The 130,981-nt window shown below is 40.6% G+C and overlaps 7 protein-coding genes across 23 annotated transcripts in view; 4 read left to right on the top strand and 3 right to left on the bottom strand.

The window, feature by feature from the left end:
* The window catches only part of abcb6b (ATP binding cassette subfamily B member 6 (LAN blood group) b), a 33,669-nt gene extending 25,565 nt beyond the window's left edge, over nucleotides 1-8,104 (top strand). For both annotated transcript variants that reach the window (XM_071482397.1, XM_071482403.1), the window contains exons 18-19: nucleotides 4,550-4,618; nucleotides 7,861-8,104. In XM_071482397.1, the coding sequence (XP_071338498.1) occupies nucleotides 4,550-4,618; nucleotides 7,861-7,975 (184 nt within the window). In that variant the 3' untranslated portion in view covers nucleotides 7,976-8,104. The remainder of the gene's footprint in view (nucleotides 1-4,549; nucleotides 4,619-7,860) is intronic.
* A 2,927-nt stretch (nucleotides 8,105-11,031) lies between these two features.
* Nucleotides 11,032-25,031, bottom strand: LOC139623852 (uncharacterized). Its single transcript, XM_071482454.1, has 8 exons — nucleotides 22,539-25,031; nucleotides 21,231-21,503; nucleotides 19,411-19,665; nucleotides 18,143-18,313; nucleotides 16,485-16,616; nucleotides 15,714-15,880; nucleotides 14,405-14,677; nucleotides 11,032-14,320 (listed from the first exon to the last, which is right to left on the bottom strand). The coding sequence occupies exons 1-8, from the start codon at nucleotides 22,789-22,791 to the stop codon at nucleotides 14,144-14,146; spliced, it is 1,701 nt and encodes a 566-aa protein (XP_071338555.1). The 5' UTR covers nucleotides 22,792-25,031; the 3' UTR covers nucleotides 11,032-14,143.
* A 729-nt stretch (nucleotides 25,032-25,760) lies between these two features.
* ttll4 (tubulin tyrosine ligase-like family, member 4) lies at nucleotides 25,761-42,910 on the top strand. Of its 4 annotated transcripts, none has more exons than XM_071482417.1 (21): nucleotides 25,761-26,066; nucleotides 26,843-28,130; nucleotides 28,676-29,162; nucleotides 29,995-30,169; nucleotides 30,272-30,348; nucleotides 30,490-30,553; nucleotides 32,897-33,015; nucleotides 33,627-33,737; nucleotides 34,212-34,288; nucleotides 34,424-34,618; nucleotides 34,970-35,052; nucleotides 35,176-35,304; nucleotides 35,396-35,518; nucleotides 35,773-35,871; nucleotides 36,140-36,274; nucleotides 36,349-36,486; nucleotides 36,662-36,758; nucleotides 36,982-37,192; nucleotides 37,395-37,462; nucleotides 37,588-37,658; nucleotides 37,809-42,910. In XM_071482417.1, the coding sequence occupies exons 2-21, from the start codon at nucleotides 27,495-27,497 to the stop codon at nucleotides 37,996-37,998; spliced, it is 3,285 nt and encodes a 1,094-aa protein (XP_071338518.1). In that variant the 5' UTR covers nucleotides 25,761-26,066; nucleotides 26,843-27,494; the 3' UTR covers nucleotides 37,999-42,910. The 4 variants fall into 4 exon arrangements, with proteins under 4 accessions (XP_071338518.1, XP_071338527.1, XP_071338535.1 ...); XM_071482426.1 differs by having other exon boundaries at nucleotides 25,761-25,992; XM_071482434.1 differs by lacking the exon at nucleotides 25,761-26,066 and adding an exon at nucleotides 26,086-26,245.
* A 2,516-nt stretch (nucleotides 42,911-45,426) lies between these two features.
* On the top strand, nucleotides 45,427-59,964 carry prkag3b (protein kinase, AMP-activated, gamma 3b non-catalytic subunit). Of its 3 annotated transcripts, XR_011691604.1 has the most exons (14): nucleotides 45,458-45,772; nucleotides 48,718-48,784; nucleotides 49,133-49,275; nucleotides 49,419-49,500; nucleotides 53,488-53,546; nucleotides 53,834-53,879; nucleotides 53,993-54,047; nucleotides 54,363-54,489; nucleotides 54,632-54,797; nucleotides 55,129-55,166; nucleotides 56,304-56,450; nucleotides 56,798-56,891; nucleotides 57,175-57,833; nucleotides 59,388-59,964. XR_011691604.1 is itself a non-coding variant. In XM_071482513.1 (13 exons), exons 1-13 carry the CDS (start codon nucleotides 45,689-45,691, stop codon nucleotides 59,411-59,413), a joined length of 1,134 nt encoding a protein of 377 aa, XP_071338614.1. In that variant the 5' UTR covers nucleotides 45,427-45,688; the 3' UTR covers nucleotides 59,414-59,964. The 3 variants fall into 3 exon arrangements, 1 of the variants encoding a protein (XP_071338614.1); XM_071482513.1 differs by lacking the exon at nucleotides 57,175-57,833 and having other exon boundaries at nucleotides 45,427-45,772; XR_011691605.1 differs by having other exon boundaries at nucleotides 56,798-57,833.
* A 2,970-nt stretch (nucleotides 59,965-62,934) lies between these two features.
* On the top strand, nucleotides 62,935-88,776 carry fer1l6 (fer-1 like family member 6). The gene is made up of 46 exons (XM_071482467.1): nucleotides 62,935-64,263; nucleotides 66,240-66,331; nucleotides 67,127-67,238; nucleotides 68,098-68,152; nucleotides 68,548-68,679; nucleotides 68,779-68,841; nucleotides 69,001-69,079; nucleotides 69,167-69,323; nucleotides 70,467-70,653; nucleotides 71,156-71,257; nucleotides 71,399-71,489; nucleotides 71,680-71,797; nucleotides 71,902-72,136; nucleotides 72,266-72,374; nucleotides 72,539-72,779; nucleotides 73,100-73,220; nucleotides 73,445-73,545; nucleotides 73,934-74,036; nucleotides 74,226-74,345; nucleotides 74,450-74,602; nucleotides 74,717-74,888; nucleotides 75,827-75,951; nucleotides 76,722-76,856; nucleotides 76,976-77,125; nucleotides 77,234-77,341; nucleotides 77,438-77,500; nucleotides 78,140-78,238; nucleotides 78,678-78,903; nucleotides 79,224-79,354; nucleotides 79,472-79,591; nucleotides 79,685-79,730; nucleotides 80,822-80,866; nucleotides 81,479-81,576; nucleotides 81,835-81,963; nucleotides 82,053-82,193; nucleotides 82,791-82,918; nucleotides 83,007-83,177; nucleotides 83,302-83,456; nucleotides 83,989-84,131; nucleotides 84,820-84,908; nucleotides 84,986-85,084; nucleotides 86,284-86,404; nucleotides 86,542-86,662; nucleotides 86,745-86,902; nucleotides 87,034-87,134; nucleotides 88,352-88,776. Exons 1-46 carry the CDS (start codon nucleotides 64,229-64,231, stop codon nucleotides 88,530-88,532), a joined length of 5,661 nt encoding a protein of 1,886 aa, XP_071338568.1. The 5' UTR covers nucleotides 62,935-64,228; the 3' UTR covers nucleotides 88,533-88,776.
* A 476-nt stretch (nucleotides 88,777-89,252) lies between these two features.
* Nucleotides 89,253-97,835, bottom strand: LOC139623870 (uncharacterized). Of its 3 annotated transcripts, none has more exons than XM_071482485.1 (10): nucleotides 97,536-97,835; nucleotides 95,540-96,027; nucleotides 95,314-95,460; nucleotides 94,592-94,764; nucleotides 93,411-93,548; nucleotides 93,026-93,113; nucleotides 92,604-92,809; nucleotides 92,428-92,514; nucleotides 91,904-91,985; nucleotides 89,253-90,896 (listed from the first exon to the last, which is right to left on the bottom strand). In XM_071482485.1, the coding sequence occupies exons 2-10, from the start codon at nucleotides 95,976-95,978 to the stop codon at nucleotides 90,613-90,615; spliced, it is 1,644 nt and encodes a 547-aa protein (XP_071338586.1). In that variant the 5' UTR covers nucleotides 95,979-96,027; nucleotides 97,536-97,835; the 3' UTR covers nucleotides 89,253-90,612. The 3 variants fall into 3 exon arrangements, with proteins under 3 accessions (XP_071338586.1, XP_071338577.1, XP_071338593.1); XM_071482476.1 differs by having other exon boundaries at nucleotides 95,540-96,102; XM_071482492.1 differs by having other exon boundaries at nucleotides 94,592-94,746; nucleotides 95,540-97,835.
* Nucleotides 97,836-104,295: 6,460 nt separating this feature from the next.
* On the bottom strand, nucleotides 104,296-124,348 carry LOC139623897 (uncharacterized protein KIAA2012 homolog). 9 transcript variants are annotated; one of them, XM_071482563.1, is made up of 26 exons: nucleotides 124,246-124,348; nucleotides 121,968-122,103; nucleotides 121,567-121,698; nucleotides 121,254-121,400; nucleotides 120,013-120,202; nucleotides 119,397-119,536; nucleotides 119,050-119,269; nucleotides 118,891-118,965; nucleotides 118,718-118,788; nucleotides 117,295-117,511; nucleotides 116,324-116,473; nucleotides 115,767-115,937; nucleotides 113,748-113,870; nucleotides 113,558-113,632; nucleotides 112,075-112,139; nucleotides 111,823-111,888; nucleotides 111,149-111,212; nucleotides 110,855-111,077; nucleotides 109,747-109,851; nucleotides 109,468-109,657; nucleotides 108,948-109,101; nucleotides 108,258-108,643; nucleotides 107,735-107,961; nucleotides 106,293-106,465; nucleotides 105,344-105,563; nucleotides 104,297-105,158 (listed from the first exon to the last, which is right to left on the bottom strand). In XM_071482563.1, exons 2-26 carry the CDS (start codon nucleotides 122,076-122,078, stop codon nucleotides 104,999-105,001), a joined length of 3,855 nt encoding a protein of 1,284 aa, XP_071338664.1. In that variant the 5' UTR covers nucleotides 122,079-122,103; nucleotides 124,246-124,348; the 3' UTR covers nucleotides 104,297-104,998. The 9 variants fall into 9 exon arrangements, with proteins under 9 accessions (XP_071338672.1, XP_071338664.1, XP_071338645.1 ...); XM_071482544.1 differs by having other exon boundaries at nucleotides 118,891-119,263; XM_071482579.1 differs by lacking the exon at nucleotides 118,891-118,965.
* Between the last annotated feature and the right edge of the window lie 6,633 nt (nucleotides 124,349-130,981).

Raw genomic sequence — 130,981 nt, forward strand, 5'->3', positions numbered from 1 at the left:
ACGTCAAACCTTGAATAAGATGGGCTACAGCAGCAGAAGACCAAACCACTCCTGCCACTCCTGTCAGCTAAGAACAGGAATCTGAGGCTACAATTCACACAGGCTCACCGAAATTAGACAATGCAAGATTTGAAAAATGTTGCCTGGTCTGATGAGTCTCGATTTCTGCTGCAACATTCAGATGTAGGGTCAGAATTTGGCATCAACAACAAGAAAGCAAGGATCCATCCTGCCTTGTATCAATGGTTCAGGCTGGTGGTGGTGGAGTAATGGTGTGGGGGATATTTCCTTGGCCAACTATGGGCCCCTTAGTACCAACTGAGCATCGTTTAAATGCCACAGCCTACCTGAATATTGTTGCTGACCGTGTCCATCCCTTTATGACCACAGTGTACCATCTACTGATGCTGCTTCCAGCAGGATAACATGTCACAGAGCTCCAATCATCTCAAACTGGTTTCTTGAACATAACAATGAGTTCACTGTACTCAGATGGCCTCCACAGTCACCTGATCTCAATCAATAGAGCACCTTCATTCCCATCATCAGAGATTCACATCATGGATGTGCAGCCAACAAATCTGCAGCAGCTGTGTGATGCTATCATGTCAATATGTCAATATTAGTTTCAACTAAGCCTCAACCACAAAACTGGCAGAGTTTTTGCATCTGTATTGGAACAGATTTAATGTGTCTACCACCTGTGTTATTGAAGTTATTGTCCATACTAGGGATTCATTCATTCATTCATTTAGAGACTATATTTGAATATGTTAGCAACATTCACTCTCTGGTTTCTGAGACATTATTCTCAGGTGTCGCACTCTGGCCACATCTGTTTGACAAGCATCATCTTATCTTGTACACGGAGTGAGGATTTTTCTATCTCACTGAATGCAACTAATGAAATTAGAGAACATTAACTAACATTAACATTAACTAAATGGTGACGTCAACAGGTCAGTTTCAGTTTTCAATGTATTCTTTGTCCATTTGTCCTAAATACTAATGATCCAACCAGGTAGGATACGTCTGATAAGTCATATAGTGATTAATTGCATGGTGCTCATTCTGTAATGTGACTCACTCTCCTAGGTCTTGATTATATATTGATCAGTTGTCTTTGAATAAGTTGATCCAGCAGCTTCTTAATCTTTCAATAGCAGCAGCAGATGTAGTCTGGCTGTAGGATCAGGACTGTTTATTAACTGAATCAGTCTGGCTTTAAGTGAAATTAAAACACACACAATCACAGCAGACAGATCACGATTTAGACTTTGAAGGATGAGCTGAAATCTCTCTGTTATTAGACAGAGAAAAGTATTCCCCTCCCCTGAGCATGGCAGCAATCTGCTGATAAAATCGAGCTCATTTACAGAATACTGAAATATGGATGGTAATGATGTGCAATGACTGGGATGTGTAGACCCATGTCTGTCTGCTGTGTGCTCAATGCTTTAAAAGCCTCTTTATCTCATATTCTACTCCTCCTTTAACTTGGACCGGTTCCTACCTGCTCCCCTCAAATACCATTGTCTTAAAAATACAAATTACAAGTCTTGAAAACAAAAACTGAGGGAAGCATGTTTCCTTCAAAAAGTAGTAGGGGGGACCTGACTAGAAACAGGAGGAGGAGTACTGCTTGTAGTTGGGAGTAAATAAATGGGTGGAGCTCAACAGATTTATACTTGTACTGCATCTTCCACATCATTGACCACAGGTTAAATTTTGAAAAACAAATATATGATAGCTAGGAGACATCAACAATTAATCTGTTCAATTCAAGTGTGACAGTGAACAGCATAGACAGCTCCCTGAAACTGAAGCAGAATGCCATTCAGCCATCAGTCATTTCATTTTTAACACCTGTACCAGTAGGAAATAGCTGTGAAAGGGCCTAATAAAGCAAATGTGTAGTTTTACTTTGTAGGTATTTTAAGAACTTTTCAACCTTATTTTGCTTTAAGGCTTCGTGTACTTCATTTACAGTTGTTATGTTACTTGTTTAAATTAAAGTATGCAGTTCAAGCAAACGTTTGGGCAATGTAAGTGGTTAACTCTATGGACCGAAGGTTACATGAAAGCTGAATCTAAATTGTACAGTCACTGAGTATAATACAAGTAACTATGGAACTATATGTAAATCAGCCATTGTTCATGTTATTAGTAAAACGTGCTTTTCCTGCTATGACACGTCAAAACTGTCTGTAGTGAGGAGGGAAGGAAGAACTGTGGGTGTGTCTTCACTCATTTAACCAGGACTAAAACCATAAAGATTGCACCTGTGTTAATGAATATAAAACTCAAACTTAACCCTAAAAACAGGACATGAACTGTTTATCCAAAATATGAAACCTACATGTAAACACACTGGTTTTCTTCCTGCTGGTAGGCCTGAATGAGTGGAGAAAAAAACCTGCTGAAGTCTGCAGTCTCTAGAGAGAGATATTTCTACCTGTGACCGAGGTTTTCTATTAAATATTGAAGGGGGACGTCCAAAGATGGTCTTGGTGACATTAAAGCAGAGTGGTGGCTCTGCTGAAGCTTTAAAGTGACGTTCAGCAGTTTGGAGAGGTTTTTTTTTTTTTTATTTATTTTTTTGTTCGTCATACTTTCCACTGGGGATAACAGCGACATATCCCCCTCACACAAAATCCTATCTTCAGATTCATACATTCACCTTAAAGAAAAAACACTGCAAATTAGGCACCTGTGGAAAACCTTCATCTGTGCATCTTGCAACACCTCGGGAATCATTTTCTGATTCCACACTGGGTCACATCACAAAGTGGAGTCCGTAGCTGAGAGCCATTTAGATTGCTGAGTGTGGCTTTAATCAGACTCGCATCATAAATATCAACTTTAATAATTTACAGACAAGTTCATTCAGAGTTCTCCAACCCAGAGTGACATATTCAGCTGTGTGTGTGTGTGTGTGTGTGAGAGAGAGTGTGTGTGTGTGACAGATCTAAAGTGTGCTTGAATGTTTCTGTTAGTAATTACTGAGGAATGACTGTGTATTTTTTACTTTTATAGGACAGCTGAATATATTCAACATCAAAACACACATTTAAATTTTTTTTTATAGATATGTCTCCATCTTTTCCCATTTCCTTGTCTTATCCTCCTCTGCCCATCCTCTGACACCTCTGGGATTACTATCTCTCTCTTCTTGTCCCTGTCATTCCAAAGTTTGATGCACACTTTCTGACACTTCACACACGTGTTTAATGAATATTTCCTGTTTGTTACAACTTGGATCCTGTGTATGTAGTTCTAGTGACCATTTCTGTTGTCAATAATAACATTATTATGTTTTAGGCTGCTCTCTCAGAACACAGGAAGAATTCTGAGAAGGAGTCTCACGTTCATGCAGATTTCAAACAAACCTCTAGGGCCTCATTTCCCAAAACCATCTTAAGGCTAAGACGATCGTAAAAACCATCTTTCAGACCTCCTTAAGCTGAGCAGGTGTTTCCCAAACGCATCGTAACTGCAGACATTTTTATTGTGGATTAACGAGAGCCTCCTACCCGCTCGCAGGAGGTCACGGGAGGCTTCTTAAGAAGTTGCAAAATAGTTTTTGTTCATTTTTAAGTCTATGGTTTTTCATCATGGACACCAGTGTTCTATGTGAAGTGATGTTTGATGGAAAATTAGTGATAGTGTTTGTGATGTATCTATTTTTTATATATAGTATAACTTACAGACAGTTAAACTTCTAAGTCTATTCAGCATCATCCTCATCACCATGGACAACCAATGTTAAAAGCTCTTCATGGCGTGCTGGTGCACTCACTCGAGCTTTCCTTTTGGAAACAATTAAAAACTGAGCAAGAAATCCTAGAAACACTTAACTTCCACGCTGGTTAGTTAAACTTATTTGGAAGAGGAAATGGAGGTGAGCAGGAAAACATTATTATCATAGTTTTACAGACCAACTCTAATGTCCTAAACTTCACATAGGTGTGTCCTCACAGTTCGTGTGAACTGAGGGATTATTGTCGACGTTACGTGTCTGCTCACTTTTGATGTAATCTGTGAATGTAAATAGAAACACAGGCCAGAGGTGTTATGTCTACATCTGGGCTGATTCTGGCTGTTATCTGCCAGTATGGGCCGACTATGTTCGCCAAAATTGGCCCAAATGTGGAAGCAGTAGCTGACATGATAGAGTATATGGTGTTTAGTGGGCCAGAAGAAACACAAATATGTTGCCCCAAGTTTTCGTAGGAATAATTTCAAACAGTCCCGTCTGTGATTATAACCAAGTGAACTCTGGTGTGATAGTCGTGTCCTTTGTACGCCACCCACCACCCCAAACACCTCCCGGCAACTCCACAGTTGTTATAAATTAAAAAAAAGAAAAAAAAGTTGTTGGCTCTGAACATAATCCAGTCATGGCTATGTGATCCAGTGATCACACAGCCATGACAATGTAATTGGGAAAACAGTTAAGTAGTAAATGGATGTAATTTGTAGGAGACAGCTGAAACAAGAAGCAGTAACATGAGAGAACTGAAGAATAATGGTTATGTGATTGTTGCAGGTTATCCACCATCGTCGGAGCAGACCAGATCCTGGTGGTTCACAATGGACAGATCGCAGAGAGAGGAAGGTGAGGTTGTTTCCTCCTCCATCTCATCCTACAACCACAGCTACTGACAAGTGTGTGTGTGTGTGTGTTTGCGTGTGTGTGTGTGTGTGTGTGTGTGTGGATGTCTTTGTGTGTCCTAAGTGCTTGCAAATTTGCTATCTGTAGATCAAAACCTCAGAGTGTGTTTTTGTGTGTGACCCTTAAACCTGTTATCTTTCTCAGCCCCAGAGGCTGATGGGCCACAGCACACACACACACACACACACACACACACACACACACACACACACACACACACACACGTGCAGTGAAGCTGTCACTTAACTGCTGATGCATACCATCTTTTGATATAGGAGCTGGCTATGAAGACTTCCTGTCTCACACACTGAGGATTCACACTCACACACACACACACACACACACACAAACAGGATAACACCAAGGTATCAATAAGAACACACCTGATCACCTGATGACCTGGTCACATCCAGGGCTGTACGTGTTTACCCATCAGTCACTGCAGAGCTTGGTTTGCCCCTGCAGGCGTGTGTAAGGAACACCGTCCAAGAACCATTCATCTTTTGATTGACACTGTGATGTAAACACAAGAGAGGCCCATTTAACCTCTGGTGTCAGAATACACACAATCCCTGGCACACAGTGCTGGGGTGTATCATTAAACAAAGACAGGAAGAAGCCTCATCCTGTCCTGAGGGTGAATCTCTGCGTCCATGCAAATCCAGCTAATTCTGAAAACGCTGTTTACGTGTAAAAACAATGTGCATCCAAACTAGCTTCTTACAAAGATCTCCATCCACACTTCAACAGCTGAACAATAGACTACATTTCTTTTTCATAGTAAATGATCATGGTAAATCATCATAGTAAATGTTCAATATCTGGTACAGAACAGGACAGATGACATCCTGGTTACACCATTATGTTTTCATTTTCAAGCAGTGTTTGAAAATGAAAACAATCTTCATCCATACCAAGTGGCAACCCTCTGTGACATCACCTTTCACTTTGTGAATTGCCATTTTGAAGTCTTGGCTGTCACCATCTTGGTTTTTTGAAACCAGAAGAAACCATATTTGGAGGAGAAGGTGGAGCTGAGGAGGAGTGAGGGGTGGATCTCATCTGCTCTGTTCTCTATCCTGATTGTCAGGCAGGTCACCGTTTGTAGTCCAGTCTGTCAATCACATGGTAGCCCCTCCCTAATGCATACCCTGCTTTATGGTCTGCTTTCCTCTAAATGGATCATAATTTAAAAAATGTTAACATCATGTTGTATTAAAGAAGACTTGAAACTAGAGACTGAGACCATGAACTCATTAGGAAAACATTTACTGAGGTAATAAATCAAGTGAGAAGTGGAGACATTTTCCCATAGACTGCAGTACAATCAATGGTCCAGACGACCGATTTAGCTCTGTATCAGAAACCATCACCGTCCATAACTTACCTAAAAACTCATATCACATGACCATTCACGTACACTGGGCCTGCACTTGCCAGTGTAAACAGGAAGCAGATTGTCTACTCTGCAGTTGATTAGTTGCACATAATAGAACAAATGAGTTAAAGCAAAGACAGTTCTAGCGTTTAAATACAGAATTTAACTGCACAACAGCTGCAAGCAAAGACAACAAAGTCAGAAACACTTGTAATTCATTATCCATGTTTCATTCACCACTGGTAGTTGAACCGGATAAGATCAAATCAGGGTGGGTGTCTACACCATCGTTTCCAAAGGTCTCTGTTTTTGCCCGTCCAGACTCCAACACAACCCCAGAGTTTTCAAGCTAAAACTAAGCTCCAGAGTAGTGTGGACACGTTTAGAGACGTTTAGAGACACGTTTAAAACTAAAATGTATAATGTGGACGTAACCTATTTTTATCATTACACAACTGAACACAGGCAGCATTTGCTAAGACTGATACAATAAATAAAACAGAGAGAAAATATGTGTTTTCAGATGTCTAGCTGCCTTAGTGAGGAAGTGTTTATAGGCACTTGTGTGATCGCACATAATTTAGAAAAGCCTCAGCATCACTTTTCTCTCCTTTTTCCTCCTCCATGTGCCTGGTCAGATTGACCACTTGACCTCTCTCTCTCTCTCTCTCTCTCTCCACCCAAGTTTCTCTTCATGTTCCCTCCGTTTCTTTCTCCATCATCCCCTCTCCGCCTTTCTGTTAGCTTCCATCTGTTCATGGACCTGCTGTCTTTCTCTCTATCTGTATCCTCTATTTCTGACCCCCCCCCCCCCCCCCCCCCCCCCCCCCTCTCTCTCTCTTTCCGTCTGGCAGTGCAGACAGTAACAGACTTGTGGTTTTATTAATTCATAGTAAAGTTGGTTCAAGTCGGCAGGAGGATTTTAGACAGCTCAACTTTGCACTTCTTGAAGCAGCTCTGGTGTCACAAGACATTATGAGTGACCCACCTCCTCCTCTGTCTGCTCATCTTTTCCTGTAAATGTTTTTATGCTTTTTCTCTCTCAGTCACTTTCAAAATCATAACCGTCCTTTTGTCCACCTGTCACACACAATACTAGGGGATGCTCATTTTGAATTTCTTTTTCCTGACTAATAGGAAACACTTGTTCTGTGACAATTAACTGTTAACCAGCAGAATTTAAATGTGCGCGTGTATACACAACACAAATATTTAATCCTCCAGTGCCGAGTGTGCTGCGTATAACTGGCATGATAGCCTCTCCTGTCTAGGACAATATTAAATAACGTATTCAAATGAATAGCCAGACTTTCTAATGTATTCAATGTACATTAACATAAACACAAATTGAAACCTCCAGCACTGACAGCACTGTAACAAACTCTACCTTGAAATAAAATAAAGAGCGGAGAGCTGTTCTACTGGTTTTTATTAAGAAATAGCAACATGTGGACAGGCTGTGGGGTTAGTCTGGTCTGTTAACTGTGAGACGGAGGAGAAGACCTGCTCAGATGGTGCTGATGTCCCAGGATATTTTAACTACACAACAGTATAGGTGCTGCTCGTGGTCAAATGGTGAAGCCAAGATGTTCTGTAAAAGGTATTTCTGGAACATGACTGATGTAAACAACATTTCTTCAGGTGTGTTCAATTAAAGGGAAATATTTTTAAAAAGTTAAATAAAAGATGAATGAATCATTTAGGGAAATGATGTTTACTAAATGCCTCACACACTGATCCTTTTTTAAAGCTGCAGATTCTCATCTCATTCTCTCCTCTTTGTCTCTTATTGTCCTGCTCTGTTCAGACACGAGGAGCTGCTGGTCCAGGGAGGTCTGTATGCAGCCATGTGGATGAAACAACAGAAAACTCTTGACACACCAACAGAAACACAGACCAACAATCAGACTCAGGAAGCTTGACATACAACTGAGTATAAACATTTTCTGACTCAGCACTCACCACATACTTTTTTTTGTCATATCTGTTGTATTCTCATGTATCTGCGCCCCTGGTGAAAGTAAAGTCTGGAGCAACTGAAACCACACTGACATTGTTCACTGTCATCTTTCATACACTGAGACTGACCAACAGTAGGAACAATTGGCAATAATTACATCACCTTCTGAAGCTGTCACTATCCCACCGGTCCCTCCCAAAGCTGGGTTTACATTAGAATTAATGATGCATCACTGCTCTGCCAACTGCCTAAGAATTACAATGTATTTACCACTCAGCAGTTTCAAATTTTAGTTGCTTAGCCTTAATCTTAGCTAACAAACACACAGTGGAGTAACACTGGAATTTAGCAGAAATGTTCAGCTGTCGGTCAAGAAGAACAAATACTTCCAGTCTTGATGTGAAACACTTCAAACCATCAAGTCTCATGTCAGTCACGCCTATCCCTAAGTGAGTTTTTCCAATAAAAGTAAAAACTGCTGTTGTAACACTCATGGCCTGTAGGTGGTGCAACTATTAAAATGCAGCAGCTGTTACTTTCACTGACTCTAGATGGGAGCATGAATATGGCTTCATCTGCAGGTTTAAACTGCTGCTGCACAACCATGTGGCAACCTCCGGGGCTAAAAAATGAAGCCACCACAGAAGTGACAAAAACTGCAGTTCATCCAATGGCCACTTGAGGCTGGCTCCAAATTACAGTCAATCTCCATAGACTCTCATGTTAAAATGCCCAACTTTACAGCAGAAATAAACATGTTTACAGGCTGGTACAAAAAACAGTTTTGGTCCTTTTGGCGTGGGACTGAATTTTTATCTAACTCACATTTAAATTTTATTAAGGCTTAAAGTTATGAATGATTAAGGCGAGTGAGTGTATACTCACCAAAGTCTTGGCTCCACACATGCCCCACCTCTTTGCCCATTTGTGGATTAGCCGGGAATCGGGCAGAGTCAGGCACTGCCAAGATGGCAACTGTGGAGCAGCTCACCCTGAGCTTTGAAACAGCTCTTCAGAAACATATTGGTGACATCACATCTCCCATCTTTATGTACAGTCTATGGTTCTGACGTGGTGAACTGGTGTGACAATGAGTGAGTTACAATCCAGTATCAAGCTGCTCTACTAATGTGCACTACACAGCTAATGCCAAACTTGTGCATATGAATGTGGTGGTACGTGCTGTAATGAACATTGGGAATGATTTACTAAACGTCAAGGTGACAGTTCCTCTACAGCAGAAGCTGCAGTGATCAGTCTGTGAAGATGCCTCCAGAGCCATTAAAAACAGGGGAGATTGTGTTACTGTGACTGTTTTGGTGAAAACATCCTGGATGGGCTGAAAGTGCTGGTGTCAGAGGTTACTGTTTTGGGTAAAACTACATCAGCAGCCTGAGGGCCAGAAAGAGAAATGGAGATGGAGACAGATGGAGAGAATGTTTCAGTGAGAAATTTGTACAACAGCTCTGTCATGGCGGCACGGTGATGCACATCAGAATCCATCTGTAGCATAAGCCTCTTTCAGCCATGCATTAATTACATACACGTGTTGACAATTTTATGTTGGTTTTATGTTTTGATGACTTTTCTGTAAAAGTCAAGGCACCAATCTGACTAGTAACATTTCCAGAAGACTTCCCAACCACAGCAACACAAGTTAAAGGATGACTCTTCTACGATATAACAATATTTTTTATTGCAATGTATCAAATGACAATGTGTAGACAATCTGATGATGGTTACAGTGAGGTTCAGATCATTGTTTAGTAGTTTAGTTAATTTCCCTCAGGAGTCGGCAGAGACCAAAAACCGAGCTAAAGGAGAGGAGAAATTGGTGAAGACGACACAGCTCCAGCTGAATGTTAATGTTGCTCTATAATTCCTGGTTGTGTAAATAAGCAGCTGTTTACTAACTAAATATTAAGGCCAAAAAATCAGTTCTCACGGGTTTAAATTTGGATATCGACAGAGAAAAAACATTTAGAGGACATTTTAAAATTGAAATTGTCAATTGGCTTAGATGCAGTCATGTGATTATCCAATTAGCCAATCCTGTGGCAGCAGTGCAATGCATAAAATAATGTAGATACAGGTCAGGATCTTAAGTTAATGCTCACATCAACCTCATCATGAAAGAGTTCAGTGAACGTCAGTGACCTCCACAGTCACCGGATCTGAATCCAGTAGAACCTCTGGGATGTGGTTGAACAGGAGGTTGGCAGCATGAACGTGCAGCTGACAGATCTACAGAAACGATGTGATGCAATCATGTCAACATGGAGCAGAGTCTGAAAGGAAAGTTTACAACATGTTGCGGAATCTATGACTGGCTGTTTTCAAAGGGAAGAACTAGTTGTGTGGTGTTCCTAATAAAGTGCTCAGTGAGTGTAGATGATCCTTTCAGTTGCTCAGAGAGGATTCATGTAGAGACTGTGCCACTGAGCTTCCACCTTTCTGTGTTTACTCTTTTGTTGGACAGATTTTGCTGTGAAGAAAATGCAAACAGAAACCTGCTGTAGTTGCATTTCAACATTTCCCTTTAATGGTGATCTGTGCTGATGTACCTCAACTCAGACAAAAAAAAACATGATTTCAGTTAGAAGGCTGATTTTTTTCATTTAATTTAAACTAGAAAAAATATTGGATTTGGATATTGCACTTATATTGTGATTTCATAATGTTTTGATTAATTGTTCAGCCCTAGTTAAGATTGAATATAAATATATCATCTTTGTGTAAGAGAAATCATGTTTTTTTCTTGTCTTGATAAATCAAACAGCTCAAAATACCTTTACTGACTGGATGTTGTGAGCAGCCTATTCTGAATAGATGTTTTTTTATGTCTGGTAGTATGGAGCCAGTCCAGCTTTGCTGCTGCATCACCTTTTAGAGTAGTGTTTACTTCAAAGAGCTTCCTCAAGAATTCCGGTGCTAACTTGGCCTGCGTTGATTATATCTTCACAGTAACTCATCACCATCACTGCAGTGCTCAAGAACTGGAAACCAGACAATTAAATATCTTAACTGCTTTCTAAAAGTATTTTATTGACTAGATTTTGTGATGCTGCATGCAACTAAAAACATTTCAGCTAAATTACATCTCATTTTCTGTACAGATCATTACACAAACTGTGAATATGCACATGTCAACCTGTTGGACGCAGTTCTGGTCCAAAATGTCCCATGCGTTTGGAAAGTAGTTCCTCTGATCAATCTCCATCTCTTGAATAAACAAATCTCTACTGTAAAATCAGTACAACAGCAAACATCAGTACAAAACACAGCTGGGGATGGAGGGAGATGCACACCGGGCTGTGGTGTATATACTGTACTGTTACTGGGATGGAGACAGACAGGAGGTAATGTACAAACAAGAATCACAAAGTACCAGCAAGAGACAGCATGTACGCTGTTAGTGTAGGGATGGGTTAATATTAGAACGTGTGCATGTTTCATGTGATGGAGCGCACACGCACGCACGCATGCACACACACACACACACACACACCCACTTGCAAGTTGTGCCTTTATTAAAATGCCATAGACAGTCTGTGTAGCAGTGAGGGCAGTCTCAGCGCTTCATATCTTAATCATGATCGCTGCCAACCAATCTCTGTCAGTCGTTTCCCGGCTGTGTCGGCGTGTGTGTCTCTCCGTCTTTCCCTCTTCCTCAGCATAAAACGTCCTCCATCTCTAAATGTTAAAAATAAACTTCCTGACTTCAGACACAAGTGTTTTCATGTAAAATCCAGATTTTTAACACCTGGATGTGATTTCTGTCGCGTTGGTCATCATTCCGTTATGATGACATTTAAGCTAAGATTCATCTCATGTAATCACGTGTTCGCCACCAAATAAGCTCTTGATAGGGTAACTGAAATAAACACCATGAGTTAAACTGGGAGCACACAGCACTCTGTTGATTGCCACATTGCAAAGTGAAGTTGCATTCGACTGTGCTGTCTAGTTTTTTCAAACCACTAACAATAACCTACAGTATGTTGACTCTGTTTGGGTGTCAAGGGGCTTTCAGACAGAACATGACAAAGGCACCACTGCACTCAGAAACCCATTATTTCCAATGACTTGTGCTGTGCCAAGATGGTTTGTTGCTGTGCCAAGCAAAACCACGCACAGCGCCCTGCACTGCTCGGCGAGCTTGCCTGAGCTATGACGGCCAATGAAAATGAGGCATCCAGCCAGGCACAAAAAGTAAACCTGAAACCGGTCGCTGTGCAAACGGAGCTCCTTCACAAGCCTAAATTCCCCAAGCTGCTCTCTGTACCTGAGGGCACCCACAGCCTCGAACTTGCTGCTCCCGTTCTTCTTCTTATTAGCAGGGCTAGTGCTCACGCTTGTTTCTAAGCACGGGAAAGATACATCTTTCTTGCTGGCAACTGTAGACTCTAAACACACAGCTTCGTAGTTATAGTCCTGCTAGAAGGTTTGGAAAACTCAGCCTATGCTTGCTCTGTCCTCTGCGACTCCTCCGAACAGTGCACTGATTGGAGCGGCAAGCGCAGCACCAATTGCGTTCTGTCTGAAAGCCCCATACAACTTATTTGATTTGACACTGGAGACCTCTGTCCATCTCTCCATAAGGCTTGCAATATCCTACACTTTTCTTTTTTATAACGGCAAATCCCATGAGAAGTCCAAGATCAACAATGACTTTATTCTACTAGCACGTATTACCTGTGCAGCCAGATGTTCTTTATGATATCTTGATTAGGATGAACATGGGCACTGTAGTTTATCTTGAGTCAGCCCTGTTTCCACAAATACTTAGAAGAGTTCGAAATGTCTATTCATCTGTGGCAGAAAATAGTTCCCACAGTTGCATCGTTTAGTCTTGTTGTGAGTAATGTTTTCTGAAAACTACAGTGCCCAGCTGTTAAAGGAAATCACTGAGCTTTAAACTTTATATTTGTAGACCACTTTTAAAGATTCTCGGCCTCAGTAGGAAAATATGCAGAGGTTTAAAATGCATTGATGGACAGACTAATGCACTGTTGGCTTTGATCTTTTCAATAAGAAAAATATAGAATATTTTAGAAATAATTCTGCTGAGAATAATGTATTGAATAAACCTCTGGCAAAGTGATTTGAAAAGAGCAAACATTAGTCTGTGTGTCACCATACTCTCCAAAAATACCATGAATATTGAGCTTAAAGGCTCACTCTTAAAATTGGAAGTAATAGTCTGACAAAAAAAAAAAAAAAAGTTAAACATTTTAAATTTTGTAATGTCTTCATTCATGTTTTCTTATGAGCAATTCAAAATCCACATACCACATGGATGGAAACTCACTTAATGTTTCAGTGTTTTCAACTGTTTAAATGTGGTCAGAACAGGGGGAAAGAGAGAGTGACAGCCAAGAGAAGAAAAGGAAAGATAATAAACAAAGTAAAATTAATGACGGATGAAGCAGTTGAGAAAAAAGTCTAAGCCAAGCAGAAAAAAAAAAAAAAAAAAAAGTAAGCGAGTGGAAAAGGAAGGGCAAATAAGGAATATGGAAAAGGATGGAAAGTTGAGGGAAATAAGAAATGCAAGTAAGGAAAAGAAGGAAAGGAGGCAAGAAAGAAACATGAAAGAGGTTAGAGGAGGAGATGAAGAGAGGAATGCAGGAGAGGGATGGAAGACATAAAAAAGGAAGAAGAAATAACTGTCGTAAAGATTAAAATAGAGGCGGATGATTGGCTCTGAAATGTTAACGTGCCCAGGAGATGTGGTGCGCACACACACTCACACACACACACTGACCCGAGTGTAAGCTAGCAATTGTCTCCAAGAGTGGTTGTCCTCTTGCTGAACTCACAAACACACACACACGCACACACACACACACTGTTCACATAGTGTTCAGGACACTCCCTTTGGGATGAGCTGTCATCGCCATGGTTACAGTCTTGAGTTCAGAATCAGGACACACAGCACCAAGCACACTGAAGCTAAAGTCCTAAGTTAACACACACCGGCAAATATGCATGTGTGTAATGCAAACACTTGTATAAGTGTGTGTGTGTGTGTGTGTGTGTGTGTGTGTGTGTCCGTGATTAATTTCCTCCCACTCAGTCACTCTCTTGCTCTCGCTCTCTCTCTCTCCTGGTCAGTGTCAGTGTCTCTCTCTCAGTTGCTCCTCCTGTGTTTCTGGTGCCAGAGCGCAGTCGGCAGGTTCTGGCAGCCCTGGTACTCTCGCCGCATCTCTCCATCGGTCAGAGGTGGCGTGGCGTTGCAGGGAGCGCCCGCTAACGTCACGTTTAAAAGGCCAGCCCACGGCTCCAGGAGACGAGAGATCCCTGCACCCTGATGACATCATTGGTGGAGGAGGAAATTAGAGGATTATTTCGAAAATTAAAGGGGGAAGGTGGGTTAAATGTGATAAATTACCTTCCCCAGGTGGTCCAGCAGGCAGACTGCAGGGCTGATGAGGGACCAGCTGCTGTCCTCAGAGCCTGGGTTCAGCCTCTGGTTCTGGTTGTTATGGGTCTGCCGCGGTTGGCTTTGGATCAGGACCACGTTGAGGTGTTTCTGGGACCCTCGCAGCCTCTTGGACAGAACACCACTGTAGCTCTGATCCACAAAGAGCAGAACACGAGTCGCCCTGCAGCCTGCCAGGTCGGCCAGCAACTCGTTGACTGAGTACCGCTCCTTCAGATCAGCCTGGGAAGAGAAAGGGAGGAGGTGACATTTTCTAAAGACTTGGAAGGAGGCAAACTTTGGCGATATTTTTTTTTCCACCTTAATAAACTAGATGAGTTTCAGAATGATGGCGAGAGTACACAGAGGTGACAAGTACAGGTGAACACTCGCATGAAATCTTTCAAGTTGGAATAAGAGGAGTTTTTTTCTGGTCTTCCTGTTTTACCAGCATTGCATGAATGCAGCCCTAGGACAATAGGTAACATGTTAGCAGTAGTCTACACATTCAATATGCACTCTCAAAACCAATTGCTGTAGATTAGTTTAACATCAGTATTTGAGATAAGCCTCCACCAAAAGAGGAGAAATGCGACTCCAGGGAAGTTGGTAGGTACACGTACATTCAGGAGTCACCTCGTTTTTAGAGTTGGAGGATGTGCAACTGCACATCTGGAGAACTGTGTACAGTTACCAAGGCCAAGCTAGCTGCTGGATGGTTAGCACATTGTGCGGCTGCCTGTTTGTTAAACTGCAATGTCTCCTTTTCTGGTCCTACGTGTTAAATACAAAAGATGTGACATGGAGGTGTGGAGGGTGTGGAGTTGTTTAAAGGCACCTTCGATGGAGCTGAGTAACGAAAGGTAATGGAGCTCTGATATAACATATTAATAGAATTAAAAAAAGAAATCTGAAACCTGTTTACCAGAACCTGATTACAGCCACAACCACAGCCTGCTGGACACAGTCTGACTGGTTGATTGGCTTAATAACTGCCTTCAAAGATGAGCTCATGTCCTCATTTTCAGAAACCTAAATGACAGAAATACTGTTGGGTGGTTTCTCTCTCTCTCTTTCTGTGTGTGTGTGTTTTCAGTGGAATCATCTTATCAGAAAGATAATGGCTCCCACGTGTGTCAAATCATTTCCCACTGCTTCAAAGACACCAGTGTGTATGTGTCTGTATTTGAGGAACTTTACACACATTCCCTCCATCAAAATAAACCCATTCGTACTCAGTGCCTAATCCTACGTATGTATGTATGTATGTCTCTCTTACGATGCCGTTGAGGTTGGCGTCCCACAGCAGCATGGTGCCGTCGTTGCGCGTCGGCGAGTTCAGGTAGAGAACCAGTGTGTCGGCGCAGTGCTGCTTCCTGCAGACGTACGACACGTGGTTTCGGATCACCGCTTTCTCCGTTGCTGAATACACACCCTCTATGTCGTCTGGTGGGCGGGTGGAGATGGGGGAGAAGAGTCAGTTAATTTCACTCTCAACTCTCAGCTAGCTTTTCTTTATCTGCTGCAAAATAAATTTGCAGCTTTAATGCAGTGGTCAGTCTGTGGATTTTTTGCTCTTAAGTGCCTCACTTCAGTACAGTTTGGAGGTACCTGAACTTACTACTTGAATATTTCTGTTTTATGTTACTGTACATTTTTGCTCCACTACGTTTCAGAAGGAAATACTCGAGTTTCTACTCCACTGCCTTTACTTGACTGCTAGTTCCTACTTGCTCTTCCGACAAAGACTTTTTTTAACCAAACGTGACATATGTACAATATAATGCATTAGTGTAGATGACATGACCCAAAAGCTTATGAGGCAATGGATCCCTAAACAACTATAACATCAAAGTACTGTTTACTTTGACGTTAGAGCAACATGCATCAGATTTTAGAGGAAAATATTTTGAAAAGATTTTGAGTACTTGAGTAAATGATCTGAATACTTCTTCCATCACTGGTGTTTTGCCAACTGCGAGAGGAATGAGTTTCTTTGAAGTGTGATTGTAACAGTTTAATTTGGTCAATGAGTGCAACAGTGTCCTACCAGGAAGCTGTCCACTGCTGGCAAAGAAGGTCTTGATGTGATCTTTATGAAAACCATTGTTCCGGAGCATTCTGTAAAAACTCTGCAGATTCTGAACGTGACGCTGGAACGTAATCTGCTGCTGCCAGCCACCTGCGCACAGACACACACACTGATGAGTTTATTAATTTCTGAATACCCAACAAGTCCTCCAACCATTTAGGCTTGTCCCTACCCTCTGATACGATCTGTGTTACACCTCTAATGGTGGGAGGAGATATGCCACAGATAAACTGTTAAAAACCATCTTTCCATTTTCTATACTGCTTATCTGTACAGGGTCATGGGGAGGCTGGAGCCAACCCCAGCAGACATTGGGCAATGGCATTGTACACCGTGGACAGGTCGCAAGTCTATCACATGGCTGACATGTAGAGACAAACAACCACACACACACTCACATTCACACCTACGAGCAATTCAGAGTCACCAATTAACCGAACGTGCATGTCTTTGGACTGTGGGAAGAAGCTGGAGTACCCAGAGGGAGCCCACGCAGACACAGGGAGAACATGCAAACTCCACACAGAAAGGCCCCGAGGTAGGAGCCCAGAACCTTTTTGCTGTGAGGCAACAGCGTTAACCACTGTTAAAAACAATACAATGGTAAAGGTTTGTTGGTTTAGACACAAAAACAACTTGATAAGGTTTACGGAAAGATCGTGGTTTGGGTTAAAAGAAGTACTTTGTTAAGGTTAGAGAACCATTGTTGTCATGGTTACAATAATAAACATGTGGTTAAGGTTATACAACACTCATGGTCATGGTTAAAAGAAACAATGTTTTTTTGACCTGACCTCTTTCCTACACCGACTTTGAGCTGTAAACCATTAGTTGACTTCCTCCTTTGCTCCCGTCATACTTCCCATAGAGCCACTAGAGGGCTCTGTCACTTTCATGTTTGGGGCATTTGCTGGAAAGACTGAGGCTGTGTCACACAACGGCTAAATGTTGCTTAACAATAAAACATATCTAAAGGTCGTAATAAGTGGCTGTGGGCATTTTTTTTATTGGGGGAACAGTCTCTGAATAAGTATTCTCACTTGCAGAAACTTTCAGTTTTCAGTTTTTCAAGACAATTGGAGCGCTCAAAAAATTTAAGAATTTCCAAAAACCTTTTTCAGGAGCTTACGAACTTCCCACTGGAGGAACAGGCTCAGCCACACCTTCTGTATCAGATACAAGCCTAATCACAGGGGGGTGATTTTCCTTCCTTTTTCCTCTTGTCTATGTCCCATTGTGAATCCGATTTATAAAACCCTGGGATACATGCAAATGTTTTTTCTCAAGTTGAAACATTGAAACATCAAATTCCCATAGAATTGTCTTTCCAATTTGCACACCCTGCATCCAATTGCATTTCTCCATTGATTTTGAGCGCAGTCCGCCTCTTGTTGTCTGGGCCTGCTGAACATTACTGGCTCCAGTAATGCAGTGAACAGTAAACCCAACTTCAGGCTTCAAAACGTGTCTTTATAAACCACTGTTTATAGGCCATGACAGTACCTGTGTATTTTATGTACTTTTTACTTCAGTGTAAGGATCAAAATATATTTTAGACATTTGGGGATACAGCTGAGAACGTTTCAGTTATGAACAAAGCAGACACACTGTCCTACCTGAGATGAGCACAGCGTGGTCACAGGTCTGGTAGAGTCGACAGGAGAGGTGAGTGGCCAGTGGCTGTTGGTGGCAGCGTCTGGTGTTTTTATTCAGCTCACAGCTCGACACAGGCAAACTAGGAGAGCCCATGGGCAGCAGCTGAGGGCACCTCGCAAACTCTGCATGGTCTGTTGGAGGCAGAGCCATGGAAGATTTCAGAAATGAAACAGCATCACAGAAAGCGCACAGGTGCTTGTCTTGGAAACAACTTCTAAATAAAGCCAAGCCCCAGAGCTGAAACCTGCTTACTCCGCAGACAGTGGGTTTGAATGGGACACAATCAAAAGTTAAGGAATAGCTAATCTCTACATACTTTCAGCATGCCAGAGGTGGGTTTGTGGTTTCATCCCGAGGATTGTTTATATTTGCCATAACAGCAAAATAACATTTTCCCAGAAGTTTTTCTCACGACGCCCAGGTTGCTGGCAGAGGCTGCAGGTGTGGGTGGTCTTGGCAGAACATGAGATTAAGTCTACATTTCACTCAGAAAGCCTCCTACTAGGAATGAAAAAATGAAAATGAAACAAAATTCCACACAACCCATAGAACTCAGGTCGATTTTAACAAACCCAGTCGCTAAGACATCAGATTAGTTTGTTTTTCTACACCCAACCAAAATCTACCTTCAACATCAATGAAATGGATACTTTGATACATGCAGAATGAAGCTATTCGATATACCTAGTGGATGAATCTTACTGAATTCGGTGATCCCCTGATGTTTTAGGCTGGCACATAATTTTCTACAGATATTCATGGTTCAACTGATTCTGGTGATCCCCAGACTTTTCCTTTCACACCATCACCAGGTTTAAGTTTTAATTTGTCTAATATTTTGTCTTATGACCAAACGTAAATGACATCAGCCACAGCTGTGCTTTGTGCTTAGTGGTAAATAACAAATATTAGCATGCTAACATGCTAAACTGAAATGGTTAGCATCTCTATTAAAGCACCAGGACAACCTCACAGAGCCACTAAGGCTGTTGAAACTTTATTCAGTGGGGTGTACAAGGATCCATCTTCCAGTAATGAAGAGTTAATTAATGTTTGCTGATCAGTCTTCAGTAGAGATCCAGGATATGTTTAGCCTAGCTTAGCACAAATACTGAAAGAAAGAAGAAACTGCTACACTTGTTGACTGCTTCATATTTAGTCAAAAGGCGTCTGTTGAGTTTTGTTCAGACTGGCTGAAACCCAGTAAAGGTAGTGAGTTCACACTCACCCACACATCGAAGCCTCTGGGTTCGGTTGCTGTCTCCGACTCCCACCACCAGTGGGAGGAAGTGGACTTCACAGAGCCCTCCGACGGCCCGCTCCACCAGACGGCTACTGCTGCTAGTGGTAATGGTACCACTACGCATTGCCCCACCTGGCAGCCGACTATGTCCATTACCCATAAGCCTCTCTGGCACGGCTTGCCGACGCTTCAGCTGATTCTGACAACGACCCTTTAAAGCCAGAGTCAAACACTCATCACCTGAAGAAACAGAGAAACACAGCAGTTTAACTAAAGTCTGTTGCCCTCGGCCAGTTCATAAGGAGTGTGACCTCTGCTCAAAACAACAGCTCTGCTTTTTATATTTTTTATTTATATACTTGTCTATTTATTGTTATTGTTTATTTACATCACTTGCTGTGACCTTTCTGTTTAATCCCTGTGTGCAAACCAAATTTCCTGTGTAAAGGCCCGAAGTTAATCATTTTAGTTCACAGTATCATGTGCTTATAGCCCTAAATAAAGTTTCATTAAATCTGATCACCACAAACTAACTGGCGCACAAAGAACCTCAGGTCAGGTAACATTCCCAGCACAGGAATACTGGTTTGTCCCTGGGTCTCAAGGGGCGGGCAGTTATTGGGGCCCAACAGCAGCCGTGGATCATTTTGAACCTGAATAAACTGAAGCCTCCACTAGTCCTTGGAAACATCTATCATTTATCCTCTTCACTTACTGAGCTTCCAGTTCATGTCCTCACATTTCCTCCTCTATTCTCATCTGCTCCTCCTCTGTGTACCCTACCTCCCCTTTCCTCCTCCTTCCACTTTCTCTTTCTTCTTGTCCTCTCAAGGTTAAATGAGGTCTAAAGAAAGATTCGCTAATGTGCTAAAAGATACTGGTTAAACTCCATCTATAGGACCCAGCAGGGGGCTCAGTGCTGTGTGTGTGTGTTTGTATGAATAATTGACAGGTGTGTGTTCGTGTAACACAAGGCCAAATTTACCTCAACATCTGCCCCTGACCTCTCTTGCAGCAGGAGGTCTGCAACTTGCACTTTAACACACGTTACTCTTACAGAACCTGTGAGGACCACTGCAGAATACATTCACTTCCTGTCCCCTTCGACCATTTCTACATGAGGAAAGCACTTTGGAAACACTTCTTCTGCTCTCCCTTTTGGTCTTTTCAAGAGTGGAGCTTTTTTTCTTTTCTTTTTTTTTCCTTTTTTTTTTTTTTTTTAGAAACGCTGATGTTTAATGGTTAACCCTTTCACAAATGATCAAAATGCTATTTCAACTATGAGAAACCTGAGAATAAGAAACATTAATAACCAGACAACCACACAACCAGAAACAAAAACGACATATTGTATAGAAGGCCAGACAACTGGCAATCAAGTGACAAATTCAGTCCACTTGGAGATTTGAGGGCTTTATTATCTGAAGTTCTTATGATTCATAATTGTAATTTTAAACTGTAAGAATCTAGCTTCAGGGCAATTTGCAGTTTATCCATTTAAAAGGTGCACAGTGGCTGAAACTCTTCATAAAAATGGAAGCTGAAGTAAAGATAAGGGAGAATAATTATTACTATGTATAGTATAAATAGTTATGGACCAAGAAAAGTTCCCTGTGGCACACCATTAGTGATTACTATTACTTCTACTTTTGCAGCTGTATTCTTTCTGCTTTTACTAATTTAGCCCAAATTTAAATGTCCCAAAAACCAAATGATTAGGCAATTAGCAGTCTAATACACCTGCAGGTGATGAATAATTTAAACGAAGTAAACCATGACTTGTTTGTCAACGTCTGCTGACTCACCCAAGTAGATGCCGTCCAGGTGGGAGCATCTCTTTTTTGTCACATTAACATCCACGTAGAAGAGAACCACCGGATGTCCAAAGTTTTCTCCAGGACTTGGATCCAGGACCAGCACAGCATCATGGGCCGTGGAGCCAGGAAAGGGCTGCTGGTGTCTGTGGGGACCCTCCCCTCCATTCAGCACCTGGCTGACGCTGAAACCTGCCCGCGGTTTGGAGCTCACCACCCCACCTGAGGAGTCCGGTAGGATGGCCAGAACTTTGTCTGGGTTACCTGAAGGGTTTTCGAGGAATAGATTATTAAGAACATGAACTTTACAGGGTAATTGGTCCATTTAAAAGAGATATTAGAATATCAGAGAAAACCATGTGTAGCCTTGTGCATAGGTTACCTCATTTATTATGGTAATTCTAACATAATATGACATAGGACACTACCTCAACACACTTTAAAAGTGCCATGAATAGCCTCTGTGTCTACACTGTCTACAGACAAACACCATGAAGGGAAAAAAACGTCAGTGCCCATTCATTACTGTTGCACACACTAAGACCCAACAGATAGACTACATATTATGGTAATATTATACTGACCCCACTGGAGGGAAACTGTACCATCCCAAATAATAACTTCACTTAGACTTTTACTGCATTGTGTGACAATATAAAACCATGAAGGGAACAAATATTCAACAAAACAAATTTAAACACAACATAGTCACCATTTCTGAAAAATTGTGTCAATGATATTCTGCTGTCATCCATTCAAAATGACTTTATTTCATATTTCTACATTAATAATTTAATACATGCACTGATTTTTTGAATACATCTTGACATGTTTGAGACCCATTAATATTAACATTAATATGAATCAATATCCAAACTAATGACCTGTCCTTTAAAATACACTCAGAGAACAACATTTTTGAAGATTCTGTGTAATTTGGTAAATGTATGACATTATTTGATCAATGTAATTTGGGATTTTACAGTTTGAAACAGACTCTTGGACCTGTTGTTTTTAAGGCGGTGGACAGAATTTGCAGCCATTAATCAGTATGGTCTCATTCTTTTGACTGATTTTTCTATATACATTTCTAAGATATATTAATTCTCAGCCCTCCTCATTCCTTCATTGTAAAATTGATTTATTGTATTTTCTCTATCTGGATGAACATTTAAACACATCTTGAAATTGTATTTTCTCAGTGGACGTGTATTCACATACATTGTTGGCAGGTTCTTTCCACGGAATAAGAAGAAAATTTCAAATGCCTCACTGATGTGTGACATTTGCCCTCCCTACCTGCGGCAGTGCGAGGCTCCGACACGTAAACGGCCACAGAGGACAGCGGCAGGTGGGCCAGCTGCCTGCACTCGGCCTCAGAGAGGGAGGACATGCGGAGGCACCGGTCCAGCTGGTCCCACTGCAGCGACTGGAGGCCTGAGCGGACCCAGCGCTCCAGCCGGCCCGGGGACATGCTGCCTGCGGAGGCCACCACCAGGATGTGGAGGACGAGGATGGAGAGAGGAGCTGTGAGAAGCACCAGGAACCTCATTGTCACACCTGCGCTCTACTCCTTCCTTAGTTGTGGTTTTTGGTTTCCTCTTTCAAATGTTTCCTCTTTTTCAGGATTTTCTAGATGTAATTATTCCTCCCTTTTTGTTCTGTTTTTACTCCCTGTTCTTTTGATTCCTCCTTGTTCTGCTCTTTACTCTTGATTTTCCTCTTGGTTCATCCTTTTCTCCCTTTTTGCCCGTTCCCTCTTGATTATCCCTTTCTTCTCTGTATCTGATTTGAATCTGCTTGTCCTCTTTTTTCTTCCCTTCTTCGCAGATGTTTGTCTTTTCCTTTTTCGTTTATCCCTTTATCCCTCTGTATTCCTTTAATTCCTCGACTTTTGACTCTTGACTCTCTAATTTCTGTGGTTTCTTTAGACTTTTTTGCTATGAACTTTTCCTGCTCCTTTGTTTTTACCAAACTGCAGATTCAGGTGATTTCAGTTTTTGCTCCCTTTAAGAATGATTTATTGAAATATCCAAAAACGAAAAACTGTATTCATCCTTTAGTTATTTCTTTCTCTTCCACCTTTACCTGGACTTGAGGAAGTGAAGTTCACACAAATGTTTGTCTACAACGTCTTTGTTCATTAATAAGATGACAGAAAACTTTCTCCTCTTCTTTCTCTTTCTTTCTGCTTTATGTCTCCTCTTTTGGATTTGAAAAAAGAAATATATATCAGAACCTGTTACTCTGTCTTTATTTTCATCTTTATATCTCCTCCTTTTGTTTGCATCTGAGTGGATGCTACAGACCCCAACATCCTCTTTGGGTTGATCTTACGATGAAAGTCCTTTTCCTTATTTTCTCACTTCACTTTTTCTTTTTTATTCCTCTTCTGGATTTCAGAGGCAAATATATCCACCAGTCCCCAACGGCACCACTTAGCCTTGTTTTTGGTTGTTCTTGTCTTTTGAATAGATTGACTTTTCCCCTCCTCTTCTTCTTTATTCTCCTCTCAAGGGAATGATTTGTTCTGCTGAGCTGGAGCAGCTTCAGGCTCTGTGCTGCTTTTAAAGGTGATCATCCAGGAGATTCGGTTCTCAGAGGACAGGTCCTGTTTCTTGTTCTTCCTCCTTTTTGGGACCACCAGTTAGTCCAGCAGACTCTTTACTCTCAGTGACACTTGAGACTAGATCATCCACAGCTCTGAGGACAGACGCTCTCCTGCTGCTCAACCCACTCACTGCTCAGCTTCAGTCTGCTCCCTCTCTCCTGGGCTCTTTATCTGTCTGACTCTCTCTCTCTCTCTCTCTCTCTCTCTCTCTCTCTCTCTCTCTCTTCCCCTTTCTGAAAGCTCTGACATGTTAGAGGAAAAGAAGGGAGGATATGAAGAGAGAGAAAGGAGGAAAGGATGAGCGAAAGAACTGATGAGAGTAAAGAGAAGGAACAAGGAAGGGAAAGGTGTGAGGAAAGGAAATAGGAAAAAGAAGGGGAGAGATTATGAGGGAAAAAGAGAGAGGCAAGAGTGAATGAGAGAATGGACAACAGTGAGGGAAGAAATAAAAAACAGGCGACGGGATGTAAGATGGGACAGGATAGGGGAAGAAGAGAAGAGAGGGAGAAAGTTGAAAGGAAAAGAAATGGAAAACAGGAGAGAACAAGTGAAAGAAACAACTGAATGAGAGTGGAAATGATAGGAAACTGCAAAGAGGTGACAAAAAGAGGAAGAGAAAGGAACAGAGGAGGGAAAGGGGAAAGATAAGGAGGAGATAATGAAGAAAAATGGGAAAATGGAAATGAAAAAAGGAGGAAGAAAGATGGAGAGGAAGAGATAGGTAATAAAATAGGAAAGTAAGAGAGGAAAAGTGAAGAGGAGGGAAATAAAGGGAAGGGAGAGGACATGATAGGAAACAGAGGGAGTGAGAAAAATATGAAAGAGATGAGAAGGAGGTAAAAAGAAAGGGGAAGGAAAGAAGAAATAAAGGAAGGAGACAGATAAAAAAAGGAAAGGAGAGTAGAAGAGAGGAAGTGGAGATGAAGAGGACAAGAGATGGAGAGACTGGTAGGAAAGGAGGAAAGTAGGAGAGTTAGAGAGGAAAAGTGGAAAGGATGAAAGAAAGGAGGGAAGGATAGGGAAGGAAACCTATTGAGTGAGAAAAAGAGAGAAGAGAGAAGATGAAGAGGGGAAGTTGGACACAAGGAGGTGAGGAAAGAGGAGCAGGAATGACAGGTGGAAGATCTCTCCTCCAGTGAGCCCTCTAGTGGTGAAATGTGTGATGAACAAGCCTCTCTGGTCCTCGGCAAGGACATGAAGCCAAAGGACCAAATGAGGCTGAAACCCAAACCGATAAAATAAAGTGTTGTCACAACAGATTTCAACAGTTTGGGTGGATAAAAGCAGCACTTATGTCCCTGAAGGTTTTGTTTATAGTTCAAGCTGGACTGAATAAGTGAAGACAAACAAAGTGCTTTGACTGACTGAAAGGAGAGTCAGCAACACTGACATTACATGAACTCATGCCTGACCTTTATATAACTGTTCTGTTTTCCTGAGAAGCTCTCCTCATTTTCTCCACAACAGTCATGATGTGCCTCCATCTCGGATTAAAATATTGGATATACAATGCTTTATAAAAATTTTGTTTGATCAAAGCCCATTAATAGTGTAGCATCATCAATGAACAGAATTCACAAACTTTCATTATATATATTTATTTATTTTCTCCTTTAAATCAAAGTAGATGTGCCACAGTAAACCTACAGCATCCCGTGTGGTGGACTGTGGGACACACAATGTAAGAAAAGATTATAAAACATAAATCTACTTCAGTAAAATTACAGAGGTTTTAACAACTTAATGTACTTAAAGTATTAGAATTCAGTAGATCAGCTCCTGTGACTGATACGTGATAATAAAAGACATTATTGGTACTAATAGCTACATCAGTGTGTAAGCAGCATCTCTCTGCTGTAGCTGCTCACAGTGAGAGAGCTATCTACTTTAGGGTGTATACAGTTTGCAAGTTTAGTCCTGTGGTTCTGAACCGTGGAGTCACAACTCATAGACATCTGAAATATAAGGAGCCACGACTACAAGCGCCAAAAAGGCTGGGAATTGGTGCAGTGACCGCTGTTAACTAGTGGGGGGAGCTCTGACTCAGAGGCTCACCCTGAAGCGAGGCGGAGCGTCGGCCCCGATAGACGATCTTCGGCCCCGATGTTTCACTCGGACTCTTCGGCTAGCGACTACTGCAATGTAAGACACTGATGAGTAGGTGCTCGCCAAACCAACCGAACAACATGTTAGGGACATCACAGGATACAAAGCGGGTATGAATATATATTTTATAAACTGATAGCAAGGCTGTGTGTAATTGTCGCCGCTCCTGGTCTACCGGCTGGTCATTGAAACACCGGCTGACAGTTGGTGCTGTGTTGCTCGTTGTTGCTAAGCTAACGCTGTCTGGACGGTGCAGTGGTAAACAGAAACCAGTCCACGTTAGCCGAAGGTATTTGCTAACTAACTGTAACGTGAGTGCACTGTTTTCATGAATAGGTTGGCTTTAAAGTCGGTGTTAGTCGGTGTTATATTGGATACTTTCAACAGACTTGTTAGTTAGTTAGTTAGTTAGCTAACCATCATTTAACCAAAGCGGCGGCATGTGGCGGAAACGCACACACGTGAATCTCGCTGCGGTGCGTCCTGAGAAACAGACAGCAGGGAAAACACGTTATTGAAGAAAAACTACTGGCAACATTTGTAAAGACAATATCTTACTTAAGTAATACAGGCTAGCTAAGTCTCCTTATATTGTCAAAAGTGAACAACAATAGGAACTAGTTTAACTTAGTAGCTGTTAATGAAAAGAGACATAATAAATGTTTTTTTTAACATTAGGGTCGTGGTTTGACTACAGTAGTAATTACGTCTTTCTTTTAAGTAGACTACATTCTTTTTCTATCTCCCAAACAATGATTCATAATAAGGCTGGGATGAAAGGATAACATAATTTCCAGCGGTTTTGGGTGACCTGACCTATTCTGATCATTTATCATGGGGGAAGACTGGATTCTGTCATACTGACTGTGTTTCTCCTCTTCTGTAGTTTCAGTGGTGAAAGCTGGCAGTTTATGGCCTAGTGGGAAGCAAAAGAGGATGATAAGAGTACTCAATGGACTCTGCTGTCTCCTTCAAGGGCAGGTACCTTCGTGTGAGTCAAGTATGCAGTGAGACTCACATTTCATCCCCAAAGTCATCAGCTACTAACACCAAGGCTTCTTGACCCAGCCTTGGCCCTGTATCAGACTCTGTTAGAGTGAGAACCACTTTGCCTCAGGTAAATGAAAAACCCTATGTGCCTGCCTGACTGAACATCTCGTGAAGCATTGCTACCGAGAGCTGATGGTGTCCTGCTCACCTGCTGCACAGGTGGAAGGCCCAAGTGTTTACTGCTGTCACTGTGTCTGTGGTGGCAGTTATGAGTGCTGTTGGTCAGGATTTATTAAGAACTTGTAGTCCATCTACAGCGACCAACGGGAAATTTACAACTCTACTCAGCTGGAGCTGACATTTCAAAAGTCATTCCCACTGAGGAACCACTCACTGTCGGGGAGCAACCAGGAGTGGTCTCTTCCTCCATCTCAGGCTCATCGGGTATTGTTTCAACTCTTAATTCCTATCCCACCTATCAATCACCCAAGACCTTTGCCCCTAAATTCAACCTTTCAGAAATAACCACATCTTTGTTGGGCGGTGCCATGCCCACCAACCAGTCCTCCCCTTGGGGTGGGGGGAAGCCACGGGCTTGCTCTAATGCAGATGGTCCTGCCACTACAACCTCTGTCAGTGCACATGCCAAGACGGTTGCGGCCACTAAGGTGCCTTTTAGTCAGACTTCCATAGAGTTATCCAGACGAAAGGACCAAGCCAAACCTCTCTCCTCTGACTTTGCCTCCTCTGCCCCCCCTTTGAGGCAGACAACAGTGGCCCCCTCTTGGGCTTCTGTATGGGACAATGGGGACGGACATAAAACCAACACCCAGAGCCAATTCACCGCTGTGCCAGATCGGTCTCCAACCCTGCCACAACAACTTAATGGGATTCAAATCCCAAACCAGGTACTGGCAACAGAAATGAAGCAGGCTGGCAGCAGCCTCACAGAGACCAATGCCTCTTCCACCCACAAGAGAGAATGCCGGGTTGGGTTTAATGGTTTGCTGATGCAGAAACATGCATCGCTCCAAATCCCTCAGCCTGAAAACAGTTCAGCAATGAGCAGATGTCAGGATGCCACAGGTGATGCACCGTTGGGATTGGAGCCTCTTTTGTCAGTTTGTCATCAAGACCTGTTCATCAAAGGACAGTCCCCTCTGCAGCAAACTAACAAGTTGGTTGTGAGTATTGATGTTTCAAGTTTGTTTGTTTATGTTATGTGTTTACTATCAGACGATATGTCATTATCAGATATGTCGGTATCAGCATCAGCAACAGAAATGCACAGTCGGTTGAGTTGTAGTTTTATGTCAACTACACTGAAAAAATTTATGTAAACTCATCTGAATACTTTAAATGAATATTAAGCTTTCTGTCAGTAAATCAGTTAGGATTTTAAATTATTGTGCTGATGAACGGTACCTAAAACTGTGCCGTCTATTTAATATAACAATATCAGTCAATTTCTGCTTCTGTTGCAGTTTATAATAGACTTAGGACGATATTAGATCATACCAAATATTACAATATTTCCTGCAATATGTGATATTTTTTGAAATATCAAAAAAATCACAAATAATGCAATATATTGTAATATTTGGGCTGGACAGTATTGACATATTAAATAAGCCTAGTTAACAGAATCATTTACACTAGGTAAGCTTCATGAAAGTCCACCTCTTGCCAACTCCTCCACATCTGACCTTTCCTTGTTTTGTCTTCCCAGCTTGAGGCTGCAGACTGTTCCTCTTTGCCATCAGTGCCTCCTCTATGCCTTACTCTTTGTGAACATCGGGGGGTAACATTGGGAAAGGATGCCTCCAGCCTTGATAGCACAAAAGCAGAAATAAGAAGCACAGCAAGAGAAACGACTGCAAGGAGATGCCATTCCGCTAAACCAGCAGCAAAATGCAGTCAGACACAACACAGTTCCACACTAATAACCAATTTAACCAATCAGTTGCAAGTAAGAGGTGGTCCTCCAGCAGTTTTGGCAGCAACTACAAACAGCAAGCCCCAAACAATACCATCACTAGATGTAAACAAGCAGGCCCCAGAAAATCTTTATCCACCAGGAAGCACCCTGTCCACATGTAGAAGAATCGGTCCTCCAGAGGTCAGTCCCTTTCCAAATGGCCCCATGCCAACTGTGCTCAGTGCCAGTGTCAGTGCCAGTCAAGAGCAGCAGCCCACACCGTTGGATGTCATTCCAGGTAATCAAAATTACTGTTTGACTTAATATGCACTGTAGTTGTTGGAGGAAACCTAGGACAAGAGAATAGTAGATGGTCTTGCCATTGAATTTGCAGCTTTAGAGTGAAGAACCTCAGACATTTCATGAATAAGGCAGTACAGTATTCATGAGCTGATAATACAGGGACGTCTAGTAATACTGTACAGAGGACAAAGCAATAATAAAAAACTGTGATAACGCTAAGGAAGGCTATTATTCTCCTGAGGGCATGAGCATCCAAGGTGTTTTCTATGAGATATGAACACATGACATCTCAGTGTAGCTTAGACACAGTGGTACTTCGTTGATCATGAATATTTTACCATTAGCCACTATAAACACAGTCCAGCAACATTTTGCATGGTCAGAAGCTCTTTGTCACAGAAGAACAGATCTGAAAGATAAGGCTAGCGTGAGCTTGAGACGGGGCTACAAATTGTGCTGTTAGGTGTGTAATTCCATCTGTGCAGCATTTCCAGGTCTACTTCTTTGGAGCCTCTATCAGCTGACATAAAAAATGTATTGTAATGTGTGGTCACAATGGGGAAAAGGTGTGTGGTTAAGGGACACAAAATATGGAGATGGATTTCAGAAAGTATGGCCAAAGTATGGTGTGAAGAATGGCCTTGTTTTGAAGTAATAAAAACTGCTCCAAAAAGGAGTTTGTGGTTGATGTTTTTTCCTTGAAATACATTAAACTATTGGCAGAAAATCAGAATAAACAGAGGAAATCATGTACTCATATATATGACACATGTAACTAGCATGAACCCAGAAACTGCAGATGAAGGACTGTTCTTTCTCTGTCGTAGATGTGGCCTCCGGTCCTGCAGGAACCTTGGTGGGTTGTGTGACCACTCAGATCTCCGCTATCCACCTAACCAAGCAGGGACAGCCTGCCTCCATGTCATCTTCCTCTTCATCCCCTTCTTCTTCCTCACCCTTGCCGACAGAAGAGTGTCTGGTTGGAGAGGCTCAGATGTCTGGGTGAGAAAAAGCTGATGGCTCCTCAGTCAATAGTAGCAGTTCTGTTTATTGTCCCCTTCACAGTCCCATTGTGACTGTTTCACCATTAATCATTGTTTCCAGCCCGGGGTGTGGAATGCAGGTGGATGGAGGTGAGGAGGAGCTGCCTGATGAGCTGGAAAACGCCTGTAGTGATGACGGTAAGATGCTGAACACAAACACTCAGACTTAACAATATACGCTCTGAGTACTTCATCATACTCAAGCTGCTGTAGTCAGCTCTGGTAATGGAGTGACTATTGATTTTATTTATTTATTTATTTATTTTCTGTTGCCTTCAGATGATTCAGACTGTTCATCCAGCAATGGAGCTTCCTCTACAGCATCCATCACTCTCCTCTCTGGGTGAGACATAGTGTATAACCACACACACACACAACTCAATTACTTACTTCTGTTCACATTTAAGCGAACTACAAGCACATAAACACTCACTGAGGCAACCTGTGTAAGGAACTACTGGGCAGCCCCATGACAGTTTTTTTGAACACTGTTTTTTGTCTCAGAGCAGGTAGATTTCTATTTCTACAGATGTGTAAATCCATACTACAGACTCTCGCACACTGGATACTTCATGTGTGCGTGGCGGCTGCTGAATGTCTTGTTTTGCAATTCGGTGCCCATGTTAAGGGATTGATCTAGAAGTTCGGTGTCACGCCTACCTCACATGTATGACTCATGTCTTGCTGCAAGAATAGACGGTGAAAAGACCTGTTGAGTTATTTTGACGTCATACCAGCACCTTCCAGTGTAGTTGTCCTTGTCTAGGCTGAATCTGAACATGACACAGACATGAAAAACCATTTTAGCAGCTGCGTGTGGAGACAGTGGCATTTTAGAAACATTTTCGGTCAAAAATAAGCATTAATATAAAATGAAGAGAAATTCAACACTGAAGTGTCCTGCAAACTCTTTGTAGACAGATAGAGGTGGCAGTAGCAGAGACGCAGCAGGCACACAACCAATGTGACATGCATCCAGTGTGCCATCAGTGTGCCAACTCTGAGTCTCTGTTATTGTAAGCTTAGCACTTTTTTACCTCCTCTTGTGCCCATGTGAAGCATAATCACTGTCTGCAGCTGTAATCATATGAGTATCCTGCTTTCAATAAGTATCTTTCAAGCCCTCCTGTGGTTTCAATAAGGCCATATAAATAGGAGGCCTGATTTAAAAAAAAAAAAAAAAAAAAAAAAACACTCTTCATTTTCTTCCTGTACACTCCTCATGTAGTGTATTTAAAAACTACTTTTGTGTTTTCTCTCAGCTTCAGCATCTTAACGCTACAGTTTAAAATATCACGGTCCTTTCAGTTAACAGCCTAATACTGAAGCCTGGTCTCTAATTGGTCTCCAAAAGTAGCGTAAAATATACCTCCATCAAATCCTGTGGACTCTCTGTCTCTCTCTCATTCTCTCTCACTGCATTGTTAAAAGGGGCTGAAAGCAGCAGAGCGTGGTGGAAAGGTCTGCTGCATTGTGTGTCACATTGTTCTCCACTGTGATGGCCTCAACAGTAGAACTCCCTACCAAAGACTCGGAGCTGATTCTCTGCTAAAACAGCCTGGATAGGGACCACTATTGTCACTTTTTATGTTTTTTTGTTTTTACCCTCAACCTGCTGGTTTGTTTATGTGTTCGTTTACATGCAAACCTCCAACCCCACCCCTTCCTGAAACCTGGAGCTCCTGTATGTATAGTATAGTGGTGGTATAGTGGGCTGGTGTAGCTGTCATGCTGTTGTATACCTGTCGGTGGTGGAAGGATTTTATTTGAGAAAAGATCTGGACGAGGACAATATCATCCCCCCGTTCATCCATCCTTTTAGCCATCTTTCCTTCCTTCCTATATGACTGTCATGTGAGTGTTTTAATTTGTTTTTTTAATTTTTTTTATTTGTGTCATTTTGTGTTCCTCAGATGGTATTGTGTTTAAAAAAAAGTGTTGGGCTTACTTGCTACTGTGTGTTTGAGAAAAGCCTGATTAGCTGCATAAAAGTACAATTCACTAGTACAACTTCACCTTCCTACAGCATCGAGGTAATGTTGTTGAGCTTCTTGTTTTTTTCGGAATAGTTCCTGACATGAAATACAGTCATTCATGTGCTCTTGTTGAAGTTATGTTCATCATTTGTCTCGACTCTCAGGGTCAAAATATACACAGGCTCCCTGTGCGATGTCTCTAATCCCAAATACACCCAGGCATCGCGTTACTACAACATAGTGCAAAGGACTTGTGTTACAAAGCGGTGACTGGATGTCAGCTTCCGTTATTTAGAAGTCAGGGAACGTAACTCAAGATGCATTACTTGATCTTGTTGTGAGACTTCAATTTGCTTGTTTAATAGTAACAAGCTAAGCAGAGCTGTAGCGCTGCAAGGAGAGGAACCAGGAAGTCCTCACCTCAAAACTTAATCGATCACTGTAAACTGAGTTTTCAATAGTGTTAGCAACATGTAGAAAGAAAATATCTGTCATTGAAATGGCTGTCTATGGATCTTATTGTTCATTGTGTCAGCAGTTCCATTAACGTCTTAATGTTCTTTCTCTCTCAGCTGATGTTGCTTGACATGGTTACCGAAAGTCAGGAAAAGTCAACACACAGGCATTTTATAATAAATGTAATAATATAATAATAATAATAAATGTGGCTACCCCTCTCTGCCCATCATTAATGTTTTTCTCTCTCTCAGTGTTGAGGAGCCAATGTCATTGGGGGCAGAAGATGATCGAGAAGAGCGACCGGCGCTGGTTCCCAGTTTGTTCCCCCTCATCCCTCCAACACTCTACTTTAGCACCACCAGTGAGAAAGGTCAGGACACACATATATGTCATATAAAATTGAGTAGATGTAAACCAATGCTCAAAAAGGATGGTGGATAATGAGCCAGAGAAGACAGTTGGGAAGAATAATTTTGTGAACCCTGAACCCACCACTTCCAGGAGCTTGACAGGTCTTTATGAGACTAACTGAAAATGAATGAAGGAAGGTCTGTTACCAGAGCAAAAATCAACAAACAGCTTCTGGCATAAACAAATACTTTAATCAAAGGATACAAATATTTCCCACAACCTTCTCCTCAGACGGCAAAAAGATGGTGCTGGGTTTCAGTGTCTTTGATCAAGTGGTTGTTTGACTGAAAACTATAGTTTGTTCCTGCATGTTTATTGGTCATTGCTCATTCCTCTTTTGTATGCTTTGCTTTTCATAGTTTGTGTGTTTAACATATTTTATTTAAGCCAGTTTAAAAATGTGATTTATTGATTAATGTACTAAATAGTTTTACCAAAGTTATACCTTTACATTGTTCCAGTAGATGTTAAAATGCATCAAACTCTTTCAGTATTTGCATTTTGCCTGCAGTCTGAGCATTTGTAGAAAAATACAGCAATAAAATTTGTTTTGTGTTGCGTGCTCTGCAGTGGAGCTGCTGCCTGCAGAACAAAGACGACTGTTGAAGTGGAAGATGAGCGCCGTCACTCCTAATGTGGTCAAACACACCATCGCCAGGTCCCACTTCAAAGTCACCAAGAGTATGTGTGTGTGTGTGTCTGTGTCTGTGTGTGTCTGTGTGTGTGTCTGTGTCTGTGTGTCTGTGTGTGAGACAGACAGTTGCTGCTCAGATAAACACATATTTCAGAAGCCATTAAATCACAGACCAGAGTCACCATGATCTGAATGTTATATCTGCCAAATGTCAGACTCTGTAAACACTTTGGATTCAATCATTAATGTTCACAGTTACACAGTTGTCACATTGTTACCTGAATGTCTTAAAGTACAGATAATTCTATAAAAACAGAAAACAGATTTGTTTTCCACTGTCCCTGCACCACATATATTTTAAATTTTGTTGTGGTTCATGTAAATGATTCTGAAGAAGCTTTGGCAGGTCCTGTTTGTAGTTAACCATCTAACCTAATGTAAATGAACATGTGAGAGAAAACTGTCATGATTGTGTCTGGGTGATCAGAATCTGTCTGTTGTTGACTCTGCTGTTGGTGTAGAAAGCCACGACTGGCTCGGCTGCTGGGGACACCACATGAAGTCTCCTGGCTTCAAGGCTCTTGAGGAGCACCAGAAGGTGAGAAACTGTTGATACACTAATCATCCCAGCTTGTGCTCCCAGGAAGCCTTCACTTTAAGAAATTATCAAATGATATTTTAGATCTTCTGAATTACATTTAACTTGTTCTTTTCTTTGTTCATATTGTTCTAGTTGAACCACTTCCCAGGGACGTTCCAGATCGGCAGGAAGGACCGGCTGTGGAGGAACCTGTCCAAGATGCAGGCTCGCTTTGGGAAGCAGGAGTTCAGCTTTTTCCCCCGAACCTTCATCCTTCCTCAGGACATCAAGCTGCTCCGCAAGGCCTGGGAGGATGGAGGCTCCAGGCAGAAGTGGATCATCAAACCTGTATGTTCTTCTAGTAGATAAATCATTTTGTTAGTTTACTTGTAACTATTATCAATCATATCAGTCTCAAAGCACAGGAAAAAGAACATAGATTAATTGTAATTATATTTTATTAATATTATTTAATTTTGGGTTTCTGGATGCTGAATGGTTAGTTGTTGTATCTAATGTGAACATGTTAGTTGATTGGTAATTATTGCTCCACATGAGTGATCAAGATCATGATGCGTAAAAATATGTTAAAGTTTAAGGAAAATTATGTTTGACTTTGTTTTGTTTAATTTTTTCAGTTCAGTGTCATCAGGTCACTTCTTTTTTTACACTCTCTCTTTCTCCTGTTATTTCTAATAGCCTGCTTCAGCCAGAGGAATAGGTATCCAGGTCATCCACAAATGGAGCCAGATGCCGCGTAAGAGACCACTATTGGTCCAAAAGTAGGTAGTCCAGATTAGACCATTACTGGTTTGTAGCTCAGAGACCATTTTCCAGTACCTGACACCACATTACTCAGCAGTAATTGGGATAAAATATTATTATCCTGCTATCATGTTTTTCAGGTACCTTCACAAGCCCTACCTCATTAGCGGCAACAAATTTGACCTGAGGATCTACGTCTACGTGACATCGTATGACCCACTCAGAATTTACATCTTCACTGACGGACTGGTTCGATTCGCCAGCTGCAAGTCAGTTTTCACCACAGCCACCACAATGACCAGTGAACAGTCCAAACAGATTAAGATGGGATATAAACAACCTCTGTTTTTTTCTCTTTAGGTATTCATCTTCTATGAAGACTCTGAGTAACAAGTTCATGCACTTGACCAACTACAGCGTCAACAAGAAAAACTCAGAATACCAGACTAACAGTGATGACAAGGCCTGCCAGGGACACAAATGGTAACAGAGAGAGAAAATGAGGAAGTGTTTATGTTTTAATGGAAGAAGAGGGGAGGGAGGGAGGGAAGGGCTTATTGGAAGGGGTGAAAGCAGAGAGGAAGGACTGATTTAGAACACAGTCTGACTGAAAACTACAAAACAGGTTCTCCTCCCAAAAACATCTGTAAAAGTGAAACTCAAATCTGCACCATGTCTTTGTGAAGTGAACTGTCTCTGCACATGGATTCACCAACTCCAACAAAATGTGTTCTCAGGGCTTTGAAGGCCTTGTGGCAGTATCTCGGCTCTAAGGGAGTCAACACCACTCTGATATGGGAGAAGATTAAAGACATTGTGATCAAAACCATCATTGGGTAAGTTTCAGTCACTTGTTCCTTCACTGGATGCAGGAGGTGGTCACACAGGGAAAACAACTACAGGCTGACTGTGTTCACAGCTCTTTTTCATTGTTTGTTTTTCCAGGTGATATTTTTATTTTTATTTTAGAAAAACATCACAACTTGATGTAGCGTTTGTTTGTTTGTTTGTTTGTTTGTTTGTTTGTTTAATGGATATAATGTAAAAGAGTCCTCACATTTCCTTAGTATGTCTAAAAATTGTCTCCTGTGTGTTGGTTCTCAGGTCAGAACCGTACGTCAACAGTCTGCTGAAGATGCACGTTCGGACCCCTTACAGCTGCCACGAGCTGTTCGGCTTCGACATCATGCTGGACGAGAACCTCAAACCCTGGATCCTGGAGGTTAACATATCACCCAGGTAACACTCATGCCCAGACACACACAAATACACACAGGTTTTGAAACTGTAACTTCTAACTGTTTCCTCTCCAGCCTCCATTCCAATACAGCGCTGGATGTTTCCATCAAAGGGCAGATGATCCGAGATCTCCTGAACCTGGCCGGCTTTCGTATTCCTCAAAGAGGAGATGTGGTGGCTCCCTGCAGCAGCACCTCTAGCTCCAGCAGCAGGTAGGGAGGAGGTACTGCACCTCAAGGGCAGAGGCAGGGATCACAGCTACTACAGAGAGGTCCTGAGTGATAATGTAGTAACAACTTTATATAATGCGCTGCACTTCAGAGCACAGCCTCTGAAATAACCTCTTTGTTGACTGACCTCTGTGCGTGTGTGTGTGTGTGTTTGTAGCCTGTGTGGAGGGAACAGGGAGAGGAGCAAACCCGATCTGTCTGCTGATGAGAAAGTGAAACGGGCATTTTACCTCACGCAGCGCTACACCGACCAGGTAAACAAATACAAACACCACGACGAGCTTGATGTCAAAGGTTTTTGATCATTATTTCAGTTTATTGCAAAATTGCACAAGATGGAAATTCTCAGAAAAAGCCGCAGCAAATGCTGTTTTTCATGTATCATCACTGAATCGCTGCTGGTGATGATTAGTACTGGTTTGATTATTGGTAAGAAAACAAATATAGCAATTGTCTGTTCTCCTCTGTCTCTGTCAGGACTTCCTCTCCACAGTGATGGATGTCTTGACTCCAGAGGATGTTCGCGTGCTGGCAGAAACTGAAGACGAGATGAACCGTCGGGGGGAGTTTGAGCGAATTTTCCCATCGCCGTCATCATCTCGCTACCTTCGCTTCTTTGAGTGTCCAAGATATCTCAACATCCTGCTGGATCAGTGGGAACAGAAATACTGGAACAACAGTACAAAGGGTTTGTGTCTTTCATAAATGGACTTAGAGTCCTGCATTCAAACAGAGAACCAGGCCAGTAACACTGAAGGAGAGGAGGATCCTCCTCTTACTTTATGTTAATGAAGGAATAACACAGAGAACAGAGGAAACACTGAAACTGCTGCGAGAGTTAACCCAGATTTTATGGATTGTGTGTGTGAAATGTTCTGTTATATGTACAGGTATCAGTCTGCTGAGGACTCTCTGTCAGAAAGGAGTTCATCTGGGAACCAGTGACCCTGCTCATATTGTAAGAAACTGTGGAAAGATTAAATCGTCTGAATGAATGATGAATGGTATAATTTTATAATCATAAAAATCAGTGGTTTGATATGAAATGTTGAAACATTTTTGTTTCTCTGTGGTTGTGTCCAGTGGTCCAAGTGCAGCTACATCTCACGGTTTGAACCCCACAGACAAGACATTGTCAGCCCATCTAGATCCAGGTGCACACACATACGCACGCACACACATACACAGTTCGTGTGTACGTACGGATACAACATTTTTGTCCCCAAGACATACAGTAAACAAAAATATTAAACAGATATTGGTCAATACAAATACAGAAGTTAATGTCATGTCTGTTTCTCCAGCGTGGTGGTCAGCCATTGTCGGCGGTCCCATTACGATGACAATGACGACGGTTCAGACAGGGAAGTTGCTTCTGTCTCCAGTCTGCCTGTTTCACCAAGTCCTGGATCCAGTGTCACCAGCAGTGCCTGCACAAGTCCTCAGCCCAGCCTCACCCAGAGCCTGCTGCCCCAGCAGTTTGCCTCGCTCTGATGATCTGGTTTGCTAACATGATGCTCAGTACCCAGAACAGACTCAAAGCTCAGGGTTTTATCTAACCCTATCCTCTTCCTAAGCACCCCTCTAATTCACGTCTACTGGCTCTGAAACTCTCGTTCTGGATTAGAAATGTACTTAGAACTGTAGGTTTGAAGCCCAGTCTTAACAAGGGCAGAAATTTGGTCTTTAACAGAACTGTGGTTGGCTATCTTCTGTATAGGAACTTCTGTAATGTTGGGCTATTTTAGTGCTAAAATCAAAAAGGCAGTGAGTTCACGGCGGCTTCTCCTCTCTTGACTTAAGATGAGTGAAAATATAACACTGAAAGCACCAGACCAGTGTTCTTATAATATGCTATTCCATTTAGTTCAAATGACATATATTCCAATCATTGTCCAGCCTTTTAGATGGTTGAATATTTTTGTCTGAGCCTCTGAGCAGCCGGTGGTTTCACTTCATCTCTTTGCAATATGAAAATCATCCTGCAAAGACTTGAACCATGCTGGAGATATATATGGTGATCCGTCACAGTGAGCTTTACATCTGCTTAATTTGTCACATTGGCATTATTATGTGTTGATGCAGTGCAAACTTTTCAAATCAATCATCTGCATAACCGTGTGGTGATGGTGCCAGTGTGACAACAATAGAGGAAGACATTATAGCCATGACCTTCTGATTTATTTCAGCACTATATCAGACAGAGTAATAACTTTATTATTAGCATGTGAACATGCTTGTTAAGGTCGTGTTCAAACCTGTATTAAAACAGCATGAAAGCACTTTGAATCCTACGCAGTAAACCAGCAAAAAAAGTTGAACCTGGCTCTTTTTTGCCCCAACACGTCATATGGCAAAGCACTGCGTTGGCCAATCAAGGACAAGCAAGCTGCATGGCTGATAGATGCATTATAACAAGAACTCCCTTGTTCTGCGTTTTACCTTCTGAATGTGGTGACAGTGGATGAAATGTACAGTGGCTTTAAACTCATGGATGTTTAACTGAAACTAGATGGTCCTTCTTCCCTGCACCAGTAGCTACATGCTACATGCTGCTACATGTCGCTGCACACACAGAATCTTGTGTTTTTTAAACCTGTGCCATTTTCAGTCTGAATACTTGCTAAGAACAAAATCTTCAGATCCCCTCTGCCTGCACACGTTGGTTCTCACTGGCGTTTGGTACTAAACCTAAACTGTGAACAAGACATGCAGGGCTTAGATTTGTGTGTTGAATACACACACTAGCACAAGGAAACTGCAAAGCTGACATTACCTTACAGAATAATACAGTGGTCCAAAGCTGAGGTGATAAATAATGACGCATTACTGTGATTTCTCTGATCTCCTCAAATCTTAAACTGCTGTTGGTTTGGTGTTTCAAGGACTGTTGACCAACTGATCGCACAAGTGTCACATTCTTAGCCTTATGGATTTTTGTGTGTGTATGTGTTTCTGTGAAAACAGAGAAGATGGGGAAAAAAAAAAAGACCCCCCCCCCCTATGTTTATGATGGGGAGTTGAAGAGGATCGATGCAGGAAAAGACCATTGTGAGTTCATTGTGGTGTGTCGAGGTCTCTGCAACTTATTTCAAACTTCACGTGTCAGGACTTTACTTTGATTCATGATGTTGACTTACAGTATGTTAGAAATATTTGAAGATGAAACTTTGATTCAGGTCTGACATGCATGTTAGTTGATGAAAAAATTAATTTTACCAACAACATTTGTAATTTGTGAAAAAATGGGCATTTTTTTCCATTTTCTTTTCTGATGACTTTACACAAATGATAGATAGATAGAATTTCCTGAAAGCTGCCAAAATTCAAGTCCAGCAGCAGAATCTATCCTTGACTGGCATTCGCTGTTTGCTGTTTGAGGGGAACTAGTTTAAAGGAGCTATTTGTGTGTTTTGCTGTCGCTACATTTTCACTTACCAGTCTAGAAACTTTGAGAGCTTTTCTCCAGCATATATGCTGGAAATCGATCGTCTTGTTTTGCATTATTTCTATCACTTATTTTTTTCTTCTCAAGTTAGCATACTAACCAGCTAGCTCTGGCTTGGTTGGACTGTCTCATCACTTTCCAATACCAAGTCACTGCAGCGTCCAGGCTGAGCTGAAGACGTAGCGTGGCTCAGAGGTGTATTATAACCTCTTGTCCTTTAAACACAAGAATGGCTGAAGCTCTTGCCAGTACTGATAAGTAAACAACTGTTAATGCTAATGTTAGCTATGGAGCAATAGCAAAAGTTAAAAATAGCTCCTTTAAGAGTTCTTATTGTATCCTCAGGAAAAAAAAAGTGTTTGTGTATGTATGTGTGTATGTGTGTGTATATATATATATATATATATATATATATATACACACACACACACACACACACACACACACCACTTTGAGGACACTTTCAGAAATGTAACTTCGAAGTGCTTGAAGTTGAAAATGTTGGGGTACACTTAAGTAATGAACTGACAGGCAGCACTGGTTGTAGAGGAGAAAGGTTTTGCTGTCACATGAAAACATCTGCTTCTTCCTGAAGTCTCACTCTCCCTTGAGTGACTATTTGAAGTTGTCCAAAGTTTTATCCAGTCATTTCTGCTGTCAGAAGTTACAAGACATGTGGAAGCTAACCTGTTTACAGAAGATTTTTATTATGCAATTTACTAACAGACTGCTGTGCAGTGTCAGTATGTAGCAGACAGTTCTAACTCCAAGGAACCTTTTATTAACACTTCATTATTGTACATGGAATAGAAGGGGAAATGAGAATATAAATGTATTAAAATGTTAATTTAAAAATAGTCATTGCATTTAACTAAAATAGATTGTGATGTGGAAGCACAGGGTGGCGTTTGAAGGCTTTTTCGTGGTGTACAGAGCTCTGTCTGATCAGGACTTCTGTGATCAGAGTAATAAGATGCTCTCCATCCAGCTACACAAGGCAAACACCATGAGCCCATTCACACAGAGAAGCATAGCAGAAGAGAAATGCTTTTAAATTCAACTTCACACAGAGCTGCAGCTACTGATTATGCCATTCCCGAATAGTCCATTTATTACTGTATAATTCTCCACCTCTTTAGAAACACAGCATCCTCAGTGTGCCCTGCATTTCTCTGTTTGAACTTGGGCTCATACAGTATTAGCCTTGCATAGCACACACACACGCCGGCATCAACAGACCTTTATGGGTAGATTTGAATGTTTTTTTTTTCATTCATGATTTGGGATAATAAATATATCACATATATCAAAACTTGTCTTATGCTGAAGTTACTGAAAATAAAATTTAGATGAGCTAAAATGTATAAAACCCCCAATGTAATCATTAAGCTGCTCTCAAATAATGACTAAACCAGCTCTTTCTCTCTGCTAACATCTGTGATGTTGATTCAAACGCACATTTCAATCCTGGATGAAGTTGCTACTACAAAGTCTTGGTTGGCTCCTCCCGCTGGTTGAACGACAGTTTCCACTCTTTGTGTATATTTGTGGAAATCCATCTACCTACGAGTTTACTATTAATATCTAAAATAACTTTTAACTCATAGTAATAACAGCTCTAGCTATTTACTTTTCTAACCTTGTATCAAATTAATTGATGTAATGTCAAAATCCTATGTGACACCTTCATTATCACTGTTTCTGGCTGAACTTTCTCTGTTAAAATTCATAATTATGCTTCATCAGCCAAATGTACGGCTTACGTGGTGTTCCCCAGGGTTCTGGACTGGGCCCCATGCTGTTTGCATTGTACTTGCTTGCTCTTGGGCAGATAATCTCCAATGCTATGCAGGCAATATTTAATTATACGTTTTAGTTAATCCTCAGAATGTTTAAAACCTGTCTGCTGCCTCAACTCTAAGAGATTTGGAAGCTGATAATTGTCTTCAGTTGAATACTGACAAAACAGAAGTTCTTACCTCTGCCCCAGGTGACTTTGTCCCAAAGGTGATTGCAAATCTTGGCTCTTTATTCTCTTCTTTTAAACCTACTCAGCACAATCCAAGTATTTCTTTGCGCAAGGCTGTGTCTTGAGACATTGAATTGGTTTGCTCCTGTTTCTACCAGCCAAGAAACATTGCTAAACACAAGCCCATTGTGTCTGCAGCTGAGATGGGGAGGATTGCAAATGCATTCATTCCCTCCAGGATTGTTTACTGTAATTCCCTTTTCAACTGTTTTAGCAAGACATCCCTGAACCACTTAAAACTGGTCCAAAATGCTGCAGCCAGGCTTCTGACCTAGTCCTCTTAAAGGTCTCATGTAACTCCAGTCCTCATTTCTTTACACTGGCTTCCAGTCAAATTCAGAATCCAGTTTAAGATTGCTGTGATCACGTCTGTTCAGGTTGTTTGCTCCTCGCTCCAGGCTACACTTTGCATCTCTCTCCCTTTGCATGTAGGATCTGTGGATACTGACACTTTAAAAAAGCAGCTGAAGACCCTTTTTTTTAAATTTTGTTTTATTATTTATATTTTCATATACTCTCTTGTGAAGCACTTTGTCTGCTCAAAAGGTGCTATATAAATAACATTTACTTACATAATGAATGGCCATATAAACTTTCAGCTCTATCAGGGAAAGACCATTTATACTGGAGTCTTAATGTTTTCATTTGACAGTACTGACAACCTGGTCTGAAGCATTTAGCAGATTCCACTTTACACTACAGCCATGTCACTGTCTCGTTTGTTGGCTGCTTTACTGAATTTATATATATTACAAAATGAAATAATAACACTACATTTGAAGAGTTTTAACATACTTGAAATGTTATAAGAAAGTGGGAGATAATCATATTTTTACTAACTTGACAATTGTAAAGTTTCTATGGTAAAAGCTGTTCAAGTTGCTCAAGATGACTGTTTCAAAAATAAAAGTTGTTTGAGGTGCACGTCTCATGATGATCTTTATATGAGTGATTTTAAACTGTTATTTTCACTTTAATAGTGGTTTGTAGGCAAGAGTCTTCCTTTTCTTGCAGGTATTTACTATAGTTGTGGCATTTCCTTAAAAATATATTTTCCACCTCGGGTCTAAGAGCATGTTAGGTCTCTGAAAGTTACAAATGGTGCCATAAAACAAGCTAATCAGGACCAGGTTGTCCTGAATTTTGGGCTAAATTTGCCTCAGCTTCTCTTCTGTCTTCTTCTCTTCTTGCCCCTTGGAAGTAGATGAAGTTGTGCCAAAAATCCCTACTCTGCTTTTAAGTAAAGTGTTTTGGCATAGAAAAAAAACCAAAAAACAATCTGTTGTGGGCTTCAGGTGAAAAAACAACAGGCAAAATGGAAAATTCAAAATTTTAAGATTCTTTTATTTATATTAATGTGCCATCTGATACTTGCAGCCTTGCATTTGCTCTTATTTGTGTTTGCATTTAGCTAAACTGTTGTTTTAAAAATATATGTTAAATGTATGAAGACTACTTTGCTTGTCTGCTGTAAAGAGAAGCCAGGTCCACACCAATACAAGACTAATAGTAGTCATCAAGTATTACAGTGACATGTAAGTAAAACAGTTAATTAAATCATGTGAAGGTTAAAATTTCAGGTCCTACACAGCAGTTGGCCAGCCATAAAGCTGCACCAGCCTGTGTGTGAGATGCAACATACGTACAGACACATGCACACACTCTGCTGTAGAGGAAACACTGCCGGAGTAAAGACACAGAAACCAGACTGTGGTGTGTTGAATGTGTGTCAGGACTCTGTAAATAGTAGTAAACTATTAATATCTGAACTCCCTTCTCCAACCAGCAGGGACAGGCCTGTTTGTATAACTGCATTTATTACTAGTAAAACACTGTATAATGGGTCAGAATTATAACTTGCAAACGGGAGTCAGAACTTTCCGGCTTACATTTGAACATCTGGAATGAGTGGAGAGTTGAAGCAGCTGTTCTCAGAATCAGCAAGTACAAGCAAACTGCTGAGATTTGTTGTGCACTGTATAATATTTAAATAATTTACATGGTTAAATTTTATTTCTGCACAACTTTGACTTAACTCTGTTGGAGTTAATGCAGCAGGTAATAACTAACAAAATTTACACCTGATTTTTTTAGGTTTGTTGCACATTCTAAAAGCTTATTTGATCAGGGTTTTAGTGAATTTATATTGGCATGTAAACTCAACTCTGTGAAAAGGAGGGATGGTCTACCAGAGTTCAGTGGCTATAAATAGTCTGACATGTAACGGCCCAATGAAACTTGAACATCTCCCGCAGTAGGACTGGCAAACCCTTAAAGCTGCACTGTCTCTTTTTTTTTTTTTTTTTTTTTTTTTTTTTGTGAACAGTGGATCAAATGATTGTGTGTAATGTGAAGCAATTTGTTGCATGTTGTGAAGAACTCACAGATAATTACCCCCCGACTTTACATTTCTCCTCAGCTTCACAGAGCGTTTCAGCATCTTTCAGCTCATTGTTTTGGTTTTACAGCCTAAGACGCTGTGTTGGTTTACTCTCAATCATTTTTCTGCATATAAACTCTATTTGCCCAACAACAGACAAAGCAAGCTAGTTAGTGAATACAGTGAAGCATTCAGCAGCTAAAAAGACAAATATTTCCCTGAATTTAGGTGCATAACAGAGCTTGAAATAGAGAAAATATTGGGTTTATATCCATCAGGTGTCCAGAAACACAGCTTTAAGTTAATGATATTAATGCTCTATGTCTGCTAGATGTGTAAAGTGATGGCAAAATTATTAGAGTATTTGTCAGTGTTGTGTTGTAGCTTATGATGTCACAAGTGGCCAAAACAAAAATCACTTCTTGCGGGTTTAAAGGGAAAGGCCAGCTGCTTGCTGTTGTACACTTGTGTTTTTGTGTTAATATTAAATTAATATTTATATTTATACCCACTTAGTTATTGGCCACCTATAATGCACTGACCTATGATGGAAATAAAGATGTATTTGATATTTAGCCAGGTAGAACACACCTGAACCGTTCTTGCCTAAAGTGTATTTTTGCAGGGTGTATTTATTTTACCTTTAACCCACTATGATTATTTGTATGACTGTATTTAGGAAGGTTCATGTGGTTTTGCATGTTGTAGCTCATTAGCTACTTATCATGCATACATTTCATGATTGCAGATTGCACATTTGAACTTGAACATTTTCCCATGCAAATGCTCAGTGTTTGGAGACATTTCCCTCAGGTCTGTCAGACAGGATGAGGATTCAGCTCTGTCGTGTCCACTGTTAGAAGATTAACGGACAGAGAAGTGGTTTCTCCTCTTTGTTCTTCTCTCCAAATGTAAATGATTCTGCCGCCCGAGGTTCTCACTACGGACATTAAAGAGGTATTTGTAATGTCTGTCACCACACGAACATATAGTTTCTCTGTCTGTTCCAAGCCTCCTCCCCTCCCTGTACATGTTTCCCCTCCCACTCTCCCTCCCTCTGTGAATGCCACAGGCCTCTCACCCTTTAGTCCAGATTTAGACCTCAGTCTTTCCCAGACATTCAGATCCAGCTGTCTGAAGCTGGTTGGTGGTGCACTGATTCCCTTGTCTGCCTTTGTCCTTTGTTCTTCCTCCTTCCCCTCCTCTCCTCCTCCGTCTTCTTCACCATGCCTGGACTCTTTCATCACTTCTTTATCTGACATGGTTGCAGATCTTCACAGATGTTTCAGGTGGACAGCTTGTCAGAGTGTTGCAGTCTTTTGTTTTGATGCCCAGGTTTTCACCGGTGGGTCTGGTTCCACAGAGGCAGATGTCCTGCTCCTCTTCCCCAGGCATGGAGCCTCTTCCGGAGGTAAGGCTCCTACTCTGTCTGGTCTCTGCACTTCTGTTGTTCGCCTGTGTGTGTTTGAACATGACTTTATAACTGAGAAGCTCCAAAGACTATAACACTAGGTCTAGTTTTACGGTGCTAGTCCCAGCAGCCAGTTCTTAGCACCTTAAGCAACAGTTTTTAAAAAAAAATTTTGTATCACCTGTTAATGTTTACCTTTTAAAGTGAAGCACATTCACAACCTTTCTGCATGTTTACATGGATGAACTCCAGATTCACCCACAGGCAAATCACCAATCATCAGAACTGGGTGCAGACAGGATGCAGAATGTTAACTAATGCTGAAATCTTGAGCAGGGGTTCAAATGTATTCATAAGTGGCCCTTAAGCTTCCTATTAAACCAGTGAGGTCATAGATAAAAGTTATTTGGTACTTAATGCCTTAAGTACCAAATATTTCCAGGTCAGTGTACTTGACATGGACATTAGAACAAAGTGTGGAAAAAAATAGTTTTACAACTTTGGTCTTGTTTCACATTAGTTCTGATATTTGTATGTATGTATGTATGTATATATATATATATATATATATATATATATATGCAGTAAGGGACCCATCAATGTTATTGTTGAGGTTGTGGACATGGGAGCTGAGATACTGTTGCCAAAACACATGACCTTCAGAGACAAATCCGGTTTAATGCAATCCATCCATCTCTTAGCTATATCACTTATCAGGGGTCATGGGAGGCTGGAGCCCAACCGACACTGGGGTATCGCCAGTATATCACAGGGCTGACATATCGAGACAAAGCAGTTACGTTCACATTCTCACCTATGGCAATCCAAAATCTCCAATTAACCTAAAGTGCATGTCTTTGTACTGTGGGAGGAAGCCGGAGAACCCGGAGGGAACCCACACAGACACAGGGAGAACATACAAACTCCACATGGGTTTGAACCAAGAACCTTCTCACCGTGAGGCGACAGTGCAAACCACCATGCCGCCCCAGTTTAATCAAGCCACTTATTTGCAAACTAAAAGTAATGTGGAGTCAAATTACAACTTGATTTTTCTGTTGTACTTGCTCATTGTCCACTGAGTTTAGTAGCAGTAAAGTCAACCAAAAGTTACACAAAAACTGAGAAACAACACAACCTGCAGCTCTAAACAAGACCTTAAAGTTAAATCTTTTTTTTTTTGCATCACTTGATATGTCATTCACAGGGCACTTTAAGGCTTCATATAATGACAATATTGACAACACATTATAATATATAAAATACATGCTAAATGATGCACAGATAAATACACTACAGATTAATTTCTGATAATCTAATGATAATCAAGGACCTGTATGTAACCTTCACCTATGGAACCAGTATTTGTACCTGATTAGTGTAACAGATGTAACCATTCAAAAGGTGCAGAGAAAGAAGGTGTTTTATTATTTATCTGCTGCTCAAAGCTCGTTCAATGGCCACATACAAATCAAAAACAGCCATTAAACAGACTGCAGTCAGTGCTTTTCACCCAGTTATGACGCACCAAAGTTTTTACTACTGTTTCTTGATTTACACTGAACCCAGTGACGTAATAAATATAGATATTTTATCATAACACACTGTAGTGAATAAAAATGTCCCTGATATGTTGTGCAACTCAACCATGTACGGGTCTGCTGCTGGGGTATCTGTGTGTGGTGCCTAAACAAAGTGTGTGTGTGGCTACGCTGATGCTAATTTTGTAGCTGTTAAGCTGTGAGTTGTCAACAGAGCCTCTGAAATTTAGATTTTGATTTCATTACTGTTTAATCATCCTGTTCATTCTATGTTCCTCATTTTCTCATGTTCAGTTTTGCCCATATTTTCTATTCGTATCAAGCTTTTTAAAACAATTATCTTGAGAATGGTTGTTTGCTGCCAAACACAAAGTTTAAATATGCATCTGCATCTTTGCAAATTTCTGCAAAGAAACTGCAAAAAGCCAGTGTTCATGGAGATATTTACTAGGTGTTATTGTGAAATCTCTTAAGATGGCTCATATTCTCTTGCGTTGAATGGAAGCTGACAAAAGCCACACTCAAATATTTTTTGATGAGCTTTGTTATCTCGAGATAATGACATATTATCAGGAGAAAACAATCGTTTGTTTTCTCAAGACAAGAGGATTATTATTTCATTGTCTTGACATAACAAAACTCCAAAACTCCAAAACTCTGTTATCTCCAGATAATGGGATAATATCACGAGAAAACAAAAAATTATTTTATCCTGTTATCTTGGGATAACATATAATCGTCTTCTCCTGAAAATATATCGTTAACTCAGGATAACAAAAATTAGTTTTCTTGTGATTATATGCTGTTATCTCGAGATAATGAGCTTTGTTCACTATAAAAAAATAGTTGTGAGGATGGCCTTTTTCGGCTTCTGTACATTTGAACCTGGCTTCATTGTTTCGATTTTTTCTTATATCTCTCTGAAGTGACATCAGCTTCAGGGCAACCTCAACCCACGAGAGCTGCCTCTGTAGTGACTGGAGCGTGACACTTTCAGACAGTTCACTCTGTGAACTTTGCATGCTGGATGACCTCTGCCAGATTTAAACTCATGTCAGAAAAGTTGTGATTCACACAGAATGTCGTCACCTCACTGAACCCCCGGCTCTGTCAGAGTGTGAAGACTTCAGGTCAAATTTAACCCAAAGAATATACAGTCCAACCATCTCCAGCATCTTAATTACCATTTGAGACCACGACCAGCAAGTTCTTGGCCCGGTGCCTCACCAAACAGCAGCAAACCTGTAGACACTCCTTGCAGCTGCTTCTACAACAAATGTTTTCAATGCAGCCTGTTCCAACTATATGTCTCCAGCGTCTGCCAGGATACAGTTGAGACTTGTTTAGCTGCAAGTGTTAAATCATAGAGGACAGGTTCTCAGTCTGATTTACCTCTTCCTCCAGGTCCCGTTATTCGAGATGGACCAGGATGAGGATGAGGAGGAAGATGTTCTTTCAATGAAGAGCAGAGGTAAGGGAGAGATGATTTTTGTTTTTTTGATACCCATTATTCCTCCGCTACTACTACCTCTGTAGCCTCTACTGCTCCTGCTATTGCAGAGTATGTTGCAGTTGTGCGGTAAGGGGCATCCATCATAAACAGTCAGGTATTGCTCATGTTGTCACAGCCAACAAAACAAACTCCAGCCTGACTGACTTCATCATGAAAACAAGATGCTGAAGCTCGTATTAAATACAAAAACCCCACATTTCTAAAGATTATTGAGGAAAAAAAAGGTTGCTGAGATTTGTTTTTGAGATTATTTCATCTCTTGTTACCAGTGTGCTGTACATTATGTTTTTAATTCTTTATTTACAGGTGCACATGCAACAGCTGCGCTTGTGCCCCCCGCAGGCACAGACCCCGACACCTTCATATACACAAACTTCATGAAGAGCCACTGCTGCTATGATGCCATCCCCACCAGCTCCAAACTGGTCATCTTTGACACAACGCTACAGGTACGGGACCTTTTGTTTTTGAAATACAAATTCCTTCTTTTGACCCCCCCACCCCCACCCCCCAAAAAACCCCACAACTGCTCAAATTGCATGAAAAGTTTTGGTCTGTAATTACTGAAAAACTTTGTGTGTATTTTTGCCAGGTGAAGAAGGCTTTCTTTGCTCTGGTGGCTAACGGTGTGAGGGCAGCGCCGCTGTGGGACAACAAGCTTAAGTGTTTTGTGGGTGAGCCCTCGGTCTACATCTCTGCTGCATACACACATTAGAGGTGTCAATATATAAATGATCTGAGTGAATCAGTGATCACAAGCTTTTTGCACTGGAGCTCCCCTCACTGGTGACTGAAAGTGCTAACATTCAGCTGCCTGCTCAGCCCTGATGTACAGTAGGTTACTGCTTTGTCTCAGTTTTCTTTTGAAATGAAACATTGAAACAAAATGATTTCAATCAGATATGAAGTGTTAGTCACTGGTTTTCACTGTAGATGTTTGGGACATTTTTTCAGAGCTTCTGTCTGTGTCACTTCAAGATTATAAGAGGACGTTCATTTAACACAGTGTTTTCTGTGATTCAGTTCAACACAGTGCTGGAAACCATGAAAAACTCTGTTTAAATACAATCTAAGCCTGAGTGTAGGACGTCCCTGTTTATATGATCTGTTTTTCATTCAACAGAATAAGCCAGGCTTAAGTAAACCAGGATTTAATAAAAATCTTTAGTTATAAGATCACTTTTCCAGCCCCATGTTACAAAATGCTTTACACAGAGCAGCAAAATAAGATAAAACAGGTGAGACAAGGCAACAGAGTTAAAACAAGCATATCATAAAAAACAATTACACTATTTTCCTCCAAGTGCAGCGTCCCAGACAAAAGGGCAGTCAGTGAAAATCAATGACTAATCTACTACAATCAAGAAATCGTGGTAATCAGTAAAATGAAGTAAAATCAGGAGAAGCTATTTGTTAAAAGTATGTTTTAAGAAGAGATTTAAAAGAGGTCACTGCTTCTGCTGACCTGGTTATCTCAGGCTGCTTGTTGCAGAGTTTGGGGGGTTGTGGCTGCGAACACTCTGTCACCTCTAGTTTTTCAGCCGCACATCTGAAACGACTGAAGGACCTCTGCCCGAAGATCTCAGGCTACAAACTGCTTCATATTCTATTAAGAGGTCAGATATGTAACATGGAGATCGGCCATGAAGAGCTTTATCCAACAGTTTATGGTTGGATCTTAAAATCAATCCTTAAAGCATAGTGGGAGCCAAAGCAAAGATGCTCAAACTGGTGCAATGTGGTCACTTCTTTTGGATCCTGGCAGCTTAGTTCTGTACTGTCTGGGGCTGATTAATAAAGTTTTAGTTGAGGCAGCTCACACAGCAAACATTCAAAGCTAATATGATACTGAACACAATTCCCTTGTTACCGAAATAGTAGACAAGTTCAAAATGTTCAAGTGTGTATGCTGTGTTCCTTCGGGTCTGAGGGTTCAGGTTTCTTCACTGTGGATCAGGGGTTTCATATGATGCTGACCCAGTTCGTGTACTAACATTTAGAGGAAAGCAGGTCAACCACATAACATTTGTGCTGCGTTACAAACACTGTCACTTAACACACAGAGCTGTTCATCATGACATTCAGACCAGGTCTGCTCATTTTCTGCTTGTAATTAAAACGGCAACAGCCATAAACGTGCATATCAAATGCAGGTGCACTAGTCTTAGACTGCCAACCTGAAGTCACACCACAAGCCTGGTGAGGTTATAATACTTCTTACACACAGAAAACTAAAATGTTGCATAATGAAAAAAATGGGGATATGCTCAGATCCACTAGCAGGCAGCAATCTAAAGTTTGGCTTGAGGGTGGTGCCAAAGGAGAAGTTATGTTAAGAATGTATCCACTGAATCACAGTCCTTTAAAGAGACCCCAGGCTCAGCTCTACGTTGTCTGAGTTAGGTCAGTTTTAAGATGTACTTTACATTATGATTCACATTCACATACACATTTATACATTGCCTTAAAAAAGAAAAGTATTCATACCCCTTGACCTTTTTCACATTTTGCCACCTTACAACCACAAACTTAAATATTTTTTTATTGAGATTTTATTTGATAAACCAACACAAAGTAGCACATAATTGTAAATTGGAACGGAAATGCTACATGGTTTTCAAAATTTTAAGCAAATAAAAATCTGAAAAATGTGGTGTGCATATGTATTCAGCCCCCCTGCGTCAATACTTTGTAGAGCCACCTTTCGCTGCAATTACAGCTGCGAGCCTTTTGGGGTATGTCTCCACCAGCTTTGCACATCTAGACACTGAAATCTTTGCCCATTCTTCTTTGCAAAATCGCTCAAGCTCAACCAGATGGGCTGGAGAGCGTCTGTGAACAGCCATTTTCAAGTCTTGCCACAGATGCTCAATGGGATTTAGGTCTGGACTTTGACTGGGCCATTCTAACACATGAATATTCTTTGATTTTAACCATTCCATTGTAGCTCTGGCTTTATGTTTAGGGTCATTGTCTTGCTGGAAGATGAATCTCCTTCCCAGTCTCAAGTCTTTTGCAGCCTCCAACAGGTTTTCTTCCAGGATTGCCCTGTATTTAGCTCCATCCATCTTCCCATCAACTCTGACCAGCTTCCCTGTCCCTGCTGAAGAAAAGCACCCCCACAGCATGATGTTGCCACCACCATGTTTCACAGTGGGGATGGTGTGTTCAGGGTGATGAGCAGTGTTAGTTTTCCGCCAAACATAGCACTTTGCATTTAGGCCAAAAAGTTCAACTTTGGTCTCATCTGACCAAAGCACCTTCTTCCACATGTTTGTGGTGTCCCCTACATAGCTTGTGGCAAACTGCAAACGGGACTTCTTATGCCTTTCTTTCAATAATGGCTTTCTTCTTGCCACTCTTCCATGAAGGCCAGATTTGTGAAGTGCACGACTTATAGTTGTCCTGTGGACAGATTCTCCCACCTGAGCTGTGGATTTCTGCAGCTCCTCCAAAGTGACCATGGGCCTCTTGGCTGCTTCTCTGACCACTGCTCTCCTCGCTCGCTCTGTCAGTTTAGGTGGACGACCATGTCTTGGTAGGTTTGCAGTTGTGCCATACTTTTTCCATTTTTGGATGATGGATTGAACGGTGCACCTTGAGATGTTCGAAGCTTGGGATATTTTTTTATAACCTAACCCCGCTTTAAACTTCTCCACAACTTTATCCATGACCTGTCTGGTGAGTTCCTTGGTCTTCATGATGCTGTTGTTCACTAGTGTTCTCTAACAAACCACTGAGGCCTTCACAGAACAGGTGGATTTACACTGAGAGTAAATTACACACAGGTGGACACTATTTACTAATTAGGTGACTTCTGAACGCAACTGATTGCACTGGATTGTATTTACATTGTATTTGTATTCATCAGACTAAAATTTTGAAAACCATATATCATTTTCATTCCACTTCACAATTATGTGTTACTTTGTGTTGGTTTATGACATAAAATCTCAACAAAATACATTAAAGTTTGTGACTGTAAGGTCACAAAATGTGAAAAAATTCAAGGGGTATGAATACTTTTTCAAGGCACTGTATATTGCTTCTATAACACTCACACACCAATGGTGCATCACTGGAGGGAAATTGATTTTCAATATCTTGCCCAAGGACTGAGCACCAATGATTTGGATCATCAGTCAAGAAGCACTCACGTGTCATCAGACGCTGGTGTAGCCACCTCCACTGACCTGCCACCATTATGGTCAGGGTTTGTTTAGGCTTTGGCAACAATCAACAGTCTCCTGTGTTTGGTCACGTACTTTTTGGATCCATCCACCCCCGCTGAACAGAGGTTTTGTGGCACTAATAACTTTCATTCTATTCCACCTTTGCTCCTGAAAGGGAAGATTAATAATTCACAAGGTAACTAAAGGTTTACTGCTCTGGTCATTTCCAAAGAACTAGTGTGCAAACACATGCACATCTGTCTTACGCAGGTGCTGAGAAAAAAAAAAAAAAAATTAAAAAATGAACACCTGCTCTTCTTTATTGCATGAAATCCAGTACAACAATTTGAGACCAACTTTTCTCTTCACTTAAGGTTGAAAACCTTTTCTTGTCATAAAGAGGAAACTTTGAAAGATATAATTGACTCTTGTTTGCCTCATAATGGACAGCTGATAAATCCATGTTTGATGTTTGCATTGTGTGTGCAGGTATGCTGACCATCACTGACTTCATCAACATACTCCATCGCTACTACAAGTCTCCTCTGGTGAGCTGTGAATCATATTGTGACCTTTGGATTAAGCATTCGTAGCAAATAAAGATGTGAGGCCTGTAAGTGACATGCGACGCATCACAATGATGCCACATGTCAGATTATTTAGTAATACAGAGAAAAAACAGAAAATCAGTAGTAAACACTACACATCATTGCTAAATGTTTATTAGACTGATGATGACGATGATGAGGATGATGATGATGAGGATGATGATGAGGATGCCTGCTCAGGATGAGCACTATCCCCGCTGGATGTGAGATGTTTGTTTTTTGTTCAGGTTCAGATCTATGAGCTGGAAGAGCACAAGATAGAGACGTGGAGAGGTAAAACACAACCATCTCAACAGCGTTAATTAAAATAACGAAGATTATATTTCTTTAAAATCATCTGCCTTCGCTTTTTGTTGTTAGTAAGTTGTGTGTCTCTCTCTTTGCAGAGATCTATCTCCAATATTCGGTTAACAGACTGATTAGCATCACTCCTGACTGCAGGTGAAGACATCCCTGGAAATTATGTTGGAATTTTCCTACAGAACTGTGTCTTAAGATATTTGTCATGAAGAGCATTCATTCATTCCATACTGGGTTGAAATCTGGCCTCTGGACCACTCCAAAAGCTGAATTTGCTCTTCTTCATTCTGTAGTAGATTTACATCGATGTTTAGGGGCATTGTCCTGCTGCATCACCCATTTAAACGGAGAGTCAAGGCAGACCAACGGTCACCCATAATGTGTCTTGTTTATCCACTTGACAATCCTCAGTTGTGATCAATAAAATCCTAATCACAAGTCTTCTCATCTCCTCAGCCTGTTTGACGCCATCTATTCCCTGCTGAAGAATAAGATCCACCGGCTACCGGTCATCGACCCAGCGTCAGGAAACGTCCTCCACATCCTCACTCACAAACGCATCCTCAAGTTCCTCCACATCTTCGTAAGTTTACAGACATACCTAGACTTGTACAAGACAACATGTTGTGAATCAGTTTCATTTCTTTCCATCTGTGTTCTAGACAAAGATCTTCATTACACGATTTGGATTTAATGAAATCAACATTTATTATTTTCTCCCCGAGGGATCCATGATTCCTAAACCCAGGTTTCTTCAAAAGCGGATCAGTGAAGTGGGGATCGGTACCTTTAAAGAGATTGCGACAGTCCAGGAATCAGCGTCTGTGTTTGAAGCTCTGACCATTTTTGTAGAGAGAAGAGTGTCAGCTCTGCCTGTGGTCAATAAGCAAGGTTGTCCTGCATTACACTGATATTTGCTGCTTTAATTCACTTGGAAATGTGGTCATTTTATCTATTAGAATCAGCATGTATCCACTGTATTTATTTTTTTACTTAAGAGTTATGTGTTTAAAAGTTGAACACCTAACCCTAATGCACTGGATTATTTTTTCTTGTGTGTGTGGTCTGGTGTTACAGATTACCAGCCTACCTTGTGATTTCTTTCAAAGGTTGACTTTCTTTTATGCATAGTAATATCCAATAAATAATTCTGCTGTCCGTCTATATATTTTGTCTGTCTGTACCATCTATTGTCTGTATGACTTTCTCTGTCTCTCTCTAGGTAAAGTGGTGGCGCTGTACTCGAGGTTTGATGTCATTGTACGTTAATTTATTAATCTTTATCACTGCAACTCTGTTAGCTGAGACAATAACAGAAATGTAAATCTTCATGCTTAAAAGAGCTATTTGAAAGAATCAGCATTAAAAACATGAATAGCAGAGTATTAAAGAATTACGAGTATGAAGATTGTATACAGCTAATGGTGAAAAGCCTAGACTCTACTCCTGACTAAACACATAAAATCTGGCAATATTTTGTCTCTACAGTAAACTACCTGAAGATCCAAGTTTAAAGGAACTATTTGTAAGTTTGTTATTGTTACGCAGCTAACATTAGCATTAGGAGCAACAGCTGTTTAATTACCGGTCTAGAAGAAACATTTAAAGTTCAGCATCAAACTTCACTCCTTTACTCAGCTGTCTCCAGCGCGGGAAAGCAACCCTCTTGTTTTGTTTTTATTTGTATCACTTTTTTTCTTCTAATGAAGTTAGAAGGATGGTTTGGACCATCACTGACCGTCGTCACTTTCCGACACAGAATCACTGCAGCGTCCAGTCTGCCCTTAAGAAGTAGTGCTGCTCAGAATATGCATTATAATCTCTTGTGTTGTAAATGCAACAATGGCCGAAGTTCTTGGCAAGACTGGTATGTAAACAGCTATTAATGCTAATGTTGGCTATGTAGCAATAGCATATATAATAATAATAATAATGATAAATAGAAAACATTGTGTGATTGCTTGTCGATTACACTAATGAATTTGTACAATCCAGAAAGAAAACCAAATTCACAACGGCATTTATTTATCAAAATAAAAGTCTCAACAGTGAAAGAACTATTTTAAATCCCCAAATTATCCTTTTACCATTTACACAGAATCCATAAATCCAAACATAAATTAACTGCTACCCATAATGTTCAAAATTGCTGGCTCGGGCAGCACTAAAACAAAACTGATATAAAGTATCTATAGACGATTGGTCCATAAAGGTACTTTAAAGATTAAATAAAAGATGCTTTCAGATTTAAATCTGACAAAACAGTGGATGTAACAATGTCAGTAAAATTGTTATGGAACCATGTCACTAGGTGTTGCTACTAAAAACAAAATATTCAACTGAAACCAACTGCTGGTTGCAATAATGTTGTTTTCTCTTTTTTTCCCCATCATTCAGAATCTTGCAGCCCAGAAAAACTACAACAACTTGAACATGACAATGTGGGAGGCCATCACTTCCAGAGCCTGCATGGTGGAAGGAGTCCTCAAGTGTTACCCTCATGAAACTTTGGAAACTATCATTGATCGCATTGCAAAGGCTGAGGTAATACACATGCATTACAGTCTGACTGTCATATCTTAGCTAAAAGTAGGTTAGGCATAAGCTAGGATACTGTCACAGACTAAACGTACATAACACATGTTTAATTCTTTCTGTCAGGCTGATTTAATTCCACAGAGATCCACTGTAGTTTCTATACATAGGAGCCTTTGGAAGCACTTTGGCTGTAACCCTATGCAACCTCTGCAGTGAAAGCTTTTAATTTCACTAATGTTTAATTGGTTTTATAATTTTTAATTTTTGTTTTTACTTCTCACCTCCACTGTGCACTACAACTTGTAAATAATGATGATCATTCTGTTGTAAATCCTGTGGTTTTATTTCGTCAGGTGCATCGTTTGGTGTTGGTTGACAGGGACGATGTGGTGAGAGGGATTGTTTCTTTATCTGACCTCCTACAAGCCCTGGTCCTCACTCCTGCAGGTATTGATGCACTGTACTCCTAAATCCAACCCTTCCATCCACCCCTTTGTCTGTTTCTCAGTCCCTCGGTTATCTGTCCACCCACCCATCTGCCTTCAAATCCTCGAAGCTTCCTGCTGCTTCTGGCGATCTATGCTCCACCCTTCTCCTGTCAACGCTAATGTTTCCCAAACTATTCTTCATCCAACCTCTCCTTCTCCTAAAGACGGGGGTCTGTCTTCTTTTCCTGTGACATTTTGTGGTTCCAGTTTCCTCCCTCTCTGAAATCTCCTGATTCTTTCAGCTGCCCCTTTTATGCTCCTCACCTGAAACAATCTGCTCCTCCAAGATCAACCTCCTTTGAAGCCTCCTCTGAAACCTTCTGAGCAACTAACCATCCTTTCTAAAACCCTCTGCTCCTTCATTATAAACCAAACACCTCATCAGAGACCACATTCGGAACGGCAAGCTCTTACCAACAGCCTTACAGCTACTTTAAAATTCCCCTCTGGAGCATCAAAGAAAATTAACCATGTTTCCCTAAGGTACCTCCTGCAAAATCGACAAAGGCTTTCTCTATAACCGTCTACCCTTCTATAAATCAGACTGAAACCTTCTTCTCTAAAACATACCAACCATATGCTTTGGATGGTACCCTAAACCCTTTTGCTTCTACCATCTAACCATCCTTAAACTTCCACTCCAGCTTTAAAATCTCAGTTACTGTACCTCTACCAAAATCCTGTCATCCTACCAAACAGCCAAGCAAATCTTCCAAAACCTCGTCTGAACTTCCCACCAATCAGCCGTTCACCCCTTCCCCTACGTTGTCTGAAGTCCAACACCAACCCTCCACACTTTCTCCTAAACGTACCTCTTTCATCAGTCAGCCAATGTCTTCATACTGCAGTCTCTCCTCTGAAACCACCATGCCACCAGCACCTCTTAGCCAGCACACCTCAGGTAGGAAACCCAAGCTAATTCTGCTGCTGGTTGCCTGTCTTAGCTTGCATCTTCACTTTTTTCTTCAAGCCACTGCTGCCTGTGGTGGTTCATCTGTAATTTTCTTGTCAGTGTAACATATAATAATTTAACACTTACAATGGGCAACACTGACCTCAACAAGGCAGTGAATCCAATGTTGTACCATGTCCAGCCATCTCTGGTTAAGTAGTGTGCTGACATCTAGGGATAGTTCTCATTACCAGATCAACACGTTAATGATGAGTGAAGAAAAAATGTGACTAATGTGAGAGTAAAATAACAAATTTCTTTTGCACTGAGGATGTGACAAAAAATTTAGTCTGATTCCTCACCTGACATTCATGTCAAAATTAATTATTGACATTAAAGTGGTTTGTGCTTTGAGAGTAAAAGTGAAGTCCAAGGATGGATTGATTTAGTTTAGTTTGTTTATATCTAGTCACCTGTGTAGTTGCCTGGATGTTACTTGGAAAAGCATCTTCTAGCCTGACATGTCAGCTGTACCAGTCTCCTAATGTTGCCTTGTCCTGCTTCCTCAAAATATTTTTCTTTTCTATGTATTTGAAAATTTCTTCATAAAATAAACAGAACAGAGCTTATGCAAAAGTTGAAATTCAAACTTCATCTGACTTTGGAAAATTGCAGTTGAGGAAACAACCTCATCACAAATTCCATTTAGTAGTTCTTATGAAACTTTAAATCATATTACCTGATCTTCATCAGCAAACAGAGTTTGCCCTATTGGCATGTCTTCATATCATTCACAGTCATTTAAAACATAAGGACTGGGCAAACTCCATATGCTGATGAGGATCATGCCATAAAACCAAAAGCTCAACAGCTACTAAATAGACCCTGTTGTGATATTGTATTCTCAAATACAAAACTTAATTGACATGTTAGGCTGAAGACCTCACAAACCAAGCCTGCATTATCCTTCTTGACCTCTGTCAGTGTGTCATCACGCTGGGTTTACATCATACCAGATTTACCCCAAATACAAGCAGCAGCCATCAATGAGAAACTGTTTTTTTCAAGTGGGATGTGCAGCTTTCCCTGCTCGGTTTTACAAGTTTCCTCCAGTGGTACTCACATTTGCTATCTAAAGTCGGCCAATTCAATTTATCACAGAATGTGCTATATAACAAAAAGACAATGTGAAGACCTTTGTCCACCCAGTTTGTCCGGTTCCTTTGATATGATGTGAACACAGCTTTGAATTTCAGCCTTGATGAAACAGTCTGTAGCATTAGACTGTGTGCTTTAGTGCTTGTCTTGTGTCTACAAATGCTGTAAATATTGAGCATATCATAGATTTTGTGCTGGGAATGTGTATAAAATGGTATTAGATGGTGTTCTTTAGTTATAATGCAACACGACAAAATTTCAACTCTGAAGAACTTTGGTAAAATTTGGGCAACTTTTCCAAACATTGATTAAAATGATGTTTTAGTCACATTGTAATAAGAAAAGTTCAACTTGGTATCAGAATTTCCTCTGTTCGTTTTAATTTTCTCGTTTCTTCTTTTACAGATATTTATGAGAGACCATCCCTTTAAGACTGAAGACAACAAGATCACGTAAAACAAGATTATGAGGCGGCAGAGCAGGATTTTGGCCAAGAAGTCATGGGTTTCGGTCCCGTTCCAGACAGAAAATATGGGAGGGAAAAGTGACAGCAGAAACACTCTGACCCCCACCCCCCTCTGTGAGCTCTAATACCGTTCTCTACATGGAGCACTTTATAACCAAGTGGTCACCAATAGAAGACTGCTGTTATACTGGAAAGCTGCCCGTGTTGAACTGCATCACATGTAACATGTGTGTCTGCAAAACAGCGGCAAACTGAAGATGACTTTTAAACTGACTTTGACTAAAGAATCTAATTTGAGGTTATTTTGCAAGCTGTGTTACTTGCTAAAGAAAAGTGATGTCACATTTAATGATGTGTACTTAACTCTGTGGTCTTAGAATTATTACGAATTAGTCATTCACATATAGAAAATACTGAATCGTGGAATTTAGATTTAGATAGAGATTTTTGTAAATGCACTTATGCTCCAGTCACTGTGAAAAAAATAAATGTTTTGCTCTGTGTTCAGTCATATAAGATTGTGGTGGTGACTATTGTACTTGGCTTCAGAAACACTATAGTTATATTTTGCCATGAGGCAATTTAGTGTTGACAAGGGGAAGAATGGTCCACAAGAGGATAACCTGTAGGACAGATACAGGATAAATGGATGGGTACCACTTTACATTACATCTGAATGAAAAGATAATAATGGGTTAATAATATTGGAACAACAGGGTAATACCATGGTAAGTACAAATGTAATAGCCTACTAAAATCTTGAGATATTGGCAGTGGTTTCATTTTTGTAATAGGGTAATAATGATCTAAAAACATGAGGTCACATCAGGTAATGAAATATCACAGTGTGAGGTGGAGTAAGGAGAAATCCTACTAACATTTGAGAAAGAAGGAAGCAGATTTCTGATAAGGGATAATAATAGAATAATATGCTGTGTGCTGTATGTGACACAATATGACACAAATAGGGATGGAAAATGCAAAAACACATTTTCCCTTTTGGAGATGCCGTCATTCTCTGACTGTATGTCAACAAGCCAAAATGTGACAAAAAATGTATTGAATGTTCATTAAGTTTGGTCAGAAATGAAGTTGGACATATTGTAATGTGAATCTGGTCACACTAATATATGACAAATACATAATGTCCACCCTGTCAGCTGAGTTGACAGCAGGTGAGTGTGTCGGTCTGCTAATCATCCCTGACTGACAGGCCCCTGACTGGGGCCAACTGCTCTGTTTACCAGGGGTGGATTTGTTAACTCTGCCAGTTTCATACATCCTGGTCACATGATTACCAGTCTGCACACACACACACACACACAGGCACACATACATTATGTAAACAGCTCTGCTTCTGCTTGTGTCTTATTGTTCGTCTTTAGGTGATCTAATACAGACAGATTACAAGTGATGAATGTTACTGTTAATATAATTTAAGGCGTCAACAACATGTTATCTAACCTGTGACCACAGAATTCACTGGATTGACAACAAATAATGAGAGAGAACAACAAATCTATTATATAATATAGTCATTGCTGTTACTTTTACCAACAGTGGTTAGATTATTAGCACTACTGCTTCTATTATTATTGCAAAAGCTACTTACACTACGACTACACCTGCTTCCACTTCTACTAAATATAAAAACATAAATATAAAAGAAGCTAGAAAATAAGCAGAAACAAATAAAGTAATAAAATACAAGAAGACTTGGAGACTCTCTGGCTCTTGGACTCTGCAGTAGGTAATCAAGGAAAAACCAATAAGCACCTGACCATGCATCAGCCACATGGTCCCTTTGCTTTACAACTTCATCCTCTGAGCAAACACTTCAACCACCAATCACTTGGTTGGGCTGTCGTTCAATACTTTCTTTCACGTAACATGTAACTCTATCTGAGACAACATATGCAGAAAGGATGCAGCAGAGCGTGTCCAGCTACCGGAACTGAGGAGTGACGCTGACTTGACAGCAGGAATGGATCCCAAACCAAGGTAGGAGATCTGTTCTGCCCCATGTTTACAGCAATGATGTTTGGGTGTTGTGTCAACAGGCCTTTCTTTTTATATTCTGTGGGTGAATTTTTTTTTCTTCTAACCTAACTGAAGGCACGTTAAGTCTCAGACTGTGCTCACACATGTAGTGTAGTTGGGAACCTCCTCATTCATTCATTTCAACGAGACCACTGCATTGGCACAGCAGAGGCTCCTGCTAAAAAAATGCTGTAAAGTCTGGCAAATAAACATTAAACCTGCTTCAACTTTTGCTGCAGCAAGATTCAGTGTCATCTGGCAGTACATGACTCTGGCCAATCAAATGCATTCACGGAAACATTCCAACATACTGCAACTAATACTAGTGCAGCAAATCCATATTAGTCCATGGCTGGAAATAGTCCTCAATGAATGCTTCCTGCTGTTTGAATAAAGTTTTGTTGAAAACTACAGTGCCCAGCTATTTTAGGAAATTACAAGGCTCTTTTAAAAATTGACACTATATTTGTAAACCATTGTTAAAGTGTTGTGTCTTCATTAGGAATCAGTGGGCTGAGAGCCACAGACAGGCAGTTGTTTTTCGTCTGGTCACTGGATTTTTTGACAATAGCTAAAATACAGACTATCACCAGATTTATCCTTTTAACTGGTACTGCCTACCATGTATTAATACTGATCTATTTATAGTAAAGTCACAGAGTAATTGAAAACAGAAGGGGAGTTGGATCTTAAGGGTTCCTTGGTTTGGGTTAGAGAGCCACACTGAGCAACACTTTTAAAATTGGAATACAACATGCTAAAAAACCCTAAAACCCAGGTTATATTACCATAAAATAGCAAGTGAAAGACAACTATAAAATATATAAACTGTCCCTTATTTATAAAATCTTAAAAGTTTCAAAACTGATTTTGATAATAATTTAGAATAATTTAATTTAAAATATTTTAGTTACAAAATTATTATGTCCTTAATTCTCAGGAGTGGGGATCGACTGCTGGCTCACATTAATTTGTCCCACACACAACACCCACTCATGCCCCAGAGTCTGATTGATCCTGTCGATTTTGTGATTGCGATTGCGGGTCTGCCATCTTGGACAGCTACGACCAACAATGCCACTTGGGCACTTTTTAAAATGTTTTTGTTACTTTCATTTGGACAATTTTGCCTTTAGTATGATAGAGACAGTGGTAGAGAGACAGGAAGGTTAGGGATGAGAGAGGGGATGACATGAAGCAAAGGGCCTGACTCAGATTCCCAGGCCGCTGCAGTAAGGATTGAGCCTAAATGGTGTTCGATCTACCAGGTGAGCCACCAGAGCGCCCCCACACTGACTAGTTTATTCCCAATTGTTTGAAAGGTCTTTTGTTCATTGTTATCTTCAAAACATGATGACGTAGTTCAATACAGAACAAATGGATATAGCCTTATGGATGCGATACCTGCAGATAAGACAGACGAGTTTTCATGGATAGTAGATTTTGAGTCTGTATTGCAGTCCAGACACAAGACTGTTTCTTCTAATATTGGTGTCAAGTTGTTGAAGCTTTAATGCAGTACATTCATGAATAAATGGATTCAGTTTCTGTTTTTACAGAGAGCGCATACTGGAGACATATCTACCTTAAACTCATGCAATAATTTATTGCAAAGGTAGTTACATGATGACGCATCCCAATACCCATATGATCGGGTACAGTTCTGACTCTGCCCAGCTTCCATGATACATCTTTATTCCTGTGGCCTGGACGTGTGATCCCTCCTCCCAGCCGTATGACTGGTTTAAAGTAATGTCTATCAAAAGGTAACAGTGGTGGTAACAACTTACACTGATAAGGAGAGAAAGCTAATTGGCCGCTCCAACTGCAACGTCAGTACACAGCAGTGAAACTATGCCTCCACTGTTTTGAACTTGAGGCCACTATCAAATTAATCAAAGTTTGAACTGACTGTGTAAATTGCTGGTGACTGGTGATTTTTGGACTTTATAATCATTAGAACATTCTTCTACCTGTAATACTTCCTTGTGAAAGGAGGATGTTCCTGCATTATTAGGTAACTATCATTAATCTCACATGTAAAACCTGAATTAAGGAGTGAACACTTCAGATCGTTCTGACAGTGAAGGCAGTGTTATAAACACTGATGTGAACTACTTTTTGATACGTGAAAATGCAGCAAGGAGGGCAGGTCCCTTTACCTAAACCACAAACCAACACTCATACAAAGAAACTGAACCACTGGAACCACAGCTAGTTAAACATGGAGAGAGATAGGATGAAAATATTTTCTTTAGAATGAGGAGGAAGGGCCTGAGCTCGGCTGTCAAGGTTTAATCCACGAGTGCAGAGATATGTAAAGACAAGATTGGGCATGAGGTGTTGTGGAGAGTGAGGTTATTTGTGAGGATGAGCTGAAGGATGTTTGGATAAGCCTATATTTACAGTCATGCCAAATTATAAAGGAATTTTGAAAGAAGAAAAGGCTGTAAAGACTAAGTAAACTGGGTTGAGCAGAGACGATAATTTGTTACTGGAAGTTTGCCAGGGCGACTAATCCTAAAAACAGGCGATGGTAGGCTGATTATTATTCAGCTCTGGTCTGGAGAGAAACCATGTCGTAGCATTAGCAGAGAGAGGAGAAGGTGAATAATAAACACAGAGTCTCCAGAAAAGCAGAAAAGCAGCCAGATTTCATTCATTGACGTGGAAGTGAAAGTCCTGATCATTCCTGGTGACTGTTGGTAGAAAAAGGAAAACTTCTGTGGACTTCAACAGAATGGATCCTTTTGAGAGTCCTGCAACCCAGCGGCGGTGAGCAGTTTCACTTTACAGCATTGTCTTTTTTACCAGTTTGTTCCATCCAGCAGACAATTTTAAATAACGTCTGTGTCATATTTGGCCATTTTAGTATTTATGTTTAAGATTTCAGCTAATATTTTTTTCTGTTTTAGCAGTTGATGGTGGAGAATAATTAACATTAATCTCAGATCAGTGTCAATATTCATAAAGAAAATATTAGTATTCTTCAAATTTTGAAAATATTGTGCCTGTAAGCATAAGGTGAGAAACATCTCATTGACAAAATGACATAAGACAGTGACTGAACAACTTTGTACTAATTTTATTTCCTCAACTTACAGATACGCAAAAGTCATATTTATATGATTAAACACATAAAATGTATGTAATCATATTCTGTAAAGTTCCAAGATCTTGTTGTTTAGATAATATATGAAGCACAAAATAATTTACTCCCAAACTGTATTCACAGGCTGTTTGAAAACAGAGGGAACACGTACAAACTTAGGGGAATAAGTACAGTCAAAAAATCAAAGGTGGCGACTAACATAAAAAGAAGATATGTCGGTCAAAGGGGTAAACCTGTGGATGAGATCTGAAAATGAATTAAGAATATGTTGTTCACTTAGTAAATTTAAAAATAAGGTGATACATAGATAGAAAACTGAGATATGATTATTAACTTTGCATAAATGTACCAGTAGAAGTTTTCTTTTCTTTTTTTTTTTAATTCTCTTTTCTTTTTTGGTCACTCATGGTGGTGAAAATTTCTTTTTGTTTTGCTTCTCTTTGTTTTCTGTTTTCTGTGGCTACACACTGACCTGTAATGAGAGGGCTGTAGAGAGGGTAGGTGCAATAAGCTGTAGTTTCAGCCTTCACTTTTTCGGCCAATATTGGTGTGTTTTTTTTTTTTTTCTGTGTCTTTATGTACTGCATATGGACCAAAATTGAATTCAATTGAATTGAATAATGGTTGATGGCACCTCTTACATTTTATTGATTTAGTTATTTCTTGTTCACTCCCAAAGATGTTTTTGTAATATTTAACTGAAATTAAAGACATCCAAATCTGTTAATCCAGTTTTTTTTTAAGGAAATTGTACCTCAAGTGATTTGTGTACAAAAAGAAAATGAATTGCATATATGCAGTTCATTTACTTTTATGAAAAGCTGAATGCATTTTTTAAACTCAAAATGTTCATTGCAATAATTCACAGAAACACAATAATTTGATTGTTTTATAGCGACAAATGTTCCTCATGTAGGACTGTAATCACAACTAGGAAGCAGCAGGCCTTGTTGGTTTTTCACTGAAGATGCACAGGAATCACATTACAAAATGTATGTGTCATTTTGTATTTTTTTCTGCTTTTTATAGATTTTGAAAATGATGAGCAGAACATAAAACACTATAGAGGAAAAGCATTAATTAGAAATTTTGTTTTTTATCTCCAGTAAAATTAAATAAATAGCACAACACTGTCAACTGCCCACACACTGACATTGAAATGTTGTGCTCTGGGTTAGCTTTGACTTACCCCGTGAGTTAGCGAACAGGGCAATTAGTGAGTTACCCACAACATTGCGTGTGTGTTCAAGTTGTTATTTTATGGAAAATTAAAACAAACACATAGTTATCATACTAAATATTTGGCCTAAGACTGTGACTCACTGAAGTCTGTGACACACCATCAGCAGACACTTGGTATCTTTTGGTAATTAAGTATAAGGCGTGCACTGCAGCTGTCTTCACCTCTTCCTGGTATAGGGTGGGGCTGCAGTTAGTCTTCAGCTAGTAATAAAGATGCTACATTTGACTGAGCCTAATATAGATGTGTAAAACCTCAAATAAATTTAAAGCTAAGTAAGCTTTTTGTGCAATTAGACTATACTTACTGGCTGCTCCGTCATTACATATGTCATTCATACAAATGGGGTTGAAAGTAAGAGTTGACTAACTGAGAGTCTTCTTCCTCCTGTCTGAGCAGCAAGGCCAAGATGATGTTTGGCCTGAAAATGAAGAAGAAAAAGAAGAAGAAAGTCGACACAGACCTGGTCCTGGCAAACAAGGGAGCTGTGGGTAAGGCCTGGAAAACAAACAAGGACACACATAGACATACACATACACATACACACACATACATGCACACATCCTAGTCTTACTACGTTCCCAGCCTCTTACACTAACCTTAACCATCACAACTAAATGTCCATTAACCCTCAAACATCCATTTAAACTTTTGCAGTCCCCACAAAGCTGCCAGACCCCATAAGTATAGTAAAACAAGCACTCTCACACACACAAATCTCACAATCTTGGCTGTATTTCCTGTGTACAGCAGAGCACTTATCCCTGTCATATCACTGTGGGTGAGACTAACCCTTGTCAAACAGTCACATGTTTAATACTGGAGCGAGAGTGTATACAGTCACAGTCATTATGGGTAATTTAGGTTTTCAGGGACAACAAAAAAATGTCAGACATCACTGAATGTAGTTGTCTCTGTTTAACTTGTGTGCTAAGCAAAATAGTTTCAGAGACACTTGTACCACAACCTGAACAGTTTTTAAGTAAAAACTTCATTTTGAGACACCAAAATTCACCCCTTTGTGTTATGTTACTGTTGCTGGTGTTAGTTAGCTTAAAGGATACTGGCTGTCAGCCCAGATTCCTCATTGTTTGTAAAGGTTTCGTATCAGGAGGAGGACGACCTCACTGACCTTTTCTGTTGACAGAAAGCTCAAACAGTAAGTTAAGTTGAATAGATCTTTGAGATCATTTCTATGGGGTTTAATTGACTTTAATATCTGACATGAAGTTGTGCAAAATAAAGTCTGTCCGTGTGTGTGTGTATTTCTGTATATATGTCTGCAGACAGTGAGGCAGATGTGCCCTCTGAAGTGTCTCTCCTGCTGGAAGGAGAAAACACTGAGGATCAACCAGGAACCTCTGCAGTCAGAACCAGAATAATACCAAACAATAAGAGGTGTGAAATATTTTTACACACTACATAACAGTTGTATAAAGTATTAAATGTATAAAAAAAACCTCCTTAAATGCTGACAAAAAGAGGCATTAATTCAAATCTGCACTTGTTGGCAACAAAGATATGGCTAAATAAAAATACACAAATAACTAAAATATAAGCAATGTGTTGTTGCATTGCCCAAAAATGGCATATCCATATTTATAGATTACTGTTTGGATCAGCAAATCCCATCAGCCGTGAGTCCCACCTGACGGCAACAAAGATCCTTTGGGCCTTTGAATCAGCATCTTAATGTGGCAAAGTTTATTCAGAAATGATCAAACTGAGCTGCGTGTTATCACAGAGGAATATGATATGATTTTGTTCAGTAAAGTTTTCAGTTCAGTGTCACCCTCTCTGTGATCTAGAATTCAGAATTTGGAAAGTAAAATCACAAGGGAAAAAGCAGTTACTGTAAATATGATGTAACATTAGATGCGTGCACGTTTAAAGAAAACTACAGGTTAATTTGTTTAATGATCTAAATCATACTCTATGTATATGTAACATAGTACATAGATATATACACATGTATTGCAATTGTTTTTTATATTGAGTTCAGCTCTTTATCTTTTTGCATCCCAGTGACGAGCAAAACTTCAACATTACTCTGTGATCCATTCATAGTCATGATTTCTTCATCTTGGTAACTGTAAAGCATTAACAGAGTTTTGTGTCTGTGCTATAATGACTATGTGTATTGTATATTTGTAACAGATCACTAGATAACTGTTTATTATTATAACTTTTATATGCACATATCTTTGTGTTACTGTGTTTGATAATGACCCTGACCTGTACAGTAAAACTTCAACAGGTCCAAACTGAAAACTCGCATCCAGGAAAGTGAAGGGAAACCGCAGAGCTTCCAGGTACCAACATACAGAGTGCACAGTTATGAACCACATTCGGGTTATGTATAACTTTAAATGAAAGATTAAATGTACATAAGCAATTCTCATGGGTATGTGGAGTGGTACCAGTAATAATTAAAAGAGAGAAATATATAAATAATAAGAGAAAACAGGCAGAATTAAACACAACAGACCATTTTAACACATAAAGGCAAAATAGCACATATTTGTGATGTACTAAGCTGGTGAAAGCAAAAATGAAGAAATATTTTTATATGGAGGAAAAGACCTGCTTTAGATTATGAGACATTATGTCAGTAATATGTGATGTCTTTTTTAGCTAAATCGGAGGTAAACCTTGACAAAATCCTTCTCATGTGTTGCATGTGTTGATGTGTTTTTTTGTCTCATAGATTTCCATTAACATCACAGAGGCCAGACAGCTTGTGGGGGAAAACATTGACCCAAGTGTGGTGATTGAGATTGGTGATGAGAAGAAACAGACGACAGTCAAAGAAGGAACCAATGCTCCCTTTTACAATGAGGTTGGAATAAATTAGGATGACCTAGCAACTCAATAAACTGTCTTACTGTATGTACGAATTGGTTGACTGTCCTCACGCTCTAACCTCTCTTTCCATTAGTATTTTGTGTTTGACTTCTTTGCCCACAAAGAGGTCTTCTTTGACAAAGTTATCAAGCTATCGGTGAGTAAAAAGGTCAAAAAAAGTGGCATGTTGTGTTTTATGTCTGTGCCTCCATGGTTTTTGTGTGCTTGCATACCTTTGGTCTTTGGGTCATTGGGTTTTAAGTGCCCACTTAGTTTCAAGGTTGTGATTGGTCTTTGTGCCTCTTTTTCTCTCCAGGTGATGCACTCTAAGATGCTGAGAAGTTTCTGTATTGGCTCCTTTAAGCTGGATCTGTGGACAGTCTACAAACAGCCAGGTAACAACTTGCTATCGACCGTGTCATGGTACATTAATTAATTCTATGAGTTCAGTTTGGGATGATGGCTTCTTCTTGTTCCTTCAGGTCACCAGTTCGTCAATAAGTGGGCCATGCTGACCAATCCTGGTGACATTAGCACTGGGGTCAAAGGTTATGTCAAGTGTGACATCAGTGTCTCAGCAAAGGGAGATGCCATGCAACCAGGTCCGAAAGCGAGTGATGCTGAAGAACAGATAGATAAGTATGATACCCGTTTTTTTCTAAATATTGTTTTTGATTATTTCTATATATCCCTCCAGTTAAGAGAAGTATATGCTTTAATGATGTGTTTACAAAGACCCAATGTGTTTACAGAACTCATTATGCCTTTCAAATTGTCTTAATTTGTAATATATGGACCCATTATTTAAATAATATGATATCTATTATATATGTGAGGTAGCCATATGGATTTTTTTATTTGTGAATTTAAAGAAATTTAATTGAAGATTTATGTGAAAAAATAAGAGTTTAAGAGATTAACTGGTACCCAATTATCCTGATAAGTTGTACAAGTGCAACCACAGTTGCTGGAACACAGGCTTCTGGTGAAGTTTAATGTCTGTGAATCATTATTTAGCATTCCCCTATTATTTTATTAGCTATTATTTTACATTCATTTTCATACTATGCTTTTAACTTTTAACATTTAACTAATCTTACAAAAACACATTTGCTATTTATCATTAATTATCACAATTATACAGTCATATGTTTTGACTTGTAATGTTATATTATGCCCATTTCACGTAGGCAGGTGCACTTACAACCATTTTCTTCCCTGTACACCTTGTTGCATTTGCATGACTAGTGTCCTCTATAGCAACATACAGTACATTGCATCACTACATATGCAGATGACACTCTCCTGTTTTTAGATAAAACTTGACCAATAAACTCTGCCTCTTGAATACTGAATATTGAATACTTGTGGTCCCTACAGGATGTATTCTTATTATTTTGCCGACCCAATGACCTTTTGCTATGCTCCAACATTAGAACAAGATCTCCATTGACATTTAGTTTAACCCTGTGGGCAGATTATATGAAATTCAGTGGGCACATTCATGCTCCTCATTAGATGAACTCTCTGTATTGTGGACATTTTCATCTTGTGCAATAGTCAGACTGGAATGAGTTTTGCACAAGTTTAATATATTATAATTTGTTGCAATGCATATTTCAACCTCCTGGAGTTATTTTCAGGGCTTTAGACTCATAGTCTTTCTTTAATTAGCTGCCTCTCAAGTTGCTACTGATAAACCTGGTTGTTAAAAGGCCCAGTTTGTGACTGGAAAATAATATTATTAATGTTTGTGTTTTGCTGTGATGTCCTTTTCCTCAGGAACCTGCTGATACCAGAAGGATTTCCCTCTGAACGACCCTGGGCACGTTTCTGTGTGAAGGTCTATCAAGCTGAAGGCCTTCCCCGGAACAACTCCAGCATCATGGCCAATGTCACCAAGGCCTTCATAGGAGACAACACAGCACTCATAGACCCATATGTAGTGGTCAGCTTCTTTAAACAAGTGGTGGGTTTAACATCAACTACTGTATAATGATTTTTTATTGTACATTCATTTAAAATGTAGGTTTAAAAAAATAAGGTTATGGTTGTAAAATAAACATCCATTCAGATGTTTTTGTCGCAGGGAAGAGTCAGATGATTGTACATGATTTCATGTACGTGAAAAAATTATTTGACTCATTCCAGACAGGGAAATCTAAATTAAACATTGGCATGCTTGGTGAAATGTGTACAGTATGTATGTCCTCAAAGTTTTGGACTAAAACTTAGCACTACTGCATTAACCTGAAGAAAGATGAAGTATTTGGTTGGAAAAACCTGCTCAATTTTGATCTTTGCTCCTATTTGAAACATCAGCTTTTTAACTGTCTAACTGCCAGGTCCACTGCTGCTGTCTGTTGAGAGGATTGCATGGTCTGAAATCCAGTGCTAGTTATAGTATTATTATATGTAAGTTATATTAGGTAAGTCTAAAAAAAATTTTCAAATCTTACCTCACCTCTCAGGGTCGCACATCCACTCAGAAGTCCACAGCAGACCCAGTGTGGAACGAACAGATTGTCTTCACAGAGATGTTTCCTCCTCTGTGTCAGAGACTGAAGATTCAGGTGTGAACGTTGTTATGTGGGAGGGGCAGGGCTGACTTTCTGCAAATTCAACCACAATTTACATTTAAAAACACATTAAATATATAATTACACTATACACATTATAAACGTCCCAGGAATCTGGCTTCTCTTTCCTTATAGGTCTGGGATGAGGGAAGCATGAGTGATGTTGCCATAGGAACCCATTACTTTGACCTGAGACGTATCTCCAATGAACAGGATGGTGACAGAGGTAAGGAAAGATGAAAGGAGGGATGAGAACAGAGAAGAAAACTAATGAGGGAAAGATAGGGGATAAGAAAGGAGAAAGAATTTCATGGAGGATAAGACAGTTATCATACTCCTGCGATTGTCTTGTGGAAAATGCTGTTTGTTCCTCATATTCTGTCTTCATCTTATTCCCTCTTTCTCTCTTTCTCCAGGGTTTTTACCAACTTTTGGACCTGCTTGGATCAACCTTTATGGCTCTGCCCGAAACTTTTCATTGGGTGATGACACTGTGGAGCTCAATGAGGGCATCGGAGAGGGCGTGTCATACAGGTCAATGTTAAAAGATGATATTATTCATTTTAAAAAAAGAGTAGATCAATAATTAGCAAATAACCTACTAACAACAACATCTGCCCATATCTTGCTGGTGTTAGGGGGCGCGTCTACATGGAGCTGGCAGTGGAGATCTTGTCAGGGGGGATGGGTTCAGAGTCCAAACTCAGCCGAATGATCAAGCCTGTGAAGGACACAAAAGCAGGAAAAGCCGGAGGGAAGGATGGTAAGACTGCTGCAGGAGGAGCAGCAGGAGGAGCAGCAGGAGGAGCCGCTGATGATGATAAAGGAAAAGCTGCGGCACCAGAGGTCCTGCCTGTGGAATCTCCTCCTGCGGTAAGAAATAATGCCCTCAATGTTACCAACAGATACACACAGTGTAGTAAATTAAGAATACTACATGGTAACGATGGTGCTTCTTGAAATATTGCATTACCCATGAGTCTGTGCTGTTCCTGTGTCCAGCTGGATCCCGACAACAAGGAGAGCTTCCTGCTGTTTGGTGTTTTGTTCGAAGCCACCATGATTGACAGAAAGATTGGTGACAAACCAATCAGCTTTGAGTTCTCCCTGGGTGAGTCGCCAAATCCAGATTCACTTTTTCTTCCGTCCTTGTTACTGTTGCTAGAAACTCATCACACATTAAAGTAATCAAACCACCCTTTGATGAGTTCATAATATATAATATGGTTTATGATACATAAAGAAACCCTGTTCTATTTTTGTCTCCTCCCTCAGGTAACTATGGTAACACCTTGGAAGCTACGGGCCAGCCCAGCACGAGTGTCAGTCCTGCGGTCCCTCGGAGGAGAAAAGCGCTAGATGTCCCGGACAGCAGTGACATCTTCGGCTCCTCCCCTCTCAGCTCCCCCTCGACCTCTCCGTCTTCCCCCCTCCTCCCCAGAGACCCTCAGGACACCGCCTCAACCTCCAAGTCCACCACGCATCCGCAAAAACCGCTCATTGTCGAAGGAAACAGGTTTAGTCACATCAGCATTTAATGATTGGAACACTTCTGGCATGAAAGTTAATCTAGTTATTTAATGTTGTTGAATGTAATAGCTTTCCTGACCCTTTAATGTTTAGTTACAGTATATCCACGAGGAGAAAGGAACAGCTCCTTTTTCTCAGATTATACCCGATTGGTCAGTGATGTAATCATGGTATCTTTTAAAGTAGTTTTTTTCTAGCTTACAATATATTACTATTATACTATACTTTATTACTACACAGTGTTTTCATAAGTCTGCCAGTTCATTGTGTGTATAACTGTGTGTGTGTATATGTGTTCACATTTAGGCACTACATGCATCTGCCCCTGGAGAAGCAGAAGCCATGTTTTCATGTGCTGAGTCACTGGGAGGACAGAACATACCGACTCTACAACTCCAATATGCTGGAGAATATAGCTGTTTTGTTTGTATGTTCACACACACACAGACGCACACACACACATACACACACACACACACACACACACACACTCATGACAGTCACAATTGCAAACCCTGAAAGAAGCCAGACCAGTTGTATCATTTTTATGAAACAGTTTGTGAAGGACCTGCCTCTCAAAAACCTACCTGATGACTCTGTGGACAGTTTCCACAGCCGTGCTAGTAAAGGTAAATATTTATTTCCTCTTAGGAAGAGGGGGTGGCCGGTGCGGCAGAACTACACAAGAAGTCAGATCCCAGGGCTGAGGATACGCTCAAAACCATCCTTAAAGAATTCTGCATGGATGCCAGGTATTCAGACAATCAAATCCAACCCTCTGTGTCTCAACTCAACAGTGGTAGTAAAGTCTTAACATCATTACTTTAAATATTGTGTCTTTATTAAAATCAAATGTCAAATGATAAATATGAACAATTTGTAACATTTTATAGAAATAAAATTTTCAGTTTTCTACCCACAGTGTATGTTGTCTCTGCTAAAGTCAAATATATAATTATGCATCAAGGGATTTAGGTCTGGCAGTGGAGACTACTGTATGTAGATGGTGTTTGTAACTATGCTGCAGCCAACATGCACGTCATGAAGATACTGTACTGCATGGATATCGCTGCTTCTTGAAAAAGTCTCACAGAGCTGCATCTTTTTGTGTGTGTGTTAAATGTGTGTTATTTTCTACAGGAGTTTCATAGCAGCAGCAGAGGCCAAGCTGAAGGCGGAGCTAAAGTCTGGTTACCTGACACAGTTGGACAAGAAACGCCTTACCATGTGTACACAGGAGCTGGTGAAAATACACACACACACAGATACATTTTTAGTCTTACAGTGCAGTGGATGTTTGGATTTGTTCTCCATTTAAACTGCACACATTGGTTGATTGGCTTTTAATAGCAAATGTGGGACATTTTACAAAAAATATGCCAAATGTAGGTCCTTTAATAAGTGTGTGTGTGTGTGTGTGTGTGTGTTGCAGGACAGTATGATAGAAGAGGCCTACTATTTGGGAGAAAGGAAGAGAAAAACTGGAGGGGTGAAAGAAATGCTGCAGGACGCAACAAAACTCACACACAGACTACGCTTTCTTGTGGAGGAGGTGCAGTACTCACATTGTGTGTGTTTGTGTGTCTGTGTGTGTGTGTTTCATGTACACTGCATTAATTTATTTACCTCATACATCCTTTCTTATGCACACTGCAGCCCCAGCACACAGTACCAGACATGTTTGTGTGGTTGCTAAGCAATAACAAGCGTGTTGCATACGCTCGGGTCCGAGCCAGAGACCTGCTGTTCTCCAGCAGCCAGGAGGCCCGAGGAATCCACTGTGGCAAGATTATAACCCTGTTCCTGAAGGTAAACTCCAACAACGACCGTATAACTTCAGTATTTCTCAACATAGGAAAAGTAGACGCATGTGTGTGTGTGTGTGTGTGTGTGTGTGTGTGTGTGTGTGTGTGTCTGTTGCAGCCTCCGGGGAAGCGTGTTGCAGGCTTGTCAGTCCAAGCAAAGCTGGATGTATATCTGTGGTTTGGAAGCTGCTCAGACTCCATCCACATGCTGGATGACCTGCCTGCAGGATTCACTAGAGCCACAGGGGGCGCTGACGCCAGCAGCCCTCCAGCACACCTGCACTGCACAGGTGAGTAAGAAACTCATTATTAAAATCAGAGACAGTTGAGAAAGGAGACGGTTCACTTTTAATTATTTCAACTAGATAAATACTGAATTGATTTTTCACAAGCCACAGATCCTCAGAACACTCTGACATCAAAAGGGTTATTTTTAAGACCGACAGATGAGTAGAAAATTCACTTTATTTACTCTGTCTCAGCAACACACTCTCATGAGATCTCACAACACAGATCTGTTCTCTCTGTCGGCTCTGCTCTGGTTTCACTGCTGCAGAAGTCGCTTTCCAACCACAGAAGTTTAGAGAGATTTATATCTGAAACCATGAATTAAACTTTTAAACTGAAATAAAACCTGTATTTCTTTGCTTAATAATACTATTATTGTTATGATCACGTAACTGTCTTTGGAGGGAAAACAGAGATTATTGTTAGACTGATATGATCTTGTACTGCGTTCATCAGATATTAAGCTAGCAGATACAAACAAGCAGCAAAATCAGGCAAAAAATTCATACTGTTCATAGTGTTTTAATTGTTAAGCTTTGACATGAACAAGCACACCTGCTAGCAGACAGGAAGTGTATACCATTTCATACCATTTACTACCAGTGATGCTGCCTGCAATGTGTTACCTTCTGTTAACGTATAGTAGGGTAAAAGAGTATCTTTGTGAAAATCCCTCCTTACTCTATGGTGACTTAGTTTCAGAAACTAATCAACACTGATGGGAGTTATGAAAATAATTTCTAACTTCTGGGGTTGTCATATTAATTCTATCTTTAGCATCTCTCATTTGTTCAGATAGATTTTTTTGACAAAGGTACTGGTCAAATCTGTGACATTGCTATTACATGAGGGAAAGTTTAGTTACTTATACATATCCTCGTGACTTCCCTTTAAACTCACTTTGAACTACACGCTGTGTTTTGTGTATGTGTGTCTCCAGAGAATCATCAGTTCCAGCTGAGGTGCCACATGTATCAGGCTCGTGGTCTGATCGCTGCTGACAACACGGGTCTGTCTGACCCTTTCGCTCGCGTCACCTACCTGTCACACAGCCAAACCACCAATGTAAGTGATCAGTAGAGAGATCAGTAGAGTGATCAGTAGAGCTCACATGACTGGCCTGTACATTACTTGTTAAAAGCAGATTAAAAGACTGAAAAAGCTACATCATAATCTGATAAGTATGTTTTAAACAGTAGTCTCCTGAGTTATTACCTTACAAACATACGTGTTCTGTGAAGGGTCCGTGAAGCTGCATGAACAGTAATGTGTTCACTTACTGTCTTCTACGAGCTGAAGTGGTCTTGAATGATGATGCATTCACTTACTGAAGTGTGTTGGAGCGGTGATGTGGCCGCTTAGCTCAGGATTGGTGTGAAGAAGTGAACAAACTGTTCAGTCAGTGAATGAATGAAATGATTCGAATTAGCAAGATGACCCATCATTTCCTCCTGTAGTATGTCTGTGTGCAAACTGTGCATACGTTTGTGTTCCCTGGACATCAGTGAAATTTCTCTGTGATGACATTCCTATAGCTCCCAGGTCTAGAGGTTCACTGCAGTTTGTGCCTTTCATGTAATTCATGTAATCATTTTCATTTGTGACTTATCCACTGATAATTCCATTCTACAGATAAAGAAATAAGCCACATGTAAAATCAAACTCAGATCCAAATAAAATGTAACAAATGCAGCAAAAAATCACAGAATTACATCTCCACAGCTCTAGATTCTTCTGCCACTACTAACTGGTCACTTCACAGCACAGTGACATCACACTTTGCTTGTTTGTTGTTGTTTATTTGTGTCCTCATGTTGTGTTTGTGCTGTCGTCAGGTTATCAGTCAGACTCTCAGTCCTACATGGAACCAGTGTTTGCCTATGAGCCGCCTGCTGCTGAGTGGAGATCTGCAGTTCATCCAACAGGAGCCGCCATGCATCCTCATCGAGGTGTACGACGACGATGCACTGGTACTGCCATGTGGATAAATGAACAGATTAATCAAGTCATTGTTTAGCTATGTTTTTGCTATCTGCTGACTCTTTGAAGTGAACATCTCTGACCTCACCCTGTCTCCTGCCATGTGCAGGGCAAGGCAGAGTATCTGGGAGCCACAGTGGCAGTGCCTGAGGTTCGGTTGTCCTCCGACAGCTACACGCCTCCAACCCTGCAGTACAGCCCGCTGCACTGCGGCAGCCAGCCAGGAGGAGACCTACTGGCTGCATTTGAACTGCTGCAGGTTGGTCTCACAGTTTTTCTGTTGGATAATTATTCATTTTCCATCTCAATAATGCAGGATGAAACCATAATGAAGACCTAAGAATGTGTCATTGCAATGACTGTGCAGATCCCAGAGTCTGGAGAGCAGAATCTGCCGCCCTTAGAAGAACAGGAAGGAGACATCTACACGGTTCCTGCCAACATCAGACCCGTTCTCAGCACCTTCAGGCTAGAGGTTTGCCCTCCTGCATGTGTGGGATGACAATGTTTATAGTGTTGTGTAAAAGAGAAGGCTGGCATTAGTCTATATTTGTCTTTTTCTCTCCACCAGGTGTTATTCTGGGGTCTGAGGGAGCTAAAGAAGGTTCAGCTCCTGTCTGTTGATCGCCCACAGGTACACAAACACAAGTGATATGAACAAGTCCTTGAAGGTCTGTATTTTAAGATGTGATCTGAATGTGTATTTTACCTGGGCTTCACTGCAGATTGAGGTGAAACGAGTTGGTCTGACCTCCATGTCTCTCCTTCCACCCTTTCACCCTAATTTCTTTTATTTTGGTACTTTGGTGCAAGATTTCATGCTATTGGAGAATTTTTGTTACCTTGTGGCACAGCTTTTTTGTGTATTTATCCACCTGTGTGTTATGTCCTCATTTAGTCAAGCATGTGCCTCTTTCTGACTGCAGGACTAAAACATAGTGTCAAATTAATTTTATTTATATATATATATATATATATATATCACAGATCAAAATTTGTCTAAAGGGGCTTTACAATCAGGGCAATATACAACCTTTGCTTTGGAAAAGGAAAAAGATTTTAACAGGGAATAAAACATGCAACAGAAGAGAGATCCTTCATAATGATGACTTGGTTTTAACTGTGGTCGAACACTCCTTTGTCTACCTGTCATTTCAATGCATGTTCAGATTATATGGCCCCTTTTTTAACAAAACCACAATTGAAAAAACAGAGATTATGAAAAACAGATGGTGAAAAATTTAAAGATTTCACTCTTTCTCTCGCTCTCCAGGTCTTTATAGAGTGTGCAGGTAAAACTTTGCGTTCCTCCGTCATTCAGAAGTACAAGTCCAATCCGAACTTCACCACGCTGGTTGATGCCATAGAGCTGGTAAGACCAATACAGCATCATACAACATACTGTGACAAGCACCCTTGCAAAACATCCTGAATGCAGCAAGCAGCTGAGATGCATATGTTGTGTTGGCTACAGTATGTGGACACCACCTGCCTACATACAATTATATTTTGGATAAAAATGAGTTTGTGGCAGCATCTGTGAAAAAACCATTTCCTGCGTCACCGTGACAAAGTCGTTTCTATAAAGAACTGATGTCAAGTAGAGTAGTAGAGAGTGACAGGAAAGGGGAAGAGAGAGGGGGAATGACATGCAGAAAAGAGTCTGGCTGGTAAATGCTAAGAGCTTTTGCGCTCATGTGGTACGCACCCTAACCACTCGGCTATCAGGTTGACACATGAATTTGGCCATTTATTGGACAATTCATGGAGAACCCTCAAAAAAGTTTTTAACATGTTTTATTGTCCTGTAGGAGTTACCAGAGAATGAACTCCTACACCCTCCTCTCAGTATCACCGTTGTGGATTGGCGGGCCTTTGGCCGCAGCACGCTGGTCGGAAACCATGTCATCAACAACCTCAAGGCCTTCAAATACACTCCGCCTCCAGCCCTGCCTGCTCCCGTACAGACACACAAACCACCCAAAGTCACATACACCACTGAACCTGCGCTGACGCCAGAGCCACAAAGTGCTGAGGGTAATAACAGTGTGTATACGTTGGTGTGTGTAAGTGGCCAGCACACAAACATTCATGTGCTGGTGTTACTGACAACCCCCCAGCTTCTACTTATTGTCAAACAACATAGAGTAGATCTGTGAGTAACAATACAGTGATGTGACAGAGAACAGATGCATCTGATAACATCAGCAACAACACAATATGGTGGATGAAACTATGCTGTGTTTAGTCCTTGAATGTGATGTCTAAGACTGTGTGTGAACCCTGCACTCTGAACAGCCCAAATTAGTCTTAGTCCTGTCCCATAACATGCTTTACCTCTGTCTCTCGTCCAATAGGACAGTCACAGCATCCTGGAGAGACCAGCTCCACTGTGGCACTAACAAATGAGGATTTCCTCATCACTATTGATGATGATGCCCCGCCTCCAGCCCCACCCACCCCTAAGCAAGAACCCAGGAAGAAAAAGGTGAAAGTTACTGCATATGTATGTGATCATAGAACAACATAAGTAACTATGATATGACATGGATCACACATACCACTCTCTAACTATTCTTCACATGGCTGTATGTTTTAAATTCAGGAGACCAGCACAAAGAGCACCCGCCGATCCACCAAGAGGAGAAGGCGGACCATCGCTGACGAGTCAGCAGAGAGCGTCATCGACTGGTGGTCCAAATACTATGCGTCTGTGGAGAAGCAGGTAGCTCTGATTGTTGAGTTTTGTTTAAAAATCTCAGAAGAAATGTTTTTATAATAGAAAATGTGATCATGCGCACACCTGTTTGTGCTCCAGGTCAAGCAGAAGGATGGCTCCCTGTTCCCCCAGGTCTTTGAAAAAGGTAGGAGCTCCTCTCTCATGACGTTATATCTGATGTCAACAGTCCAGATTAGAGGGCTGTTCTGGACATTGTCATTATGTGGCATAACGCCCTTTAGCTTCATCTTGATGCCCCTTTTCTTTCTAAAACAGAATGTGTATCTAAACTTAAATTGAAAGCACATCTTTTTTTCTGTTGCAGTCTTATGTCCACACTGGTTTTCAAAAAACAGTCTCAAGAGCAGATAAAACTGAAAAAAATCAGTCTTGTATTGTAGCATGGTTGGGGAAGACTGAGCTTCATCAGTTACATAAAGTTACGGTGACAACCCCCAACAAACACAGCTGACACACAACCGTTGTCAAAGGGGAATTAAACCAATTTTAAACATATCAAAGTCTGTTTACAGGTCTTAGGGAGAACTTACTGCATATATGAATAATTTGTAAAAACCCTGCTTTGTGAAGTCACTGGAGTCAGGATCAGTTGGGTTTGACAATGGAAAAATAATCTGGTGTTGTTGAGTTTGAAAGAAATGAGTTTACCTGACCTCTGTAGCCTGCTCCTCATCTCTGCTTGAGGCTGCATTAGCCCCTACTAGCAGAACACATCCACATCTCAGACTGAACTGTTGTAGTCATTGCATTGTGGATAATGTAGATGCAAGGGTTTGACATGGAAGAGGAATGCATGGGGAAAAAAGATAGTATCTCCTGTTCTGCTGCATCACTTTAGATTTTTTTTCCTCGTCTCTTGAGCAATGTTAGGAGTGCAACGTCAGTGGAGGATTTTCTTAACACATGTTCATGCTTGTTCTAAAGTAATGTTCTGAGTGATGTCATGATACCAGACAGATGAAAACTGAGCAGATGAGAGTCGGCAGAGTAACCAGGCTGCTGACCAGATGTTGGTTGTGATGTGTACTTCTGTTATCTGCCAAGTTTTGCTTCAGTATTTCAGAAAGACTGCTGCACATGCATATCGCCACTGATACTGTGAACTGTAATAATAATAATAATAATAGTAATAATAATAATGTGAGTAAACTGGTCTTACAAAGGGTTACCCAACACTTTGCCCTTTACCCACACACACATTGTTGTGTATTGCAGCTTCGCCGTTCCACAGCTTGCTCAGCGATGGAATAGACTCTCTGGGTAAGGACAAAGACTGATAAAAAAAGATGTGTAATTAAGGACAACTGAGCACTTTGACTTCCTTGGAGGAAATCTCCTGCTTGGCCTGAGTGAATCTTACTGGTTTCTGTGGTACAACCCTGTAGACAGATGTAGACAGCCCTATTTTTGGCTAATTTAGGGTGTTACACTGTTGGTACATTAGATGTTTGGTTCTGTCACTGCATGATCTGCCCTGCAGCTGCCACTGTTGCCCTGCAGCTTCTGCTTTTTTTAAGTTGTGGTGGCCACTTTACCAGAAGATGTTTTTTCAAAGGGATCAGTACAGTGCTCTTTAATGTTGAGGTGGGCAGCATCTGAAAGATTTCTGACAAAGAGGACAACATTAAATGGAAATGAATTATGGCACAGTTTTTTTTTCTTCTGGTGGAGATAAAGGGGGTGTGGTTTAAATTGCAGGTACCTTCGCCTGTAGGTTCCTGAGTGACAGAGTTTCTTAAGTTATTAAAAAAAAACTGACTGAATCTAGTCTGTTCCACAATGCAAATGTTTTAGATTTCCCCTCACTCTCCATGCCATGATGTGCTTTGTGTGAGTCTTGCCACTGAAAATGTATCTTGTTTGTTCCATCAGTCAGCCCCCACTCGGACGGAGACAAGAAGAAAAAGCAGAAAGGAAAAGGAACCCTGGAGCCAAATCTTGGTCTATCAACTAAACTAGCCACACTCAAGGTACTCAGTCCACATGCTCTCCCAGTCCAAAAAAATCAGTTAGATGTTCAGAGTAACAAACCCAATGTTGACATTTTTTGTAAACTCATTCTGCATTTGATGAATTTATAACTGGACAGCCACTGGCTTACTGAAGAACATCTGAGTGGTGTGTGGGTCCCTATTTGTTTAATTCAATCATTGTATATTGGTATAGATGATATGTCAGAGACAGAAAAGTTTAGTGAAGTGAAGCTGACAACCTCATGCCTCCTGTAGCTGTACGACAAGGAGCTGGAGGCAGACTTCGGGCCGTTTGATGATTGGGTGAACACGTATGAGCTGTTCAGAGGGAAAGCCAATGAGGAAGAGGGAGCAACTGATGAGAGATTTGTTGGCAAATTTAAGGTGAGACAGTTAAGTCGAACGTCTCCCATTGGCATCCACTGACATTATCTTCACTATTGAACTATTCCACTGCTTATGATTCTCTGCAGGGGCGATTCTGCCTGTATAAGCTCACTGAGGACGAGGCAGAGGACTGGGATGACATCGCGGACACAGGGCACTTCAGAGTCAGCAGGGGAATTCCTCCCAATGGCCCGGTCCAAGTCCTCATACGGGTTTACATAGTCTCTGTGAGTCCTGCTCTGTTCTGGACCTTGTTTTTAAAGGTCCTATATTGTATAAAGTGAGATTTTATTATAAAGCCGGTCTAGGTTCTATATTAATACTGTGAAAGTATCAAAGCCTCAGTCCACAGAGAAATGCACACAGCCTGTATTCAGAAACTGAGCCTTAAAACCAGCCGTCAGGACTTCTGGAACTTTGTGATGTCACAATAAAGCAGTCACTGCTCTCAGTCATGCCCCAAGCCCCACCCACCTGCACCCACCGTCCAACCTTGTAGGATTTGGTTTCTCTGAAATCTGCTTTATTTTTATTCAATCACTCAGAAAACAGTCAGCCAATCAGAAGAGAGACTCAGATCCTCTCCTCTGATTGGCTGACTGACCTGTTGTAACTAGTGCTCCCAAGAGAAGCCTGAGAGATGGTTATTGGTTCTTAAAACCATCATATATATATATAAATATATTCTTAAGGATATTAAATATTCAATATTAAATTAAACACCTGAAAAGTGTAAAATATGGGACCTTTAAATAACATTCAGTCAGCTTTCACCTATTTTCTTAGTGTGATTTTAGAAATGATGTTCTCACCTCTCTCCCTAGGCGTCTAATCTGCACCCAGCTGACCCAGATGGGAAGGCGGACCCCTACATTGTTGTTCGCCTCGGCAAAAATGAAATCAAAGATAGAGACAACTACATTCCTAAGCAGTTAAACCCTGTGTTTGGAAGGTAAATAACTGTGTTGACTAAATCCACAAAATAGCCAATTACCATGTATCTGACACTTAACTTCTCGAGGTGGTTCTCCTTCTTTCAGGTCTTTTGAGATGCAGGTGACATTTCCTAAGGAGTCTCTGCTGTCAGTGCTGATCTATGACTATGACTTGGTGGGAGGGGACGACCTGATAGGAGAGACTCGCATTGACCTGGAGAACAGATTCTACAGCCGTCACAGAGCCACCTGTGGACTCCCTACTGAGTACAGTCTGTACGTGAGGGCGTTCGTCTTCCTTCAGCTTCATTTTGAGATGTTTCCATTTGTTTCAATTGAGATCATCCTGTCGTGTTTGGAGAAACTTATTCAAAACTCTTCCTGTCTGTGTGTCTGTCAGTGACGGTTATAATGCCTGGAGAGACAGTCTGAAGCCGTCAGAGCTGCTGTCTAAGCTGTGCAAAGATAACGGTGTGGACGGTCCTCATTTCAGACCAGGACGCATCACTGTGGCGGACAAAGTCTTCACTGGCAAAACACTCTTCATGCATGAAGGTACACTGGACAGACTGAAAGCTGCTCAGATGGGGGTTGTGTACATCTGAAGTGACTGCATTGATCCACCTTGTTTAAACTGTTGTTTACATTTATTTTCTTAGTTATTTTCACTGGGTTAACTGTAACTTCCTCTCTGTCTTTATATGATACAATCAGGTTTCACATTTGTGGCTTTCTTTATGCTCTGTTATTAGGACTTTTTGTTGGCTTTGGGCATACACGTCAGTATTTTTTAGGGTTTAATAGGGAGTTAATTATCAAATGCCGAAATGTTGGTAAAATATCCCCAGAATTGGTACTGGTGTTTTTGGGGGCTCACTATTTAACGTACTGATGATGCTGCTGATGTAATGATATGCTTCTTTGTCTTTCTTCAGAATATTTCCATTCTGTGAAATATTTGGCCTGTGTTTTAAAATGCTGTAGTTCTATAGGGTTTAAGCCACACTTGTTCATTCATGTTCATTAGTTTTTGATAATAACCTTGTGTGTGTGACATTAATCATAATGTTTTGTGCACATGTCCCAGACCAGCCGGTGGAGTCCTATGAGCACTTGTCTCTGAAGATCCTGCACCGCTGGGCAGAGATTCCAGATGTGGGATGCAAGCTGGTCCCAGAACACATTGAGACCAGAACTCTATTCAACAAGGCCCGGCCTGGCATGGATCAGGTAGGCTGTAACATGGACTAAACAAGCACAAGGCTCTCTGCATGGAACATGTAATAAACCAAACAATTTTTATAAACTCATCATCATTTTTATCAGGGTGAAAAATTGTGTTTTAAACCAAAAACAACAGCAATGACGTTTAACCTTCAGAATAAAAGTCTCATCAAATATTAAACAAAAAATACTTACATTTGGCACAGAAACTTCCAGTTATATATTACAGTACTTCTACTGGTCTGTACTTATACTCACACCAATGAATAATGTATTGTGTGTATTACCCACCATCAAAGAGAAAATTAACCATTGAGAAAACATTATCACTGTACAGAGTGTAAATGATTACTGTTTTTTTTTTCTTTAATGATATATTATCCTGAAGGTGAATACCTGAAGTCTACCTGTTTGTTGCTGGTGGTGCACATCTACACCACGATCTACATTTTGTTTAGTGTCAAATTATGTCCTCAATTTTCAACTACATTTACAATATATTTTTTCATGAAGCTCAAATTTTGGCCAAGTTGTGATTGTGACTCAAAACTGTCCTGTAATAAAAGTTTGTGTGGGTGAGGGGAGTACTATTATGTAAGAAAGTGATGTCACTACAAATTCCTTCAATAGGAAGACAAGCAGCTAATATACCACAAGAAATAATTCTTCATGCCTCTGCTGTGTGTGTGTGTAGGGTCAAGTACAAATGTGGGTCGACATGTTCCCCATGGACTTGCCTCATCCTGGACCTTCAGTGGACATTTCACCTCGGAAACCAAAAGGGTGAGAACTAGCTGTCTTGATAAAACAATGTGTTTTTGTTAGGAAGAGGCACCTAACAGCCAAATGTGTGTGTTCAGGTATGAGCTGCGTATCATCATCTGGAACACAGAAGACGTGATTCTGGAGGACAGTAACTTCCTGACCGGTCAACAGTCCAGTGATATCTACATCAAGGGGTATTAACAAGCTCCTCCTTTGTTCAACATACTGATATTTTATCAGTCATACTTTGTTTTTCTTTGCTAATTAAAGTGACCCTAATGAAAAAGATTTCTCTGTGCTGTAAAAGTTTAACTGATGTATCTCACCAGCAACGAGAAGAACAGTCGTGCACACATCTGGCCTCAGATACTGCAGCATTTTCATTTCTTTATTCTGGTCTTTTAATCTGGGAAAAAATCTCACAGTGTGACATCAGGCTGATATTAGCTTATCACTGATATATCCACATTGATGTATATATTGGCTGAGAAGTTACAAGAAATTGCATGACAGCAATGCCAAAAATATGTTTTAAAGGTGCTGTATGTAAGTTTTTGCTATTGCTATATAGCCAACATTAGCATTAACAGCTGTTTACTTACCACTCAAAAAGAAAATGATGGACTTCAGCTGCAAAATTCATCCCCTTACTTGCTGAGAGCTGTCTCCAGCGGTGGAAAGCAACACCAATTTGAACTTGTTTTTCTTTTATTTCTGTGACGTCTTTTCTCATACTGCTTTGCAGTAGTGAGTCGCTATGGCGCCCAGTCTGCCCTCAGTCTAACATGAGAGGATATAGAGGTAGCACTGATCAGGGAGTGTATTCTGACCTCTTGCGATGTAAATGCAATGATGGCTGAAGCTCTTGGCAAGTGACCGTTTTCACCACCACCCCCTCCTGGCAGGAAACCATGGTCAGCGGCAGAGAAAACATACTTTTGCAACTTTTAGTATTTAGAAACAGTGTGGCCACTTTATTAGTTTGTCCACCAGAGAGAACTAACAAGTTTATTCCTCAAGTGTAAAATGGCCTGCTCACTACAGGTCACATAGTACAGGTGATAACTACATTTACTTACAAAAATGGTAAATGTCATGTTTATTTTGGAACTAACTATTTATTGGTATTTATTGGTATAAGCCTCAGAAGTATCAACAAATATAATTATATACACCTGAAGTACCAACAGAACAAATTAGTTACTGCCATATTTGTTGTGGCCTATTTACTCTAATACATTTAATTGCAATAACATAATAAACAATATTAATACATAATGTGCTATTAAAATGTACACCACAATCACCTACCACAGCACGTAGCCTAGAATTATTTCCATAAACATGTGTAACATATTTCCATTTCACAGCTACTGTCTCTCTCTCTCTGTAGCTGGTTGAAAGGTTTGGAGGACGACCGACAGGAGACTGACGTCCACTACAACTCTCTGACTGGAGAAGGAAACTTCAACTGGCGTTTTGTCTTCCCCTTCAGCTACCTGCCTGCTGAGAAGGTTCTGACAGATACATAAACAGTATCACATTATTCCATTTTCTATGGATGAAACAGGGCATACAGTGGTGTACTGTGGTAGATAAAGGCTATGAGTGAAGTAACACCGGTTTGTTCTCCTCTCTCTCTCTCTCTCAGGTAATAGTGGTGAGGAAGAGAGAGAACATTTTCTCTCTGGATAAAACAGAGCAGAAGCTTCCTGCCATCCTCATTCTGCAGGTCTGGGACTTTGAGACACTCTCCTCCGATGACTTCCTAGGTATGTGTGAGTTACTGCTTCTCCACGTGTGTCTGTGTTTCTCTCTCTGTATATTTGACTGATTAAATGTGTGTGTGTGTAGGAACTGTGGAGTTAGACCTCCACGGTTTCCCTCGGGGGGCAAAGACAGCCAAGTCATGTAAGGCGGACATGTTGACCGACGGGACAGAGAGAATCTCCATCTTCCAGCAGAAGAGAGCGAGAGGCTGGTGGCCCTTCAGCAAATCTGGAGAGCTGACGGTACACACACACTCACACAGTACAAATCTGGTCACACAGATTGACAGATTAAGCACTTGTTGAGACTTTTTTTCACTGACAGGTGAGGAAAGTGAGACTGACAGGTGTACCTTGTGCTCTGAATCCAACAGGGGAAAGTGGAGGCGGAGTTCCATCTTGTGACGGCCGAGGAGGCCGAGAAAAATCCTGTCGGTAAAGCCCGCAAGGAGCCGGAGCCGCTTCCGAAACCAAAGTAAGTGACTGGCGGTTATTCTCTTGGAGCAAATGCAAATTTATTTTGACTTCAGGGAATTTTGTTAAGTTAACACTTTGACATTCTGGTAAATTTATTAGATTATTTCTATTTTTAACAGCAGTGAGATAATTACAACATATATAAAGTCTGTCTGTAGAGCCTGACTGTTAGAGGATTTTTAAGGTGGATTCTGATTTTGATATTTGACAGGTTAAAAAAGCTGATAATGTGTTGGCCAACAGTCACATTTCCCCGCTGGTCTAATAATGTAATTGTAACAGCAGTTATGTGTTGTAATAGTCAGACATTAGGTATGGGAGCTAATGGTAATTCTGGAGACACATGGTGTCTCAGTTTTAAACTTTAGAGACACACTAACGGTATAATATTGGTGTTGAAAATCAGAGGTGTTCGTGGTGCACTGACTGTAACCGTACCAACGTGTGAGTCATGGATATATTGATTTACCATCACATCATTTAGGCAGCATTAATATAACACAATATGTTGAGATTGAAAATGAGATTATAAACATCTATATTATTTATCTTAAATCTGCCAGTGTATCAGTCAGGCTCTAGTCTGTAGGATAAAAGAATAGTTTGAGATTTAGGAAGCTACACTTCATTGCTTTATGGGGAAGTTAGATCAAAAGATTCTCCTACCAGCACATCTAACGCTCACAAATGAACACAATGTATCTTGTTTGTTTAATTTATAGAAAAACCAAAGCGTGAAAGTGTTCATTTGTTGATTTATTGGGTTGTTAAATGTTTTTGGCTGACGAGTTTCCGCTGGCTGCCTAAAAACCTCACGGTGCCAGCTAAGCTAAACACCTGCTGGCTCATGCACATTAACAGTGCAGACATAAGAGTGGTGTTAATTTTCTCATGAATCTCAAAACAAGACAGCGAGTTGTGTCTCCCAAAATGTCAAACTATTCGTTTAAATATAATATTAATTTAATTATAAGCACAAAGCTGGAAGCAGGGGAAACAGCTAACCTTGCTCTATCTGAGGTGTTTCATATACAGAGGAACTATTTAGTGACCGTTACCAGCTGGGCTCAGTGACAGCACACAGCACTAATAGTTTACCTACTTGTTCATGGACAAAACCCAGATGATTTAAGCCGTTAAAAAAAAAAAAAACAAAAACTTCTAAATATACCATGGAATAAAACAACTTCATTCTCTTTTCCTCTCTTCCCGCAGTCGTCCAGACACCTCCTTCTCATGGTTTGTCAATCCATTCAAGTGTTTCTTCCACCTGGTGTGGCGAAGCTACAAGAAGTACATCATCATCGCCCTGATCCTGCTCATCACATTGCTGTTCCTCGCCCTGCTGTTCTACACACTGCCAGGAGCCATCTCTCAGAAGATAATCAATGGATAACACACATACACACACCCTATAGACTGTTCACACTGTAGTTCTTAACTTCTGTTCAAAAGCTTTTAGATGATGTAAACTGTTTTGTTTGACTAACATATGCTGAGAATCCGAGATTCACAGGGAAATTAGTTGTGTGGTGAGAGACTGATGGCACATTAGTTTTTAGTCTCTTCATGCAAATTGTTGACAGTAACAAAAATCTTGAATATTGCCATTGTTAGCCTTTAAGTCATAGGGCTGGAATTTTTTTAAGTCTCAGTAAGAAATGGGGAAGAATATCCACTGTCCTTAAACTAGACAAAAGTGTTTCCACTCAGGCCAAAGCTAATGAGGCTAACCAAGGGAGTATTTTCAAATTATATAAAATGTTTGCATCAAATGCACCAAATATCCTCTTTGACCTACATAAACGTACATGTGCCTACCTCCATGACAATATTAACTTGATTTGGTGACAAGATCTGTTTTTACACAAAAGGACTGTGGATTTTATTCCCCATGTCTTACAGTGCAGTTGTGCCTGAAGAGAATACAGACAATCAGTTCAGGAAGAGTTCAACACAGAGCTTATTTTGTGTCCTTATTAGGTCATGTAGAGGTGTGCGTCTAGTACAAATTTCAACTCGACACAAAGTCCACTAATTACAATCACCTTCAACATTCTGTCCAATATTTTAAAAAGTCACATGTACTCCAATGAAAAAAAATAATGATAAACTGTCCCTGTGACACCACATTTTAATCAGATCAAATCAAATTCTCATTTTTAAATACATCAAACTTGAACATGTACAGGAGAGATACAGCAAATGAACTTTGGAAAGTTTATACATATATAGTTTATACATTTAATTCCAAAGTACTGAATTAAAATAATTTATGTCTCCTGTGTAAAGGAGAATTGGTTTATATGTACAACTGATCTAACAAGGTGCTCTGATTTTTTTTTTTGTCTGTACATACATGTAAGGGTCAGGCTGAAGATCCGCCACTGATTGAAACATTGTCATCTATTCTCAGTAAAGCAGTGAAGTTTTAGTGCACAGCCTCTGCTTTTATTTTGTTGTGCTTAGTTCAAAGTAACTAAGCTCAATGAGCTGACAACAAAAAACACGGCTCAGTGTTAATTTTGGCACCTGATTTGACTTCAATCAACAAAACCTAAATACATCTAGTCCAGTTCTCATCAGTGACATTTTATCGTATTCTTGTCATGCGTTTAGAACCTACAGCTCCATGTTTGTTATCTACAGTTACCATGGTTACAGGCATCTCATCTGTAGGGGGGGTAGTGGAAAAGGCACTTGTTTCTTGTTCTCACGTCATTCTGCTCTGCAGTAATTTAACACACCGTCTCTGTCTGTTTGAACAGAACCGCTCACCTAGCATTACTGCTGCTGCTGCTTGTGCCCTCCACTAAAACTTTTCATCATCTGTGTTTAGCTTAAGAGGTGAAGCTAAAATGCACATAAGTGTCTTTGATGAACATTTAGAGGAAGCTAGAGATGATTGACATTAATCCTCAACAGTGACATGAAAGAAGTCAGACTGAAAGAAAATTAATATCCACAGCACAGGAAGAAGCTACATAAGCTCACATTTTCATAGATGGAGGTGCTGGCCTGCATGTTTTTGCTGTCTGTCTTGCTGTCCGGCTGTTTTGTCGCTGCTTCTTATCTTATCTTAACAATACGATATGCTTCTTAGCGGCAGTGCAACAGGTCAAACTGATATACCTACTTCTGAAGAGGAGATATTTTTGGGTGACACAGGAAACTACAGTGTGTAATCTTGCAGCCACGAGCAAGTCGTTGTGTAAGACTTTGCATTAAATTTGTAATAATTCTTAAATATTATAAGTTTGTTTTTATTTGTTTACATTACATCATAGTTCTTGTTTTCAAAGGTTATGTTTAAATTAGCTGTAGACTTGTTTTTGTCCTGAAAAATAGCTTATAAAAGGAATATTTTCCATCATAGTTTTCATTGACAAAATTAATACCTCTATGTCATGACAAACTTGACAAATAAGTTCTTAAAATCTCACAGTCGCACAGTCACAGTTCTGGTTTCAAGCCTCTCACTGTAAGATATCTGTGTCTGACAGAGAAATACTCTGCTGTGATAGGCTGACCTGAGGGTAGGATGAGGATGATGTTGACGTCACAGTATGCTGATGTGAAGCCATGCTGGGGCTTCTGAGGAGCAGAGTAGAGGAGGAGGAGGAGGAGGTTATAAAGGGGAGAGTGGCAGAGATGCTGCTTGCTGCCAACATGTTGTTGTTGTTGTTGTTGTTGCTGCTGAGGAAGCTGCTGGACTGAGGCAGCGTGGAGCTCTGTCTCTGCTGACTACTGGAGGTAGACGCTAAAACACAAGATGACAATTCCCGGTTAAAAACGACATGAGTGGCAGTGTCTGCTGACCTTCACTCTCCTGAGAAATAATATAAAATGTTATTTCAACTCACTAACTTACGTGCTTTCCATACCCTTTAATTACACTCAATCTTAAATAAGTGTCCAGTTTTTCATGCGAAGGTAACTTCTTTACAGAATCTGACAGTGTATACTCCATGCTCCAATATAATAATTAACCAGTAATGACGAGTAATGTTTAGAAGAACTCCCGTCAAACATGGTTCCTAAGACATTCATTAGTGGAGGTGGTAAAAATTAATAAAAGACTTTGCTTCACTATTGTCTCCTATGATCACAAATTCTGTCCTACATTTTTTAACTATGATCTGTCTTAATCAATGGGAAAAAACTGTGTAGGATTTAGGAACCAGCAAGTTTCTACAGTAGCCCAGTATGGACAAACAAAACACTGGCTCTAGAGAGGGCCCCTGTAGGTTCTCGTACACACTTGGAAAGGGAGGGAGTGTTCAGATGCCACTAAATACCATATTCGGCTTTTACAAAGTCAATCTGTTCTTTAGCTGGTGAGTTCAGGTTTATACAGCCAGCTCCTGTGTTCTGTCTGTGTGATAGAGGTTGAGTTGGTGGAGCAAACAGGTGCCATCAACACAGATATGAGTCGAGCTGGATAATATCAAACTTTTTGGGTAAATCAGCTGCTGATTATAAAACTAACCTCTGCCTTGCCTTTGACCGGCGGCACTGTTCGATGTAACCTGCTTGAACGCTGAGTTTTCCTCACACTTCCAACTGAACTGAGCAGGCTGCCACTTGTACACTTGAATAAACCTGTGCAAGACTAATCTCCTGCTGAGCTAAATTACACAGATCATGATGAATCTCAGCTTCACACATTAAATATGTGGCTTTCGCTGTATGATCTAGCAGCCGGGACATATCAGGTGGCAAACAGTTAGAAAAGCAGAAGGAAGTCCAAGGTTTGTCTCATCTTACCAGCAGATACTCTGAGCTGCTCCTGATGCTGGCTGCTGATGGCAAAGCCAGTTTGAGAAAGACCTGCAGCACCACTTTGAGCCTAAGAGAGCAAGACAAAACCTACAGGCTTTAAAGGAAGTGTAAATGATACTTTAATGTAACTGGGAAGACTTCTAATAAGTCCTAATTACTGAGTAATAGTGAGGCCAGCTCCCTTGTTAATTATTCAAAACTAAACCATGTAGAGGAGGCTGAGCAATTAGGTAATGTATTGACCATGAAATCTCAAGTAGGATCTGCTGCTGTTAGTGAAGGTGTCACTCACAAGCTTGAGGTGTAGTCACTCAAGTAAAGTCGTGTAAGTCCATATTAACGTCTCACACAGAATTAACTCAAATGAATCACTTAATGCTTCATTCAAAAGCAGCCAAAACACAAAACCTACCAAGTCCAACCTGAAAGAGACACAGTAATAACAATGATGACAATAATACAGGAGTGTTCCTGTCCTACTCAGTATCATGTCCAAAGTGGTCACTGACCTGAGCCTGGTTCAGACAGGCCTGGAGCTTCCTCTTTGCCCTCCATCTGGCCACCCTCAGTCGAGTCTTCTCTCGACGCTCTCGCACCTTCGACACAACATCATCATCATATTTTACATTAACTACAGTCCCCTGCAAGAAGACACTCTGCCCTGAACACTGTGTGGTTGACTTGCCAGATCAGCCAGCAGCGGCTGAGGCAGCGATTTCTCCAGCTCTCTGCGTCTGTTGAGACTTCGCCGGCGGAGCTCATTCCTGCGCAGTTTGTATTCTTCATAGAGGCTTAGGTCTTTGGTCCAGGGCCGCACTCCCTGGCGAGGTGGGATACCAGCTGGCAGGGCCACCATCGATGGCAGGGACGCTGCTGGCTGAAGCATCACGTCTGAGAGCACACATGGAAATGTTTGCGGGGCTTCTTTGACAAATGAAATCAAGTACAGATTACAGGTAGACTAATATATTCATTTGCTGATTTATATAGTTTTTGCTGGCCTTTGGTTAGTATAGGTTTATCAGGTTTTTTTTGGTTTTTTTTTTAATCAGTATAAATCAGAAGCATGTGCATGACATCTGCCCACACACACACTCATCTACTCACAGGTGCTTGGTCCTGCTGAGCTGAAGGCTGTAGTGTGATTTCTCTGACTTGCTGGAAGTCCTGACCACTCTGTGACCGAACTTTGAGCCTGGAGGAACAAAGACAAGCATAAACAGTCTGTGAGGAGTTCTCTCACGACGAGTTATTGAGTTGATGTATTTATTTAACCAGACTACCTTTATATCCGAAATCAGGACTCATTCTGTCCTGTGTCTGCACAGCACTGTGGTCAAATTTCCGCTCCCCTTAGCGAGACACTGCCAGTGATATTTCTGTCTCTGGCAGATTTGTCCCTGTTTGATTACTGAATGCCGTTTTCAGAGGGACTGATGCCATATTTTGCTGACTTAGCATTCTTAGATTTGCCGTTCAGGTCGAGCCTCACCTCTGACTCTAAAAGGTGATCCTGCTGCACTTGGCAGTCCAACAGTAAGGTGGCCATCACCTCCTGCTCTTCCTCTGGCTCCCCCTTGATACAGATCAACTCCTCCTGCTGCTGCAGCTGCTGGGCCTCCTGCTTCACCTGCGTCACAACAACAGACAACCAGGACCGTGAAGAGAAATCAGAGTGAAATACTGTAATTCCAATGAAGATGTTTCAGTCAGATACAGTCCTCCCGTCTGTGTATCTTTACTATCCAGGTTAACGTTTAATATTTTTTGGTTTGTTTTAGTTCAGTGTATTGTCTGTTGAAATGATTTAATTCAAGTCAAGTCAAAGTTTATTTATACATCAGGGGCTGCACTTATGTAAAGCTTTTCTAGTCTTCTCCCATTCAAAGCACTTTGAACGATAAGCCACTCCCATTCATACTTCTATATGAATGTATGCATCTCACACACTGACACATCAGTGATACACTGGGGCAGTTTAGGGTTTGGTATCTTGCAGTCAAACCACCACCAACCTTCTGTCTAGTGAACAACCTGCTCTACTCGAGCCACAGCCACTCCAAATCACAAATCACAAATGTGCCTCAATGGACTTCACAATCTGCACAACATATGACACCCTCTGTCCTTAGAGTCCTTAATGAACAATGACATAAAACAGAGAAAAGCATCATGTAATCATATTTGAGAAACTGGAGAAAGCAAATGTTTTGAATTACTTTTACGAGATCCAAGTTGTTTCTGTATCTGTTTGTTCTTGTTTTAAATGTTTTATCTATGTGAATTTCATGTATTGAGTTGTCATACATATTATTAGAACAGCTGTGTTTCTTTAATCAAATTCACAGAAATATTTTTAAATTCTATCACCTTGCTCTACACGTTCAATGATGTCCAGTAAAATTTAAAATATATATATATGTGTGTAAATAAGTAAATTAGTGATATTTGTCTACTTAAAAAACACATCATGTAAAAATTAAATAAAATACAGAACACTTTCGCTAATCTAATCCATTTATTTCCTCAAATGTTTTTGCTTACTACAAATAAAGTAATATAAGGAGGAAGGCTTTTGTCTTTGTCCTTGTTTTTAAAAAAAGAGGTCAGAGGTTTAAAGAATGGGTAACTTCACCCCACCAGAGTCAGGTGCGTGTATTCGTGTGCTGTCACCTGTGGAGCAGAGGAGGGCAGCGTGGAGCTATCAGCCTGGGTGGAACCATCTGGGGACACCGGGCCAGCTGCTGACTGCTTTCCAGGATCCAGAGTCATGGCTTGGACAGGAGGAGTGGTCACAGCAGCGTCCACATTCTCAGCAGGTTCTTGCTCTGTGGGACAGAACAAAACTGCACAACCACAGGCATTTGATCAGTCTGCTTTACCTGTCCCAGAGTACAATGTGACAACAGTGAGATTCTGTCAATGCATACAGCTGACTCAGTATGCTAGTTTTTTCTTTAATTTTTCACTTGTTTGTAAGTGTTGCACCTTATTGAAAAGAAATATATATATATATATATATATATATATATGTATATATATATATATATATATATATATATATATAAAAAACGTTTCTTGTTGCTCCTGAGCAACGTGTAAACTGTGAGCCCTAACTTCAGTCAATAATAAATGACAGATTACCATTCGTTGGTGGTGACTACAGCCTGACCAGTGGTGAATTTTTAGGGTAAATGCTGAAACAGATGTTGGGGGCAAACAACTTAGGTTTAGTTCTGGATGCATGTTTGCTTTTGTCTTACTTTAACTGCCGCCTAAAATCTCATTTGATGAGGAAAATAAAATAAAAGAAGCTCTGGGAGAGAACAAATGTCAGAGAGCATGCAGCAGTACACACAATCACATATTCATCATCCCACCCCTCAGCTCTGTACCTGTACTGCTCTCCAGAGTCTCTGCAGGCAAGTTCGCAGAAAGTGAGACAGGCAGCAGGAGGTCCGATGAGTCGGAGCTGGCAACTCCCACACCTGAATGACAGCGCACTCTGATGACAGTGCTTGTGCTCAGTGGAGAGGTGCATTCTGGGAATGCAAACAGAGGACGGAGTAAGACTCAGTGGGAAGGAAGGGCAGGTAGAAGTCGGTCATTAGTGGTTGTTACCTTGACTGCTTCGGGTCAGTGCTCCCTCAGTGGTCTTGTTCTGAGTTGAGCAGGATGGCGAGGTCTCAGTGGGGGAATGGCCTGCTACACCTCTCTGTGTTTGGGGGAAGGAGGAAGGGTGGATGTGGACCAGAGTGGAAGCAGAGGCTCTCTGCTGCAGCTCCTCCTCCACCCCCTGCCTGTAGTACTTCAGCTTCAGCTCGGTGTAGCGCAGCTTGGCCCGAATATTGTCATTCTCCTTCTCTTTCAGGGCTTTCTCCCTCTGCAGTGCTGCAATGTCCCTCTTCATTAGCGCCACTTGGGCTTTCAGCTCCTCAAATTTGACTCCAACCACTTTGAGCATCTCAGCCAGCACCGTCTCCACCGCTCCATTCACAGCGCGCTCAACCACGGTGCCCATCTGGCCTCGAATCAGCGATACAGCAATGCTGACATCCATTTTCAAAACAGACCTCAAAACAGCTGGAGAAGGTTCTTCAAAGTTTTAGCTGAAGGCAGTTTAGAAAGTGCTGATTAATCATTCAGCTCTTTGTCTGTTATGTCACTTGATCCGACTGGAGAGTCTGCTCCCAAAAAGCATAATATTAGTTAGGGATTACCTGTGTTGTTGGAAAATCAAATCCAAAAAACAAACAAACCACGAACCAGGCACAAGCATGAATGTGTCAACTTTGTAAAACTTTTTTTTTTTTTTTAAAGGTCCTAAAATCAAAAACACACATATAAAACTATTGCTTAATACTGATATTGATAATCCATTGCTACCGCTGCCTAATACCCAAACTTTAAAAAATTTAACAGTAATTGTGACATGTGTAAAAGCACCCTCCTGTGTTTTCAGAGCTTGATTCATTAGGACTTGTAGGGCAGGTCATTAAGAAATGGCAGATAAGAGAAACTGTGGAAGACAAGACAAGATCTGGAAGACCAAGAAAACTTTGAGATAAAACTGCAGGACTGTTCGGCCAAACATCCATATGACTGCAGAGGAGCTGCGGGAAGGTTCAGCTGACAACAGGAGTGCTGGTGCTCTACTGTGCAACATTGATAAATACCTCATCACCTCATCAAAAAAAATTGAAGTCTGCAAAGCAATATCTGGATAAGCCAGAGTCATTTTGGAGACATGTGCTGTGAACAAATGTAGTTACAGTTGATCTCTTTGGCCACAATCACCAAAGGTTTGTTTGGAGAAAAAAAGAACCAGCATTAGATGAAAAGAGCATCTTGCCAAGTGAGAAGCATTGGGGTGGAAATACTCAGCTTTGGGGTTGTGTGGCAGCCAGTGGCACAGGAAACATTATACAGATGGAGGGAAGAATGAATTTCACTTAACATCAGCAAATGTCTTGCGGTAACCAAAGAAACTAAAACTGAGAAGAGGCTGGCTTCAACAACAGCGCAATGAAGCAAAGCAAACATCAAAATCCACCGTGAACAACTTCAAGAAACACAAAAAACACAAAGTGGAGCTTTTGGATTGACCCTCACAGTCCACTGTGCAGAACATCACTAAAAATCTGCGTATCTCAAATTCTCAAATTAAGTTCATGAAGTCAGTTACATTGCAAAATAAGATTTTTTCCCAGTCGTGTCCAATCATTTGCACACAACTGTATATTGTGTATCTATATTCTGTGAATGTCATAGACAGGACACACAAAGGAGCATAAAACAAAGTTAGTGATGCAGTTAGCAAAGACAGATGCAGGTCTGTAAGATAAGATGAGAAGTAAAAGAAAATCTTGAAGCTCTGACACTTTGATTTAATTTAAAAATGGACCTTAAAATGCCCTACTGCAGAAATGGCACATTTTAGCTTCTTTGTAACTCCACGTACAAACAGGTCTGTTTACACTGATGCCAGCTGTGGAGACGCGGTTTATGAGCTAACGTTATCGTAGCACCTTTCTCTCTCTACACAGCTTCTTCAGAGGTCAGACTGTGTTGACCTGGTAAATCTAAATCAGGGTAAAAGACAAAACATTTCACTTACCGTTTATACTTGTTAATGATTAACAGCTGGTTTGCTGCTGGCTACTTAGCTTCAATCTTAGCTCATACAGGATCAATACTGTAGTTAGCTAGGTGGCGTTAACTTATACTTTTAAGACTGCCGAATGTTATTGTCGCATTACACAAACTCCCATTATTAAGCACATTGTATAACTGAAAGAGAGTTAGTTAAATATGTTTCTTTTCATATACATTTGGGATTAAATCACCTATCAACAGTAACGTATTTTCTGACATCGCAACAATATGGGGAAGTGCTTCCGGGGTCAAAAGTCAACCGAGAGAACCAAGCTCGCCAATTGAGAAAAGAGGATCACTCTGCTTTTAAAATTTCTTCTTCTTCTTCTTCTTCGACTGGCAACTGCCGTCTTATAACCATAACAACTACTTTCAGCTTCAAACTGTGGATTAGATATTAAATCGTACTCATTATTCACTTTCTAGTATAATTAAAGAAAATTCTAACACATGTGGCTCCCACATGACAAGTTCACTTCTATTTTTACATTTATATCCTGGATTCCAGCCCTCTGTAGATCTCATTTTTCTTGTTCATATTGGACTGTCGCAGTCCAACGTGCAGAGCTCCTACTTGTCTTTTTGTATTTAAAGGCTGACGTTATTGTAAAGTTTTCCTGTAAAGTTTCCCTTTCCCTCTCTGTGGGTGCCAGCCCCAGGCCCACTAGTTCCCACCATAGGTTCCTACTGAAGACTTACATCTATAAAAAATATATAGTGCAAGTTGTTTCGTGAAAGATAAACAGTTAGCTATTTCAATTCTCAAGTTGGGTGTCATTAAAACCAATGTAGAAGAAGAATACAGAAAATATTTAAGTTTGTTTACTGTATGAATCAAAGTAACATCACATCTCTTTATCACTCCTCACAGACAGATGTTTTCATCAACCAATATTTTCAACCTCTTCTGTGGAGTGGATGCTTCAGTGGATTTTTAAGTCACAATTTGCCTGTTTCCATTGCACTTTTTTGCATTTTACTTTTATGTGACCTGAACATCACTTACATCAACTTTTCCACCTCAGCCAAGTGCAAAGACATTTTTTCAGCGTTTCAAATTGAAAACATAAAAACAGGTGTAATCCTTTATAATCCACCTTTAGAGACCTTGTTGTTTACTTTGTTAGGTGCATGTTTGGGTCTCCACTGTGGTGAAGTTGGTTTAATTGCTCTCACAGGATAATGAAGGTAATAACACACTGACCAATTAAACTGTATCAACTGCACTTCCAAGTAACACCTCAAAAGAAAACATTATGCGCTTAGAGGTAACCAATAAAATCCCATGAGGTCAAAACACAGTAGCCATTGAGTCATACAGCAATTAGCTGTATGAAGTGTGGCTGTAGTCAGTCCTGTTCCCTGAGGCTTGTTCACCACTGTAGAGGTGACACACCAGGGAGGTCACAGCAGAGGACCTAATGACTCTTATTACTGTTCACTTACATCATCTCTGTGTGTCACCAAGTGCTGTTGGAAGCACATCCAAATGAGTCTGAAGGTGGGTCAGTTACATCACTTGTCTTTCATTACACTGACTGAAAAATTCCTTTCAGATCATCGACACAAACATGCACAGACAAATCAAAACAATTCCTCACATAATTTCTCCCCGTGTCTGCTTTGTCTCTACATGTTGGCCCTGTGATAGACTGGCAACCTGTCCAGGGTGTACCCCGCCCTCGCCCAATGTCAGCTGGGATTGGCTCCAGCCCCACTGCGACCCTGTACAGATAAGCTGTATAGAGGATCTATGGATGTACTTGAACTACATATATGTTTTACTCGACCATATTTATCTGACACATATTGCTGCTAGTATCTTTTCAAATTACAAATTTATATTAAAAAATATTGTATGCCTCCGCGACTCAAACTAGTTTCAGATCACATTCCTGTTTATCCAGACTCATATAAAATATGAACCTTTTCATTGACATTTTGTCATAAAGTCTGGAGTTATGGCTAAAAAGTGTCCAAGTGATTGTACCAAATTTGAAAAAGTTCCTTCAAGGCATTACAAATGGGTTATCTGATGTCACTGTGACCTTGACCTTTAACTTTTAGCCACCAAAACTTAATCAGTTTGTTCTTCAGACCAGAAGAAGGTTTTTTTTAAAGATATTTTTGGGGCATTTTTGCCTTTATTTGACAGGACAGTAGAGAGTGACAGGAAAGGGGCAGAGAGAGGGGGAATGACATGCAGGAAAGAGTCGGGTGGGAGTCTGGAGTCAAACCAGCACTCGCCTGCAAAGAGCATCAGCTCATGTGGTACGCGCCCTAACTACTCCGCTATCGGGCCGCCCCATGTTTTTACCAGATTTGAAGACATAATTGTGTTCACACGGTCAAAACCACGTTTTGTGAGGTCACTGTTACCTTGACCTTTTACCTTTGACCACTACAATCTGATCACTTCATCCTTGAGTCCAAGTGAATGAGATATCGTATAAAACCCCGACAAAAAAAGCAGAATCTACTTTGCCCCTTGTCACAGGTTTCTAATGTCTATGAGTTGTTAGCAGTTCGACCAAAGGGTGATTTTCTGGTGTGGAGACCAAGGTATTTTTAACCTCTGGGAGGGGCTTTCACTTGGACACATTTGCCAGCTTCTGGATTTATGCCTAAACACTACATATTTCCAGTTTGACGGCAAATTTTACAGACAAAAACATGGCTGTGCCATGGGTTCACCAGTATCCCCCATTGTGGCAAATCTATACATGGAGGAGGTAGAGAACAGGGCTCTAAACTCCTTTGAAGGAATAACACAGAGCCACTGGTTCAGATATGTGGACGACACATGGGTTAAAATCAAAACCAAAGAGGTGCCAGCTTTTACCAAACACATTAACTCAGTGAACAAAAACATCAAGTTCACCAAAGAGGATATCAAGGACAATAGTCTGCCCTTCTTAGATTGTGACGTCCATATGAAAAAGGACACGAGCCTCCACATTGGGGTATACAGAAAACCCACACATACAGACCAATATCTACTTTTCGACTAACACCACCCTCTGGAACACAAGCTTGGTGTTATCAGAACCCTGCAACACAGAGCTGATAACGTACCCACCAGCTCACAGGCCCAAAGGGTAGAACACAAGCACCTGAGAGGTGCCCTCACAACTTGTGGTTACCCTAACTGGACCTTTGTGAAAACTGCTTCTGCTTCCAGAAAGAAAAGTAGCAAAATGGTTGAGAAAGAAAAACCAAACAAGAGAAACAACATAGTCATCCCATATGTGTCTGGGATATCGGAAAATCTCAGGAGGATCTTCAACAAACACCGTATCCCTGTGTATTTCAAACCCAGCAACACACTCAGACAGAGACTGGTACACCCCAAGGACAGAACACCACACACCCGAAAAAGCAATCTGGTGTATGCAGTCCAATGCAATGAGGAATGCAAAGACCTCTACATTGGAGAAACGAAACAACCACTGCATAAACGCATGGCCCAACACAGGAGAGCTAACTCCTCAGGCTTGGACTCTGCTGTCCACTTACATCTTAAGGAGAAAGCCCACTCCATTGAGGACAGCAAGGTTCACATCCTGGACAGAGAGGACAGGTGGTTCGAAAGAGGAGTGAAAGAAGCCATCTATGTGAAAGTAGAGAAACCATCCCTCAACAGGGGAGGAGGCCTCAGACACCACTTATCTCCAATTTACTATTCTGTCCTTTCATCCCTTCCCAGGAGATTCAACAATTTAACCTCAAAGAAAAACAACTGTTCACAAGTGGCATGTGACTCCAACGACTGTCGATATAACACAAGAGGGCTCTAACAAAGTCAAAACCAACTCTCCACCAAGACAGTCACTCTAACGACTGTCGTTGAACATGGAGCACAAAGGGAACCAATGACATCATCAGCCTTGTGAAAGCCCCTCCCAGAGGTTAAAAATACCTGGGTCTCCACACCAGATAGTTGGACCAGTCCCAGCCTGGTCAGGTGCAAGAAAGAACTGATGAAGCCTCTTGGATGAGAGGTGAAACGTCTTCCTAGACAAATAACCAAGTCCAGTTGCTTTCGATTTAAAACTCCTTTGAGATACTATGACCTGGACTCTCAACAAAGGCGGACGCATCTTCCCCCTCTCTCCTCTCCCTTTTTTTTTTCCCTCCTTTGCATCTCACGTCTCGTCCTGTCTTGTCTAAACCTTGGAAGCCTCTCTCCGCACTGCTCTCTAAATCTAAAATCATGGAATTGGTCAACTGGTCTCTCAACTCAATTGACAGGATCTTCTCGACGAGAAGCCCGGGTTCGGGGGAACCTGTCTGCCCTGGCGGAACGTACGCCGCTGGTTACACGAGGGACTCCTGAGAGCAGTGGAGGGACGTGTGCCTGGCAAGTCTTTCCGTTGAGGACATAGAAGATCTTTATATATTCGGAATTGTGATATCAGGCTTTCTGCTGATTGGATTAGGCATTGCCCTGGTGTATTGGAAAATTCGGAAGACGGTGACAGCAGTCCAAATCCCCACGCTGCCCGAGATAATTGATGGAGTGAGTAAAGCTGTAAGCACTCAGACTGTGATTGTGAACCGCAACTTGGAACCACCTTGGAAGGAGCTGTTAATGCTCAGACTGTGGTCATAAATCGCAACATGGGTCACATCTTGGAGAAGCTTTCAGCTTTGGAAAGGAGAAAGGATGAAGATGACCAGAATGGGCAAACAGAGTGACCCGTGTCTATTGAAATACAACTGCTCGCCCTAACCCAAACAATCATAATCTAATCTGCGTTCCGGCCCCTGCAGTACCGGCCTTGGCCAAGGCCAAGGGTCCGATGGCGGCGCCTTAATGGCAGCGGCTGCAGCTGGCTGCCTGTCTGCACTGGAACCACCTCCTCCCCCCTTTCCCCCCTCCCCTGGAGCAAATTGTCTTGAGTCATTGTGTTGTAAGATGTGTTTATATATGCTTATGTTGCTGAGGTTTTTTTTTTTTTTCCCGAATCCCACACTGTACCTGTTACCAGTTATTAAGGATCACTAATGTTAGACTCAGTGAAGCCAGGTTACCCAGAGAGAGCCTGATGAAGATGAACTTGCTTTTTGGTACAGGTCCCAGGTCTTTGTTTGCAGAGCACTCATATTTATGCTTCACACTTTCACCAAAATGTATTGCTTTTAATACAAAATAGTTGTATGTATGAACATAATACAGAGATAAGGTTGTGGTTGATACTGAATCCCAGACTATGTTCACTAAATTTTCAACTAATCTTAATCTGATTAATAATCTTGACTCATGGTTTTACATAATCCAGACTCAATATTTTCCTCAAGATAACTCAAAGATAACCAGTCCCAGCCTGGTCAGATGCGAGCATGAACTGATGAAGCCTCTTGGATGAGAGGTGAAACGTTTTCCTAGACAAATAACCAAGTCCAGTTGCTTTCAATTTAAAATTCCTTTGAGATCCTATGACCTGGACAAATGAGAATATTCACAGGCTCCTCAAGATAACTTAATCTGGTATCATTTATCGTAACATGTATACTTTCATCCAAACACTGTGCTATTCAGTGGTGAAATAAGAAGAATCTTAGTGGTGCTTTGTTGTGCTTATCATTTGAATTGAGTATAAAGTTCAGCAGCTGCTTGTGATAGTCTCAGTAGAGGGAGGAGGAGGACATCCAAGATCTTACTACACCGAACTACCAACTAACTATTCTGTACTGTTCTACATTGTTCATGCTTCTAAATACAGACTGTCATAAAATGTTCTAGTATGGAACAACCTTTACCAAAAATGTGATCTTTGAACAGCCACACATCCTCAAACTGGGCTAATGGAGAACTCAACAGAGATTGTGTCGTTTGCGTTGTCTATGTATGGTAACATAGGAAACTTCAAGGCACTATATTTCACCCTGTCAATGCTATTATACATATCAGTTATTTTAGCCAAAATTTTTCTTATTACCATTATTTATTTAGACAAAAATCTGCATGAGCCCATGTTTCTATTCCTGTGTAGTTTATTTATGAATGAAATATATGGCAGCACATCTATGTTGCACTGCTTGATGGCACAAATCTTGTCAGAGACCCATGAAATTTCTGCCGTTCACTGCTTCCTTCAAATATTTAACATTCACACATATGTAGGTATCGAATTTGGAACATTAATAATAATGGCATATGACAGATATGTGTGTATTTGTAAACCTTTACATTACTATGTCATAATGACTAACAGTACAAATTGTCATACTAGTTATCTGGATAGTTTGTTTTACAGAGGTTGGAGTTTTGCTGTCATTTACTATCCGGTTAAAGTTTTGTGGGACTGTTATCAACAAAGTGTCTTGTGACAGCCACCTTGTAGTTGAACTTTATTGTTCGTCGGACAGAACCATGTCATATCTCCATGGTCTGGTTTTTGGCCTTACGTTCACTGTGGCTGCTCCCCTCAGTTTCATTTCATTCACATATGTAAAGATTTTGGCTGTGTGTTTGAAAGCTTCCAACGAGACCAAAATGAAGGCTTTTGATACCTGTACTCCGCATTTAGTTTCTCTCCTTAGCTTTGTCTTTGCCTGTTTTTATAACCTGATCAGTCAAAGGTTTGACATGACTTTTGTTCCACTTGAGCTGTGTGTGATTTTATCAATGTATGGACTAATCATTAAACCTATTCTAAATCCAATGATATATGGTCTCAAGTTGTCAAAAAATAGACATGCTTTTCAACATTTTTTTATATTAAAACTTTAATTATCATGCAGTGAAAGTACTTGACAGTTCTATAATTCATTACTGCAAGCAATATATAAATATATATGATATGTTTTGATAAGTTTTCCATCCATCCATCCATCCATCCATTATCTATACTGCTTATCCAAACCAGGTTGCAGAGGGGCTGGAGCCGATCCCAGCTGAGTGGGTGAGAGAGGGGTACACCCTGGACAGGACACCAATCCATCACAGGGCTTGATATAAGTTTTATCTCTTCTGTTTTCTTAGTGTGTTGTAAGACTGTGATTTTTTAAAATTATTTTGTACCCGTTAGTATTCAGTAAAGGACTAATATTTAATGCATCCTTTATGCTTTATACCTTTATGTTGTTAAAAGACATTTTTGAATTTCCCCAAGGGATTCATACATTATCTATCTATCTATCTATCTATCTATCAATAGTGACATTATAGTAACTGTGACCTGACTTTAGTCTCTCCATATGAAGAAAGAAGTATCGAAGTTCTGCTGAAGGTCATGGTGAGAAGGCCACACAGAGACACTGGTGAAATCCAAAACAAAAGCAAAGAATACATGAACAATATGATTTTAAACTTCACTTCACTAAAATCAGATTTTATGACAGATGGACAAAATCAGGTGATTTAATGATCTCCCAGAATCTGAGTCATTTCACATAAGAAAATCTTTCCCCACTCATCCATTAGGTCGTGGTCTCAGCTGGATTTAGACCCAGTACCTGTAACAAGGTAAAATAAGAGTATATCCACGGTCTGGAGATGCCCTGAGTTTTCTCCAGACCTCCAGCCTCCAAAACAAGACCCCTTTTAAAGGCCAACTGCTGCTGCAACTGCGCCATCTCTCTGCAGGTGGGACAGAATGAGAGAGCAGCTGTATGAAGGACAATAAATAGTCTTCCCCCCTCTGGAAATATAAATCATAGGAAATGCAAAAACTGCTGTGAGGTGACATGAAATTATTGCCATAGAATACAATAATAACATGGATTTATAATAATCCCAGTTAAAGGTGACAGACTCATATCTACCTAGCGAGCAGCTCAGCTTGCAGCCTGGCCTCCTCTGCGGCCAACATGGCGGCCTCCTCTTCTATCCTCTTACACTCCTCTTCCCTTTTCCTTCTATCCTCCTCCTCCTCCACCTTCCTGCGGAGGTACTCTATCCTCTCACTCTCATCCATCTCCTGGAGCTTCTTGTTCTCCTCCTCCTGCCTCCTCTGCTCCTCCAGCTGCAAACGCTCCAGCTCAGCTGAAAGGAGCAAAACAAAATCAAATTACTAGCAGCAAATTGGATAGTACTTTTAAAAAATATATTTTAACTGGATTGATGCAATAAAAGTGTAATAAAAGTGCAACATAACCTCAAAAGAAATCTGAATTGCTTGGTGACATCATAAATGAGCAAAAACACAGTACAGTGACAACATTTTCAAAAGTGAAACTGTGTCATCTAAAACTTGTCCAATGTCCAATGTGATGTCAACATTTATCAGATGTTTAGTAAAAGTGTGAAGTCAAACTGTGGCTTAAACAACAATCCAAATGAATACAGGGAATTCAAACTGAGTATTGGTATATAGTTTATATTAAAGATGTGGGGAAACTTGATGAAGTCTTAAGAAGAATTAATTTCTCTATACACTGAGCCAGAAGACCTTTAAACAAACTGAAATGGAAATACAACCTATCAGCTTTGTCATGTTTAACCCAGCATGAAACTTCTGAGGAAATACTAATAAATACACTAAATCAATTTTACACTATCAACCCAATGACAAAACAAGTTCTATGTCATCAAATGTTTATTTACTTTGTGACCGTGGTTGTGATATGACTGAGCAGGGGCCTGTTTAACCACATGTTGGCTCATTTTTTATGGATGGATCTCAACCCTCCATCTTCCTCCTCTATTTGTCCTTTCTCTCCTCCTTCCCTTATCCTCCCTTTGCTTTCTTTTTTACTTGCTGAGTCCTTTCACCTTTCCTCCTCTGTTCCTCCTCCTCTCTCATCCTTTGGAGCCGCTCCATCTGCCTCCTCCTCTCCTCCTGCATCCTCCTCTCCCTTTCTCTTTGAGCCTGTTCCCGTCTCACTCGCTCCTGCTCCTCCTCCTCGTGTCTCCTCCTCTCCTCCTCCTCTGCCAGCTTCTTCTGCCTGGAGATGGAGACTGAATATGAGTGAAGTGGCAGTGAACAGGTTTCACACAGAGATGTGGACTTCCTTAAAATAAAAACAGATGCACAAACCCCCCTCAAGTCTTCTCTTTAAGGTTTCCTTAAAATGTGTACTTAAGTATTTACAGTTTTCTCCTTATCTAGATTTAGTCAATCAAAAAGCACAGAAGACCTTAGTGACCAAACTAAGGAAAAAAAAAAAACTTAAGGTACCTCTGATTGTATCCTAACTCCACATGGCTGAGTTAATGGTAATAAATGAAGAGGATGAAAACATCCCAGGACCCTGATGGACACCCTCAACAACGAGGAATTGATTTTGCACTATAGATTTGATTGGCAGTCAGTTTATGATTTGTCAGACCATCTAGAGCTGATCACTTTACTTTCAGCAGAATCCAGCTCCTTTGCAGTTAATGATTGCTCTGCAGTTTTATGCTATGGGATCTTTCCAGTAATCCCAGGACTCTGCATTGTCAACAAGCTGGCACAAGAGGATGTTAGCTACTAGATTACTACATGATTCCTGTATTAAAGGACAGCTCACAGTTTTTTATGTCTGTCTTAAAACAACAGACATTGTCAATAAATGTGCTTTTGCTGGCTATAAGCATTCCTCCTGTTCATACTGGACATTAAACAATCCCTTCCTAACATACTTCAACCCACAGGCCTCCATCCATACTCAAATATACTCTAGTTCTGATCAGAAATGATCACAAGGCTTCAGCAGTCTGAGTCAATCAAATGAAGTGGCCATCAGCCAAAGTTGCAGTGTTTTTACTCAGTTTTTTTTTCTTGTTTTCTTGAAAAACTTTTTTTGCACAGACGAGGTCTGGAGATTTTGTCCCAATGCAGTCCTAATGTGTTCCAGAGATTGGCCAGTATGAACAGTAGGAATGATTAAAGCAAGAAATCACATAGGTTCCCAGTTATTGTTGTAAGACCAAATTGAAGAAATTGTGATCCAATCCTTCAAAGAGTAAACTAACACTAGACTGAAAAGAGCTGCTGCTCCGCTGCCCTCTCTAGCTGCAAGACTCACTCCCTTCACCTCTGAGTGGTTGTTGTGGGGTTAGTAGTGCACTTTATTGAACCTGTAACCACACCCATTTGTGCTGACACAGGGTCCTGGGGTTACACCTGTATTTCACTGCAGCGAGGTGTGAAGACCACTGCAGGTCAACACAGACAGGACTTCAGGGGGTGTTTATCTTTTTAATCTTGTGTCCTTGAGGGAAAGTAGGACCTGAGCTCCTCAGCTCTCTTCCTCCTCTCCTCCTCCAGCTCGCTCTTCATCTTCTCCTCCGTCTGCTCCCTCTCCTGCTGCTGCCTTTCCCGTTCCTCCTGCTCCCTTTCCCGCTCCTCCCGCTCCCTCCTCTTCCTCTCCACCTCTTGCCTCCGTCTCTCTGCTCGCTGGGCCAGATGCAGAGCTGCAGACTCCTCCTCCGCCTGACTCCTTCTGGACCTGGACAACTAAAACACACACACAGGGGCACATACACAGAGTCTAAATGAGCACAGTGACTGAAATCAATCACCACTTTTTAATGTTTTTTTAACGTGCTTGACAAGCTGGAGGCATGACACAATCCATTCCTTAATATATTGAGTAGAATAAGGGGAAAGAAATACATATGAAGAATTATGGCATCTGGCACTGGCAGTAATGATGTAATAATAATCAGTGATGTTAAACTATCATTCAGACAGCATTAGAAAGGTTACAAACACATGAAAAAATGCTGCATGTGTGTGTGCTTCATACCAACCTCTGGCTTTACTGGGTTCAACATCAGCTGTTCGTCCGTTACCATGACAGTTGAACATGACGACAGGCGGCCACATGCTGAAGCGAGACCCATGGCGCTGGCTGGCACCGCCCCCTCACAGGAAGAGGCGGCAGACCTCCTTGAGCTGCTCCGATAGAACTGGGACGAAGCATTAGAGGACCTGAGTGAACTCACTGATCGTACGCTGCTGTGTTCGTCGCTGGTGGAGTGATGGTCTGTTTCTGTGTCTTCCTCTGAATGGGTTTTTGTTTTGTTGCTGTGTTCTTGTGTTGCATATGTTCTTTTGGCAGATTTCAGTTGAGACTCCTCTTCCATCTCCTGGATGATCTCTACCTCCTCTTTTTCCAGGGGGTCCTCTTGGTTTCCTGTGAGAAAGGAAGGAGGGTTAGGATAAAAGGAAACTGAAAAAAACTAGTCAGGATTGCAAAAGAAAGGACATAACATGCGGTCGCGAATACCTTCATCTCTCACCTCTCTTCTCACCTACAAATCACCAAATTAGTGTTCACTGTGCATAACATTTTAGTTGACCCTCTTTCTACTTCTAGAACAGTGGTTCCCAACGTTTTCCACCTTATGGCCCAATTGAACATATTAAAGATGTTGATGGCCCACATTCGACCATGTAACAATATGGACGCCAAATAATGCTTCTTCAATATATCTTACCAACAACTAACTCTTTGTGTTTCAGCCTCTGTCTCCTCCTCCTCCTCCCAGCAGACACTTCCTTCTGGCTCATCACTCGTCCTTCTCGCTCTTCTCTCTCCCCATTTATCTTCACTTCCCCTCTGTCTCCTTCCCCGTCTCTTCTTTTGTTTTTCTGAAAGGCAGTGATTACAGCAGTTGACTGACAGGAAAGTATGTAAACAATAATTTCATCTCGTTTTTTGCAATGATTTCGATGGCTACACATGTTCCTATGCTTCTGATATTTCTGTGCATTCATATTATTTACATTTAACGACTTTACTATTAACTTTACAACTAACTATACTCTATAAGCATATTAATATATATTTAATGCTTTTAGCCATATCTTAATTTCATAGCTGCTTAAAAACGTCAACAATCTCATGATGTTCTGCAAGATTAATATACTCTCCTCAAACAGGCTGGAGGCAGGCTGCCACAGCTTGAGCTTGAGTGTGAATGTCAGTAGAAAATTGAACAGTCTGTCAGCTCTCACCACGGAGGAGAGAGCATGATGGTCCTGAGTCTCTGCTTCATCTCTGTTCGTCCTCTCCTCTTGTTTCTGCCTCCTGATTGGTTGAGAATGGCCTTCTGCTTTTTGTCTCTGCTGTCTTCCTTCTTTGCTCGTCTTGGATGTCCTCTGTCCATCTGATTCAGTAGTTTTCACTGTTTTCATTTCCCCATTCCTAAGTAAACGGAGGACATGGGAGTGTGTGTGAGTAATGAGTCTGTAATATTTTAATCCTATAACAGTTTGAGAGTATTTCTGGTTCACCGAGATGTCGCTGCAGCTCCCTCTGCGTCCTGCCTCCTAATATTCTTCCTCTTTCTGTCTGCAGCTTTTTCTGTTGGTGCTTCAGTTGGGCTGATGTTCTGCTGACTGTGAAATACATTATCTTTATACTAATGCTTCTATTTGGATCAACTAGACAGACTCAAAATGTTTCACACTATCATGTTGGGTCAAAAAAGGACTAAATAAATGAATAAATAAACAAATGAATAAATAAAAATCATTCAGTGTTTGAGTAGGCTGTCAATTAGGAGGTAGAGCGGGTCAACCACTAATTAGACGGTCAGTGATTCGATCCCCAGCTCCTCAAGCCACGTGATACTGAACCCCACGTTGCCCCGATGGCTGACCCATCAGTGTATGGATGTGATGTATGAATGAATGGGTGAATGGTGGCAAGTACTGTAAAGTGCTTTGAGAAAAGTGCTATATAAGTGCAAGTCCATTTGTCAGTAGACGATCTGGTGTGGGACTCAAAACAAAAACGTGACTCAACATGTTCATTTTGAAGACGTAAAAATGATTCTAGCAACAACCTTTGCCCTGCATAGAAAACAGGACTAAGGAAGCAGTGTTAGTTGAGTCCAGTCACATGTTCATCTGCTGGACTGATGGGTTAGAGATCATATACTGTACAGCTAATGAAACTCTAATTACCATGCAGGTTTTGAGGGGTGTGATGAGATTATGGACAAATAATCACTTACAACGTTCTCATTGAAACATCTGGTCTTGCCTATTAAAGTATTCAGTAATTCAGTAAATTATAACATTTGCATTGGTTTTAAGGAAACAGGGCTTTAGTACCTGAGATTAAGAGTTTCAGAATCATTGGGGAACTCATTTCAGCTACACACAGACAAAAGAAAGAAAGGCTGAGACCCAGTTCTCACTTTCATTCGTTGCTTTTGAAAACCAAAAATGGTATAAGAAATCACTAACAAATATGAGCCCATTAGTTTTGACTTTCACAAAAAAACAACAAAGAAACAAAAAACAAAAAACAGAGTCACCATCTACTGAGGAATACCCTAAAAAATGAAGCTTACAGTTAACATCAAGAAATCAAGTCAGAAGTGAATATACAGACCCTGGTCGGTGTGATCCAGACAAATGGTTAGTCTGTCCAGCCATGGCCAGCTCTTCCTCTTCACCCTCCTCCTCTGTCTGTGCGTCACCTCCTCTTGGCTCCTCTCTCCCCACCCACTCCCTCAGTGGAGGCATCCTAACACAGTTTTTAGCAGCCTTCTTTGGTTTCTTCCATGTTCCTCTTGAGGCCACTGCACTCTTTGTTTTTTTCTGCCTCACAGTCGCTGGAGCAACAAACAAAAAGCTTTGACCAAATTCTAAATTCAAAGTGAAATTACGATAAGTAGAGTTTTACCTCTGTCAGTGAGGCCAGTGGGTGAACACGCATTAGTGCCCGTCAAACTATGAAGATCCAAGAGCTGGTTGGAGAACAGAAATCACACATGACACACACATGATTTTAATCTTACCTGTGCTGCTTAGTAATTTTAGGAAGTGTAAGTCAAACTGTATTACATCAATACTGTATGTGTTTCATGTGTATATGTACAGATTTGACTGAGTTGTGACTCCATGGAGTATGATAAAATGCAGCCCTCCATGGCTCCCCTTCAACTATCCCTTGCCCCCACGGGAGGCTTTCTCTTGTGGCTTCTTCATACATAACATCCACGTCCATTACAGACCATATTCAGTAAGTTCCCAATGGTTATATGCTGTCCAGAACGATTAGCACAGTGAATATTTAATTTCACGCCTCCACATTTACAGTTAATCCTGCCTCAATGGGATTTTATTTATTTATTTATTCATTTATTTTAATTGGTGAAACAGTGTGACAAAAAATAACAAACATATGGACAAATGCTAACATATAACATATTAATGAAATAATGTGACAACCCAAAACATAAAAAAACACATAATATGACACAACATGAATACTGTACTATGAAGATGTTATAATGATGGTAGTAGGTGGTAGTGCTTATACCTGTACTGACTGAATGATATAGAGCTGTAACCTACCTGCTCAGTGCTGCAGCTGTGCTCCCCTGTTGTAAACTGACCATCAGATATGTGACTTTCTGTTCTCTGGATACACAACGAGCAAAATCATAAAAAAACAAGGAGATAAAGACATGTATGTTCATGAAGAGGTGCTCTGAATTTACACTTTTGATAGAGCGCTGCAAGAAATTTCCCCCTGCTTCCAGGCTTTACACTAAGCTAGGCTAACACATGCACCTTCACGAGGTCAGTTGAGAAACACCAACTCACCTGGTGCATGGGCTGATGGTGCTGGGTGTTACCCACATCATCTGTGTTCAGCTCCACGCCTCCTTCTGCACACATATACAATGACCAAACAGCAGAGCCAGGATAAGGACACAGGCAGGGTTTGTAACTCTAATTTAAGTCTAAATTACATTAAAATAAGTATAGCGTGCTGAATTCCACCAGAAGGTTATAGCCTTCCAACACGTCCCCAGGTGGGAACCGGGTTGGTAAGGTTAGCAGGCCAGTGGAAAGAACTGCTGCACGCAGAGCTGTCTGACTGCTGTGTTTATGCTGTTTGATCTAGAAAGTGATAGAGAGTCATGACTGTGGCAACCAGAGTTATTAGAGAGGAGGTCACTTTGCTTGCGTCGGAGGTAGAGTCCCAACAGTTCTTAACAGTGATTTCAGGAAAGTGGCTCAGAGTGTCTATTGAAACTTACAAAATTGCAAAGGGAAGCTAATAGCAAGTTAACAATCATGTTTAAATTAATATAGATTAATTCTTGAATTATGTCTGGTCTGGGAAGACGGATGCAGTGGTATGATCACAGACTGTTGTGTGAGAATGAAACACGAGCCAACACAAATACATTCCACAAGAGACTTGTTAGACAAGTCCACCCCTGAGCACCACCTTCAATGAGCTTTAACCTGAAACTTATCATTATAATCAGTCGTAGCTGTGTGAACCACAGCAGTATGCCATTTTTTCCACAAAGGATTACAACCAAAGTTCAACTAAATTTAACTTTGACCCCCAAATATCATGACTTCCACTACAGATGCTCAGTATTGTTCTGGCACTGTGAGCAGAACTGTGTGAGACTTAGCTGAAAAGTTCCAGTTCTTCTACACCGGGTGGTGGAGTTATTATTTCATCTGCTTCATGACAGGTGAGAAGAGTGTGAGCTTTCTGACATTGTTTAATGTTTGCCTGTTCCAGTTTATCCCACTACATACTCCAATTTGTGAAATATTTTAATGTCAAAAAAGGACATTTGTGAGACTTGAAGCTGGAAACTTCACCACTGCTCACTTCACTACTGTAGTGAATAAAATGTGACTACTTCCTGGAGAGCTTAATTGATATTTGATGTTTTGACTGTCTGACTGAAAGCGTACGTACAATGGTGGACATGACACCATGCATTGAATTAAGGGCGTAAATGTGGTTCACACTGATTTTTAAAAAATTTTTCTAAAACAAGTTTTGAAACTGCGTTTAATTATGTTTTTTTTCTGTTCTTACTTAGATACAAACTCTCACTCAGTCACTCAGTTTTGGTTTTGAATTAGTTGCCTGACTTAAATCACTGAATCTCAAGAGATGTGCATCTGACTTGGCTCAACACAGTGTTGTAAGCTATCAGGGTGTTTCCTCCTTTCTCTGTCTCTCTTATTGTTGCATACTGCACCCACCCCTCCAACTTGGCATACGACCACAAGAATGTGTTTGTGTGTGTGTGTGTGTGTGTGTCTGAACCTGTATGTGTATGCTCAGACTGCAGCACAATCACCCATGGTAACGTCTCTCCCTCTGAAGACAAAACCTGTAGAGCTGGGAAAGTTACTGAGAGTTACTGATAATTATTTCAAGCCCCCACCTCACTGTAATGTTATGTTCAAACATTTGAAATCTGCCTGTCTCTCCTCCAGCTGAACACTGATTGTACCTTGCTGCTGTGCATCATCATCACCCTGGGAGGGGCCCTGGCTGTTGTCATACAGTGACAGTTGAATGATTTCTCCGTCAGGACCGAGGAGCAGGCTGCCAACTGATTTACCATTCTGCAAATCTGACAGTACAACAACTCTCACGACATGGAGACATGGACCCTTAGATGGATAAATGAAAGTGTAACATTACCATTTCTCACACCTTGAATTAATGTAATTATCAAAAGGAGGGGAAGAGCTGGGTAGAGATGAGTAACCAAATATGCATAGTAACATTTTAAACATTAACTTTCATATCATTAGGTTTCATGTAATGGTCATTGTGAAGAACTGTAATCTATTGTAATAAATCCACTAGAGGTCACTTTCACATATTTTCCTGGATTCTCCAGTTTCATTAAAGATCAAAAAAATCTCAGGAACTCAAAGATCTAAAATCTACACATCTACACTCCAAGTTCTTCTCTAGTGATTTTTTCTCTAGCAAATCTAGTGTGGACTCAAATGCAGAACTCATAGCCATAGCAGGTAAGATTAATTAGATTCAGGAAACTAGCTGGCAACATGAGGTCAGTCAGTGAGTCCAAAAAGGGAGGAGTAAAGCAGACAAAATCTAAAAGCAGGCAGAAATCCTGAACATGCAGGTGCACATGATAAAACAAGGACAGGAGAGTAAAGTGGTGAGGTTGATCAGGGAATGAGGAGGAGCAGGTGGGTGTGGAAGTCAGGCGACATGGGAGTGTGGGAACACACTGGGGACAGTTGCTAGACAAGAAGGAGGGAGGTTTGGATATACCATAAAATGCAGAGCTAAGTTGAAGTGAGAAAGTCAAACAGGACATAGGCCCCTTTTACACTTGGTGAAAATCTGGATAAGATTTAAGATTTCTCAAAACTGGACTTGTATAACTCCCTCCTCTCCGGCATCAACAAAAAGCCACTATCCCACCTCCAACTAGTTTGGAATAAAGCAGCGAGGCTTTTTACTGTTTTTAACAAACGGCATCACATCACCCCAATCCTTGCTTCCTTTCACTGGCTCCCTGTCCACTTTAGAATTGATTTTAAGATTTTATTGATCACTTTTGAAGTGCAATGGGGCCTAGCCCCAAGCTACATAACAGAACTGTTGACCCCTTACGAACCAGTACGCAGCCTTAGATCCTTGGGCAGGGCCCTTCTGACTGTTCCAAAGTCAAGGCCTAAATTGAAAGGTGACCACACCATCATGACACCTTGACTTTGGAATGACCTGCTCAAGGAAATATGTCTAGCTGAATCAGTAAACCTCTTTCAGATCTCTTCTAAAAAGTTATTTCTACAGATTTGCTTTTATGTGATGTCGTCTCCTTACTCGTCTTCTTACTTTTTACTTTATTTTTATGAATTATTTTCTTTTTCTTTTTATTACTTTTTAACTTATGTCTTGATTATCTCTGTAGTGTCCTGTACAGTTCTTACTGGGTTTGCATGCATGTGTGCGTGCATGTGGATGTGTGTGTGTGTTTTTACTCCCTCCCTCTTTCCAATGTAATATATTGTTTGTCTTCCATTTGTTGCTTTTGACTATCCTTACCTTTTAATTTCTGTCAAAGCACTTTGTAAACATTGTTTTTAAAAGGTGCTATACAAATAAAGTTATTATTATTAGCTATTATTACGACACTTTCATTTACATTTAGCTGCATATATGGTATGTCTCTACTGGCCAAATCACAAATCTGACTGCAATACGTCTTGGTTTTCCTGTATGCAAATCAGGTACAGCTCCCCTCCAGTCCAGAGAGCGGTTTGGTAACTGCCAAAAACGCAGTTAGCTAGCATTAGCTAGCTAGTAACTATCCATAAAACCAACAAATAGGTAACTCACAGTTAGGAATAACAAGCGAGGCAAAAATTTGACTGTTTTCATCTAAGTCACTTCAAAAGCTGAAACTGTGGCGAGTAAAATACATTTTATATATAATTTATACCTAGAGGACCATGCTCAGTCACAGTGGTTTAGCTCTCATTACCTCTCAGCTCCAGCGGTAGAACGCCCCTAACCACACCCCTGTTAGCATCACTGGATTCACAGGGATCCTGGAGGTCAAGTAGTCGGTTCTGTAAGAAGGCTAAAGAGCTCTGCTTCCCCGGACCTTTCCGTCCTGCAACACACCCCAGGACCCCAACTGGAGGCAGCGGCTCTGAAGGAAAGAACAGGGTGTAAGAGTAGATAGAGAGAATATAATCTTCAACTGGGGTGTATTGCTTGGGATGTGTCTCTGTTTGTTTGGTACTGAGTAATTAAGAAAATTGATAATATATTTGATCTGTCTAAGAAGGTAATTCAGCGGTTGAGGTCCTGGGTTCAATCAACATCAGCATCTCCACATCTTTAAAATGATTTAATAAAATCTTTAGCATGGAAGAACTAACAGACTAAAGAAGAAACAACATGAGAACACACAAAGAGGAGAGAGAATGGAACAACCAAACATTAAAAAAACTAGAAACTGAGCTAATACAGAACACAAAACAATCAAAACATGGACACCGTGACGACAGCTTCTACTGTGTATGTGTGCCGTACCTGCTCCTGGATCCAGCAGAACCACAGAGCCTTTCTCAGAGGGTAACCTTCCTCCTCCTACTCCTCCTCCTCCCCTCCCTGCTCTCTGTTTTTTAAACCACCGACTCTCTGTTTTTTCTCCTCCTCTTCTCTGCTTCCCACTCATTTCTTCTGAAACACAGAGTGGGAATATAAAACAGCATCTATACACAGGCAGGTAGTTCAAGTTATCATTTTAAATATAGCAAATATTGGCAGATCTCAGTGTTTTACAACCTTTGTGTCCTTAATGGTTTTACTCACCAGGAGCTGCTTGCACAAGGAGCCAGTTGCACAAGCTCCTCAAACTAAGCTAGGTTCAAACCCAGCCTAGTTACAATGTAAGTGTTTACAAAGTGGAGACCTACACATCACTAAATAAAAAATGTAACTGCCAGGAACAACTCTTGTGACTAACTACACTAGCTAGCATATCTGACATGTTAGCTTACAAACATATGACCTATTTAGAATGAAAAGTAAAAGAGTTTATTTTAGTGAGCAGTAAATTGCAAGAGTGCCCCAACTGTAATTTTTTCATGGGTATCAAATAGTGGATAAATTTACACACTCAGAATTTTGACACTTGAAAAACTTGATAGACATCAAAGCTCATGTACTACAACAGTACAATTTTATGACTGATAAGAATGGAATACTGAGGTTTTAAAACCCTAAAATAATTTTGCTGTCATGACTTGAACGTCAAGATGTCAAAAAAGGGAAAACAAGTAACTCAGTTAATGACAGTTCACCGCATTTTATAATGAATGAGAGTAAATGAGTCTATAGAATCAGCTGGACATTTATTAATGATTTTGGTCTTTTTGTGAATTTGATGACAAATATGACATAAATATAGGATATTTTTCTAGGCCAGTCTTATTCCTTAAATGCCTGAAAAACAAAACAAATCTATCTTTCAACTGAATCAGTGTGTGTGACTTTTTTACCCTCCTTCTTGGGAAACATCAGGGGTAGAATCAAAGCCTGCTGATGGAGTCTATTCAGACTTTCTTGGGACTGAAACCCATCTTTCTCTGCTCGCGGTTGGACATCCTGCTGGGTCTGAACCTGGACCACTCGTGCAGGGGCAACAGTGCGGCTCTCTGCTATGGGAGGTAGGTGCTGTGCATGGTGTTCAACACTTTCTGAGCTCTCCCATCTCAGCTGAAACATTCAACAGAGGCATATCTGCTAATTGGAAGTTTTGCTAAAAGATAATGTAATACCACAAGCTGTGTAAAGTTTTCCAGTCATCCAGGTCATGGTTATCAAAGAGAAGAGGCCAAGTGTGAATGGCTGTTAAATCGCCGAGGAAGAGATGAAAGGACAACACTGTAGGTGGGGAATAAGTGGTGTCATAGACCTCCTCTGTTGAGGGAGGATTTCTGTACTTTGAAATAGATTGTCTCCTTTACAATTCTTTTAAACCCTCTGTCCTCCCTACCTAAAATATATACATGGTTGTCATTGAAGGGGTGTCCTTATCCTTCAGATGTAGGTAAACTGCTGAGTCTTGGCCTGAGGAGGTGGCCCTACAAATATGACATATTGTCATTTACACTTGGCCTCAGGTGACCCTAACAACGCCAGTGACTGTCATTAAATCAAACCAGGGGCATTAATGAACCAAATGACAGTGATGGCTTTGAAAACAACCCCACAGAGACTAGAGTGTGTCCACACTACTATGTTTTCACTGTAAAACACTATGTAGAGACGGCCGTTTTAGCTCCATATCAGAAAGAATCTCCGTCCATACTATCATCACACCTGAAAACACATGCATACACTGGGCATACGTGAACTAGTGTACTCAGCAGTTGATTAGTTGCAGGACATACAATGAAGTAAGAACAGCAAATGAAGATCTAGCGTTAAAATGAACAGATTCTAGCAAAGACAACAAGGTCAGTAATATTGTTATCCATGTCGCTTTCACCACTGGTAGTCGAAGCTTATAAGACCCAATCAGAGAGCCACTGTGGGTGTCTACGTCATTGGTCCAAAATTCCTCATTTTTGTTCATCCAGACTACAAGGCAACCCTGAAGTTTTCAAACTAAAACAGGGCCAGCAGTGTTTCCAAAAGTTTCTGTTTTAGGCACTCAATAACTTTGGAGTAGTGTGGATGGCAGTCGAAAATGTAAGAAAAGTGATGTGTTTTAAATCTAAAACATAGTAGTGTGGATGTTGCCTAAATACCTGGGTCTCCTCATCAGCCAATCAGAACTGATGAAGCCTTTGGATGAGAGATTTCAAGTATCTACAACATAGTCCAGTTGCCTCCGATTAGTCTTTTCTTAGATGCAAGCCTGTACTCTTGTATTTTTGTCTGACAGACGCCAAACAGTTCTTGAAAGTGCTGCCTTACCCTGTCTGTCTTCTCCCAGCAGGGTCCATAACAGACTGAGTGTCCCACATTCAGAGGAGGAAGGAGTAGGCCTGTTTGTGGGGGAGGTGATCAGAGCATCATGGCTATCATCATGTTGCACAAGGTAAAAAGTTTAGTTTAACTACTGCTAGTACTTTTACTATCAACGATACCTGAGATACCTGAGGTAGCATTTGTTTCGGGCTCGGTGTTGCTTCTTGACTGCTTCTCTGCTCCACATAGTCTTACTAGAGAGCTTTTAACTGATATACTGAAAAGGAAGGTAAGTACATGGCTTATATTCATAAAATATGTATAACGTACAACTTTACCTATCCTCACATGCCTGTTCCCACTTGTGGATCTTTCATCGTAGCCTTTGTCACCGGTTGTCCCAATGTTTCTCTGAATGGAACATCCTCGATCATCTGCCACGTCATGGACATAGTTAATGTTTGGATGATGAAGCTCCCCTTCGGTATTGTGGTGGCGTATTTCAGTGTGGTGTGAACTTTCAGTAGTCTGCAGACTCATGTCTAAGTAAGTCTGCAGCTGGTAAGAAAGTGCAACGACTGAAATTACTAAAAAATGAATAATTAAGACAATTCACATACATTTGCAAAGATAAAGGAGCATTAACAAACATCTTTAGATGTTGCTCCAGTCATTAACAAGTCACCTGAGGTTCTTCTGGTTCTTCGGGGGTGATTGCTATATAGTGTACCCAAGGCTGTGGAGTTGGAGTCTTGGAGGTACATGGTATCTGGAGTAAAAGATCCAACCTGACTTTGTTCCTGCTGCCCAGCTCCTCTTCTTTATCTGCAGACAGGGTTAATTTTAGGATACAACCATACTGTGTTGCTTTTAGTGGGTCTGCGTGAGTTAAATTGGTTTTATCGTTCTACTAGGTTAGTTTTATTTCAACAAGAAGCAAAGTAGGACTTTATCATGAAGACTACATCATCAGGAATACATCACTCTGAGCATGTAATAACCATGGTGGGGAGTTACATCCCCTCAATATTTGTCATAACAGGTCATTAAATGCCTCCAGAAACACATATTCACCCCTCAAGATTCAGTTTTCCTGTCAACAAGTGAACACAACAGCAGTGTGCACGGCTGTCGAGCATCTGCAAAAGTCTTGGCCAATCTCCATCTTCCATGCGGCTTGCACAGTTTATCATTGATTATTTATTTATTCATTTATTTACTAAACCCCCCACCTTTTGGACTTTGAAACTTCAACCATAATAGTCTCTATCAGCCCATCAGTCTGTCTGTTGATTTTTTACCTTCAGGTTGATTCTCCCGTTCAGTGTTTTTCTCCGCAGGAAGCCACTGTGGGTTCAACTGAACCAGTGACTCTGGTCTGGGCTGTGCTTGTGTTGGACAAATGGGCAGAGGATTGGGACAATGACGGTCTGGAACTGGAGGGAAGTGAAGAGGGGGAAAGAGGGGTGGAGCGAGTTGGGAAGAGGTATACTGGAGGAAAGAGACACATTAAAGATTGTTTTTGATTACTACAGGGCAGAAGAACTCACACACAAGCTGACAAACACACAACAAATACTTACAACTTATCTTTTTTTTTGTTTTTGTAGTTCACAAGCACACAAACAACACACAGAGCAAGATAATCATCCCATTAAATATCAAAATAATAATAACAACAATTACTAGCAAAGCATGGAAAATGACCAATAAATAACAGTTAAGCAAAGAAGATCCAGCTATGACAGCTTTTTGTGAGCAGTTTAATAACTGCAGCTGCTAGGAACAGAGCTAATGAGAACACTGCTTCTGAACTAATTAATAAAGGTGCCTTAAAACCAAAACAATGAGCAGCCTAAAACAGGCTAAAAAGCTTTGTAGAGAGGAAAAGTCATGTCATAATTCTCAGTAGGTCTGTCACTGTGAAACTCCCAAATTACACAGCATTAAGGCATTTAGATATGCACAATTTTACGCACAATAGAATACCCTGCTAAGAACTATAAGAGACCCGGGCTCTGTGAACATCTTGAAACAACAGCTGAAAATGTATTTATTTAACTTGGCTTTTGATTAATTCTCGCATTTTTTACAATTAGTTATTCTTGTTTTCCTTCTTCTTCTTTTTTTTAATTTATTTTTATTTTTTTCCTGATTTATAGCTATTTGTATTGTCATATTTGACTGTCCTTTTATTCACCCCTTATTTACATCTCTTGAAAAGCGATATAAAAGTGAAAAGTGCTATATAAATTTTTCATTATGATTATGATGATGATGACGATTATTACTATTATTACTGAATCAATGTTAATACAAAAGAAATATTGAATTATTGAGCTTCACTTCATAAGAAAATACAAACTGATAATGTTGGTAAATATTGTCAACCTGGACCCTTATCAACAGCAGTGGTCTGAATTCACACAGACAAAATATTTCCTTTGATGTAGGGCTACAAACATAAGAAATACATATACCTATACATATGTATATACACACAGTGTACCTAGAGAAGTTATTCCTGCTCTATTCCACCTACCTGATTGTTGGTGTAGCTCAAAATGGCTGCTGTTAGCTCCTTTAGGGTGCTCAGCTGCTGTTCCACTTGTTGAGTGTACCGTCGGACAACCCTCTTCTTCCTGTTTTCAGTCTCTGACCCACAATTGGTTTCCACAGTAACCAGGTCCTGGAGACAGAGGAAGGGAGATAAAAATCAACCTTAAAACCAAATTCTTGATTTCTGTATGTAAAGGTTGGCTCAGTATAACATTTTCAGAAGAAGTTTGGCAGCTCTGTCTGCTTTTTTAACTGTGCCAAATTTCCCTTGTTACCTAAAGGCCATACACACAAACCTGGGAGTACAGCAGAAGTGGCCCCCGACGAGTGCTGTAAGTCTTTGGAAGAGTTGACTCTGCTTCCACAAGCAGATGGCCACTGTTGGAGAGATGCAGCAGAGACTCCTGGGACTTCCAGATGTAGTAATCCTTTTGGTAGATTGATAGATTATATTGATTATATAATAAATGGAATCACTGACTGATGGCTGAATGGATGGACATTTGGTTGGTTACTATTGTGGTCACGTGAGAAGATTTGGTACAGATGTATTTTATAAAAATTGGTTAACCAGCAGCAAATAAAAACTCTGACCAGTACTCTGCTACTTCAAAAGTAGTGTGTATTTAAATGCCAATATACTAAAGGCCTACTGTTAGTGCACTGGAATTATTACAGCCTTTGTGAGTGTGTGTACCTGTGGTGTGAAGCAGACTTCCAGCCGTCCATCATGTCTCCATGTGTTTTTGTTGGATGAGACAAATCGACCACACCCCCGACTCAGCAAGGAGAGAGACAAATCTTTCATGATGTCATGTTGTCCTGGAGGACAGCTGAGTCAGAGAGGATTCATTAGGTTACTTCATAGATTCCAAGATAACAATGACAATGCTTTATACTGACGATAAAAACTTAATCTTGCAGTAGAATTGGCCACTCTCAGTTGCATGAGTGTAAGGCATCTGTGAACTAAGTCATCTTTCTACAGTATGTGCGTGTAAGGACTGTGGACTGTGTAAGGACTGGCAACCTGCCTGTCCAGCTGTAAGGGTATTGGGTATAGAAATAAGATGGCTGGATGTTGATGGCATGAATGAGGAGAAGGCATGCATGTTGATGATCCAGAGGGTGTTGATGATCCTGCAGTTGTGGAATATTCCTTTTCCTTTTCCTTTTCCTTGTATCTTGTATCAGAATACACTGTCTGTCAAAGGCACTGCACAGGATCATTTATCTCTATGATGAAGTCACTACAATCAAACTTACTATCATGACCCAATGAGCGTTCTTTTTTATTGACAAGACAGTAGAGAGTGACAGGAAAGGGGCAGAGAGAGGGGGAATGACACGCAGGAAAGAGTCCGACCGGTCAGGAGTCGAGCCGGCGCTCACCTGGTAAGAGCATCCGCTCATGTGGTACGCGCCCTAACCACTCTGCCATCGGGCCACCCCCCAATGAACGTTCTTGACTAGGTATGTTTATGTTTTTATTCTAAGGAATGATTTCTTCAATTAACAAGAATTACTGCCTCACATTTGTATGCCTCCATCTTAGTCTAGTATCAGATTACATCCCTGTTTATATAAATCATATAAGATATTAACCAGTTGTGTGAAATGTTGTCATAATTGCTGAGTGAAGCCTTGAGTAATGGCTAATAGGTGTTTGGCGAGGTCACACTGACCTTGATCTTTGACCTTTGACTACCAAACTCTAATCAGTTCTTCCTTCAGTCAAGGTAAATGTTTTTACCAAATTTGAAAAAAATCCCTGGAGGCTTTCCAGAGATACTGTGTTCACAAGGCCAAAACTGCATTTGACCACCAAAATCAAATCAGTTCATCCATGAGTCAAAGTGAACAATTGTACCAAATTTGAAGAAGTCAAAGTGGAATGAGATAAGATACATGTCCACAAGAAAAGGATGGACAACCCAAAAACAAATATGCCTCTGGCTCTGGCTCTTGCCGGTGTGGAGGCATAATAATAATATTGACAAATTTTATTTTTCATTCACATCTTTACATTCTTGACTGGTCACTTGATTTAACTTCTTGTTATCCATAAAAGGCAGTACATCATAACCATAAGAAATTTTCCAAAACCAACATGAACCAAGTGCATTTTCCATTTTTTAAATCAATATTCTCCATCTATATCAGCTACATTCATGGCTCCATAATGATACTGTTTTACTTATTTATAATATGATCAAAAATCTGCTCAGGAGACACTTGTGTTCACAAATGAGAATGCTTTCCCTCATGTAAAGTGTACACATACAAATATATTAATAAGCAAAATCTAAACCTACTGAACATGTGACACAGCATAAAACAGAACCTGCACTTAATCCAGGGTCACATGATGTCCTGAAAATGATTCCAGGGTCAGTGACGTGCATTGCTGTCAGCCATTTTTAAATCTTGTACACACACAGGATTACAATTATATGAATGTACTGAGACTATGATGAGATATATCATTTAGGCATTTCTACAGAGTAGTACTTCCTTAAAGATTCTTCACCCAAAATCTTGTTATTCATCCAACATGGATAATGTTGCCTTGAATATATATCACAGCAGATAACGCATGAAAGAAGGGAAGAAACAAATGAACATTATTACAAGATTGCTCCATAATTTTGTTAAAGGAGGACTGAGAGTGAAAAACACAACTTCCAGGGAAAGTCATGAATCAGCAAGCATTCAGTTTAGTTGGTCCTCTTTCAGAGTAGAAGAGTAGAATAAGCTTAAATTCCTGAATCACCAAAATCATAAGCAACCAACAGTGCGAATGTCAGGGATTAATGCCCTATTCCAAATAATTCCCTGAAAAAAGTCAATAGGGAAGGAAGATTTAAATTTTGTGTATTGACAAATTTAGTTTATCATCTCCTCATCACATTGTATCTGATTTGTATCATATTTTATAGGAGAAATACATATTAAAAGACAAAACATTGACCTACCTGTTGTCTCCTTAACTGCTCTCTCTTTCTGTTTGAGAGAGTGTGGTGAGAACAGCACTAGTAACACTAGGCTGGCACAGTTTGGCTGACACACACATGCACACACATATACATTCCTATCTTGACAACAGTGGACTGTCCGACCTTTTGTGTCTATCCTTTGGAAGTCTGAGTGACTTGAGGATTTAACCCATAACCTCAAAATTTTCAAACACTCCTCCAACACCCTGAGTCATTTGGTGAGATACTTTTGAGCTGTATTTCCTAGAGCCTTTAAGTCTTCACTTTGGGTGTTGGACTTCTAAATTCTTAAAGTGTTATAACATGACCTATTTAATTAAGGACACACTCTTTTTCTTTGAGCTATTTTACTTTATACATATATATATATATATATATATATATATATATATACCATAATACCACTTCCAATGCCGATGCTTTCAGTTGTTACACAGCAAAAACTGGCTTGTGGAGAAGTGTCCTTGTAATGCAGAAAAACCTGTGTGTGTGTTTGCACGCTTGTGTGTTAATGTGTTCAACCCCTGTTGCTAGGTTTTCCACAGTTGGTGCTGTGTGTTTCTGTTGCTGTGGCTGCAGTGACATAAATGGAAAAACACACAGACACACACACACACACACGTGCGCGCGCACTCGCATGCACACACACACACACACACACACACACACACACACACACACACACACACACACACACACACACTTTAAACATCATTCAGTTTGCTTCCAGCCCAGGTTACAGTCTAACATGACACACACAGACAGCACCTCACACACAACTAGTTTATTAGTTTATTAGTCTTTGGGTATTGTCGTTACTAACACAGGGAGACCCTAGTGGATGTAAAAATCTTCATCTTTCCATTGTGACAAAATTTCTGTCTTTACCAGTGCCAAAAGTAACACTGGTGTCTTCACCAAGACAAAACTGTAGCTGTATTATTTTTCCAGTAAACAAACAAATGTACCTACACATATGTATGTTCCATGTTTAGACTAGCAGAATTAAAAAATGATTTGGAGATCAAGCAACAATCATTACCACCAACACAAACTATAGTAGTTTATCATCTAAACTGCAGCAGCCAGCCTCATCAAACCAGGAAGAGTATAGTTCATTAAGTACAGTTACAGTAAGCTTTGAAAGGAAACAAGAAGTCAATCACCACCTGCTCCTCAAAGAGTATTTATCACAGTGGAAATGCTTCCATTTTGATAGCTGGCAGTTTAGATAAGGTCTTATAGATGGGATATACAATCCATCCATTGTCTTCTCTGGGGTCTGCCCCAAGTTGGACACTCAGGCAGCCTCCACTGGCAGGTCTCCGAACCATCTCAGCACACCCCTTTCAATGGGAAAGTGCAGCAGTTCTACTCCAAGTTCATACCTGATACATAGGCCACACAAGATCATACCCTACTTCAGACTGAGCCCATCTGGGTCCCAAGGCTCCAATAAGGCACAACCATTCAGTCTGCAAGGAAAGCCATTTTGGCAACCTGTATCCATCTCATTATTTCAGTCATTACCCAAAACTAACCATACACTCTGCTGAGAAGGTGATTGGCTGCAATCTTCCGTCCCTCCAGGACCTGTACGCCTCAAGGACTCTGAGGCGTGCAGGGAAGATTGTAGCTGACTCCTCCCACCCTGGACACAAACTCTTTGAGACACTCCCCTCTGGCAGGAGGCTGCGGTCCTTCAGGACCAAAACCTCTCGCCACAAAAATAGCTTCTTCCCATCTGCTATTAGCCTCATCAACAAGGCTAGAGAGCCCCACTGTTGCTGATCAATTGCACCAATCACCAGAAAAAATTCCTTGTATGTGAAAACATACTTGGCAATAAAACTGATTCTGATTCTGATTCTGATTCTGATTCATAAGGATTGACTCAACTGGTAAACTGAGAACTTCAGCTTCCAGCTCAATTCCTTCCTCACCACAGTCTGATAAAAACACCAATATCACTGCTGATGCTGAAGCAAACGGTCAGTGCAGCAGTTAACCTTGCCTTAATGCAACAACCACCCCAGATACTTAAATCACAAGTAGACAGGATGTGTTTACTCAGAAAGGTATGGAAAACAAAAAACCATCCAGTAAGCAGTAGTTCTGCAGACGGAAATGCCTTGTTGATGAAGGAATGGCCAGACTGGTTGGAGCAGAGACAATGGCTATGGTAACTCAGATAACAAAACTTTACAGGTGTGGTGAACAGAAAAGCATCCCAGCCAAAGAACACTGCAACTGGCAATGAACTTGGACCTGAAAGGAATGTCATGCCCAGAGACACACAAGCAGGGGCCTGACAGTACAGTTCAGCAAGGCGGTGACTACAGTCAGCCGAATGGGTGACAAACCAAGGGTGACATACCAGTAACAGTGCTGAAAGTTGTGTGCACATTCTACCAAGGAAAATTGACTGCTCCAGAAGTGGGATTACTGGCAGCAATACATCGCAGCAACACCTCTAGAGCCTGGTTGGCCCACTCCACTTGGTGGACAAAAAGACATGCTGATTGACCAAGAGATCAACAGTGTTTCAGGCTGTGAAGAGTTTGTGGAGAGCCAGAAAATGCTTTGGTCCACAGAGAGGCATTCCAGTGACAAACTCAAGTGCAAAATGGGACCTAGGGTACCTGGGTAAAGGCAGGCATTGGTGAAGTCCAGCAGATGGACAAAGGGGTCTTTCCACACACGTTGAACAGGTGAAGACAAGTCTGTGTCCATAGTTTCAAAAGGTCAAGGGTACGGACCAGGATGACAGGTGAACCGGGTAGACCAACCGCCACTGACGCAGTCTCTCGATGTTTTAGATATGAACTGAATTCTTGAACTGACACACTGAATAGATGTTCAGCCCCCGCCAGTACTTCCATTCTTCCAGGGCCAGTCCGCCTGCAAGCTGCTTATGTTTTCGTACATTCTAGTCCCATTCCCCAGGGGAAAGGTAATAAGAAAAGAAAGAACAAGGATGAAGTTTTTGATTTGAAGTTGCACGCTGGGATACCCCAACCCCAGATTCTGAAGCATCCACATCCAAAATAAACTAGGGCTGGACAGTATGACTTCAAATCAATATTACAATTTTAAACCTTAATATTGGTGTAAATCTTAGTTCGATGACATTCTTTCAAGGTATAAGCTGCATGCGTTGAGGCTCAGTGTGTGCACTCATGTCAACCATATTGCCACCGGTTAACATGGGTGCCTAAATGAAAACCAAGACGTTCTGCAGCAAGCAAGCACATGTCATGCAGCCACTGTGTTCCTGTCTTAAGGCCTGCAGGTATCTCTGCCTCTGGAGCAGCAGGATCCAGATCCACCACTACTCATTACTATTAACTACTGTTACCTGTCATTATTATTGATAACACCATTACCTACACAGCTGTTCCTGGTCTCTCTCTCTCTTTTCTCCTCTCTCCTCCCCCCACCCCCCCTTTTTTATCTCCTCCTAAACCCAACCGGTCGAGGCAGACGGCCGCCCACCCTGAGCCCGAGTCTGTTGGAGGGTTCTTCCTGTTAAAAGGGAGTTTTTCCTCCCCTCTGTCGCCAAGCGCTTGCTCTTTGTGGGAACTGTTGGGTTTTTCTCTGTAACAAATTGAAACTAAGGTCTTGACCTTACCCTGTAAAGTGCCTTGAGATAATGTATATTATGATTTGGCGCTATACAAATAAAATTGAATTGAATTGAATAGAGCACACTGCTTAGAGGCCAATGCCCCTTCCTCAGACTGCTGTCCAAACTGACATTGCACTAGCATCCCTTATGCCTGTCCTTATGGATAGTGGGCCCACATGGTAAGAGTTATTATTTACCATATCTGTTTATTTTTTTATTTAATGCAGTGATGAGCATTCTTCAAGAAAAAAATAGTTCAGTCTCAATTGGCATTGCATTTTGCTTGTCATGCTGTTTTGCCGGCACAGCAGTATAAAGGTTTAGCAACTGCTTCTGTTTGTCTCAGTAGGGAAGGGAAGTTGCAGCAGTCTTCAGTTTTCTATTGACCATTAATCTGTGTGACTCTTTGGTTATGTTTTGATATGACTGATATGGCAACATGGTATGCCCAAAATTGCAATAGCATAATTCACAAAATCTCATTGTAATGTGGAACTGGGGGCTCTCAAACATTCATTTATCTTATCTCTTTTTCAGTGGTTCTCCTAATAATAGGTTCTCTTTAAATGTTGTGTTTATTTTTTTTTATTTTGTTTTTAAATTATTATGTTTCTTAGTAGATAAATTAATAATGTAGAATCATGCTTGTCTACAATTTTATTCTGTAACCATGAATTCATCAAATGTCATAGCTGCTTATCTTTTTTGGGGTTACAGTTAATCAAGTAAGAAACATGTTTCAGTAATTTTCTTCATTTAATCGTGAAGCACTTGGATTTTAACAGTGATTTACTTTTCCACATTTGCATCCACATATCCTCAAAAGGAAAATCAGCAAATGTATTTTTGTACCTTATTAATGGCTAATGGAGAACTCAACAGAGATTGTATCATTTGTGTTGGCTATGTATGGTAACATGGGACAGTTAAAGTACCTGTATTTCACTCTGGCACTGCTATTTTACCTAACAGTTATTTTAGCCAACACTATTGTTATCACCATTATTTATCTGAACAGAAATCTGCATGAGCCCATGTTTCTATTCCTCTGTAGTTTATTTATTAATGAAATATATGGCAGCACATCTATGTTGCCCTGCTTGATGGCACAAATCCTGTCAGAGACTCATGAAATTTCTGCCTTTCACTGCTTCCTTCAAATATTTAATATTCACTCATATGTAGGTATCGAATTTGGAACATTAACAATAATGGCATATGACAGATATGTGTGTATTTGTAAACCTTTACATTACTATGTCATAATGACTAAAAGGAAAGTACAAATTGTCATACTAGTTATCTGGATAGTTTCTTTTGTTGAGGTTGGAGTTTTACTGTCTTTCACTATTCGTTTGAAGCGTTGTCAGACTGTTATCAACAAAGTGTTTTGTGCTCATCACCTTGTTGTTGAACTTTCTTGTTCACCAGACAGAACAGTGTCACTGGTTCATGATCTGGTTTTTGGCCTTATTGTGACTGTTGCTGGTCCTGTCAGTTACATTACATACACATATGTAAAGATTTTGGCTGTGTGTTTAAAAGGTTCCAAAGAGACCAAAATGAAGGCTTTTGATACCTGCACTCCACACTTAGTTTCTATCATTAGCTTTGTCTTTGCTTGTTTTTACAGTTTGATCACTCAGAGATTTGACATGTTAATAGTTCCATATCCTCTCTGTGTTGTCTTGTCTATGTATGTAGTGATCATACAACCTCTTCAAAATCCAGTCATGTATGGTCTGAAACTGTCAAAAATTAGATATGCCTGTAAAAATGTGTTGACATTAAAAACATCTCAACTCTACATTTTGATGGAGTGTAATTAAGTTCTACACTTCATTATTAATCAAAATGAAAGGAAAATAGCATCTAATTATGTTACATTCTACACTGTGAACATCTGTTAAATTGTCAACAAAATTGTAATTGTGTTAAAAACAAACCTGACTCTTCTTGGGTTGCTGGCCAAAAAAAGGTTTATAAATTTCACCAAGAGTTAGAAATACTTTGTGATTGCAATGTTCCAAATGCAATTGGTTATTTTCAATCGATTAATATGGGGCATGGTGCGTACCCACAGAGGGAATAAGTATCTGTACTGCGGTCCAGCAAATAGCAGTCTGTAGCCAAATGTGGCCTCTTCACCAAAATTATTTGACCAATGAAATTTAAAATTTTCTCATAGTTGTCTTCATCAAAATACATACATACATGATTCAGAAATGTTTAAATGTAACAACATACATATGATGTCAAATCAAAAAAACTAAATTTAAATGAATTCAACACCTAGTATGAGAAGCCGCCTAGGCCAAAGCTGAATACTTCATTTGCACATACATGCATACTATCATAGATGTACAGACAGATCATAAATCATGAATAGAATCATGAATAGAACATACAGTTATACATGTGTATGTACTTACATAAATGTATGTGCCTATATGCATGTTTATATGTATGTATATGCATGATAGTACAAGTGAAGTATTCTGTTTTGGCCCAGACAGCTTCTCATATTGGAGTATGTGTGATGCTTTGACACTAAAGTAATTTCTTATTCTGATACACCTTACACCTATGTAAGATATATATAGTAATTTCAGACTATCTGAATACAGATCATAGTGAGAAAATACACCAAGGTTAATGCTAATCCGCATACCCTTAGCCACTTTTCGATCTCAGCATCTCTTTTTTTTCCCAATTTGTTTTCCCAAAATCTTATAACAGAGAAACCATTAACACAGACAAAACAATAATACACAATTAAAGCAGTCAGATCTAGGTGTCTCTGTTGCCATAGCTGGATGTCTTCACATCACCGGCCTCACATTACCAATGGAGCATTGACTGGATGGATGTAGGATTGATTTGAAACACAGTCAATTGCTTATCCTTCATATACCGGATGTTGAATCTAAAATTTTTGGGATCGGAATTTGGCCTATTGAATTTGAGCAACTTGAATATATATGATTTGAATTTTTTTAATGCTTGAATTTTTCATTCTGAATTTGTAAACATTGAAAAAAAATTCTAATTGAATTCACCATTCACCAAAAAATTTAGATACATAAT

This window comes from Trachinotus anak, unplaced genomic scaffold, assembly GCF_046630095.1.
Source record: "Trachinotus anak isolate AG129_WGS33_773 ecotype Australia unplaced genomic scaffold, CSIRO_AGI_Tana_v1 ptg000001l, whole genome shotgun sequence".
Classification (NCBI taxonomy): Eukaryota; Metazoa; Chordata; class Actinopteri; order Carangiformes; family Carangidae; genus Trachinotus; species Trachinotus anak.

Excerpts from the sequence above, each read along its gene's own strand:
- LOC139623870 (XM_071482485.1), bottom strand. The coding sequence starts at position 95,978 with ATGGATGTCAGCATTGCTGTATCGCTGATTCGAGGCCAGATGGGCACC. Across the intron at positions 94,765-95,313 it reads GACTCTGGAGAGCAGTACAG|TTTTGTTCTGTCCCACAGAG; the intron begins GTACAGAGCTGA and ends GTGGTTGTGCAG. Across the intron at positions 91,986-92,427 it reads CCTGTCTGAACCAGGCTCAG|GCTCAAAGTGGTGCTGCAGG; the intron begins GTCAGTGACCAC and ends TTGCTCTCTTAG.
- prkag3b (XM_071482513.1), top strand. The coding sequence starts at position 45,689 with ATGCCCAGGTTTTCACCGGTGGGTCTGGTTCCACAGAGGCAGATGTCC. Across the intron at positions 49,501-53,487 it reads CAAGCTTAAGTGTTTTGTGG|GTATGCTGACCATCACTGAC; the intron begins GTGAGCCCTCGG and ends TTGTGTGTGCAG. Across the intron at positions 53,547-53,833 it reads GCTACTACAAGTCTCCTCTG|GTTCAGATCTATGAGCTGGA; the intron begins GTGAGCTGTGAA and ends TTTTTTGTTCAG.
- LOC139623897 (XM_071482527.1), bottom strand. The coding sequence starts at position 122,078 with ATGAAAGATTTGTCTCTCTCCTTGCTGAGTCGGGGGTGTGGTCGATTT. Across the intron at positions 108,644-108,947 it reads ACACAAAGAGTTAGTTGTTG|GAAACCAAGAGGACCCCCTG; the intron begins GTAAGATATATT and ends CCTTTCTCACAG. Across the intron at positions 107,962-108,257 it reads TGAACCCAGTAAAGCCAGAG|TTGTCCAGGTCCAGAAGGAG; the intron begins GTTGGTATGAAG and ends TGTGTGTTTTAG.
- ttll4 (XM_071482417.1), top strand. The coding sequence starts at position 27,495 with ATGCCCACCAACCAGTCCTCCCCTTGGGGTGGGGGGAAGCCACGGGCT. Across the intron at positions 33,016-33,626 it reads TAGCACCACCAGTGAGAAAG|TGGAGCTGCTGCCTGCAGAA; the intron begins GTCAGGACACAC and ends CGTGCTCTGCAG. Across the intron at positions 36,275-36,348 it reads GAGGTTAACATATCACCCAG|CCTCCATTCCAATACAGCGC; the intron begins GTAACACTCATG and ends TTTCCTCTCCAG.
- LOC139623852 (XM_071482454.1), bottom strand. The coding sequence starts at position 22,791 with ATGAGGTTCCTGGTGCTTCTCACAGCTCCTCTCTCCATCCTCGTCCTC. Across the intron at positions 21,504-22,538 it reads GGAGCCTCGCACTGCCGCAG|GTAACCCAGACAAAGTTCTG; the intron begins GTAGGGAGGGCA and ends AAAACCCTTCAG. Across the intron at positions 19,666-21,230 it reads CCTGGACGGCATCTACTTGG|GTGATGAGTGTTTGACTCTG; the intron begins GTGAGTCAGCAG and ends CTGTTTCTTCAG.
- fer1l6 (XM_071482467.1), top strand. The coding sequence starts at position 64,229 with ATGGATCCTTTTGAGAGTCCTGCAACCCAGCGGCG. Across the intron at positions 76,857-76,975 it reads TGTACGACGACGATGCACTG|GGCAAGGCAGAGTATCTGGG; the intron begins GTACTGCCATGT and ends TGCCATGTGCAG. Across the intron at positions 82,919-83,006 it reads TTAAACCCTGTGTTTGGAAG|GTCTTTTGAGATGCAGGTGA; the intron begins GTAAATAACTGT and ends TCCTTCTTTCAG.